This window comes from Sciurus vulgaris (assembly GCF_902686455.1).
Source record: "Sciurus vulgaris genome assembly, chromosome: 8".
NCBI classification, from domain to species: Eukaryota; Metazoa; Chordata; class Mammalia; order Rodentia; family Sciuridae; genus Sciurus; species Sciurus vulgaris.
Window position 1 is genome coordinate 46,825,310 of NC_136468.1, and position 144,179 is coordinate 46,969,488.

At 35.4% G+C, this 144,179-nt stretch overlaps 1 protein-coding gene and 1 pseudogene across 2 annotated transcripts; both read left to right on the forward strand.

Annotated features, from left to right (window-relative positions):
• Positions 1–6,704: 6,704 nt before the first annotated feature.
• Positions 6,705–27,779, forward strand: SEM1 (SEM1 26S proteasome subunit). Its single transcript, XM_079152266.1, has 3 exons — positions 6,705–6,899; positions 21,375–21,468; positions 27,581–27,779. The coding sequence occupies exons 1-3, from the start codon at positions 6,824–6,826 to the stop codon at positions 27,621–27,623; spliced, it is 213 nt and encodes a 70-aa protein (XP_079008392.1). The 5' UTR covers positions 6,705–6,823; the 3' UTR covers positions 27,624–27,779.
• Positions 27,780–27,916: 137 nt separating this feature from the next.
• Positions 27,917–48,808, forward strand: LOC306668669 (mortality factor 4-like protein 1; annotated as a pseudogene). The gene is made up of 2 exons (XR_013766727.1): positions 27,917–38,381; positions 45,678–48,808. The product of XR_013766727.1 is annotated as a mortality factor 4-like protein 1 (transcript).
• Positions 48,809–144,179: the final 95,371 nt, after the last annotated feature.

Sequence of the window (144,179 nt, forward strand, 5' to 3'; positions counted from 1 at the left end):
TAAAATAATCACCATTATAAATACCCATTATATAAATGTAAATACAGGCAATTGAAATGATTTAGATGATTTTGAAATTGCATATCATTTCCCAAACCATAATGATTCCTTCAGAGTGGTTCTTGTCTGTCATATAAATACAGCATTTACAAAATTTTAAAAATTCTTATGATTTACTTGTGAGACCATAATCGCCTTTTCAAACAAGTCTTGGGCATACAAATATCGATTTTTGAGCATGTATTTTGGTGCAAGATGGGTCTTTTTTGGCTGGGTTTTTACCATGTGGTAGATTAAGTACTTCTCTTTAGCATTTGAATTTTATATAACAGTTTATTCATTACTAATTGTTCTACAGTAAGATCTAGATATTGTAGATGGTTATTTTACAATTATGATTTTTCATATTTTATTTGTCCAAGCACCTTGTCATGATAAAAGAGAAAAGAGCTTCTTTTATTGGAAATGTAATTCTTCCTCAAAATCCAGAATCAATCATTGGATACAGAGTACTCATAATGTTCATGAAGAGGTGAGTGTGAGTTGTTTGCTAGTGTTTATATATGTATGAATACATACATACCTTAAAGAAAGTCTAAGCTTCCCATTTACAGAGTAAGAACAACTAGTGAGAAGCAAATATTTATGCTTTTTATAGTTGTTAAAGGAACAAGTTGTAGATTAAACAAATAGTATTATTAGCTGAAACTCATAAATTTTCTTTTACTTTAATTTCCTGTAAATCCTTCTTTGACAATGTATAGTCTCCAGATCAGTAACATCAACATCATTTAGGAATTTGTTAAAATGCAGAATCTCAGGCCATACCTAGTCCCACTGAATCAGAATCTGAATTTCAACAAGATCATCAGAGATCTGAACACACATTAAAGTTCAGAAGCATGGCTACCCCCAAATATTTAGAAGCTTATTCCCGACAGGATGATGGAAACCAACAATCCACTAAAATGTAAACTCTTAAGAGAGAAGGGATCATGTCTTCATGTGGCATCTGCAGTGTATAGCTCACAGCAGAATCCATAATGTTTAATAATTCAGGGAACAAATAAGCAAAAAAAACCTCTTTATTTCAAAAGTGACGTATTTTTAAGTATTATGTTTTTAAAAGAAAACGTTCTTATATTTTAACTGCCACTTCCCCATAAACCAAACCATTAAACACATTACACATCCAAACAACCTAAAATGAATGAAAATCTTAAAGTTAAGACCTGAGACTATAAAATTCCTAGAAGGGAACATAGAGAAGAAACTTTATAACATTGGTCTAGGCAAGGGTTTCTTGAATGTAACCCCAAAATCATAAGCAATGAAAACAAAAATAGACAAGAGGGACCACAAACTTAGGTTTCTGCAAACAACAGAAATCATCAACAGAATGAAATGGCACCCTATGAAATGGGAGAAAATACTGGCAAATCAGACATCTGATAAGGGGATAATATCTAACATACATAAAAAACTCCCAAAATTCAGTAGCAAGAAACAAATATCCTAATTTTAAAAACTGGGCGAATGATTTGCATAGACTTTTCTCCAAAGAAGGCATGCAAATAGCCAAGAACTATATGAAAACGTTCTCAACATTGCTTAATAATCAGGGAAATGCAAATCAAAACTACAACATTATACCTATTAGACATTGTTAGAATGGTTGTTATTAAAAGAAAAAGATAACAAATGTTGATGAGGAATTTTAATTTTTGTACACTAGTGATAGGAGTGGAAAATGGGACAGTGTTTACAGAATAGAAATTCCTTTAAAAATTAAAAATAGGACTATGATATAATCCCGTCATCCCACTTCTCAAAGGAACTGAAACCAGGATCTTGAAGATATCACTGCACTGCCATGTTCACAGCATTATTCATAGTGCCCAAAACACAGTAACAACCTCAATGCCCATCAAATGATGAATAGGTTAAGAGAATGTGATATTCATACATAACAGGAGATTATTCAGCCTTAAAAAAAAAAAAAGGAAATCCTGCCATGTGTGACACATGAATGGACACAGAGGACATTACTCTAAAATAAACCAGTAATAGACAAACATTCTAAGATTCCACTTAAATGTGATGTGTTAGATTTCTGTTGCTATGACAAAATACCTGAGAAAATCAATTTAAAAGAAAGCTATATTCTGTTTCATGGCTTCAGAAATTTCAATCCATGGTCAGTTGGCTCTGTTGTTTTGGAGCTTCTAGTGAGGCAGAACAGCATGATGTGCAGCACAGTTACTTACCTCAAAATTGGGAAGAAAAAACTGGAAGGGCCAGGGTCCAATAGTCTCTTTGAAGGAACACCCCAAATGACTTAACTTTAACTAGGCCCTTTCTCAAAGGTTTCATCATCTCCAAACAGCATCACAGTCTGGCAACCAAGTCTTTAGCATAGGGGATTTTGGGGGACATATAAGATTCAGATCATAACATGAGGTATCTAAAGTAGTCAAACGCAGAAACAGAAAGTAGAATGGTGTTTACCAGGGGATTCAGGGAGAAGAAAATAGGGAGTTGTTTTCAGTGATTATAAAGTTTCAATTATGCAAGATGAGTAAGTTCTAGAGATCTGCCAAATACAGTAGTTCCTATAGTAAACAATATGGCATTGTGCACTTAAAATTTTAAGAGGATAGATCTCATGCTGTCTTCTTACCAAAATGTAATAAATGATAATAAATATATAAATAATAATAATAATAACAACAACCTCAAACACATCATAGTAGGGTTTAGAACTAGCTTCACATATCCAGAGTCTACCTGCCTAGTCATCATCCACTTTTCTTAAAGTCCTCAGGATCTGCTTTAGGGGAACATGAGTACATTTTAAAGGTTCAGAAAGAATGAAAATTTGAACAGGGAGCTATGGATTTGTATGAAATTAGAGATTTTGTATAAAAGATAGCTCAGTCTTTACTTTCTAATAATCCCTCCTCTATATTCTTCCCTTATTCTTTTCCATGCCTGTAAATTGCATTTAGGCTGGTTTGCCCAACACTTTACAATTTCCATTTGTCCCTAGCAGAGTTATACTTGCATTTATGGCAAATACATGAGGAATTCTGATGGTAATACTGATAGCTGCCTAAATTCTGTGAGGTAGTTAGGGAAAGAGGGTGGCAAAGTGTTCTGTGGACCAGTTTTATGGATATAATCTCATTTAGGATCTGTCCTTTGGAGATTAAGAAGAGACAACAAATGGTTCCGGGGATTCGACAAGGCAGATAAAAAGGTAGCTACAGTATTCACCATAGCAAACATTCAGTACTTCTTGATAACAAGTATCAACACTGTTGAAAATAGACGACTTCCATTCTAACTTTGAAGAATATTATGCATTGTTGCAGAGTGGGAATCAGTATTATCATTCTCTTTCTACTTCAAGATACAATTCCTTATTGTGTTCTATCATATGTTGGTCACCTTTCTGAGTGTTTTCAATGTGGTACCTAATTTAATCCTCATAGCAACCTTATGAGGAAGACAATTTTATTTTTTTTTCTACTTCAAAGATTGAAAAACTGAGGTACAAAAGGAAACTTTTCCAGGAACACACAACCTAGGTGACTCTAGAGATCAAGTTTTTTACATATTCTGAAAGAATGTCATAGAAATTATGTTGTAGGTCAGCTTTCTCAAGTCTTAATGGCTAATTAGCTCTTCCCTACTGAAGTCAAATTGAGGGTGCTTTTGATATCAGTTTTTCATTATTTTTCCTTGGATAGACATAGACACGAAAAAGTAAATCTGATATGTTCCATTCTTCCCGATTGCTAAATGGTCTATTCCACATTTAAGGATTTAGGTATTTTTGATGTAATTAAAATCATGGGACTCTCCAATTAAACTTTCAGTAATAAAAAAGATTTACTTGTGACCAAAAAAAAAAAAAAAAAAAAACAAAGACAAAAAAACAAAAACACAAAAAACAAAAACAAAACAAAACAGTCATAAAACATGCTAACTTGATTTCCTAACTGTAAAGTTAAAACTGTTCAGTTACAGACATTATATAAGTAGGTAAAGACAAGTTTTGACTACAAATGCTTCTCATAATAGTTTTAAATTGGGCATGGTGGCACACACCTATAATCCCAGTGGCTGGGACAGTTGAGGTAGGAGGGTTGCAAGTTTGAAGTCAGTCTCAGCAACTTATCGAGGCCCCAAGCAACTCAGTGAGACCCTGTCTCAAAACAAAAAATAAAAAAGGGCTAGAGATGTGGCTCAGTGGTTAAGTGCCCCAGGTTCAATCCCTGGTTCCAAAATAGAGAGGTGGGGGGTGTTGGGAGAAATAGTGTTTTGGAGAGTTTCTACCATAAACTATTTGTCTAGGGGTTGATCTTCTTATTCATTCTACCTCTCTGCCCTCTGCATTTCTGCCTGCATTTATGTGGTTTTCTTATGGTCACTGTCCTTCATATGTGTATATTTAATGGTACTAGAAAAAAATGATTCTGGGTGTTCTTGTGACAACATTCTGCCTCTTTCCATATTGGTTTTGTTTACTATCCTCTAGGAAAGCCCTCTTTACCACTTGCTAGCACTGCGATGTTGGCTCCATAACCAATTCTGTGTCTCAGTTCCTTCGAATATGAAAAAAAAAGTTTTAATTGTATTTACCTAATAGGGCTGATGTGCAGAGGATTAAATGAGTAAATACATAAATACCCAGTACCTGATATAAAGTAAATACTAAATATAAATTGTTATTAATTATTATTAGAGTGAGGAGAGACTAACTTCCTCATAAATTATCATCAAGATTGCATCAAGGAAACAAAATCCACTCTGAGAGACTTGAATGGTAGAGAGGATCTGAGATTAAAAAAATATAAATCCCTTATTTGATGGCAGGTATCATGTATTGATCTCTTTATAGGTACCAGACAGGCATTGAGATAGGGATGTTAGAACATAATTTCATTTAATCTTAACTCTGGCACTGCAAACAACCAAAATATACTACAGAGAAGTTAATTTGTCTAAGACCCCTCTTTAGAAGGAATTGGGCCGAGATTTTTTAAGCTGCTCTACAAATACATATTCTTATGTACTTAATTTAAGCAATAATGGCTCTCACACTTTAACATCTATCATTTTGCATAGTTTTTCCATTTGCCACAATAATTAAAATGAGAAATAATTTCAATAGTTCCAGCAGTCTGGATTTCAGAAACCAGTACTATTGTCAGACTGGGAGGTGTTACTTGTTGCCACTGCCCAATATAACAAGATAGCCTCTTACTACATATTGTTAGTCCAGAAAAAGGTCAAAATGTAAATCTTAAAGTATGATTTCTAGTGAATGCATATCACTTTAACATCATCATACAGCTGAAAAATCATTAATTTGAACTATCCTAAGTCAGGGAATGCCTGTATACTTATGGTGTACAACATAATGTTCTTAAATATTATGAAATGGATAAATGAGACTAATTAAAATAGGCAGTCCCTCCCCTACTTATCCTTTTTCTTTTTATTTATTTATTTTTTTATTTTTTTGGTAGTGGTGGTGGTGGTGAGATACCAATATTTTCAACAATTAAAATATGCAATCACTCTCATATTTATCCTTTTTTTGTAGTGAGATACCAATATTCTCAGCAATCAATACACATCAGAATTGTATTATAAGGGCAATACTACTTTTCAAAAAATCATGTCATAATTGTAGTTCTCATCCAAATTTGTTCTTTAGTTGATTCACTCTCTATTCTCCCATACATTCTGATCATTTCTCCTGTAATTTTGTTTTAAGGTGTGGATTCAAATGGATTACTATGTTTCATTATCATTTATCTGTTTAAATGTCTCTAAAAAGAAAGAATATGAACTCCTTGAGGAAAAGGACCTTATCTATACATGTTTGATAAACAGTACTTGGTAGATAGTATGAGCTAGTTATTGAGTGAAGAAATAGGATTTCAATATTTTTTTAAATGTGAACAAAAGTTTACAAAATATCTATCTATATATTTAATATTCATCCATAATATCTCTTATGTTACCTATGGAGTTCCAGATAATTTAGCACCATATTCAAAATGATACTTAAAATATTCCAAATGACACATTTTGAACAGCATAAAATGTTATACCTTATCCATTTTTACTTATTGTTTTATAATAATCTTTAAACTAGAGTTTATAATAATCTAAACTAGAGTTCTACACATACCCACAAATTCTATTAATAGGCCATTTGCCACACAGTAATCCCCAAGTTTGGGCACTGGAGTCAGGAAAACAGAATTGCATTTGAATTTCCTAGTCCTACCTGAGCGACTGTGGCTGGTTTTGACTGTTCCTTTTTGAACCTGAGTGTTCTGTGATGTGGAGATACTTAACACCAAGCTTGGTGATTGGTTTAAAGACTGGAGTAATGCATGTTAAGGGTCTGGCCCTTGGAAGGCTGATGAATGCTAGCAGTCTCTACATCTTCACAAAATTCCTTTCTAAGTCGTAAACTAAGTAAAGGTGTTTCATACGTTTTACACATTTTGAATCTTTTCCAGTCGGGGAAATCTACACGGGTATCAACTCTGGCAATTCAAGAGTCCGAGTAAGGCAGTAAAAACAAAATGATTCTACCTAAGTCAGAAGGCCGGCTAAACCCGTAGGAAGCGCTGGGAGGACCTGCAGTATCCCAGCATTCCTCGCGCCAGTCCGGTAGCTCTTTCCCCGAGTCTCTGTGGTAGCGCCGGCGTCGGCAGCGGCGGTAGCGGCAGCGGTTGAGGAGTGAGGGTTCCAACTTTCATACCGCATTGAGCGGTATTTGGCTTGGAGGGTCGCGATGTCAGAGAAAAAACAGCCGGTAGACTTGGGTCTCCTAGAGGAGGACGACGAGTTCGAGGAGTTCCCTGCCGAAGGTAACCAGCTGAGTGCGCCGGCTTCTGGGCCCCGCAGACGGTGACTCAGGCGTCCAGCGGGCGCTTAGGCCTGCCTCGGGGGTGCCGCAGGAAGTCTGCAGCCCCGCGGCCCGCACTGGAGCCTCGGGCGCGCGACCTCCTCAGTGCCGCCGCTTCGGGCTCGGGGTGTCACTGTAAGACTCAGCGGCGAGGCCCACGGGCTTCTGCTTCCCCCCTGGGAGGACCGCGGTGAAGTGAGGCCCCTCACCGAGGGTCTGGGATGGTTGGTTCCTTTACTTTTCATCTTGGGTATACCCAACATCTCGTTCATATCTACACGATCTGTTTTCCTTTGGAAACAGCCTTCCTGTGCCTTTTAACTTTTCTAAAATTAAATTGTTGTCCCTAGTCCTGTTAGTGCAACTTACTTTTAGGACGTTACAAATGAAGCCTGTTAGCATCATGTGTTGGGTGCATACTACATATTATTGCTTTACTCCTGTTCTCGCCAGTTCTGGCCTCTTTGAACTGAGAAACGTTTAGACTTTATAAGGCCCTAAAACTTTCACGTTTTTATTAACTTCAGAACTGAAAAGAAACTTTAATTCTCTCAGTGTAGGTAATAACCTATAGTTAATATTGAGTATCTGCTCTGTTCTCAGAAACTGAAGTGCTGTGCTTGTGTTAACACTCCATTTTTCACAAATATAGGAGGTAGATAACTGGTATTGCCATTCTTTCACCTAAGGGAACTGAAACTTGGAACCATTAAGGAACAGGCCCAGTGTCTGGTAACTGGCTAGAAGTAATCAAACTGGAATTGGGATACCTGGCCTGTTCAAACTAACTTTGTTAAACCTTTTGCTTGTTAGATCGCTTTTGCCAGTTAGGTTTCCAAAATTGTTTACTTTATTAGCTAATGGTTAGGAGTAGAATTTCCATATAATTACTTTATAAGAAAAGGAAGTTACAGTTACGCAACCTTTCTGAAGGTGGTAAGGAGAGAATTGTAGTTATTCTGTGGAATAACTTGTAGTTGAGAGCTTGTCACATAAAAGTTGTTATTGAAATTGTGCATTCATGGTTCGATTAATGCATTTTCCAACTTTGGGGAGTATTGTTGCCACATCTTATCCTAATAAGAACATGTTTGGTAGGATGTCAATTTTGGGATTTTAAAGAAAGAGAATTTTTATTTTGAAAAGGAAACTAAGATAATATGTTTTTGTGGAGGCCTTATTGTTTATTCTGAATAACTTTTTCATTGTGGAAGTATAACATCTGGAATGATTATCTAAAGGTACAAAGGAACAAATGCTCCTTTTATTTTTCCCTTCCATTATATATTCTGAATCTGTTAGTTTGGCAGTTTTTCACAATTTCACTAATGTACAGGGAGGGGCATGTAATACACTGGTCATTAAGCAGGAACTGTTAAAAAAAATCATGCTTAGAACATTTATGAAATGCATTCTCCAACTTCTTGACTATTTCTCTAAACTGAGAATAGGCTGTATTAGGGAGACATTCAAAGTCTTGCGGGTGATTGATATTTTGGAGGCTTTGACATGGTTAGAATTTTAGAACCAGAAAGCAGCTTAGTCTAGAGATTTCATTTTTTATTATAGAATTAGTTAGGTTAGTAGCAGAGTAAGGCCTAAAACTGACATACATCATAATTTATTTGAAATTTTGAATACTTTTTCATATCAGAGAGATATTGAAAGAATGTAAAAATATTTTTATTAATTTTCTTTCTCTGACAATTAGAAGTGGGTGAGAGTAAAAGTGGAAAGAAAATAAGTGGTCCTTTAACTTATTTTATTCTCTCCTTCCTGTGCCAGCAAGATGTCTTGCTTTGCTTTTTTAGGATATTTAAATGAAATTGAGTTTACCAAAGGAGCACTAGTATTTGCAAGTGCTATTATAAAGAATTCTATAATTTTTCCATAACCAAAAATACTACTATATAATCTGAAGAAATCATGAGTAGAATACTATCCACCTCTGTATTCACTACCTGCCCCCTGTTGAGAAATTCCTGGGTAAGACACTATTTTGGAGAATCTTTTTTTTTTTTTTTTTTTTTGAGGCAGACAACAAGCTGATGGTCCCCAAACAACAACAAGCTGCCAGTGTTCTGGAATAACGGAGGCCTTTTCACTTGTCCCTACCAAAGCAGGACATCTTACAGTGGTCTAAACACCAGGGGTGTGTTTCGCAATGTCACATTCACTTGACAGGTGGGAGTGAAAAAATTGTCAGCATTTAGTGGGTAGAAGTTAAGGAATTTAAATATGTGCTCATGCTTAGACAGTTCTGTATAAGGGCAAATTGTCTTAGGAGCAGTGCCATTGAGGATTATTTACATGAACATTGTATACTAACTGGAGTAGATAATCAACAAAAGGGTTCTTTAGAATCAAATATAGAAGGTAGACAGGAACAGTATTGACTCAGATAGTGTGCCAGTTTGCCTAGCGCCACAGGAAGCTTTGCGTTTGCCATTATTAAATGTAATAATGTGAATGCATAAACAATATCCAAATATTTAAGTTGGTTACATGGAGAGAATTCATGTCATTGAAAAATTTCAAGAAAAAACTAGTCATTATCATGAAAGGCAGAGTACCTATTGAATGTCTGTTATTGGTAATTGTATGAAAGAAGAAAGTTTTTGAACAACAGGATGGAATAATAAGCATGATGAATATAGATCAGGCCTGTGTTCAAAATCTATTCATAAACTTTAGCTCATCAACTCATGCTAATTACTTACTTCTTTAAAAGTATGTTATATAGGTTAATTATACATTTGAACATGGGGGTATACCACCAAACTGTCAAATTTTTCTCTGGCATGTCCCCCACGTTCTTTCTGCATTTCCTAGCATTCTGACACAGGTGTTAAAAGCTAATCTTGCACTTTCCCTACTTCAGCTCTGTAATCAGCTATTTCTCCAAAGCAACTGCCTTTTAGTAAAGAATGGTATTTAGAAGATAAGGCCTTGACACTGGTTATGCTCACTGCTTTTAGGATATTCCTGCTCCCAGACTAATTAAGTAGAAGAAACTAGAGAATATATAGGAATGTGTGTGTGTGAATAAAACAATGAGTTCTTAGCTGCTCAATTCACAATAGCTAGATTGTGGAACCAACCTAGGTGCCCTTCAATTGATGAATAAAGAAACTGGTATATATACACAATGGAATATTACTCAGCCATAAAGAAGAATAAAATTATGGCATTTGCTGGTAAATGGATGGAGTTGGAGAATATCATGCTAAGTGAGATAAGTCAAACCCAAAAAAAACCAAAGGCCAAATGTTTTCAAAGTGGTTGATGATACATAATGAGGGAGGAGTGTTGGGGTAGCAGGCAAGAGAAGGATGGAGGAATTTTAGATGGTTTATAGGAAAATGGGTAGGGGGTAGAGGAAGGAAAGATAGTAAACTGAGACATTATTACCCTATGTACATGTATGATTACATGAATCGTGTGAATCTACATTGTGTACAACCACAGAAATGAAAAGTTGTACCCCATTTATGTATAATGAATCAAAATGCATTCTGTAAAAATGAAAATTTTTAAAAAACCAACAAACAAACCATGAGTTCACACAGTAATCTCAAATTGCATATCAATATCACAGGGTTCATTCTAGGTTTTTTTCTTTCACCTTTGCTCCCTTCTCCATTGGTGAGAATCATGGCTACCGTTTTCTTAAATACATTGTCTCTTTGGTTACTCTCCTCTACTAGTTTTTGCCACTCTTCTCATCTTACTTAGGCTCAGTATTTGCCAGGCCACCCTTTCTCGCTTCACTATAGTCGATGATCTCTTCAGTTCTCTCCAGGTTCTTCATACCATACCATGCTACCCTCCACAGGAATGCTTTCTTTGATTGGCTTGGACTCTGGAACATCATCTGGAACCAGGCACATTTTAAATTTTAACATATATTCTCAAATTGCCTTTGAGAAGGATTATGCTAATTTACATTTCTATCTACAGTTCATTTTTTCTCTCATAAGCTTGCTTACCCATTTGAGTCTTTGCTGACTTGGTGAATAAAAATAGAAAGTGTGTTGTTTTAATTTGGATTAAATTTGAGATTTATTGTATGTTTCTCTTGTAATCAATACCATCTTAATCCTCAGTTTCTTCATCTGTAATTTATGGGTGGTAATGTTTGAGTCATGAAAGGATTATGTGATTGTGTTTGTATGCTTGGGCTTCCATAACGAGTTATTATAAATAGGATGGTTAAACAACACAACTTTTTTTTTTTTCCCTCATCCTCTGTGGAGGCTGGTAAGTCCAAGATAAAGGTGTTAGCTAATAAAGTTCCTGGTAAGGGCTCTCTTTGTTCTGCCTTGTAGAAGGCTGTCCTCTTACTGTGTTCTCTCATGAGGAAGAGAGAATAATTTCTCTGGTCTCTCTTCTTACAAGACCACTAATTCTATCAGGAGGGGCCCACCTTCATGACTTCATCTAGTCCTAATTACCTGTCAAAGGTCTATTTCCAAAAACCACTTACATTGGGTGAGGACTTAAGCATATGAGTTTTGGAGTAATACATTCAGTTCATATCAATGATATATGTAAAATATAAAGTGCCACACACAGAGTTTGGCACAAAGTGTGTATTTCATAAACACTAGTACTCTTCCTTCTCTTTCCTGTAGTGTTCCTAGGAGTTCGGATTTTGGATGATATTCGGTATTTATTTAGAATTTGAACTATGTATGACAGATATTTCCATCACTAATTTTGAGTGTATGCAAAATTAAGCTTGTTGATTTTATAGGTTATTTGATAATTGATTTTTTAGCATTAAAAAATAGTAAGTTAAAAAATGAAATACTGCCATTCGATGTTTTTCCAGAGTGCTTTAAACAGTAACAATAGTGTGGTTATTCATATGGTGTAAACCCAAATAAGATGTATATGTATACAGCATGTATTGTTTGGGGATGCATACAGATCAGAATGAAAATCCTCAGATCTAGATTCTGGTGGTTGGGAAGGGGTAGTGAGTTATTAAGCAGTAAAAATTATTTGAAAAACTACTTGATTAACTATTTTGGTGGTTCCGGGGAATGAGCAAGTGCTTATGATTTAAATAGTGTTTGATACTACTACTTGGTTATTAAGGGTTATTCATTGAAAGATTTTATTGAACTGTGAAAACATTGAGAGGAAAATAAAAATTTCAAAAACTGCATATTCTTCTTAAGTTTTTAAAATTCACCAAATATCTTTTTCCAGTTGTGTGCTCTGTCATACATGTAATGTTTGGAAGAAATGTTATTGTATTTATTCTAGAACATGTTGTTCTACTTATTTTCTCTCACCTCTTAAACTTCTTGGTGTAGGAGTTTTATATGATAAATGATTAATTCATTTGATGTATATTTGGTTGTTGTTGTTCCTTGTTTTGGTTTTGGTACCAGGGATTGAACCCAGGGGCACTTAACTACTGAGCCACATTCCAAGCCCTTTTTATTTATATATATATATATAACACTTAGAAATAGGTTCTCACTGAGTTGCTTAGGGCCTTAGCCTCCTGAGCAGCTGGGATTACTGGCTTTCACCACCATGCCTGGCCTGTTGTTTCTTACAAATCTGGTACTGAGGGAGGCAGATAGAATATTAGCTGCCATTTGTCAGTACTAATTGCTTTAGATTCATAGTCTAATTTAATCCTCACAGTAGCTCTGTGAGGTGTAGGTATTATATCTGGACACGGCAGAAATATAACTTACTTGAGGATACAGTTAACTAGAGGGTGTACTGAAGCAAATTTGTCCCTTTATGTAGATATCTTTCTTTGAAATTAGTAACTATTATAAGTGTCAAGGAAATAAAAATCAGTGGTTTTCACACCAACTGAAGATATTTAGTATATTGAAAGTGGTTATCCTGGATTGGAACTCTAAATCCTTCCCTTCCCCCCACCAGTTAAATCAGTGTAATTTTGCATTTGTTCATCTCATCTGTTGGGCTTCTGAGTATTTGGTTTTCTTCTGTGTGTAAGCGTGTTTTTGGAGGGGGAAGTTAAACACTGATGTACAGTCTAGCAGCAGCAGTTCAAAAAAAGGAGAAATTATTTCCATTTATTTAATATGTAAGGTAGCACCATTGAAACAGAACTTTCGAAAAACAGAAATTCAGAAAAGAGGGTTCCAAAACAAGGGAGAAGTAGCAGTGTGGAGGTGGAAAATAATGTGTATTTTATTTATTTAGCAGTGCTAGGGATCAAACCCAGGGCCTTGAGCATTCTAAGCAAGCACTCTACAACTGGGTCACATTCCTACCTTCATGTGCCTGTATTTTATTTGCATGTGAAGAAGCAGTTGCAAATGTGGGTGACTGGGAATCAGGGAAATCTTTACGCTGGATGACCAGTTTAGGCTTCATCATTGTAGATGAAAAGTGGGTTTTTTAAAAATTTTGTTTACTTGTTTGTTTTGCTTATTGTGGTGATATGTGTGAGTTTTCTTTGAACAGGAAGCTGTTTAGGGAATATTAACCCAGCAGAATTAATTTGAAAAGATAAGAGACCAGAGTCTGGTAAGCTAGTCAGCAATTTGTTGAAATAATTCAGATGAGGTCTAAGGTTCATTTGAGATCATTATTAGGAATGAAGTAAAGAGAGTGATGCAAGAATAACAGGGGAGGTAGAATTGATGGACCTTAGGCATCTAGCTTCATATGGTATGTTGGGAATAAGAAGAAATCAAGGATTGTGATTTTGCACTTGAATGTCTACGTATAGGGGTGGTAGAGTTCAGATTGGATCCCATTGACAAATGTGAAGCAGGGTCAAAATGAGGCAACAGATGAGTATGAGGACGTGGAAAAGATAAGAGTAAGGGCTTTTCACACTTTTACTGAATTAAAGAAAAATATAAGGACTAATCAGTAAAGAACCAAAAAAGTGGAAACGTTTTATCATATGTTTCTAATGCTGAAAAGAATTGGCTTTGGATTTTCTTTTTTTTTAAATGTAGAAATAATTATAAGTGGTTATTCTGGTTATTTTGAGCCTTGGTTTCAGACTATTTGCCACAATAACTGAAAACTCACCAATGGCCTGGTAGCAACATCATTTATTACTTGTTTCTGCTTGTTTACTCTGAAGTTCCCCACTGGCAATTTGGTCTTTTCTAGACAAAATATAGTAAATACAGTGGTGCTTTGCTAAGTACTGATTTCTTAGCTACTGAATAGTTATTAGATATGTTGGGTATAGTTATGTTCGCATTGGGATAACTTACAGAAATGAATTCTTAGAAAAAAACTAATTTTTTTGTTACACTCTAAGCAGAAACAAGTGTAAATTAATCTCAGAATGATCAAATTTGGTGTGACTTTATTATCATACTAATGAGTGTAATAATACTGTTTGCAACTGTTATTCTCTTTTATGCTTTCCTATGATGGTGAGTATTCAGTTTAGTGTTTCTCTTCATGTAATGTTCTGCATGTACATTCACATTTTTATTTGAAGAAAATTGATTTGTTTGTATTCAGAGTAACTTTACTGTTAACAATGAGAGACTGATGCTTCAGAAAATTGATATAGAATTTTACTTTTGCAACCCTATTATAATAAATAGAATTTCCTCTTTATTTTCTCTAGAGTGCTATACTTCATGCCTTTAAGAAATGTGGGAATGAGTATTAAAAACATTTTGTAAGTTGAGAGAAAATTCTTTTTATGCTTAAATATCAAAGTGATAAGTATGTGAGAGCTTTGATAGCTGGATTTTTGAAATTTAAAGCTAGTCACAGATGTAACTTTTCACTGGCAAATGTGAAGAAAGCTAACTTTAGAGCAAAGTCTTAACTAATTTAGAATTACTAGAAAGTTACATATTAGTTGTCTGTTATTGGTTATTTCTAATTCTGACTTTAAGATATGGTACTTTTTTTTTTTTTCTTACCAATACACATCTGGAAGGCCAACACCTCAGAGCTAACACAGGTGTGCTTATTTAATTGATCATCACAATTCTGGCAATGCATTTAGTGTTAAAGGTAAAGGATATATTTTATAAGGTTCTCTACTTATTGAAGGATGGCACTAGACATGGATCATGGATCTTGTTCATTTTTTTTTTTTTTAAACAAGCTATTTCTGGACATAAGGCTGTAAAAATGAGAGGTTAAGTAAAATTGCTTGGAAAAATAAAACAAAATTTAGATATTATTATGAGATGTCAGCTAAACTCAGTAGTTATAGCAGTCATAACTTTTTATTTTATGTACTTGCTTAGAGTTTAGATATGTCATAATTTACATATATTGTTATGTGTGTGCAGTATGGAGGATTGTTGGATGTGTTAAACTGTCACTTAAGTCTTTTATATTTAAGTTCAGTACGTAATCCTAGTTAATAAGCAGGATATTTAAAGCTTCCCTCTAAAGTAGATCACAGATTCTGATTTGTTAATATGTACATTACTTTTCTTAATAATAAGTGTTCTTACTAAATATTTTTAAATGCATAATAAGTGGTCACTCATAAGAAAAGTTATTTCATGGTTCATCATCTATGATAATTGGAAGGATGCTATAGTATTATTGATTACAGTGCATCTTACTCCTAGGATAGATATTAAGGTTAAAATGTATATTCACATTTATAAGATGATTAATGAACAATTTAATCCAGCATTTACATCTAATAAATAGAATACTTATGCTCTATAATAATACCAAAGAAGTACAGAACTATTGTCATATTTTTGTGTGCATTCTTCCTAAAACCTTGCCCAGTGTTTTTCCTCCTTTCATGAGCCAGTTTCTTTTCTTTTTTTTTTTTTTTAAAGAACTTCTACCTGTTCATTTCTTGTCCCTGTCATAAAAATTGCATGAGATGGTTGTTAAAGGAAGAAGAGATACTTTATATTTATGCCAAATGATCATCAAAATTTAACTTGATAAACTAAAAATTATAGCAGTCTTAGGGAAAAAAAAGAGGGGGAGAGAATAGAGAAGACACTCATTCCTATATTGTTAAGAATTTTAACTTTTTCAGATTAAAAGTAGGCACTCCATAAAACAAATTATTAACTCAATTTTATTTCTTTCTTCCTTCCCTTTTTTTTTTTGTTTTTCTTTGTACCAGGGATTGAACCCAGGGGCATTTAACCACTGAGCCACTTCCCCAGCCATTTTAAAATATTTTATTAGAGACAGGGTCTCACTGAGTTGTTTAGGGCCTTGCAAAGTTGCTGAGGCTGGGTTTGAACTCAGGATCCTATTGTCTCAGCCTTCCAAGCTGCTGACTTGGAAGCCCACGCCTGGCTTCTATTATATTTCTTGTGGTCATTTTCTGAGGCATTTGGGTCCAAATTAGTAAGTTTTCTTTTTGTTTTTCCTCTGACAATTAAAACAAGTAAAATCAGCACGGAATCATTTAAGTCAATAATAATACTGAAGTCAGCATTTAAAAAAATAAATAAATAAAATCGTGATTAGATTAAAAGTTTCAGGGACACTATAGTTTCATTGTTTCCAAAAAGGCAGTTGCTTTACAAGACATTTAAGTCGCTACAGTGTTTTTTCAAAGACCTATAAGGTTAGCAGAAAAGTTTCAAATATTATATTTCTAACTTGAATCTTTTGACACATGATCATTTACTTTTTATGGACCAGTACAGCTGGGAAACTACCTAATTAACAGTTTGGGAAACCTGTTTAGTTGGAAGTCATTTAGGCTGAGTAGAGGCTGTTGACTTAGAATCTTAAAAAAGTTCCTTTCTGACTCTATCACCTCTTTTACTCAAGAACATAGTATGTAGTCTTTATTCAAACTATTTTTTGAACATTAAACTCCGTTAGATATCTTTATAAAGTCTCCTTAGGTATCTTTATGAAGACTTCCTGTTTCTAGGTTGAACCCAAGTAGTATATTTATATAAACCTGGGGTTTGCAATTGGGAAATGATGGTAGAAAAATGTTAATATTTTCTCATATTCTCTTTCTTTGTTTTCTGATAGTGGTAATGGTGTCCGTCCCTCCCGACCCCCAAAAAAGTATGATACAAAGTAATCTTATAAATCTTTTTCTGTCCCCCCCCCAATCAAAAGCATCTCATTTTATAAAAACTTGAAGTATAAAGCCGAATTTTGCTGTCATGCAGTTTAATGGGGTAGTTTCTTATGCACTTTCTATGTAGGAAGACTTTAGTGTTATTAAGACTAAAAACATGCAATCCTGAGTGTCTAGTAAGATTATTATCCACAGAGCTGTAGGTTATAGCAAGACTGGAAGAAAATAGGAGGAATAGTATCATAATCAATGCTGTTTTGCTAAAGGCCTAGTTGTTCCATTACAAGTTTGACATACAAGAATTATTTTTTTAGTTAAAAAAATAAATTTGAGATTATTTGAAGTGCTTTATTAATTTTTAACTTTAAAAATTAAATTGTCTTGTTAATATAATGTTGCACAGAAACACATCTGTCTTAAATAAGACTCCTTCTTAATTTAAAATTTCATCATGGGCTATACCCCCATACTACCTTTACTTAATGTTCCTCTCATATATACTTGAAACTGGAACAGAAAAAAAAAAAAAACTGCAGAAGAGGACATTCTCTCAAATTGATATAGTAGCAGTAAAATAGAGAGGAGGTAAGAAAATGAGGATGCATGAGAGTTGACATAGAAAAGACATATATATCATTGATTGTGATAGTCAAAGGACTTCCTAAGTTTCTCTCTTCTGACTTGAGAGACCAGGCAAATGGAGATACTTTTCTTCTATTTTTAAATGATAATGATGATACTCCATTTTAAAAAATTTTTGTTTGATATATAACTGAAATAAAATGCCCATATTACTAAATCATTGTTAAGCAACCTATATATAAAATAAGGAAAGCCTAAATCATACCTTTTGCTCATTTTATGTTGAAATGTTTATAACTATGTTTGTAACAGGTAACTTCTAATATGAAACTAATGACTTAAGAGTGTGTAACTCATAATTACTGGAGGGGAAGGAAGTAAAAAATATTCAGTATCTGATTTTATTGTTAATTGTGATTTAGCCATCTTTCACTGCCATGTTGTGCATATGCTAGGTAGTTTCTAATTTAGGATTACAAAGATAAATAAGATAGAATTGTTACTCCTAAGGAACTCATGCTAGTGATAAACATAAATATTAATTGATAAATATGAATTTACAGTGTTATCAGTGTTATGATGGAGATATATACAAAAGAGGAAGTGGTGTCCAAGCAGATTTTTTTAAAACCAATTTTCCCATACTTAAAATTTGAAACTTTAAACACTATGGAAAAGTTAAGACAGATACTACCTAGATTCCTAAATTTTTGTTAATGCTGCCATATTTTCTCATGTTAGAAAATATGTACAGTGATATACGTGGTATATAACATATATGATTTATATATAAAATATACTTATTTTAGAACTTTTTGCCAAGTAAGCTGTCAACAAAATGACACGACACAAGTATTTTAGCATGCATACTTAAGAACATTCTTCTCTAAAATTATTTCACAATCATGCTTAAAAAAGTTAACATTAAATCACTACTATCATCCAAATATACATAGTTCATATTTAGATTTCACTAATTTTTAGAAATAGTCTCATTACTTTTCCCCTAACCCTGTGTTCAGTTAATTTGCATATGTATTGTATTTGATTATTATATCACTTCAGTGCTTTTAAATCTAACAGTTGTCTAACAATTGCTGTCTTTTTTTTTTTTTTTTTTTGTCTTCTTTCATGATCTTGACTTATTTGAAAAGGCAAGTTGTAGTAAGTTCCATCTTCTGGTCCCATAGTTTCCACATGATTAGATTCAGGTTCAACTTTGTTAGAGTATGACAGAAGTGATGAGTGTTTCTTATTACACGATATCAAGGACCCATGTCAAGTTGTTCCAGTTGTTAATGATGCTAAGACCACTTGGTTAAGATGATAGCCACTATGCCTGTTTCTCCTTTTGTAATGAGTAAGCAGTTTATCCTGTTAACCAACCATTTTTCACCCTGTAATTTTAGTGTACATTGTTGTTCCTTGCCTGAGTTGCACTGAAAGTTTGCAAAATGGTGATTTTCTTTTTTTTTTTTTATTCGTGGTGCTGGAGATTGAACCCAGGGCCTTGTGCTTGCAAGGCAAGCACTCTACCAACTGAGCTATCTCCCCACCCCAAAATAGTGATTTTCTACTTCTGTCATTCTTAACGTTTATAGTAGCTGTAAAGAAGAGCAATCCCATCTTTTTGTCTCAAATATTGCTAGAGACTCATGGTTTTTTTTTTTTTTTTTTTTTTTTTTTTTGTATATTCAATGTGTCATTCCCTTTACGCCAGTTTCTGAGCCTTTTGATGCGCTTTCTGTCATTAAAAATAAATCTCTGATTTAGCTAGTATTTTCCATTTCCCAGATCTGAAATCCATTATTTCTTCAGGGAACTAGGGTTCCGTTCAAAGAGAGAATGAATGAATGCTATTTAAACTGACTTCAAGATAAGTACAAGTCAGGTCAACTAGTACATTCAAACAATGGCACAGAGACAAATGAGGAGCAACGTGAAGTGGTTGATGAATAGAAAATTGTAAACAGTTTCAAAACATGAAGTATAAAATTGGCTAAATAAAAAGGGTCTTGTGGGTCATTCTTCATTGTACAGTTTTCAAGAATGTGTATAAGAGAGTACTTCGAGTCACATGACTGTCAGGAAGTTATCCTGCTGGATTTGAATATTAAATAATTTAAAATAATCTTCATTTTAAAACACATGGATTATGTAGTGTAGGATGGTGGGGTGTGAAACAAAGCTGTGTCAAGATTGTAGAAAGTTGGTCCATCTAAGAAGAACGGGATATGCATAAACTCTTTTGTTTGGGGGATGGATTAATAAAATTAAAATGAAGAGAACGTAGTGACATTGCCTTGGAAGCTAAATTTTTGTCAGAATCAGGAGAGTTGAAGCAAGACCTGTTAGAATATTGCCATTATGTATGTGAGAAAGGATAATGTGAATGTCTAATCTAGAGCACAGATAATGGGGATAGAGAGACAGGGATAGATTTGAATATGATTTAGGGAATGAAATGGGCCAGACTTGTTCATGGACAGAGAAGGAAATTTGAGATGACTTTCCTAGCAAATGAGAAGACTGAAGGAATGCTTCTGTGTTTTTCCGGGGAAGTGTATTGGTGGCGTGTGAGGATAACTGAAGATAGTTAAGTTTTGGTCCTGTTGAACTTGTGTCCAGTGAGCAATTGCATGTAGAATTTTAGACTTCATGGGAGGGTTCTGCATTCAGATTTGGAAATCAAACACGTAGTCTTAAAATGTGTTACTTTGAGGGAGGGCATGGACTAGGAATGCATTCCTAATCTAGGCATTCTGTTGTAAAGAATTAGTGTTTAAGAACATAAGGGAAGGAATATTGGGAGGCAATTTATATTTCCCTATATGCCCCTTGGTTTGTTTGTTTGTTTATTTATTTTTATGATACTGGGGACTAAATCAGAGGTGCTCTGTCGCCAAGATGTACCTCTAGCCTTTGTTTATTTTTTGAGATACGGTCTCACTAAGATGCCTGGGCTGTACTAAAACTTGAGATCCTCTTGCCTTAGCCTCCTGAGTCATTGAGATTATGGGTACATGCCACCATGCCCAGCTTGCCCTCTTGGTTTCTGATATAAAAGTTATAACTAGAGATTAGGTTGTAAGAGCCATCTTATAGTTTCTTTCTTCTTGTATACTTAGTGGTCGAAGACTTCTGTGCTTTTAATGTTACTTTCTCAATAGATACTCCTTATTCACATCCTAGAATTCCTGAAGGTGTTAGTTTACATGTGCATTTTCTTAGTATTATGAATAAAAGCTGAAATCTTAATCTAAATCACTCCTACCACCAAAAGAGAAGAAAGAACAAAGAAAATATAGAAAACCAAAATTACTGTAACATTCCTCTTTATTCACATCTGTATTTTTCCTTCCTTTAAGAATCTAAATTTTATATTGATGTTAACTAGTTAAATAGTAGTGATGGCTTGTAATTTTACTGTCTATACATGAGTTTTCCCTTATGTTGAACAGTTGTAAATTCCGTGCTGGTATCTTCCTGCTAGTTACCTTGATTTGGGATTGTTGGAACTGTTTTGAAAGATTGTCAAATAGGCCTTATAAAAATGAGTTCAAAGAAAAATCAGTGAAGCAAATATCCTCCTTGAAATAAAATAATAAGTTTTCATGGCAAGAGAATTTTTTGTATTAACTTCCATTTTGGATTATCTGCAAATTTAAGAATTGAGAGAATAAAAACAAAACTGAGATTTAAGGAGGAAAATTGCCATTTTTCATAGAAATGTTATTAGCAATTTTTAAATTATAAGAATGTTCGCTGGCACACTTTCTTAACTTTTTGTTTTGTGGAAATAATGTATGAGAAATATTTGACATCTGTTTCTGTTTTTAGACTGGGCTGGTTTAGACGAAGATGAGGATGCACATGTCTGGGAGGATAATTGGGATGATGACAATGTAGAGGATGACTTCTCCAATCAGTTACGGTAAGTTTTAAGCCAGATTTTTATTATAGCTCAGTATTAATTGTAAGTATAGAATATATAACTTACATAGATAATTGATCTCTTAAAAGATACTTAATCTTTAGTATAAAGTAAGACATATTACCTTCATCTACTCAGTTTCTAAATATAAATACTTTGTGTAAATGCGTACAACTTTTGTTTCTCCTAACCTTTACAAAGGTAGTTAAATAGAAGCATGTTTGCTCTTTATCTTCATGAGTCGTCTGTCAATGTTAATTTTCTACAAATACTGAATAACTTGACCAAATTAGAATCATAGAGTGCTATGGACCAAATAGTGATTCTGAAATTAGAGTGGATATTAGGATCATTGGAGTGTGCTTTTCCATACTGAGGTAAATAATATTCACAAAACATAAAATTAACCTTAAAGTTTACAGTTCAGTTCATTTAGTACATTGACAATATTAGGCAACCATCACTTCAGTTTATTTAGTTCTAGTATTTTTAGCATTCCAAAAGAAAATTCCATACTCCTTAAGCAATAACTGTGAAGAATTCCCCTTCCCCTATCCACTGCTAAATCTGTTTTCCATCTGTATGAATTTGCCTGGTCTGGACCTTTCATATAAATAGAATCATACGATATGTGTTCTTAGGTGTTCAGCTTTTTCACTTAGCATAATGTTTTCAAAATTCATCCATGTGATTGCTGCTGTGAGCATGGATACATCTGTTATATCTGTTTTCGGGTTTGGGGGCTATATATTTTCAGGTTTGAGGGATATATACCTAGAAGTGGAATCATTAGGTTTTATGGTAATTCTAGGTTTAACTTTTTGAAGAACTGACAAACTGTTTTCTGCAGTGGTTAAACAATTTTACATTTCTGCTGGCAATGTATGAATGTTCCAAACACTCCACAATAACTTATTATTTTTCATTTCTTAAAAAATTAGAGCCATCTTGTAAGTGAAAGATGTGAAGTGGTATCTCACTGTGCATTTGATTTTTATTTCCCTAAATGACTAAGCTTAGAGTGCTTCTTGACCATTAGCTTGTCTTTGGGGAAATGTCTATTCAGATTATTTTCCTGTTTTAAAATTGGGTCATATGTTTTATTGTTGAGTTGTAAGACTTCCTTACATATTCTTGGTACTCAAATTTCTCAGATTTGTGATCTGCAAATTCTGTTAGGTTGTCTTTTCATAGTGTTCTTTGCACAAGTTTCATTTTGACGAAGTCTAGTTTATTTTTTCTTTTGTTACTTGATGCTTTTAAGAGCGTTTCCTTTAAGAATGCATTGCCAATAACGAGTATTTATCCCTATTTTCTTGTAGAAGTTTTAGTTACATTTAGAGCTATAATCCATTTTAAGTTAATTTTTATATATGATGTGAAGTAGAAGTCTTAACTAATTTTTTGCATTTGAATATATTTGGTTGTCCCCACACCATTTGTTGAATAGAAACTTCTCTTCCTTCTAATTTTATTATGATTCAACTCTCATTTATCTGTCTTGACCACAAGAATATCTAATTCTGCCATATGCTTTGCTCAAAGCAAGATGTAGAAGGTCTCTTGTTTTTTCAAAAGGAAGGTAACTTATAATTAACTTAAAATTAATCGATTGATTGATTGATTGATTGATTGATGGTGCTGGGAATTGAACCCAGGGGTGCTTTACCACTGAGACACATCCTCAGTCCTTTGTATATTTTTCTTTTGAAACAGTCTCTGGGATTATAGGCATATACCACAATGCCTGGTTTAAAATTTATTTTTAATAGTGATACAGTATTGCCTTTTGTGCAATGCAGTTTTTTTTAATGGGTCCAAACCCATTCTAAAGGTTTTTTAGAATTTTACTGAGACTAATAAACAGTTTTACCCATTTCCTTTCTCCTTTTTTTTGGAAATAGTACAATTTACTTTGCACTGTTATTCTAATATGTTTATAGTTCTCCATGATTTCTCAAAGATGACTGACTCAGGTTTTTTTATTTTATCTTTTGATTCTTTCAGTATCAGGGCCTTGGGATTTTAAACTATTTTAATACAGCTTGGAGTTATCTCACTTTGGTTTTCAGTTTTGTCTTAATGACATTTTTCCTCCTACAGTTTTATGGACAAAATAAGAATGATAGCTGTTGAACGGTAATTGTGCTTTTTCTCTTAAGTCTGTTAACAGTACACCATCTATTTCAAGCATTGAACCTGTCCTTTTTAATTCTTTTGATCAATATATGCCTCTTAAAGTAGCCCTTTTTGGTATTTTTATGAATCTCAATCCACTTTGAGCTAGAGTTGATTCTTTATATAAAAGTTTAGATGTCTTCTTTTTGCATTAATCTTTGTTTTATATCCTTTTAAAGCTGAACTACATTAGAGAATTCCTTTTCTTGTACAATAAGTACCTTCCTATTTGGAGTCATATTATCCTGTTAGAATGCTTATTTTGAGGTTTTCCAATGCTGTTGAGTTGTATTCCGTGTTCTTAATTATATAGCAATTTTTCTACATAAACTGCTACATTTAAACATTTTAAAAATTGAGGGTAAATGAATTTTTCTTCCTTTGTCATTCAAAAAGACCAGATATCATGAGTTTTTGTTTCTTTCCTTTCATTGGTCATTTAATAGCATCTTTCCCTTAAAAATTTAAGATAGTTGAATGTTATGATTTTTGATAGGAGCCTTTAGTAGTAAATGTATCAATAATTGAATTTTTTTTGTTACTACCACCTCTTGCCTTTTTTACTGGCTTAGAAACATTATCCATATATTCTTTATGACATTATTTATAATACACCTCCAGGTGCACCCATTTTCTCTGTTGTGTTTTTGCCTTTTGGCTTCTGAATTTCCATAAGTATAAATTATGATATGTCCGTTAGTAATAGAGTGTGTTTCCCCATTTGAATCATGAGGGGTTTTTTCCCCACTAAGGTTATTGACATTAGTTTTTTCAAATAAAACTTATAGTGATAGATTGTTCTTTGAGCTACATAATCTAGAACAGAAACTACAAGTTACATATGGCTATTGAGCACCCGAAATGTGACTGGTACAGATGATGAACTGAATTTTTTATTTAAATAGTCACGTATGACTGTTATATTGAATAACACAGGTAATCCTTGTTTTAAAATTTTTGTATTAAGAAGTCTCCTGCAAAGATGTTATTTCTAGTCTTTGTGAAATGCATGGATGCTCATTATAGTATCATGAGCCATGGTAAAGAACATATTTTACTGTTTTCTGACATTGTTGGGTCCTAATCTCATCTAACTTTGGAGAGGCAGCTTAGATTTAAGATTCCTTCAAACTGCCTGTATTTTCCAATCCTGGATCTGCCTCTTATTTAGCTGCATGGACCCTGATCAAGTCATTTAGCTTTCCTTTAATTCATCTTTTCTCATATATAAAATGCAGATAATATTACTACTTTACTTACTGGTTTATTATAATTGAGTTAATATGTGTGAAGTACTTATCGTATGTGTTAAACAAAAACTCAGTGTAGTAGGCTGTCCACTTTTCATGGTCTTTTTCCTCTTTCAGTCTAATGACTTTTAACAGATAGAATAAGGCCCATCTCTGTCTCTAAAATAAGAGTCATTGTATTTTTTTGCTTCTCCTGACCTGATATAATTTCTGTACATATCAGTAAAAATAGGTGGTATTATAAGGTTTTTCCCAATCCTCTATCACATCTCATATAAAAATTCCAAGAACATTTATAATACCTGAATTATCAGATATAGCTACTGTTATAAAGCCAAGAACCTAATTGTTATTAGTCTTTTTTCATGTTTGGTTTGCAAAAGGAATGCTACTGCTTGTTTCAGATAGTCTATATTCACTGTGTGTTCTGTAATATTCCAATTGTGTGAGTTTCTCCCCCCTCTCCTTTTTTGTCTTTGTTGGATTTTTCCATTCAGTAGTCTTATGCTGTTACTGTGTTTTTGTTTTGTACTTAGTGACCTCAATTTATTTTACTTTTGGCTTTTTATACTTTTAAGTTCTTAAAGAATTTTGCATCTTCTGTAAGAATTTTGTTGATAGGGTTTTCTCATCTCCTCGGTGTTCAGAAACAATTTTATAAATGTAATTGGTGACAGCTTCCTATCAGTAAGCAGATAGACATGAACCCAAAGGATACATTTTGTGTATTTGTTATTTAAGTCTTGGGTTGAACTCCCAGGGCTTTGCCCTTATTAAAATAAGGGAAAGTGAATGACCTATGGTGATTTTTGTAAAAGGGAACAGAAAACTTGAGTTTTAAAATTATTTCCATTTTAAGTCAGAAAATATTAAATTTTAGAATGAGATAAAATTCAGACAATCATGTTCCTTGTAGAATGATAACAAGAATCTTGTAGAAAACATATGAGGAACTTTTTGTGATTAACTTTTTTGTGAGAAACTTAGCTTTTTCCTTCAACCTTAGTTCTTATGTTAATACTATATTACATTTGTATAACTTCGTCATTTAACCCTGAAAGCAAAGGAGATAATGATGTTATATGTAAAGATAGATATTATAATATTCAGTTTCCTAAAAGGAGAGGAAAGCACCCAAATGAAGCAATTTAGTTAAACTTCACAAAAGTAGGGACAGAGTCAAGAGACTTCCATTGGGCTCTTGATTTCTGATCCAGCATTTGTATCACCAGCCCACAGTTGTGCTCTACACCTAAGCAGCAAACAAGGATCAGTTATTTGAATAATCTCTGGTATTGATATAATTCATGGAAATAAGGTCATCATTTGTATTATAAAAAACTAAAGTTTTTAAGTAAAGGAGTTTGGGAAAATGAATAGCAATACATCATTCCTACCATGTGTCTTTTTTGCATTGTGGTTACATTGGATAATATAATATTATCTAAGCCATATTATACAAGAGAACACATTTTTTTTTCTTACTGGATATAATGATGTAGAATATATTAACCATACTTTACATTTTACACAGTGTTATATCAGACTGTTCCTTCAATAATTTTATCACAAGCTTTTGTAAAATCAGAATTGTGGTCGGAAAGTTGTTGATAATACTTGGAACGGTCATTTAAATAGTTGGAATAGATTACAGGGTTTAACTTTTTTAGTGCAAATGTTTTATAAAAGGCAGATCAACAATTGTAGTTGGCATTCTCAAAATATGACTGATATGTCAAGTTGGATAAATTATTTAAAATGACAAGCCAGGTATGGTCGCATATACCTGTAATCCCAGTGGCTCAGGAGGCTGAGGCCGAAGGATTGCATTCAAAGCCAGCCTCAGCAACTTAGGGAGGCCCTCAGCAATTTAGTGAGACCCTGTCTCAAAATAAAAAGGGCCTGGGATATAGCTCAGTGGTTAAGCTGAGCTTAACCCTGGGTTCAATCCCCTGGTACCATAAATAAATAAATTAAATAACAAAAAGGGTTTCTTTAATGTGTGTTCAATTATACCAATATAAGTTGAGATTTTCATCCACATTTAAAATTAGGAAAGTAAAGTCTAACATTTTATGACATTTATTATATTTATTTTGACTATGTATAGTTAATACAGAAAATTCTTATACCCTTAAATTTGATTAATTTTCTTCTGTGTTAAGAACAGTAGATGTGTTAGTATGGAAAGGAGTTTATTCTTGCTGTGTGTACAACTTATGATGATGATTATAGGTTAATGATTCTCAGAATTTATGTTTAAGGAGCTAGGAATGTAGGCTAGCATTCATGAGTCCCTGAGTTCAATCCCCTGCACCAACAAAACACAAGCAAACAAAAATGTATGTTTAACTATTTGTTAGAAACAGAATATTTGTATGGTATTTGGAAGGTAGTTAGAGGATAATAAATTCCTCATGTTTCTTCCATAAATAGATATATAAGAAAATTAAAGGTAAATTTAAGAAGAAAATTCTATTAGTATTATGTTGATTCACATCCAATTTCCTTCATATATAGGTTTAGTTTTAGGGACTAACATAAAGCTATTTGGTAATATTTTAAGCTGTTGCCCCCAGTTTAACTCGTTGATTTATTTATTAATGGTATTATTTCTTATCATATTTCTTTGATTTATCATGAAGAATGCCTACTGATTTGTTGTTCTTTGTGTTCTGTTTTAGAGCTGAACTAGAGAAACATGGTTATAAGATGGAGACTTCATAGCATCCAAAAGAAGTATTCAAGTAGCCTAAACTTGAACTGTATACTAAATTCTAGAACCAGAGAACCAAGGATGGAATACTTTAAGAAAGCATTTATTTCATTATCTGCTTGGATTTATTTTTGTTTTTGTAACACAAAATAAATGTTTTGATCTAATCTTGGTTTGATTCAAACTTCTCAATATTTTGACTGTAGTCATGATTTCCCAGAACCTTATTATTATACTGAGACAGTAAAATTTCATATTCTGAACTTAAAAAAAAGGTTACCCAAAAATTAGGTTAAATGAATTCATCTGATTCCCAATCCAGTACTTTACTTAAGCCATATCAATTAAATGTTAGTCCAATTTTATGAAGTACTTCTTTCACATTACATTAAAACTTAATGTGTTCTATATTTTGATAACTTAGGCAGTATTCATTGACATTTATAAGGTGACCCTTTAGAACTCATGTTTCTAAAATGTGAGTAATTTAAAATTGCTGTAATTTATGTAGTTCTTGATCCATCAATATCATTAATGGTTGAGTATTATTCATATTTACATTCCATTAAATGATTGATCACAGTTGTAAGAATAGTATCTTCTATTAAAATTTGGGAAGTGGGCTCAAAATACTTTATCAAAATGTGCATATTCTCAGGTACTACTGAGCAGATTCATTGAGTACAATAAAGTTTCTACAATAAAGTTTCTACAAAGTGATTGCTATTACCATACTGTTGATATGTTGTTACCATTGATACTGTTGTCAGTGGGATATTTGGTTTGTAAAGGACTTTTTTTCTGATAGTAACTTATGTACAGGGTTTTTTTAAAGGAATATTTTCAAACTTGTGTTATAAAAGTGGAATTACATACTACCATTGAGTGATATCAGATGTAATATGTATGTAGCACAGTGCAGTAAACAGATACCAAGATAGGACTTGAAAATATGTTATGCCTCAAAATGCTTTTGAATATGAATATGCTTTATCTTAAGATAGAATAAACCTGCCTTGGCTCCCTGACAGAATTGCTAGATGATCAAGTGGACTACAGAACACAAAAGAACTTTGGGAAGTAAAAGTCATGTACAGATAAGTTACATATTTTTAAGTATAGTGAGGCACAATGAGTCATATTGATGTAGTAACATTCTAAAAAATATTTTGATGTCTATTTTCTCAGTGTTCTGGTTAATGGTTAATGTAACCATTAGATTTCATAACAGTGGTCACCTTGACAATGTCAGATCAGGACCCAGAGTGATGATCACTTCATGTGACTTGAGTTTAAAATGATGAGGTACAATTTTGAAGCCTCATAGGAACTGGGCAGAGACTTTAATGGTATCTATGTTTATCCAAAGTGTTTTGTCCATAATATAATTTAGTTTAATCCATTTTTTTCATTAAGGATTGGGTACCTGGAAATTGGGATTTAGTACAGGATGGTGAAGCACATCAGAGGTGGGAATTGAGACTAGTCTGGCATCTGAAAAATATTATGGGATTTTACAGTTTATAGATTTTTTTAACTTTTGATCTTCACAATGATCCTGTGAAGCAGGCAGGAGGAACCTATTATTTCTATTTTATCAAATAGAAAACAGTCTCAGACACCAAGTTAGGATGTGAAAGGGCTCAGGATTGCCTAGTTAGCAGTCCTGCAGATACAGAACTAGAGTCCAGGTTTCCTGCATATTTTGGAAAGTACAGGAGTTCTGGTGTTACATCAAAAGTTGAGGCATAATTTGGCTGCTTATTAGCTGTGTGTTCTGTTGAGCAAGCTTCAGAACAACTGGTAACAGTTTTCCTGTTCTGTAAAGTAAAATACATGGGTTTAACCAAAGATTAAATAGCATGCCATGATGAATTGATCAGTAACTTTTTTGTAGTTTTTTTTGTTTGTTTGTTTTTTCTTACTAATCTGGGCTACTGTTTATACGGAAGTTCTTACTTCCCATAGTAACAGTGCTTTTATGGTACTTACTGTGTACCAGACATTGTTCTAGGCTTTTTATATGTCCTATTCTTCACAGCTGTGAGATAATGTTGTCATCAGCATTTCACAAATAAGGAAATTGAAGCACCAAGAAGGTGAGCGGTTTGCCCATAATTTCACTCGGCTATGAAATGGTCAAAAACAACCTCAAGGATAGTGACTATTCCATAAATTTTGGGTTTCTCTTTCAACATCACTTAGTCTCTTCAACATAAGTGCTTAAGTTTTAACTGAGTGGATATAGAAGAATTGAAGTTTACTGCAAACTTGCTCCATTGTAGAAGTTTTTATTGATGCAGTCAAATAAATGTTTCTACTACTGATGACTCCCATTTTGCATTATAATTTTTCTAATTACGTCCCAATAATTTTCTGTAATCAGTTTCATTCTAAATCAAATTGTAGATGTAATTATATGCCATTTTCTTTTGGTCTTTGCTTAAAATTACCAAGGGATTCTATATTCCTTCATCCCATTCCCACCAAATGTTTTAATTTAGAGGACTATCATAATGAGCCAACTCCTTTTTGAAATATTATTGGATGTACTTACTAATGTCTTACTTTTTATCATGTGTTTTTGTCTACACTGTATTTGTAAAATATACCCAGAGCCTTTTTGCCCTACACTTTCAAGTTGAGAGGAGTAGTATATCTCACCCTTTTGGCAGAGAACTGACAATTTGAACCACCCTCCTCCGACCCACATATATGATACTGTGGGATTGGGCTTGGGTTTTGTTGTACTTTGAAGTATCCTATTGTACCCCATCTTTAAATCTTGACTCTAAACTTGTTCAGACTGCCCTGAGTTTACTTCTTTCTTTATCCATATGTTCTATAGTCATCTCATCAATATTGATTGTTTAAAAAAAACTCTTTGATTTCAAATCCCTCTTCTCAGTTTTGGCCTGTCCCTGAAACTCTGAACTATACACAGCTAAATAACTTTGCCTCTGTAATGTCTAGCAAGTGTTTTAAAATTAGCTTGGTGAAAACAGAAACCTTGATTATTTTCAAACTTGATCTTTCCTCTAGACTTTCCCCATCTCAGCTTTTTTATCTAGTTTGAAGCAAAAAATCTAAGAACTCATTTTGAATCCTCTTTTCTGTTTTTTTTGGTGGGTTGGTAGAGTACGAGGAATTGAACCAGTGGCACTTCCCCACCAAGCTACATTCCCAGTCCTTTTTATTACTTATTTTGAGACAGGATCTAAGTTGCCAAGGCTTGCCTCAGATTACAGATGTTCACTACCATTACTGCCTTTCTCCATTTTCTTTGTATCTAATCCATTGGCAAACCTTCACTCTTACCTCCAAAGCATATTCCATGTGGTTAGTAGCACTGCTTGCCTACTCAGCATCCATTCCCACTTTCTTAATCTCTTTATCCTCTTGGTTATCCATCCTTTCACATAGGCCACATGACATAGCACCATTCCCAAGTCTGGGTGGAACCTACTTTTATCTTCAGCCAGTCCTGACAACTATTACCTCCCTTGCAAGTGACTGGATAAAGGATGGAGCAGTGACCAGATTTAAGTAACTTTGGGCAAGTGGAACTAAAAGGGAGGCTAAAGCCATCTGGCAAAAAGGAGTCCTGCCTCATAAATAGCTACATGAAGCCAGCCTCTCTGAATATAAATATGGGAGCATTTAATCTTAATTGTTAGTGGTAGTCATGTAGCAGCTCTTCTAGGTTGACAATGAGAATGACTAAAAAGTTTGGAAGTACAAGATTCTTCGAGGATGTCATTGAGCCAGCTATAGGACTAGATTTCCTGTAAAGTAAGCCTACATGTTTCCTTAAAATAAATACTCTTAGTTTGGATATTTGGTTATTTGTATCCAGAAACATTTTATCTGATATATCCAGAATCAACCCTTCCTACCAGTAACCTAATCTAACCATCATCACTAGGTTCTGTTCTACTCCAATGATCACTTAACTCCCAAATTCTCTTCCCCACCCCCTTTATAATCTGTTCTGGGGAAAAAAAAAAAGGGAGAGTGGGGCTCTTTCTGATATTTAGACCAAGTTCCCCTTTATCTTACTTGCTGTCAAGTCGTCTTAAACAATATAAAATCTGAATTGTTCTATAGAGCCCCATTCTGACTTCAGGCTTTCCATACTGTTGTAATTTTGATCATTTCTGAAGAGTAAAATGTAAATTAGTAAATAAATCACCTAAGCAGGGAGTAAACTGAGTAACTTGAATACATAGTTGCTTGAATCAGGTGTTCCAGTTGTTCCCTGGAATGTCTGCTGTCCTCATCTTCACAAGTCAGGCCTTCCCTTATCAGTCTAAAATGTCTACTTCATGACACATTGTTTTCTGGGAAATGTTCAGCAATACTATCTGATTTTTTTTTTTTTTTTTGGTTCATTACTGTTGTACTGTAAATGAATTTCCTTCAGTGTCAGAAAACAACAACTGATGTTAGTCAGGTTATTGATTGCATGTTATTAATCCAGTTGCATTAGGAACTGATGAAATATCAAAAGTTTGACGTAAGGAAAAATTTCACTTCATAGTGCTATAGTGTGTCTTTAATCAGGTAGAATCACTACTTTATCATTCTGGTTTTCCCTTTTGTTTCATAGCTGTCATGAAATTGAAGCTTGTCATAGTCCTACCATCACTGTTACTTTTTTGCAGTGGTCCAGTATTCAGGAAGTATTAAAACAATATGGCATGGCAACAAGGCAAAATGATTTCTTAATTAAAGTAACTGTTAAAGGTAGTCTTGCAGCTTTTCCCCAGTGAGAATAATATCTAGAATTACAGGAAGGACCGTTAGCCAACATGCCAATGATACTTAGCACATTTAAAATTGCATATTATCATCTTCAATTCGGCCAATACACCTCAATTTACAATGTAAGGTTGTGTGTGTTCTTTTATTGTTTTTATTGTTGGTTTGTAGTATTTATTAGTGGTCTCCTGTTTCAGAGTGAAATTCTTAAAAGCAGAACCCAGACTGTATTCATCTTTCAATCCCTTTGTCTTAGTTTGGATTCTCTCAGAGGTAAACTTAGCATAGAGTAGGAGTCAATGTTTGTGAGGTTTTTTTAATCAGAGGTGATAAATGAATGAGGATGGCAGGCAGGAATGAGAAGGAAGCTCGTGTATCAGTCAACAAATTACCATTTTAGGCAGTTAGACCTTAATTCCACGTAGGAACTCTGGGAGGCCATTTACAGTATATCTTAGAGTTATCCCATTCCAAGAGCCAGGGCATTTACCAATTTCAGTCAGTAATTTGTGGAAAGTTACTCAGAAGGGAAAATTCCCAGCATTTTCTGGTATGGCCCATGTATAAGGAGAATAGGTTCTAGCTACCAGAGAAAGTGTTCAGGGAGAATCTTAAAATTGCTGACAGTTGAAAGTGGAACTCTTCTGCCTGGAAAGGGTAAATGATGGAATTAGGGCAGGGCATCAATACCATTTGTTATATCCCAAGGCTATACTTTGTATATTTAAATATTTGCCCTAAAGTGAACCTTAAAATCATGGATCAGGAGACCAAGAAACTTTGGCAGAATTAGCATAGACAAGAAAACAGTGAAGACCTTTTATAACAAGAGTGATGGCTTTTGCCTTCCTTCTTGTTTGTAAGGCACATATTCATAAAACAAGTCATTTCATATCTAATTGGTTGTATGTAGATAATTCAAACCTTTTGTCTTGCCAAAAGAGGTTCGTAGGATTCCTAATGACTATGAAGAATACATTTGTTGCTGCCTGTGGTGAAATGTCTTAGAGAAAAATCATAGCTTCTTACTTTGACCAAAATGTGGCATCATTAAAGCTCAATAACTATTTAACAAATTGATCACATGGTTCTTGTTTATATTTTCAAGCTTAATCCCTTAAGGTAAAACAATGTGCTTTTATCTACATTAGTATCATAAATAAAGATGACTTTAACAAGGATAAGACTTTTAACAAGGAACGAAATTCATTCTCAAGGACTCATTGGTGTTTTGTATGAAACCCATAGTCCAAGTTAGGAGTACGTTATCTTAATGATTTTGGTGATACTTACAAGTAGAGGAATGGCTACAATACTGATTTTATAACCAGAACAAGTGTTTATTTTTGTTAAGGTCAAGAATGTCCTTACCATGAACCACAGAGATGATTATGTCATTTAATATTTTTTAGTAAAGTTCTGCCTTAGTGATTTTTAAAAGGCCACATGTGAAACTACTTTGGCTTCAGAGACATACACATTATTTCTCTCAAGTAGGACTGTAAGAAAAAAATTATACAGAAAGATGACTTACTAAAATCTCAGTACTAGGAATTAATCCCAGGAGTGGTCTATCATTGAGCTACATCCCAAGCTATTTACTCATTTATTTAGAGATAGATTACACTGAGTTGTGAAAGCTGGCCTCAAACTTGCAAGCCTCCTGCTTCAGCTGTATGAATTACTGGAATTACAGGTATATGCCACCATGCCTGACTTGATTTACTAAAATCTATCAAAATTATAAGCAAAATTTAAAAGCTGTTTTATATGTTGGAGAGTTTTCTTTATATTTTATAATGTGTTAAATAAGTAATTTGTAATTTGTATTATTTGTTGGGGTTTGGAACCTAACTCTTAACTTTAATAAAATAATACTATGTATTACTAGTCAGTAATGTAGGGGTTTAACTAATTGCTGTTAGATTTTACTTTGTTTTTCAAATTTAAATTGTTTATAGATTCACAAAATTGGCTTATAATCAGTTGACTCTACTTTCCAGTGAAAAGCTTTGATTTAATTTTTCTTGTCTGCATGAAATTGGTAATCTCAAAACTATTTCACAGTACAGAAGAGTCTAGGGATGATTAGGAAATAGATGAATGATGATAGCCAAAGATGTCACCCAGAACCTGTAAGAGAAGGTACAAGAGTAGGACTTCAGGCACCCCTCCTTTGTTTCATTCAGAGTACTTTGACCTTTATTTGTTTTAGACATTGTGATTCAATGTAAGATTTCATTTGAAAAATTGATTCTGCTGCCCTTCTTTTAAAGTTTGATAACAGTGATCTAGATTTTCTACAATATTGGCAATTTCTCCTAAACACCACCAAGTAAGTTAGGTTTTACTTTCTTTCCAGATTCAGGGTAAAGCTACTTCATACTGTGAAAATTATAAACATTTTTCTAAGTTTGTAAAGTCTCTGTCATCTATATATTTGTGACCATGATGTTAGACTTATAGAATTCGGCAGATTCTTTAAAAGCATCTACCTCTACCACTTCATTTTATAGATGAGGAAATAAACCCAAAGTGGTTTAACCCATTCCCAAGGTCACACTGGGCAGAAGCAAGAAAAGATTCTAATATAGTACTCTTCCCACTGCATTGAGCCTTCTCTTTTGGTGATTTCTATTTCATCTTTTTTGAATACAGAATATTCGCTAGATATTAGGAAATAGAAATGGCATATAGGAAAGGATAAGAATAATACCCATTCAACAAACACTTATTGAATAGCTACCATGCATCAAATATTATACTACTTACTGAAACTCGTTTGGTAGTTTACACATGAAAAATCTACCTGTGACTTATGTGATGTTAATGCTAATTAAGTAGAAGATTCCTGACCTTTAGGGTTAAAACAATTTATTTTGATACCATAATGGACATTGGTTTCATCTTGACCATCAGGACACATTGTCCCTTATGTTGATAACAACACCCAGATTTTCTTATGGGTAATTAATACTACCTCCCTTCCTCATTCTATTCATCAACCCTTAATTTTTCTGCAGTTTTGGAGAGACTGAAAATCAGTGTCTTTTACCAAACCTGACCAAAGAATGAAGGCTTATAGACTCTAGGCCAATTAAACTTTATTAAGGGACTTTCTATCTCAAACAAAGGGATTCAGATATGGGGGGAAGTATCAACTCATTCACCCCAGATAACTGAATAGTTTCAGAGCCTTTCCCTACAGATCATCTTGCATCCTATTCTTTTCAAATGGACGCTTCAACCACATTACAGAATCCCATAATCCTCACTTGTCATAAATTCCCATTTTTAAAAAACGTTTATCAGAGTTGGTTTGTGTCGCTTGCAACCAGTTAACCACAACAGATAATCTATGTCTGTCTGTGATTCTACAACTCTGTTGGAAGTGACAACACAAACTGCTAGAGAACAGGATCTGTGAAAATTTAGGCTTTTTGTTTCAAAGTTCCAAACCTGAGTCACTGTACCAAGAAAAGATAACCCTAACCCCCAGGTGAACCTTTTAACTCTTTATGACATTAATAAGCTTAGTATCAGGAGACCTGTTACACAATAAAGATAATTTCCTTCCCTCGCTTATCTTCTCTCCATTTAGGGACGGCTTCCTAAGAAGCTGTCCTGGGCCTCTTTGGGCTGTGAAGCACTGTCATTCTGTTCCCAGTGTTCATTTTGATCTGCTAAAGTACCATTGCACTGGCCCTCTGCTGAGTGCTGTTGACCTTGTTCACTGATTGCTTTTAGTGATTCCCTTCAGTGATTGATGGAACAGACTGGACAGTAATGAAAACACAGCTGATTCGCTTTATCTTAGCAGGATTAAAGCCTGAAAACAAATCTAATTTTCTTTTATAGGGAAAGGAAATAGGAACAAAAGATTTTGATCAGTGTCTTAAAGTAACATGAAAGGAAGACTGGGGATTTAATATGGTAAAAGGAAACTTTGTAAAGGAAGGGAAGCATAACTGTTGGATTCCTAATGGAAGGAGCAGTGACTCTCTAATTTCCTTTTTAACAATAAATGTGTTCACTGCTTGGTATGCTATATACTAGCCCACATTACCTCTGGATATATTTGTGATCTAAATTGGGAGCAAAGGACAAGGGAAACATAAAACAATAATGAGAAAACTGAAGAGGTAGGAATAAAGCACTGAGTAGCATAATTTGAGATCTTTATTTTTCCATAATGTCTCTAAAATTAGAAAATGTAGCTTGAAGGAAATTTAAGAAAAGTTCTTATGCGTTTTTCTTAAGCTAGTGTGTGAATGTGAAGGGCTAATTATTTAAAACTGTAGCATAGCACCAAGTATTAGATATTTATAAAGATTTTTAAATTTAATTTCCACCTCTTTTAATAACTGAAGGCAAATTATAGGTACCTGAGACTGTGGTGGGCCCTATCATAGAAGAACAAATAGTTGCAAGAATATTCCTTCTTCAATTATATTTTCTTTGCAGGAATATCTATGTGGTTCAATCATTCAATCAATAGGCAGAGTGATAGGCAACAGAACAGCCCAATGCCATATCATTGTGTTTTTCTAATCATGGTTTAAGTGTCAGTGACTGAATTATTTGGCCTTTGTTTCACAGCTGGAAAGTGGGGATGTGTCAGTAGGGGCAGGGCTATTTCCACCCTATGCAATGTCTCTCTGTACATTAGAACATGCCTTTCCTTCCTTTAGGAAAATGCATTCTCTTGAAGTTGGCAAGTAGAGCTAGGATAGATTTTGGTCCCTATGGATTTTTTTGTTTGTTTGTTGAGTTTTTGCTAGATTCTCTTGTACAAAGTACAACCTTCACAGCTATGTCTAGCAGCTCTGGTAAGATCTACTTAGAAAGATGACCAGTAAGCTTCTCTGAGGAACAAAGAAGTTATAAACTCAGATTAACAAGAAACCTGTCAGACAAAGGAATGGGGTAGGTGGAAGGTGGAGAAGGGAGAGGCAATGTGGGGGTGCAGGTGGGATGTGAGTGCTTTACACTTTTCAGGATGGACCAGGCTTATTCTGTGCAGCCCATATTATAGTGGTTTGATACTTTAAAGTTTATTATTTACACAATCTCTTCTAGGTAACTGTGCTGTTTTGGTAACTTAGTCCAATACAGGAACCCCCATCTCCATATATGTCTACTCTGGTATCCTTCAAAAGGGAAGGACATACGCTGGGCACAATGGCACAGCCAGCAACTCAGGAGGCTGAGGCAGGAGGATCTCAAGTTCAAAGCCAACCTCAACAACAGTGAGGCACTAAGCAACTCAGTGAGACCCTGTCTCCAAATAAAATACAAAATAGGGCTGGGAATGTAGCTCAGTGGTAGAGTGCCCCTGGGTTCAATCTCCCAGTATCAAATAAAAAAGAAAAATAAAAAAAAGAAAAAGGGAAGGACAAGCAATTCTTTTCTGTAATTAATAATTAATAGACCATTGACATGACTGAATTCATGATACCTGCAAAAGACTGGGATATACAGGGAGGAGTTTTTTACTCAGCACTAGTCATTTCTATCTCAACATACATGAGAGTGAGTCTGGAGGTAAGATTATATTAGTATACTGTTGGGTCATAAGAGATCATGCCACTTCATGCAACCTTGTGGAAGAGAGTTACTTGCTGGTAGCTGATGCCACTTATTCAGTCACCAGAGTTTAGTAGAAAGCCATATCTTACTTTAAAACAACAATAATAATAGACTGAAATTTTAGAGTCCTAGATGAGAGGCAGAGAACTAGTAACTTTTAATTAATTACTATGTGTAATAACTAGCATATATAGCTATATGTAACAAGCCATATGTATATACAAGCCCACATTACTCTGGATAAATTTGTGATCTAAATTAAATCTCATTTAATTCTAAGTACTAATATCCCCATTTTACAGATGGAAGCAGACAGAGGCTAAGTGATTTACTTCAAGTCACACAACTGGTAAGTAATGAAGTTGGTGTTGAAACCCAGGCATAAGACATATGTTCCATAATCCAGTCATCCCAGAAAGGTAAATAAAAGGCACCACAGCTGGACTTGTAATCTTATTGCCAACTTTCACTTCTAACTTGTTTTAAAGCAAGTTGTCTATTCAAGGTTTGTCTGGCTGCAAAATATCTATGGAAGTTGTATTCATGGAAATCTATGAGTCTTGCTATTCTTATTGAGTCAACAAGAATGCAGCTAATCATGCCAAAAATAGCATTTGTGGCTTAATCAATGCAGAAGTGAAGACCAAGAGCCTTGGAGCAGTTGAGCTGATTTGACATTTTCCTGGAATCAACAGGGAGTATGTATTTCCATGTGGCAAGCTACTGAATTCCCTCCCATATATTTCAAGTTATAAGCATGCTTGCCCCATTGACATTTATTAGAAAGTAACACAAAGCAGATTGCTAGGTTTGCATTCTGTGGACATTGTACACAGGACATATCATATGCTCTCCTTGTGCCAGTCATGATGGCATCCTTGGAGGTTAAACCCTCAAGTCCTGTTCTACCATTTTAATAATTTTTCATTGACTTAACCTTTATACAGATTAAGTATAATTTCCTCAAAGAATACTTTGCTCATCTGTGTGTGCTGAAAGGATTCTTTAAGTTAGAAATTCAGTCTGATCTGTCAGGCGATGATACAAAAGGTATAACTTAAACACAAACACTAGATTACACAGGGACAAGATCCAGATGGTTTTGTATTTGATTACACCATCCTCCATCTCTCTGGCATCTAGATCCTTTCTTCTCTTTTCTGCATCTGTCAATACACCTGAATGAAGACTGTAATGCTATCATGCTATCAACAGGTTTAGTGTTTTTTATCTTCTCTTTCATTGGGTTTTAAGACAAGAGTATATTATAAAACAGTATCTAGTTTTACATTGTACTCTGTTTTCCCCAGGGCTAAGTAGTAGTTTAAGGTTAGGCCATGTGCTCATGTAATTCCAGTATTTGTGACAAGAAAATTAAATTTTTACTTCTGATCTAATTTAATGTTAGAATGTGCTATATTTTTCTTTTATTTGTTGTTATTCATTGTAGATTCTATTAATTATTAGTAATAAGGTTGTAGATTGTATTGTTATCCATATGTTCTTGACAGTGAAAATTTAAAATTAACCCTAAAAAGAAATTAACAATAGTATAGATAGTGTTTTAAATAATAAACTGTGATGTCAGAATCATCTGATTCATTTCTGACTCTTATGTACTGACCTCAGGTACATAACTTTTCTAAGCATCATCTGTAAAGGAGAAAGTGGGATGTAACTTGTAGGGTTATTGTAGGATTTATGAGATAATTGTGTACAGCATTTAGCAGAATGTCAGTCACTCTATAAATTTTCAATAAATAGTGATCCTTTACATTATTCATGTTTGTGCTACTACAAACTTTGAATGTTAGAGAGAAAGTAATGAAATGAAGTTTCTAATTTTGTAGACTTATTTTGTCTGCATTTGAAAATGTGATTTCATATGCTTTTATAAAAAATGTTTTCATTTTAGAGAGATACCCCTCAGTGAGTACAATCATTATCACCCACAATAAGTCAGGTAACCTAACTCAGGCATACTTAGAAAAAGGCTGCATATTGGTCTTTCTGTGATGCTTTCTATCCAGTGCATCAAACTTGTCAACAACTTGGGAAAAGTTTCAACAAATTGCACCTGCAGACCAAATTCGGACCCCTTTCTGTTTTGTGTGACCTGGAAGCTAGGAATGGTTTGTACATTATTTTTAAGTGGTGGGAAAAATAAGTTTTAAATCGTATTTTGTGATTCAGGAAAATTATATGAAATTCAAATTTTAGCATCCATAAATAAAATTTAAGGGTACATAGCCACAATCATTAATTTATAGATTGTTCATGGCAACTTTCAATTAGCAGAGTTGAATATTTGTGACAAAAAATGCATAATATGCAGAGCCTTAAATATATATTATCTAACTGTTTTTGGTGAGGGATACTAGGGACTCAACTCAGGGGCACTCGACCACTCAGCCACATCCCCAGTCCTATATTGTTATTTTATTTACAGACAGGGTCTCAACTGAGTTACTTGGTTCCTTGCTTTTGCTGAGGCTGGCTTTGAACTTGAGATCCTCCCACTTCAGTCTCCCCAGTGGCTGGGATTATAGGCATGCACCACCAAGCCTGACTATTCTCTTCCTCTTCATGGAAGAAGTTTGCTGACCCCTGAGTTAGAATAAAAATATATCTCTAGATGAAGCTTTAATAGTTCAGCACTTTAAATTGAAAGATAGGTGCTTTACTTTCCTAGGTCTGCTATAACAAAGGATCCCAAACTTTGGGAGCTGAAAACAACAGAAATTCTGACAATTCTGCAGGCTAGGAATCCGAAATTCTAGAAGTCTGAAATCAAGGCCATGCTCCTTTTCAAACCTGCAGGGGAGTCTTTCCTTGCCTTTTCCTAGCTTCTAATGGTTTCCTGGCAGTCCTCCACATTCTTGGCTTGCAGCTATGTAAGCCTTTGTCATCACATGGTATTCTGTGTGTCACTGTCTTTACATGAACATCTTCTTATAAGGACAGCAATCCTTATATTGCATCAGGGAGCCAATCTACTCCAGTGTTACTTCATTTTAACTAATTATATCTGCAAGGACCCCATTTTCAAGGTCTTAAACATTCGGTGGTACTGGGGGTTAGAATTTCAACATTATCTTTTTTGGGTGAGGGAACAGGGAGGGAAACAGTTCAACCTGTGATGATGAGGAAACTGAATCCCCAAAATATTAATGACTTATCCAAAGTCAGAGTTAGTAGCAGAACAAAGACCAGAACTTGGGATACTGAGCCTATAACTTATTGATGAATGAAGTTTCTAATATACTACATGAGTTAATATTCCCATATCTAATGTTCATGAAATACTTCACTGCATTCTTTTTGGATATGTCTATTTAAGCATTAATAAGTTAACCCACTATTTAAAGTTGTGGACTATAATTGGTTAAAATACCCAGTACTGTAATTATAGCAGGAAAGAATGAATACAATGAAGTTTATTTCCTCCTCCTTATTTCTTCTTCTTTTTTTCTATTTCAGTTGTCAGCAAACAATTCTAAAACCAGAATTGAATGTATTCATAATTTACATATGTGGCAACACTTTAATATTTTACTAAACTGTCAAGAGCTTGCATTCTTATTCAGAATGACATCCACAAAGCAACACTAAAGAGGAAAAATCTAATATAAATAATAACTTGCCTAAGTACCTTTAAATATACCTGCTAATGGAATTTTTTTTCTTTTCTCAATTGGTATACTTTTATTAACTATAAGAACTCAAGCTTAGTTATTTCTTTCTCGAAGTTACTCCAAAAGCAATATTTGAGGGTGGGTTCCCACTTCCATTAGATTAGTTAATAGTTGTATGCAAAAAGCTAATAGAATTTCTCAGTGGTTAAATATCATTAAAATATGGAGTGTAAGTAATAGAAATATGTCTGATAACGAAAGATTGGTGTTATACAAGGATAGGAAGAGGAAATGAAAAGCTTTTAACCAGTGTTGTTTACCTGAGAACCCCAAACTATATTCTTTACAGTATTTTGCAAATGGTATCAAATGCTTATTTTATGGAGAAGTCTAGGTGGTTGGAACTAAAGAAAGCTGTCAATGTGATTCAGCAATGTTGTTCTCTTGGGCTTGAATCCAGGCTTTTTGGTTTAATGTTTTGGAAGATGCTCTTGCTTCTCTCAGCCAGCACTAAGGCAGTTGGGTATGTGGCTCAGAGACCCTAGAGAAAAACACCCCTGAATGAAACTCCAGCTGTGACAGTCAGCCATCCAAACCTAAAATAATCCCAAGAGTAAATGATTATACTGTGAAGGAAAAAGCTGACAATAGCATTGTTACTGCATAGAAAATTCCAAGTTTATGTGGCTGTGGGGTAATTAATTGTCCTAACATATGCCTTTGAAGTAGATGGGAGGAAGGAAAAATTATCCCATTTGACTGATAGAAAAACTGAGACAAGGGCAGCTAACTTGCATGTGGTTACCCAGGGAATAGTTGGCTGAGACTCCAGGATTCCTGACTCCAAATTCATTGCCGTAACCACCAGACTGAAACCAGCCGCCAAAGGCTATAATTTGGTCTTGAGGCTGTGGCCATAGTTTAGAACCACAATAGTGAGGGAAACACACTTTAAGGAGGACCTTGAAAATCTCTCAAGAGAATTATGCCTCTTTATCTATGTTGATTATGCAATGATTGGAATAAATGAGGATTCTGTCCCCACCACATTTGTGGCATTGGGTTAGGCCGGGTCCCTCTGAGGAAACTGGGAAGGTTTGCTTTACCCTTCAGCCCCAATTTTAAACCAATTATGTTGACTTTATGATGCACAAATCAATGTGTTAACATTATGCTTTATACTTGGCAGAAGTCATAAAATGTGTTATGATAAAAAGATCAAGTTGGGCCAGAGAGGAGAGGACTGGAAATTTGGAAACTGAGAGAGCATTCTTCTTGGGGCCACCTGGGTGATTCTGATAGGTCCTGAGATGGATGACCTGCAATGATCTGAGTTGATATAGTCCCTGTATCAAGAAATCCTCTAGTGTCTCTGGGAGGCAAGCAGGAAGAACATGGTAAGAGTGTGGAACAAGTAAGGTCTGACTGTGAGTACCAGGCTGCCATCCTGAAAGGAAAGTCTCAGGCATCACAGAATGGGCTATAACATCTTTGAAGTGAAGGCTCAAAAATTAGGTTTCAATAGCAGTATTCTGGCTATTTTTGAAAGAGTAAAGCAACAGTCTTACTTCATTGAAACAGGGCACCAGGTAAAAACAAACATTAATTTTTAAAATCATAATGCATCTACTTTTTTTTTTTTTTTGTGTGGTACCAGGATTGAACCCAGAAGTGTTTAACCTATGAGCCACATCCCCAACACTTTTTATATTTATTTAGAAACAGGGTCTCACTGAGTTGCTTAGGACCTGGCTAAATTGCTGAGGCTGGCTTTGAACTCATAATCCTCTTGCCTCAGGCTCCCAAGATGCTGGAATTACAAGCATGCACCACCACGCATCTACTCTTTATTGAGCATGCTATGAGCTGGACGTTCTGTTATTCTTTTTTATATTTGTTACCTTTTCATTACTCACTACAACTCTGCAATATAGGTTTTAACTCTTACATTTTATAGATGTGGAGACTCAGAGAGGTTAATTGACTTACCAATGTCACAGTGCTGCAACAGATGTAGAAGGGATTTGAACCTGGGACTTCCAAATCCATTGCACGTGTTTTATGTTCATTCTTACTAAGGTAGAGAACACCTTAGGGCCATTGTTCATAGGCATAAGGCAAGAGTTCAGTTTCCAGATCAAGGGTTCAATGCCGATAGGTGAACTTGGTAAACTTTTAATGTGGCTTTCAATGTCAAGATTGGTCCTAGAGATTAATATTTGGCTATGTCTTCAAGTAAAAATGTAATGACTCTGGATTGAGAAATTGAAGTTGTTAAGCGGGTCTTTATCCATATTTAATTTTGTCCTTCCCCACAATGACAGCTTTTCCTCGCTTACTAGTGGTTAAGTACTTGGACTTTGATGTCATATGGACTTGATTTGAAATTCTGTTTTAGATTCTTACTAGCTGCATGGTTATGAGTAAATTACTTAACCTCTCTGAGCCCTAGCTTCCTCATCTGCAGTGCTGGCATCTCACAGGTTGTTGTGAAGAGTCAGTGAGGGCCTAGGTACACATATTTAGCCTAATGACAAGTTATTAGCAGTCCTCAACCTTAGCAGTACATTAGAAGCACCCAGAATGTGTTAAAACCCTTGATGCTCAGGCATATTTGAGAAAATTAATTCAGAATATCTAGGCACAGGATCCATACATTAGTATTTGTTTAAATCTCCTTGTATTAATCAATGTGCATGCAAGGTTAGGGACTAACACATAAATACTACATAATATTTTTCTCTTGTTTTGGTGCAAGATAATTTTGATCCTCCACCTAGCAAAAAATTGGAGAAATTCCTGAGTAAAAATAACTATAGCTAAATCTTAAGCATTAAAAAGTATTTTCCTATTTATAGAAAGCTAACTATTTATATTTACTCTCTCCAAGGTTCAACATTGCTATATTACATTTCCAGTTTAGCTATAATTTAAGAAGTGAACAAGAATGGGAATCTAAGTGTGTGATTTTTTTTTTTTTTTTTTTTTTTTGTATCAGGTATTGAACTCAGAAGTGCTTAACCACTGAGACACATCCTAAGCCCTTTTTAAATTTTTTTTATTGAGAGACAGGGTCTCACTAATTTGCTGAGATTGGCTTTGAACTTATGATCCTCCTGCCTCAGCCTCCCAAGTCGCTGAGATTACAGGTGTGTGCTGCTGCTGCACCTGGCCCAAGTACATAATTTAAAGTGGGTGTGTACATTTACAATAGATCATCTTTTATCTCTTTTTGCCTGAAATCCCACTACCATACACACAGTTTTGCCCCTCAGTAAGCTCTCAGGTTGCAGAGAGGTCTGAGATAGAGTTATATCTGATTCCACCGATGTCATTTGGTGGGCCAGGGGGCTGTTCAACCTGAGGGCTGGGTCAGTAGCTGGCTGTGAGAGGGAGGTCAGGGGAGAGGTGCCTTTCTGAGGGAGAGGCTTGTGTGGACAGCCAGAGGGAAGATGGAAGTCAATGCCTGTGAAGGCCTGAGGGTTCAGAACTGAGAGCTCAGATGCCAATGTTGAGTCCATGCAGCAGGTTTCAAATTGTGGGATTATAAATGTGGGATACCTGAAGGGAACTGGGTTGAACAGAGAGCAGGTTGGAAGCAGGTAAAGAAGATGTAGAATGACTGTCTCAAATACCCCCATAGATCCACTGTTCCATGTTATGGGTGTCAGGTTGCCTTAATGGTCAAGGTGGGCTCTTCAGAAAAAAGGACATATATCATGATACTAAAATCTCTTTATGACCAATACCTTTTTTAAAGTGTCAAACGGTCTAGAAATAGTTGGCATAAGTGGTAGAACAAACTAATTATTAAAAACGCATAGAATGGAGGGATGTAGATCTGGCTGTGCCTGACCATGTATCTGACGTGACGTTGGATGGGGTAGAGAGTAGGGGACAGTAATTGGGGTAGAAGGAGGAGGCAGCAAAGCATTATAAATGGCGCTCAAGTGGGACCTGAAGCCAAAATTCCAGGAGGGTCAGCAAGTGCTGTGCTTTCTTGGGCCTCTCCTTTTATGAAGCAAAGTGTGTTAAGATTTCCATAAAGAACAAACAAGTGAAATATTTTATACATTACAGTAGTTGGAATAAAAATTGGGATGAATGGGTTCCAGAGAGCAGAGTATTCAAGTACGTGGACACCAATCTGTAGAAAGAGTGAGAACGTCAAAAAGCCAATCAGGAGCATTATGCAGAGGGGAGGTTGAGAGGCGCTTCTCCAGGAAAGAAGACATCTGGTCTGCAACAGAAAAGTGTTGAAGTGAAAACAAAAAAGAACAAACAGAAAACACCTGGAAATGGAGATGGTGGCAGTAACAGTGAGACAACTTGGAAGAAAAGGGCCCAGGTAGATCCTACTGTTGAAAATGAAGAAACATTTATGAACAGGTTGAAGTTAAAGTAAAGATTCCTGAAGAGCTAAAACCATGGTTTGTTGATGACTGGGACTAAATTACCAGACAAAAACAGCTCTTTTATCTTCCTGCTAAGAAGAATGTGGATTCTTGAGGATTATGCAAATTATAAGAAATTTGGAGGAAACACAGATAATAAGAAGTATGCTGTTAATGAAATTGTGGCAGGAATAAAAGAATGCTTCAATATAATGTTGGGCACTCAACTGCTCTACAAATTTGAGAGACCACAGTATGCTGAAATCCTTGCCAATCATCCTGATGCACCCATGTCCCAGGTGTATGGATCTCCACATCTACTGAGAGTATTTGTACAAATTGGAGCAATGTTGGCCTATACACCTCTGGATGAGAAGAGCCTTGCTTTATTACTGAATTATCGTCACAATTTCCTCAACCTGGTAAAGAACTCTACAACTTTGTTTAGTGCCAGGGGTTATGAAGTAACCCCTCCTGAATACCATCAGAAAGCAGTGTGAGGAGGTGCTTTTCACTCACTTGTGTTTGGATCTCTATAAACACACTTTTGTTCTTAGTCCTTCTCTTGTACAAATGATGTACTTTGAAGATGTTAGTGTATAACAAAATTGATGTTTGTTTTCTGTTTGAATTTAAAAACAGAGAAAATAGGAGGGATTACTGCTACTTTTCCTTTTTTTTAAGTTTTTTTTTTTTCAAAGTTGCTACCAGTATATTCAATAATGGACAACAGAAAGATATGCTGTAGAGTGTTTGCCTAGTTGACAAACCTACTTTTGAATGCTGGTGCTTCTGTTCCTTTGACACTACTAATATGTGTTAATGCTATATGACAAAAATGCTCTGATTCCTAGTGCCAAAGGTTCAATTCAGAGTACATAACTGAACACACTTATCCATTTGTGCTCCTTTTTTTTTTTTTAAAACGGTGCTTAAAGAGCCCATCCTTTGCAAGTCATCCATGTTGTTCCTTAAGCATTAATCTTTGCTCAAATTGTTGAAGAATGGTGGCTTCTCTCATGGTTTTTGTATTTGTGTGTCATATGCATGTTTTAATGTGATAGACACAATGCATTGTATAGCTACAGTTTTCTGGAAAAGTCAATCTTCTTAGGAATTCTTTTTCAAACCTTCAATACATTTTTTCTTTAAATTAAAAAAAAAATGATCATAGAATGGAGGAAAGGGAAGTGACCTTCATGGTGGATTGGTAGACATTTTAAATAGGGTTCCCTCTCACTCCCAAAGGTGTCCTGATATAAGGGCCTTGGAGTTCTCTTTTCCCCTAAATTGGAACTGGACACACTGTCCCAATATATTTCATTAGAATTACAAAAATGAATGTCTGACCATCCTTAGGATAACACAGGTAAAGATTATTCACCAAAATCATTTGATATTTCAGGGAACAATGGCTATACCAGCTGAAAGCTCTTAATAGCAACAATCCCCAGCAAGGTGGTAGCAGAAATTAAGGGAATTTTGTTTGTGAAACTAAACTTCTTTGAAAGTATATAGCTAATTCAGAGCTCAAAGAATTTTTCCTAAGCCATGGAAGAAATTATCATATTTATTCATTTCTAATGAGAATATGGGCAGATGTCATACTTCATTAGTTCATAACACAAACTGCTACATTCAATAAAAATCTGCTACATTCAATTCATTTTCAGTGTGAATACAAGTGAACACGATGGATGCTTTATTAACTCATAGAGTGAACTTTTATATAAGTTATAATCCTGCACTTAACACTGGCTAATAAATACCAAAAAAAAGTCAAAGGGCCAACAAAAGCACAGAAGTGACTTTTTTTCCCCAGGGTGTATTAAAAAATCCACATAGACTAGAAGTCCTTTTCATACTTATTCTGTGGGCTCCTGCCCAGCTCTTGTTCTGGGTTATGTAGAAATGTGTAGGCAGGTGGACTGGTCAGACAAGATGTTTAAGAAAGGTCCCAGTAATAGGGGATGGAAGGAAGGGCTCCCTGGAGGCCAAGAAAGGAGTTAGGTAGTGGGTAAGAGTCCACCATGGAGGAAGTGACCAGTAGATCAGAGGCGGGCAACAAGCAGGTAGCACATGAGGAAAGGAAATCCAGGGTAGGGATCATACAGGTAAGGAGTATCATCGGGTGGGCCTGAATTCCTGAGCCAGGATGTTTTGTGTGAATTGGGTTTTCAAGGCAGTGTTTAAGGTCAGGGTGCAGCCAGAGTTCTTGTCATCTGACTGTTCTACCCTTCAATCCATTTTATTATCCTCCTCTACTGACCTACTGATCACTCCTCAATTATTTGTTGAAGATTTATATATCATTCCAGAAGACAAGTGAGAAAAAGGAAGAGTCACTGATAGAACTACCAATATGTCTGATCTTATTGCCTATGCTGTCAACCCCTTCAAAACTGTATGTTAAATTCCTTAGCTTGTCAACTCCCACAGCTTTTTTCTTCACTTTTGTCAACACACATTTTTAAGAAAGATTTTTTTAAAGTTATGTAACATTTTATATAGAGAGAGAAAGTATCAAATATGCAAGTGATACAATAAGATAATAAAATGAATACCTCAAAACTCATCACCTGGCTTATTGATTTGTATTCTACCACCACCATTTAAGACTCCTTTGTAGCTCATCTCTATTTTCTCTGCCAAAAGTAATCCTTATACTGATTATTGTGTTATTATTCCCTTGCCTTTTAAAAAACCTTGTTATATGCAATGGTGAACAAAAAAAAATTTTTTTTTTCATTTTAGCTTGCCATTGAGCTTGGCTAAAATAGGAGTCCATAAGAGTTTTCTGGAACTTTTGTTACTCATTATTTTTTTTTTTTTAATTGTAAACAAATGGGATACATGTTGTTTCTCTGTTTGTACATGGCGTAAAGGCATACCATTTGTGTAATCATAAATTTACATAGAGTAATGTTGTTTGATTCATTCTGTTATTTTTTCCCTTCCCACCACCCCTCCCACCCCTCTTTACCCTCTATACAGTACTTCCTTCCTCCATACTTGCCCCCCTCCCTAACCCTAACTCTAACCCTAACACTAACCCGTCCCTCCCCCCCATTATGTGTCATCCTCCACTTATTAGTGATATCATTCGTCCTTTGGCTTTTTGAGATTGGCTTATCTCACTTAGCATGATATTCTCCAATTTCATCCATTTGCCTGCAAATGCCATAATTTTATCATTCTTTATGGCTGAGTAATATTCCATTGTGTATATATACCACAGTTTCTTTATCCACTCATCAATTGAAGGGCATCTAGGTTGGTTCCATAGTCTGGCTATTGTGAATTGAGCAGCTATGAACATTGATGTGCCTGTATCTCTGTAGTATGCAGATTTTAAGTCCTTTGGGTATAGGCCAAGGAGTGGGATAGCTGGGTCAAATGGAGGGTCCATTCCAAGTTTTCTAAGGAATCTCCACACTGCTTTCCAGAGTGGCTGCACTAATTTGCAGTCCCACCAGCAGTGTATGAGTGTACCTTTCTCCCCACATCCTTGCCAACACCTGTTGTTGCTCGTATTCTTGATAATCGCCATTCTAATTGGGGTCAGATGGAATCTTAGGGTGGTTTTGATTTGCATTTCTCTTATTACTAGAGATGTTGAACATTTTTCCATATGTTTGTTGATTGCTTGTAGATCTTCTTCTGTGAAGTGTCTATTCATTTCCTTAGCCCTTTTGTTGACTGGATTATTTGAATTCTTGGAGTAGAGTTTTTTGAGTTCTTTATAGATTCTGGAGATTAGTGCTCTATCTGAAGTCTGATTGGCAAAGATATTCTCCCACTCTGTAGGCTCTTTCTTCGCATTGCTGATAGTTTCCTTTGCTGAGAGAAAGCTTTTTAGTTTGAATCTATCCCAGTGGTTGATTCTAGCTTTTATTTCTTGTGCTATGGGAGTCCTGTTAAGGAAGTCTGGTCCTAGACCAACAAGGTGAAGATTTGGACCTACTTTTTCTTCTATAATCGGCAGGGTCTCTGGTCTGATTCCGAGGTCCTTAATCCATTTTGAGTTTAGTTTCATGCATGGTGAGAGATATGGGTTTAGTTTCATTCTGTTGCATATGGATTTCCAATTCTCCCAGCACCATTTGTTGAAGAGGCTATCTTTTCTCCATTGCATATTTTTGGCCCCTTTGTCTAGTATGAGAAAATTGTAAAGTTGAACAAACAGAGAAGATGGTAAGAAATCATGAACAGAATCTACAAGAACTATGGGATATCATGAAAAGGCCAAATTTAAGAATTATTGGGATTGAGGAAGGCCTAGAGAAACAAGCCAAAGGAATGAACAATTTATTCAATGAAATACTATCAGAAAATTTCCCAAATCTGAAGATTGAAATGGAAAATCAAGTTCAAGAGGCTTATAGGACTCCAAATACACAAAATTACAACAGACCCACACCAAGGCACATTATAATGAAAATACCTAACATACAAAATAAAGACAGAATTTTAAAGGCTGTGAGAGAAAAGAACCAAATTACATTCAGGGGGAAACCAATACGCATATCAGCAGATTTTTCAATCCAGACCCTAAAAGCTAGAAGGGCCTGGAACAACATTTTTCAAGCCCTGAAAGAAAATGGATGCCAACCAAGAATCTTATACCCAGCAAAACTTACCTTCAAATTTGACGATGAAATAAAATCCTTCCATGATAAACAAAAGCTTAAAGAATTTACAAAAAGAAAGCCAGCATTACAGAACATTCTCAACAAAATATTCCATGAGGAAGAGATGAAAAACAAAGAAGCAAATCAGCAAAGGGAGGAATTATCCTAAAGGAATTGTCAAATAAAGGAGGAAACAAGTTGTGTCAAACAAATAAATAAACAAAATTTTAAAAATGAACCAAATGACCGGGAAACCAAATCATTTCTCTATAATAACCCTGAATGTTAATGGCCTGAATTCATCAATCAAAAGACATAGACTGGCAGACTGGATTAAAAAGAAAGATCCAACAATATGTTGCCTGCAAGAGACTCACCTCATAGAAAAAGATACCCATAGACTAAAGGTGAAAGGATGGGGAAAAACATACCATGCACATGGACTCAGCAAAAAAGCTGGAGTATCCATCCTCATATCCGATAATGCGGACTTCAAGCCAAAGTTAGTCAGAAGGGATAAAGAAGGTCATTTCATACTGCTTAAGGGAAGCATAAATCAGCAAGATATAACAATCATAAACATCTATGCCCCAAACAGTGGCTCATCTATGTATGTCAAACAAATCCTTCTCAATTTCAGAAACCAAATAGACCACAACACAATAATACTAGGTGATTTTAACACGCCTCTCTCACCACTGGACAGATCTTCCAGACAAAAATTGAACAAAGAAACCATAGTTACTCATTATTTTGTATCTAAAATTCAACCATTTTATTTCATGTGTCTCTATAATTTACTATCGATCTCATTACTGTATAGTTCTCCACATTATGAACATATTATAATTTATTCAATCATCCTACCACTAATGAACATTTGGACTATTTTCAGTTTTTAGTGTCATGAAATACATGGCTATGAGCATCTCTGATCATGTCTTCTGGTGCATATATGGGCATAGCCAAATAGTAGCCTCCGAAAATATCCAATTCCTAACTCCCAGTTTGTTAATATATTAATTTTATGACAGAAGAGAACTTGTACATGCAATTAAGATTAAGGACCTTGAGATAAAAAGATTATCTTGAATTATCCATGTGGGCCCAATCTATAAGTGCTTAAAAGCAGAAGATAGAGGCCAAAGAAGGGGTCAGAGAGAGCATCTCAAGAAGTTCTCAACCTGTCATTGACTGTCTTTGAATGATGGAGGAAGGGAGTCACAAGCCAAGCAATGTGGATGTCTCCTGAAAATCAGAAAGAGCAATCAGTCTGCATAGCCAACAATCAAATGAGAACCTTAATTTTATAACTGCAAGGAACTAAGTTGTGCTAACAGTGAATGATGATGAAACAGATTCTTCCCTACACCCTCCAGAAAGGAATGCATCCTGCCAACACCTTAATTTAGTCCAGTGAGACCCATGTAGTCATCTAGCCCACAGGATTAATAAATGTGTGTTGTTTTAAGCCACCAAGTTTGAGGTCAATTGTTACAGTAGCAACAGAAAACTAATGCAGATATATAACTTAGAGTAGAATTAATGAGTTATGAATTCTTGTTTTCAACTTCTTTCACTAACTACACATCAATTTCCAAAGGCAGTTAGTGCTCCCACCAACAGTAGATGGAGTGTTTATTTTATTTTGCAACATTACACACATTTGGTATATTCAACTTTAAAATTGTTTCCAATCTTGGGAGTCATAAAGAACTCATATTGAATTTGGTTTTATTTTCTTTTTCCAGATTACTAATGAGACTTCATTAATTTATGGGCTATATGTATCTTATTTTTCTGTGAAATGCCTGCTTATAATTTGCCTACTTTTCTGTATTTGTTTACTTTTATTAGTTTTTTAGGAATTCTTTATAGTGTTGAGAATGCCTCCTCTGTGTTTGGGGATTGTCTTTTCACTTCCTTTTTGGTGCCTGTGGCAACCATGGCAGTCCCTTGTTCAGAAAGAACCTACTGTGAGAAAGGTAATTTGTTGACAAACTTCATGTATCACACCTTTGGTATCACCTGCTACCAGACAATGACTGAGCATGGTGGAGATACTAAAACCTGATCAGAACTTTTTCAGTGTAGCACTGAAGCATAAGGCGCCTTCTACCCAGGTGTCAGAGTTCCATCATGATCCAAGACTCTGCCCACACAGTGCTGCTCTTTATTCTTCACAGATGTTTTCTCCAAGTCTCTCTATTTCTGATTCCATCTTGGCATCTACTTCCTAGTGAACTGAAACTAATACTGTGCTTTTGGATGAATTAGAGTACTTCTTTTGCTTCTTTTACCTCCTCTTTCTCTCCTTTTTATTATGGAAATTTCAAAACATATTCAAAAGTAAGTAGAATTGTAAAACAGTTTGTACATACCCACCCAGCTTCAATCACTATCACCATTTTTTCCAATCTTGTTTCATGTGTTTTCTTCTATTTTTTTTTTCCTGAAATTATTTTTTTAATTTTTAATTGACACATAATAACTTTACATATTTATGGGGTACACTGATGATTTTATACATCCATATAATGTGTAATGATAAAATGTTCTAGATATTTTAAAATATATAATAAATTGTTGTAAACTATAGTCACTCCCACTGTGGTAGAATCCTAGATCTTATTCCTCCATTTAACTGTATTGGTACCTGTTATCCAACTTTCCTCTATCTCCTCTCCTCCCTATCCTTACTACCCTCTAGTGACCACTATTCTACTATCCATTTCTACGAAATCAACCTTTAAACTTTTATAAAATAAACTCCTAAATTATATTATTTCACTAGAACATACTCTACTATATATATATCTCTAGCAAAGTTCTTAAAAAATAAAAACAAAACCACTTAATACCATTATCATGTCTAATAAAATTATTAATTCCTTGTTATCATTTAATATTCAACCTGGTTTCAAATTTTAATGGTTGAATAGAAATGTTTTAATGTAGTTGGGTAATTCATTTTTTATTTGATGGTCTATACCTTCTATGTCTTGTTTAAGAAATTCTCTAAAATCATATGGTAAAGCAAAATATTCTATAGTGCCTTCTAATTTTTTTTTTATCTTTCGCTTTGCTTTTGCAGTTAAAAATTGAATCATATGGAATAAATTTTTGCATAAATATCCAAATACTATTTATTTAAAAGTCCATGCTAGTCCTAAAGATATGCAGTGCTACTTCTATAATATAAAAGTCAATTATTTTGTGAGTCTCTCTCTCTCCTCTCTGATTTGTTTGGTCAAATTTATTTCTGTGTCAATACCACACTAGCCTAATTAATAAAATATATGACAAGTTGGGCAAATCTCTTCACCTTATTCTTCCTCTGCAGTAGTGTTCTAGTTTTATTGACCATTTGTTCTTTTCATATAAAATTTAAAGTCAATTTGTTGAATTTCTAGCAGTAATCTGCTGGTATTTTGATTGAAATTACATTGAGTTAGAGGAATAATTTAGGGGGAGAATTGATATCTTAATGAAATGTAGTCTTTCCAATCAGAAGACAATATCATAAGACATTTATTAGGTGTAAATGTTTTATAAAAAAGCTTTATAGATTTCCCAGAGATCTTGTATGTCATTTAAGAAATGCATAATAAAGAAGTGGCAAAGAATTCAGAATCACCACTCTGCCTGGGTTTGAATCTTGCCATTTGCTAGTTGTGCAAACTTATGTAACTTCTCTGAGCCTGTTCCTTAATCATTAAAATGGAGATCATATCTATATTGCACTAAAGGGCTGTTGTCATGAGTATACAGAAACAGGTGGGTAAGTAGTAAGAACTATGTAAGTTTTTGCTGCTAGTATTACTTATTAACTTTCTTTTATTTGTTATTCTATTCAAATAAAGTAGGACTTAGGATTTACATTTTTCTATTTCTGTATACATGTAATTGATTTTTTCATGTAATTGATTTTTTTCTTTTTTTTATTGTACACAAATGGGATATGGGATACTTGTTTCTCTGTTTGTACATGGAGTAAAGGCGTACCATTTGTGTAACTGACTTTTATATGCTGATTTTAAACTTAATTCTATTGTGGTCAGACATAATTTGTTTGAAATTTCTTGAGAATTGCTCTGTTTGGTCAATTTTCACAAATATTCCATGAATCTCTTAGAGTATGTGTATCCTTAAGTTATAGATACAGATTTCTTTATATGTTCATTAAATCAAACTTCTGAATTATGTTATTCAAGTCTTATGTATTACTATATTTAAAGTATATGGATTTCACCAGATCGGGGATGAAATTGAGATAGTAATGTAGAAAATCCTTAAACAATTTTAACATTGTAAATGCATAATGAAAATTATATATCAACAACAATGCAACTTTTTGGCTTAAAAATAAAGCATAAGATTTCCTTGCTTTTTACTGGAATTAGGTCAATTCCTTATGTTCACAGTGGAACTTACATATATTTTTTATTAGAAATATGAAGTTATCGAACAACAAAATAGCTCAACATCTCTACTAATTTTTTAAAATCTCTTTGCCCTACCAAGTATTGAGAGAGGCATTTTGAAATGTCCCACTATGAGAAAGGATATGAGAATTGTCCATTTCTCTTTCCGTTTCTAACAACTTTTCATTTATATCATTTGAAGCAGAAGCAGTTTTATTAGTTATATGTAATTTTAGAATTGTTAGATCTTCTTAGAGAGTTGAAACTTTTGTCATTATGTTGGAACCTTCTCTATCCATAAGAATGTTTTTTGTCTCAAAGTCTTATCTTGTCTGCCATTATTATGACTTTCCCAGTTCTATTTTTATTAGCATGTACATGAGCTTTTTTTCTGTTCTTTCATTTTCAACTGTTCATGTATTTAGATTTATTTCTGTTACACTGATATAGACAATATATAGTCTAGCCTAGTCTTTTCATCTAGCCTGATACTCTTATTTTTGACTGGCAAGTTTAATACAATTACATTTACTGTGATTACTGATATATTTTGACTTATTTTTTTAACATCTTACTTTGTATCTTCAATTTAATTTACATATTCTATTCTGCTTTTTGAAGGAGTTGGTGAAGGATTTTGTTTGTTTTTTGTTTCAATTTTTTTCTCGCTATTGATTTAAAGTTATTTATCCACTTCTGTTTTAGTGATTGCCCTTGAAATTTTGCAAGTAAATTTAACAAAGTCAGTAATCAATACTTCATCTCTCTGAGCGAATACATGGAAAATCCCTAAACAATTAAAAAATACTTTAAATACTTTAATATTTAAATATGTTAATACTTAAATTATTTTAATTCTAATTACCCTTTCTCCCATCTTGAATGTTTCTGGTTGTTTTAAGTAATCAAATTAGAAATTGTTTTTCTTATTAGTATTTAATGCAAATGATGATGTTTAGATTTATCTCCATGTATTAACATTTTCTTGTCCATTTTTCTTCTTGTGTCTCAGATTTTCCTTCTGGGATTATTTTCTCTCTTCCTAAAATCACCCTTTAGAAGTTTCTTCAGTAAAGATGTCTTAGTGATGACTTGAAATTTTGCTTGCCAAAAATGTATTTGTATTCCTCTTGTTCTTAAAGAATGATTGTACTGAAAATGTAAACTAGCAGTTATTCTTTCTCAGCACTTTGAAAATATTATTTCAAAAAATAATACTGTTTTTTTGACTTATTGCTATGGTGAATCTCCACCTGTTATTTGTGGATTTCTTTCTTTCCTGTGCTTTAAAAAAATTTTCTCTTTGACTTTGGTGTTCTACAGTTTCACCATTATATACAGGGGTGGGATTTTTATTTGTTATTATTCTATTTGACATGTATCATGCATCTTGTGTCTATGAGTTCTTGTTTCCTCAATTCTGGAAAACTCTGGGCCTTTAATTTAGAAGTTGCATTTCTCCATATTCTTTTTGTCTGTTTCTGGGGTTTGCTCCAATATAACCCTGCCAAGCATTTTCAGTGATGTTGTAATATTATAAGTAGTTCAGGAACATCCACAAAAATGCAACTATATATAACTACCAGACCTATCACACCTGATAGGTCAAATGATGCCTTTGTGAAAATTAAAAAAGGCACCCCCTTCAGTTGAATATGGAGCATTTGTTTTAGGGAGCAATGGTCATGGCTTAAGGAGTCAGGTTTAAGGTTGGACTTTATTCCTCTATTATGCCCTTAACTGAGTTTCTTTTAGTTGAATACATTGGAACAACCACTTACAGCACCCCTGAAATTATAAGACCTGTAGTGGCTGTGAGACACTGGACACTGTTAGAATCAGAAGCAGGGGCAGGGAGCCTAGAAGGCTACAGAACCACAAGGGAATATTCATGTTTTATGTTAGGGGAAGATCACTTGGTTACAGGCTGGTCTCCTGTACAACACTTGTACATAAACATTCTGCCCCTGTTGGTGGGACATCTTCTAATACTGAGAGGAGTAATGGACATTGCCTTCCAGGAATTGTGCGACTCCCATGCATTGATTTAGCTTTGTTTCTTTACTTCTTTCTACCTGCATTCTTTATCAAAGGAGCTCATAGACTAACAAGTAAATTGATCATTTTTTGCTATTAAAAAGTACCTATGTGGTTTAGAATTTGGATCAGTAATTTAAAATGTATATTAGACTTTTTTAGTATCTTTTCATGATATCAAATGCATATACCTAGCTCCCCTGGTCTCCCAAGTGCTTAAATACCAACCAAATCCAGAGGAAAGAGAGACACTGAGATTTACACTCTGACAGGGTTCATGAGGCACTCACTCTGTGCCCAGGACTGGGCTAGTACTAAGTGCTGTACTTCACCAGTACTATAGGAATATTAGCAAAAGACTAACCTGGAAGTCTCTGGGCCCTGAAGACTGGAGAGTTGTAGGTCATTAAATCACACATCCCATCCTCTGATTTCACTTGGGATACATCAGCCTAAATAACCTAATTGAGTGTCATAATTGATTTGGGAGACTCATTTCCTTCCCTGGAAATCATTAAAGGTGGCCAAGGCATGCTTGAAGCAGCACTTTCTCTAATGGAATCCCTTGGATTCGTTCATAGGAAAAAAGGCCCTGTCAGCAGGTGGCTGCTCAGCCCTGCTGGCCCGTGGCCTGCCCAGACCTGCCCTCTCCACAAAGGCTGCCAGTAGCTCCTCAGGCCTCCCCACTGGGTGCCTTTCAGAGTATACAAAAAGAGTATATTGCCATTCCTAATGGAGGCAGCCACCCTGGGCAAAGGGCTGGCCATTGGCGTCATCTTGGTCATCACCCCAATTAGCAAGACACACTCCGTGCCACTGAAGAATTTTTAGCAGGAAACTCTTTTGTGAGTGGCTCAACTTCTCCCCTCTGTGAAATACCTAGATATTGTGACTTCTTTTTCGAAGCCAATGTTAAATTCCTAATTAAATCCTCACTTTGAGGTTTTTCAACCAACTGAGAAAACCCACTAGAGGTGGCCCTAAAGAATTTTCAATTCTTTCTGTTGAATTTCACTAGAGAGAGGTGAAACTAGGAGCAGCCACTTTGCTCAGAAAAACATTGGAGTCACAGGGGGTGGTTGTCCTTTCCCTCCATTTTAATTCCTCTTCTACTTAAGGCAGAAATAGCCTGGACCAAAATCTAAAAGAGTATCGTCAAGTCTGGATAAAGACACTGAAGCTTAGGATCACAAATTGAAAGCATGTGAAATTTAATTTTGTGACATTCATTTATCCCTGTAAATACCTTATTTTTCACCATACATACCTTTCTACAGTGTATACTGCCACTTGAAATACACAGCCTACAAGTGTAAGTCACCCTCACTTTATAACCATCTCCCTAACTCCGATAGCCTTCAGCTTACAAATGGCATCTCTAAAATCTAAGAAAAAATGCTCATGTCATCAGTGAGACACAGTGATTCTCTTTGCCTAAACCATTCTCACTGTTCCAAAGTTATTTAATGTATCCAACTTAAATGTTCTTGCTGCCATTAAAATTTCTTGTCTCTTTGGATAGGGATAACAGATGCTTCATATTTTTAAAGGCTTAAAGACAATATTTCTTTAGGATTTATAATCACAATTTTATACTGTAGACTGCGTATTGTTATAGTCACAGCTATAGTTCAACCTAAATTGGCCCAACTTATACATATTTTAAAATATATTTTATATGTATTCTTAAGGAGTGCACTCTTCAACTGGGCTTTCTCAGTCCCATTCAAGGGTGCACATATGCAAAGTGTGAGAGTGTGGCCTTCTTCTTCATTCCATTCTCACTTCCAGACATCACTAACTAAATAAATATAGATGATTTTGATGTACAAAGACAGTTTCCCAAACACTGATTCTGAATTTATATGGAAAAATCTTATTTTACTAGGTTCTAAACTCTGAGGACTAAAGAAAAAAAAAAAAAAGTATAATTTATTATGGAAGCTGCTTAAATACAAAATTAATAAGAACATGGGAGGAAAGACATGGGGATTAAACTGTAGTGCTAGGATTTGGATAGACTGACCAGGCAGGCTGGGGAGGCCAGAGTAGGGTGGGGGCTGATGTTTTCTGCATATCAGTGGCTACAAGAAGGAACTCAGTGGAGGCAGCTGTGTCCAGGCAAAGGAGTCCAGCTCAGGAAAACCAGCCAGGCAGTGAGGACAGAATTTGCAGGTGATAGGAATGAAGACTGTGGCTCAGAAACTGGGGACTAGTGTGTTTGGGCAACTAAAGGCTAAGAACTGAGACCAGAGAAATCAGGCAACATCTGTTGGCTGGCACCAACAGCAAGAATGAAATTTAATTTTGAGTTCAGAATTTGAGTGGAGGAAGTTTTTCTGTTGTGATGAAGAATGACCTGAAATACAGAGGCATGACACTTTGTAGGGTGTTGGATTTGGTCATTACTTTTCTGGTGGTGTGGATTTCACAGGTGTGATCGTGCCTCAAAACTACTTGGTTTGTTCAATTTAAATATTTGCAGTTGGAATATGTCAAATATACTTCAATTAAAGCTATTCAAGAAACAAAATAACCAGTGGCACCAACAGTTGATAAAATGTAAATGAAACTAAGATACAATTTTTGTACAACTTGAAGTCAATGGAAATGGGAGTTTGTGGTTACTAAATTCCTTTGTATTTTCACTGTCAACAAGACTGTTCTAGTTTCCTCTTCCTTCACTACCTAGCCTGAACTCTGAAAAGTAACATTCAAAATTTACTAATCTCTAGCACCCTTAGTTTACCTCTCAGGAAAAAACTGGAATAAGTATAAAGAGTTAACTTGGGCAACATTGAATCCCTGCTGGCTAGCCTCCCTAAAAAAGGAGTTGGCTTCTTGAAAAATTCCATGGAAACAGAGGAGGCTCTAGTGCTTACAACCATCAATCATTCCTGGCTAACTACCAGTCTTGGAGGCCAGCCTCTCCTTGTCCTGCCAGGCAAGGGGAGGGCGCTTCACATCAGGAACACTGCTGTGGTGAATGCTGCATAGTTACCACATTGTACAACTGCACATCAAAGTGTGAATCTCGACCTTACCACACCAGAGAGGAAGCTGATGAGCCCCGAGTTCTGAGTCCTGGGCAGGGAGGAAATATGCGCACCGAGGTCCCATTCCACTATGTAGCTCCTCTATTAGCCCATGATTATATTGGGGGAAGGACAATGCATTCTAGTAAAAAAAAAACTGGAAAGCTCCAGATGCCAAAATTCAGGTCATCCTCCTGGAGTTGAAAACTTTCCCCTGCAAGGACCCTAGATGATGCTGTAGAATTAAGTGAGAGGTGGGGACCTATGTCTCTGTCTCCATGAGTTTTCCCTAGTAAATCGCTTTCTCAGTGCTTCTTGCCCAGTTGCCATTATTTGTGTAGCATACAGTACCTGAGTACAAGGGTTCCATTACAATAAAGGGTTTCCTTCCTCATCTGTACTCATGTTGCTGCTCTGCAAACCATTTAAAATCGTTCTTCTTTAGTCAGCTCCTCGCTGGATGTGAATATTTACAGCTCTCTTCAAGTCTCCCTCATTTTGGGCAAATAGCCTACCTCCAACTGCATAGAGAAACAGACACCATTAAGTACAATTTCTCTCCCACAGACTAAACTATCTCTATCATTTCCAACTACTCCTTCATTCCTTCCTTTTTCAGAAGAAAAAGAGATGACTGAGCCTTAGGAGCAGGTTGGCTGGGGTTCCTATCTTGCTCTAATGGCTTGCTAGTTTGCTGACCTTAGATCAATTACCCAACCTGTCTCATTTACTCATCTGTAATGCAGAGATAACAATAGGTTACTGGGAGGAATAAATGAGAAAGTGAATGTTTAACACAGTATCTGGTTGGTAACACTTTATGCAAGATGGTATCTGCTATGTTTTGGATATGAGATGTCCCCCATAAAGCTCCTGTGTTAAGCAGAAATGTTCAGAGGTGAAATGATTAATTGGATTGTGAGAACTATAACCTAATTAGTCCATTCTTGTTTGAATGAACTAAGTGGGTATGTAATGCAGGCAGATGAAGTGTGGCTGGGGGAGGTGGTTGCTGGGGGCATGCCCTGGTCTCTTCCTTTCTGTCTCTCTGCTTCCTGGCTTCCATGAGGGGAGCAGCTTCCCTCCATCACATCCTTCCCCCATGATACGCTGCCTCACCCCTGGCCAGAGCAGTGGAGTCAGTCGTCTATGGACTGAGACCTGTGATACCGTGAACCAAAATAAACTTTTCCTCCACTGCTAAATTGTTCCAGTTAAGTGTTTTGGTCACAGTAAGAAAAGCTGACTAAAACAGTATCAATGCCACAACAACTCCTTTGTAAACCTAACTCCATCTGTCCTCTTCAAGTCATTGCTGTTTCCATTTCTGGGTCCTTGCTAGAATTGCCATATCTCCCCCATCCGAAAAGTCACTTGTTTCCTGGCAAAATATATGTATTTATGTGTCTAGTTCCCCAATTAGAATCTGAACTCAACAGGCAGGTAATCATCTTTGAGGATCCAGATTCTTAGATGCATAATTTGTTAAGTATATCAGATTTGGAAAAGTCTGATTTTCTATTTTCCTATGAAGAATCTATTTCCTGTGTTAAAAAACTGAATATAATATCTCCCTTTTTAAAATTTTGTTCTGTGTTGTGAGGGGCAGTGCACAGTAATTGTCACCATATGGGTCATTTAAGGCCTGCATAGGAATCATGGCCCCATTTACTACTGTGTGAGCTTGATCAAATGACTTTGAACCCTGTGGTGTCTACACTTGTTATATGTAAAATGGAGACAATCACAGTGTCTGCCAGCATAGAATTGTATTAAAATCAGATAATGCTCAAAAGGCATGTAGCTCCCTGTGTGGCACATTGGCCTTTTTCATCACTATTGTTTTTAGAATTGAGGAACCTCCAAAACCATGGCGTTGTAGCTGCTAAAGAATCCAACCCAACTGTACTCATATGACAACACTAATGGTGCTGTCAAAACTGCAGGAAGAGTGGAGAGAAACAAAAAGGGAAAAGGGGAAACATTTTTATTCTGTTCACAGATTCGTTTCAATGCATGCTTGAGTGATTATCTGTATGAGTATGTGTGTTTTAAGTTTAATTCACACAATTAGCTTTTCGTTTCACATCTCAAGTAATTTGAGAACAAAAAGGAAAAACTAAACTTTGTTCTTTGAGAAACACAACTGAAGATTAAAAAAATTTTTTTTTCCTAAGGTAGCTTAGATTTTATTTAGGATTTAAAAAAATAATCAGTATTATTAGACAACATCTTTATGCTTCCTAAGCTTTTAAGAATTGATTTTTTGGTTATCATAAAAATTAAAATAACACGAACAATGGATTGTATTATTTATGCAACACATACTTTAATGCAAGTTTAAATTTTTAAAAATTCCTATTCTTTTTGAGTTGGTAATTATTTTTCTGTAATTTTCCTCCATATTTTAGCAGGAAAAAAAAGATATTTAATATGTTGAATATGCCCAAAACAGTGTACCAAAATATATACAGCATATATAGAAGAGAAAGGATTTGTATCTTTAATATAGAATTAGCTCATAAAAATCGATAATAAAAATACAAATGCTTTCATATAACAAATGGACAATAGACATGAATAGGCAATTCGCAACATAAATAAATGGCTAGTAGACGTAAATAAAGCAATAAATGTTATTTTAATATAAAAAGTTTACTTGAGCATGTAGTTAACCATGAAATTCATAATTTACTAGCATTTAAATTGAACCTGTAGCTGTGCATGGTGGCATACACCTGTAATCCCAGTGACTCAGAAGGTTGAGGCAGGAAGCTTGCTAAATTCAAGGCCAATCTCATTAAGTCAGCAAGGCCCTAAGCAACTTGGTGAGATTCTGTGTGAGTTCAACCCCCATTACCAAAATAAATAAATAAATAATAAAAATAAACTTAACCTGAAGAGTAAGAGGTATTCTCTTTTCAAACAACATGATTATCTCAATATTACATACTATTCAAAACCAGTGTGGGGTGGGGGTGAACTAAAAAAAGATGGAAAGAAGTATGAAATAAAATATCAAGTGTAGCATATTAAATTACCTTCAAAGAGGAGGGTCATCTGTTCTGTTCTGAAGTACCTGAATTCAGTAATTTCCAGACTTAAATTTGGTAAAACTTGTGATTCATCACCTTACCCCGTGAAACCCCATCATCTTGCTCTTGGTCAGCTCTGCAGGTTGAATTTCTAATAATCACAGATGCCATTACCCATGATCAGAGGTCTTGGCTCTGACTTTGGCTTTGTCTTGACTCTGCCTTTGGATTTTTCTCTCAATGTGTTGCATTTGATAGTGTGGACCTCCTCACTTGCTGTCTTATTTAATTTGAGTAACAATTGTTTATCTGTGAAAAATGTCTTTTGCCGCTTAATAAGACATGTGAACTCATACTTACAAAGAGTATTTTTATAGGAATCTAAATGAAGAGCCAAATACCTTTTTTCGCATGGAATTTTAAGTACTCTTGACCTCTAATTTATTAACACCCTGGCTCTAAAAGGTGACATTTTCTACAAAGCTTAGGAAATTTATGGCAATCCTAATAAAAACCAATCCCTGACTTGCTACCCATGTGCTGTTGAAAGCTGTTCGTCAGGAGGAGACTGTGGTGTCCTAGATTAATGACTTTTGTTATTCGTCCATTACCCTTCATTTTTCTCCTTGAGTAACTACTTTCCTCTCAGTCCTAGTAACCCAGAAGCATAAAGTCCAAAGATAACAGTCAGGTGGGAATAACTTCTAAAAATACTCTAGGCAAATTAATAGCCACATTAACTCTGGGAAACAATTGCTATCAAATTGCATAAATGAGAGTAACCTTATACAAAAAATAAATTTAAAAGAAAGAAAAGAGAAATTGAGAAACTGTATTTCTCAAATGCATTTTGTGAATGGTTATTGGCATCACAGCACTTCTTTACCTGGTGAGAATTTTGGATTAAATCTGCAGCTCTGAGTCTGTGTGCCTATGTGTAAATTCTTCCACTTGCTTTTTTCATTTAGAAGTTGGTGGTTCTCACTGGAATTCTAAGCAATACCTTCCAGAGACAGAACAAACCTACAATGTTGTTACTGTTATTTATAAATCTGTTTTTCTTCAAAATTTTCTACCTTTCTCTCCTTTTGTGTTAAAGCTGCCAGAAAAACCCCTGAACTTGATCTGTTCAAGTGGTTAGGTCTCCTGGCATTGCCTTGGTACAAATGAGTCAGATAAAGGACTGCTGGGTGAGGTGACCCCTGAGTCTAGGAGAACATGTCTGAGAGGCTGGAGCCTATTCCCTCTCAGGGATGAAAACCCATCTTCAACTCAGCAATAGCATAGCGACAGATCAAAGAGGACTCCCCTAACATCTAGCTGAAGGAAGGTTATTTTGAGCCTTGTACAGCAGAATTTCCCATAGTTTGTTCTGTGGATCTTTAGTTTTGCAAGATGCCCATAGGAAAAAAGATTTTTGTGGTTAAGTCAGTTTTGGAAACCTCTGCCTTTGAGCTCTTTATAGATTCACAGGGCATATTAGCATGAACATGTCCTGAGACTTCCTGTGTCTAGAAAAAAAAAAAAAAAGAATTCTGTTTAACTTTGTTTAGCCTAGTGATCCCCAAGTTTGTTTGACCACAGAACCTTTTTTAAGAAAACATTATTAATATTTCATGGAATTAGTGAGTTACAGAAAACACACAGGACACAATGATGAATGGATCAGGTGTCTAACAGGAAGAACAATGGATGTGAAGTCACAGGTTTTTACTTATACCTCTACTCATTTCTCATTCTCCATTTCCTCACCTGAAAATTGGAAATGGTAGTAATTGTTAAAAAGTAATTGCTATGGAAAGGGGAACAAAAGGAGGCAATGGGTGAGAGAACACGGGACTAGTACTTGGTGCCACTTCGGTTAAATCAGACTCTTGACAAATGAACACTAAAAACAATGCAATATTGGCACAGAAATGACTTACAGAAATCCTGCTGCTGTCTTACATGCAAAGGTGTGTTCTTTGGCATCATACAATGTTGGAAGTAGCACCTTTCAAGTGAGCTGAGGTGAACTGAAAAGGATATGGACATTTCTATGCCACTTAGTTGACTGTATTCAAAGTTGGTCAAGATTGACCATCTTAAAGTCACAAAGGATTGAACTCATTGGACATTTTCTTGTACCTAAAAAAAAAAAAACAAAAAACTTAATTTTATAAATTCTCCAAATTTTAACACAAGATGTTTTTGGGAGGAAAATATTATCAATATTTCATGGAACTAGTGGGCTACGAAAAACACACAGGCTATACTGATAAAACACAGTAGTATGACATTTTAAACCGTCTGCATACATGTCACTGCATGTTGGTAACGCCTCATGAGTCTATTGCTAGATCTCTCTGCTCTATTTTCCATTCACCTTCATTAGTGGATGTTTTAAATTGGAACTCTCAAAGAGCTTTACAAATGAATTGGAGATGTGGAGCTGCACTGCCCAAAGACCCCTTGAAGGATGTGCTGGGACCCAGCAGTGAATAGGCCCATCTGCAAGGAGTCTAAATCTAGGGCTCTGGAGGCTCCACCTCAACTGGTGGAGGTCACACCCTTCCATGGATGGTTCATGTCCATTGACTGCTCCAGGCAGGGGTGAAAAGACAACCACTTTGGCTCAATGTGAGAGAGTTCTGATAGCCAATATATGTTTCATTGCCCTATCTCTCAACCAGGTGGGTCAAACCTTGGTCAGGTCTGCAAAGACATTGCAGTTTGATCTATGTTCAATCCTACTTCCTCCCCTTCTTTTCACAAGTGTAGATTACAAATTTTGTCTCAGGGTCTGCTTTTGGAGAAGTTAATGTGCATCCAGAGATCAGTGCTTCCTCTCTATTACTTCTGAAATGTCTATTCATCACTTCATGAATATAGTATATTTTAACTTGACTTTATGTTCTTTGTAGGCAAGAAATATAAAGAGGTTTCTATATATATGCCAGTTTCTGTTGCTGTGTCATAGATGCAGGAAATATAGCTATGATATATTATGAATGAAAGCATATTCCTTTTATGCAGATGGAGAGTAAACTATTGTAGAGGATCTTCTGTACTTAGCAAGTGGTCACAAATTAGGAGAGCCGTGTTAGAATTTTGAAAATTCTGTCAGTCTTGTGCAACTTCGTTAGTGGCTCTCTTGATGTCCACTTAATCTGTGGACATTTCCAGTATGTAGTTCTTGGTGCCATTCTTTTCTCCTTTTCTTCCTGTATCAAGAGCTAATACTGATATCCAGCATTTCTCTGCCTATATCCTTCCACTTCTTCTATGATAGTTGAAATGATATTTTTCTTTATGAATTGTTATTCGCAGCAACCTTCTTGGCTAATGCATTCAAGAATTGTGAATGTCATTTTCCCCTTAAATAGGCCCCTTTAGACAAATAACTGCTAAGCATTTTTTCCTGTGAATATGTAAATAGGTTAAAAATGAAGATGCAGCCAGTGTTGTGTGAATATTATTCCAACATTACACTTAAGATCCTTTCAGCACCATTTGCTAACATTTTGTACTCCTAGCCAAAGTGCCAAAAATTGCTCTCTCCTCATGCAATTTTCAAAAATTTCGCTGGCACAAAATGAAGTAAAATCTCTATCTGCAGGAGAGAGCAAACTTCATTTAGCGTGTTTTACAAAGTGCTAAATAGGTTTTCTATTTTGGGAGCAGAGTGGCAGAACGTGTGCTTCCTGCTATCCTGATCAAACATTTGCAATTCTGTTCCTATACAGATTGCACATTCCAGGTTGTCTTTGGTTACATTAACATAAGACTTGTTATTTTATTCAAAAGAGAAGAAATACAATTACAGTGTGTTTATGGGATGTGATGTCAGAGCTGGAAGTTTATTTTTCATTGTCTTTAATTTTGTATTATTTAAAATAAAATAGGGATTAGGGGCCCACTGTGAGAGGCTTTTGTATTCAATTGGTTTCCAAGTAAGAGCTCTTATTTCTTATTTCCTAATGCATCAACCAAAAGGACCCTGGATCACTAGCATCATTTCAAGTATTCATCAAACCAATGTCTGAAAGAAACTATACATGACTAAATATTCACTAGATATATTTTCTAAGAAAAAAGTACTTGTCTTATAATATTATAAGAGTAACAATAAAAATAACTAATATTGATTTATTGCCTATAGTGTTTCAGACACTAGTCTAAGAGCCTGATGTGTATTCTCTCATGGAGTCCTCACAAACACCCTCTAAGATAATACTATTTAGTTTGACTCCAGAGTTGGAATTCTTTACCATTCTGCAATATCTTCTCACCAATAAAAGTGTGCAGTGTTAGTACCTCAAACCCCTAGTAGAGTTTACCATTTACTCCATGAGCAAGCTTAACTAAGAGAGCAAGGAAGTAAAGAATTGGAGAATGCTGGAGACTGAAACATATGACTTCTTTGTAATCTCCTGAATACTTACACCATGCTTAGAGTATTTACATACATATCCAGTTTTTCCTGATATTTAGTATCTGGCCTTACCTATAACTTGATAAGTTCCTTCAATGCTAATGAAGTATGGAGAATGGACGGAGACAATCTTTGAAGCAAAGTGTAACGATGCTAGTGAGCATTAACTTTTACAGATATCTGCTAATTCATCTTTTTGAATGAAGCTATTAACCAAAGAAGAGATAAACCTTGAGAATCTTGGAGACTCTTGATGGGATTTCATTTGCATCTTTAATCTCACGCAGCTGTCTCCCAAGAGTATACTACCATTGTGTGCAGGTATCTGAAAATTGTGTAGCTCATAGCACCTGGAGAGAGAATGGTGGTGGGGAGTAGAGGCGGGAATGGGCAAGCAGCTGCAGTGAGGAATCCAGAGGCATCCCCCACAGTACCTAGAACTATGCCTTGTATATAGTTGGCAAGTGTTTATTGCATATCTGGTCCCTGTTTCCAAAAAAGCTTACATTTATAATGGTTATATATATAAATCTATGTTAACAAGAAGGGAAGAAATTTAAGGTATACATTTTATATATGCTTATTATATAAGAGAATATATTTATAATATGTATAAGAATATATTTGAGAATATATATATCATATAAGTGAATAATGTATACTCTCTTATATGATAAGATAATTAAAATACTGTATGTTCCAGACAACAACGACTGATTCAGAGGATAATGAGAAAGATCACTGTGGTCTAGGGACTCAAGAACTCTGAAATGTACATTTAGTGATGGGCAAGATTTGGATAAATCTAAGGTGCAAGGAGGGGTCTGAAAATGTTTTCTGCCAATATCCAGGTAGTAAATACCTAAGTCTTTGTGAGCCACGTATCTATTGTAACTACGCAACTTTGCCAATAGACAGAGGTAAGTGAAAGGGCTGGACTGTATTCTACTAAAACTATATAACTATATTTGTGTTCTATATAAATCTTATAAACTTATCTAAGAAGAGGCTGCAGGCTAGATTTGGTATGCAGGCTATAGTTTGCTGACTCTGGTCTAGACTACAGAGAACATTGCAGGAAAGAGGATTTTCTGAAGGTATAGGGAGGGGTGTATACCTGAGACAGCAAAGAGTCAGCAAGAAATGATGACTCAATGAAACACTAAAGTGTGTAAAAGAAACCCTGTGTGACTGTTCACAGAATGTATTTTCTTCCTGAGGAAGGCAGCACAGCAGCATCTCTTCCCATGAAAGATGACTCTCTACTGAACTGAGAAGATGCTTATCTCCATTCTGAGTTCAAACCTTCGTCAACTTATATCTGAACTACCGTAGCTGCTCCCAACTCCCCTATTAGTTTCTTATTCTTACCTGCCTCTAATCCATTATACAGAGGGACCATGTACAGTGCACATCTGAGAAGTTTACTCCCTCTCCTAAACTTGTTCAGTGTCTCTAGGTGGGCTTCATGATTAAAAACAAACTTTCATGTATGGCACATCCACTGAATCCCTCAACATTGTGCACATACCTTGTGCTCCAGTTATCCCAAACTATAGGCAGGTCCTTGAGCCTGTTTTTGTCTTTCTTTCATGCTTTGTAGAAGTCATCCTCTTCACTTGGAATGAATGTCATCCCTACCCTACTCCCACAACCCCACCTGTCCACCTGAGAAATGCTTAAGCATTCTTAAAGACACAGTCCAAGTTTTCCCTCCTTGGGGATACTTCTACAACCTGAGAGTCTGGAGGTTGTGGCCTCTTTCCTGTTCCTAGTGTTTTCTGTGCCTGCCTCTGTAACAGCACATATAACATATTATAATGTATTTACTTTTCGAATTCTTGCCAGAACTTGAATTTCCTAAGGATAAAAAAAATCACATTTTTAATTGTTTTTAGATACACCTGACAGTAGAGTATATTTTGACATATTATGCATACATAGAGTACAACCCATTCCAACTGGGAACCCATTCTTCTGGGTGTACATACTGTGGAGTTAGACTGGTTGTGTATTCCTATATGAACAAAGGAAAGTTATGTCTGATTCATTCTACTGTCTTTCCTATTCCCATCCTCCCTCCCTTCCCTTCATTCCCCTTTGTCTAATCCAATGAACTTCTATTCTCCCCCTCCCTAGGCTCCCTTGTTGTGTGTTAGCATTCACATATCATAGAGAACATTTAGTCTTTGGTGTTTTGGGGACTGGCTTATTTCACTTAGCATGATATTCTCCAGTTCCATCCATTTACCAGCAAATGCCATAATTTCATTCTTATTTATAGCTGAATAGTATTATTCCATTGTGTATATATAATACATTTTCTTTATCCATTCATCTGTTGAAGGTCACCTATGTTGGTTCCATAGGTTAGCTATTGTGAATTGAGCTGCTATAAACATTGACGTAGATGCGTCATCATAGTGTGCTGATTTTAAGTGCTTCAGGTATAAACTGAGGAGTGGTACAAATGGGTCAAATGGTGGTTCCATTCTAAGTTTTCTAAGAAATATCTATACTGCTTTCCATAGTGGTTGCACCAATTTTCAGTACCACCAACAGTGTATGAGTGAATCTTTTTCCCCACATCCTCACCAACACTTATTGTTACTTTATTCTTGATAATTGCCATTCTGACTGGAGTGAGATGGAATCTCAGTGTAGTTTTAATTTGCATTTTTGTAATTGCTAGAGATGTTGAACATTTTTTCACATGCTTATTGAGAGATTGTATTTCTTCTGTGAAGTGTCTGTTCAGTTCCTTAGCCCATTTATTGATTGGGTTATTTTGGGTTTTGGTGTTGAGTTTTTTTAGTTCTTTATATATCCTGGAGATCAATGTTCTATCTGCAGTGTAGGTGGCAAAGATTTTCTCCCAATCTGTAGACTCTTTCTCCAAATTCTTGATTGTTTTCTTTACCATGAATGAACTTTTTAGTTTGATATCATCCCATTTGTTGATACTTGATTTTACTTCTTGTACTTCATGAGTCTTTTTGAGGAAGTTGTTTCCTAAGCTGACATGATGGAGAGTTGAGCCTGCTTTTACTTCTAGTAGGTGCAGGGTCTCTGTTCTAGTGTTTAATTCTTGATCCACTTTGATTTGAGTTTTTGTGCAGGGTGAGAAATAGGGGTCCAATTTTAATCTACTACATATGGATTTCCAGTTTTCCCAGCACCATTTGTTAAAGAGGCTATCTTTTTTCCAAAGTATGTTTATGGTGCCTTTGTCCAGTATGAGATAACTGTGGGTTTGTCTCTGTATCTTCTATTCTGTTCCATTGGTCTTCATGACTGTTTTCATGCCAATACCATGCTGTTTTTGTTACTATAGCTCTGTCTGGTATTTCGATGCTGCCTGCGTCACTTTTCTTGCTAAGGATTGTTTTGGCTATTCTGGGCCTCTTATTTTTCCAAATGAATTTCATGACTGCTTTTTCTATTTCTATGAAGAATATCATTGGAAACTTAATAGGAATTGCATTAAATCTGTATAGTGCTTTTGGTTGTATGGCCATTTTGACAAAATTAATTCTGTCTATCCAAAAACATGGAAGATCTTTCCATCTTCTAAGGTCTTCAATTTCTTTCTTTAGTGTTCTGCAGTTTCATTATAGAGGTCTTTCAACTCTTTTGTTAGATTGATTCCCAAGTATTTTATTTTTTGAGACTATTGTGAATGGGATAGTTTTCCTGATTTCTCCTTCAGCTGACTTGTTCTTGGTGTATAGGAATGCAATTGATTTATGGGGTATTGATTTTATATCTTGCTACTTTGCTGAATTCATTTATGAGTTCTAGAAGCTTCATGGTGAAATTTTTGAGTCTTCTAAATATATATTCATGTTGTTGGAAAATAAGGATAGTTTGAGCTCCTCTTTTCCTGTTAATTTCCCTTTAATTTCTTTATTTTTGTCTAATTGCTCTGGCTAGGGTTTCCAGGACTATGTTGAATAGGAGTGGTGAAAGAGGGCATCCCTGTCTTGTTCCTCCTTTGAGAAGAAGTGCTTACAATTGTTCTCCATTTAGAATGATGTTGACTTTGGGTTTAGCATCTATAGCTTTTACAATGTTGAGGTATGTTCCTACTATGCCTAGTTTATCTAATGTTTTAAACATGAAGAGGTGCTGAATTTTGTCAAAAGCTTTTTCTGTGTCTATTGAGCTAATCATGTAATTCTTGTCTTTAAGTCTATTCATGTGATGAATTATGTTTATTGATTTCTGTATGTTGAAACAACCTTGCATCCCTGGAATGTACCCCATGAGATCATGGTGCACTATCTTTTCAATATTTTTTTATGCAATCTGTCAGTATTTTATTAAGAATTTTTGTGTCTATGTTTATCAGGGATATTGGTCTAAAGTTTTCTTCATGTGTCTCTGTCTGGAAAATCCATCACATTTTTAATCCCTCCACCTCAACACATAGTCTGATATTTTAAAAACTGATAAGTGTTCTAAGGTTAATTTATTAATCACTGAACATTAATCCTGTTGTCTATTTTTTAACACAGGGATAATTAATTCTCTTATATTCTAACATTTGCATGATAAAATAATAAGATAGCATTAAGAAAAAACAGGATATGTTTCAGGAGACTTAAGAGTGGTTATCTTTGAATCTCAGGATTATAAATGACTGTATTTTCCTTTCATTCAACTATATATTCTATGTTTAAATAAACTGATTTTATAAGAAAAACAGCAAAAAGAGATAAATATGTATATAAAAATGTTGGCAGCTGATTAAAAATAGAATCTAACTGGTATGAAATGTTTCACCACATGATTTTTATTCCACCACTCACATGAATGCGCTAAGACAGAACATCTGTACAAGATAATTGAGCAACTTTATTATTCACAGAGGTGACAAGAGACAACAGAAGGAGAGGATTCATCATGAGTGACTACCTGACTTCTAGGAGTCTGCCCAGGGTGGACAAAGTCTCAACCATATATGTCCCATGTTGCATCACAGATGAGGGATCCCCAAAACTTCCCATCCTTGGATTCATACCCTGGGGAAACTTGAATCACTGGGCCAAAGGATTGCCAGATATCCTGTTCTATAAGGGATGGGAGCAGAGCCCAGAATATTCTGGATAGTCCCTCTTTATCTTAGGATACTGTATTTGACAGTTATCCTGAAAAATATAAACAACTGGCTGTCCTGAGATAGCCTCTTCTAGTTATCCCCTTGAATGCCTAAAAAGTCAGAAAATATAAATGTATCAAGATTGAAAAACAAGCCTTACAGAAAATGTATTGCCAGAAGCTGGAAGCAACCCCTGGATTCTATAAGGCTGATAAAGCTTGGTCTAGATAAACCAGTCTTTAGTCAGTGGCATTCCCAAACTTTGCTTCATGAGACAGACCATAACCCAGAGCACTAGAACTTGCTCCAACCGAAAACTATGGAGTCATACCTTCATCACACTATTTCTGCTTTCCTAGGGGCTCTTGAGCATTGTGCTAACTGCCTTTCTTCCTTCCAAAATAATTGAGGAGCAAGTCCCAGGAGACAATGAAACAGAAGAGGCTGTGGTCAGTGAAAGGTTACATCCTGGGAGGTAGAGGCACCACAAAGGGATGGTGGGCAGGGATGGAGACGTTAATGCCTGGGATTGGGATTGGGATGGTGAATGTCCATCACTCAGGCTTCTAGCTGAAAATTTAGATATTTACAGTTAATAAGGAGAAAGAGGCAAACCCAAAGCAATCCTTTATTGTCAAACTTGAGCTCTTTATTGTTCTTATCTTCCTTAGTGTAAAATAAGAGAAAGGAAGAGTCATGCTGAGGACTTGGAAGAACAGAGACTGCTTATCACCGGGTAGAATCCAGGGGAAAAAATTCAGACGGCTGTTTGAAATTTTTAGTGAAAATGAAGAAAACATAGCCTCTATAAAACAGATTGTAAAAGTAATAAAGAAAAAACATTTTAAAAAATAATAGGATGTAAAAGTGGATGAGTAGAAGAATAAATGATAAGAACTAAAATTGCATATTACATTTAAAATCCCTATTGTTTCAGAAAATAACATAATTAAACACATAGGAAATGAAGTCAATGATGTGAAGGACTAACTTGAGAACCTTTCCTGGAAAGGTAAAATAAGAGACAAAGGTGAAGTGCACACACACACACACACACACACACACACACACACACACACACAGAGGGAGAACAGAAGTCTAAACCAAGGTAGATGCTAGAATAGCTGGAGAAAAGAAAGCAATTTTTGAAGACATATTGAATAATAAAGTTTTCCCAAATCAAGAATACACTGAATATGTGGATTGGTATTCTAAACTGAAATCTAAATAATTACAAATGGAAACTTTTAAATTCTATAACTCTAGGTTGGAAAATCCAGTTCTTCTATAATGGAATAGAAAACAGGTGCCTTTAACCTTCTCTGCTCTCTTTGTAGCCCAAAGGCTGCTGCCCAGTAAAACTTGCTATGATAATAGAAACATTCTAGATTTGTGCTGTACAATGTGGTGGCCACTACCCACATGTAGCTGTTGAACTCTTGGGATTGACTAGTAAATTTAAATTTAAATAGCTCCACGTGGACATACTGGGCAGTGTAAATTTAGAGTTTTGAGATTAAATTTTTAATCTTAGATTATTTTTCCCATTGAGGCTCTCTTTCTCATATGAAGGAAATGGGACTTTTTTTTGAACATTCAGGGCCTTAAAAATACACCATTCATGAGCTTTGCTTGGAAAAAGAAATCTGCAAAGATCAACTCAGAGACTGAAAAAGACAAATTAGGTGTAACATCTAAACATTTGAGACAGTGGTCTTTGCATGGATAGGAAACATACTAAATTCTCTTTCTTTCTTTCTTTCTTTTTCTTCCTTCCTTTTTCCTAAAAGAGCAATTTGTTTCTTAATTAGACTTCAATAGAAGTATAGAATGCTTTTGCACATGTACATGTTGAATTTAAAGCACAATATATCTTCTATGAAAATGGGAACATAACAAAAGTACTATTCTGTGCTCAAAGTCCACTGGCTTCAATGCTCTCATTATTAGAATAAGTACAAAACTGAAATAATTTAAGCATCCAGCTGAAGAAGTTAGGGAAAGTACAGAAGAGCAAGCCAAAGAAAAGCAGAAGACAGGAACACAAAAATATTAAAGCAAAAATTAATATATTAGAAAATAGATTGTAGGATAAAAATAAACTTGAGAATTGGTTGCTTGGGGCAAAATAATAAATAAATCTCTAGCTTATCTAACCAAAAAATAAAAGATAATAAACACAGCTAAAACTATGAATGGGAAAGGAAATATAGTGGTAGATATCAAAATTTACTTAAAAAGTAAATATAAATATAATGGTAGTTATCAAAATTAAGATTTTATAACTACAGAAAAAATTTTTAATATTTTAAAAAGTTACTTTAAAAAATTTTGTCTTGGAAGACTTTAAACAAGTCTTTTTGTACCTTTGAAGAAGAGATTACTTTCAAACTTCCTTTTTAAAAGACTTGTTATAGTAGCAGTTTGGGATTCATGGCAAAATTAAAAGAAAGGTACAAAGATATCCCATATATCTTCTCTCCTCAGGGATGGCCTCCCCCAGTATCAACACCCCCACCAGAGCTGGCAGGTTGTTGATGGGTTAGTTACAATTGATGAACTGATACTGACACATCATCAATGTCACTCAAAGCACACAGTTTACATTAGGGCTCATTTATTTTGCAGCTGCTATGGACTTGGACAAATATGTAATACATTCATCATTACCACCTTTATCATACTGTTCAGAGAATGCTCACTGTCCTAAAAATCATCTGGGCTCTACCTATTCATCCCTTCCTGTCTCAACCCTTGCCAATCACTGATCTTTCTATTCCCTTCACAGTTTTGTTTTTTCCAATATGTCATATTGTTGGAATCAAACATTATGTAATCTATTCAGATTGTCTTCTTCTACTTAGTAATATGCATTTAAGTTTCTTCCATGTCTTTTCATGACCTGAGAGCTCATTTCTTTTTGAGAATGAATAATATTTAATTTTCTGGATGTACCACAGTTTCTTTTTTTTTTTTTTTTCCTTCTCCCTTACCATGACTCGCTCTTCCACAGTGAGCGTCTCTGCCTGGCTTCACACTCTGCATTGGTGGCCTCACCTCCATTGACATTCATATCTGTGAATGTGTGGGCTTCTAATCTTTCTCCTCAACCACACTGCATACTCTAGGATGGTGGGGTCTTTGCTTTAAAAATTTCCCCCTAGGAAGGTAAAACATTGCTGAAAATGTGCACAGGATCAACCACCATTTGTGTAATTAACACACCAGGCCCTCCTCACAGATTTGGTGTGAGGAATTTGTGACTTAATGTGGAGAGAGCTTTCAGACCCAAAAGGACACTGCTGAGCTGTGAAGAAGAATGTCTGTCACTGGCCATGGGTCTAGCGCCTGTGCCCTGCTCTGTAACCTTCATAAGTAATTTCTGATGATCATGCCCACCACTGAGTAGAGGAGAATGCTTTCCGATCTCTTCTCTATTGCTAACCTGCATGACTATGTGTTTTCACCAGTTAGTACTTCCAATTAGTATTTCTGGGACTGAAGATCTGAAAGCCGAGATTAGGCTTTGCCATCAAAAATGCCTGAAATGTGCAGTTAACCATCTCTGTACCACAGTTTCTTTATCCATTCTCTTATTGATGAAAATATTGGTTGCTTCCAAATATTTGGAATTATGAATAAAGCTGATATAAATATCTATGTGTGTGGGTATTGTATGAGTATGATTTTTAGTTCCTTTGATGAAATACCAAGGAGTGTGGTTGATGGATCCAGTGTAAGACTTTTTTTAGTTTTGTGAGTGTTCCAAAGTAGGTATGCCATTATGCATTTTGCATTCATTTCAGCAGTAAACAAGAGTTCCTGTGGCTCCACATCCTCATCAGCATTTAGTGTTATCAGTATTCTGAATTTGGACATTTTAAGAGTTAGGCAGTGACATGCTGTTGTTTCCATTTGTGTTTCCCTGATGATATGATGTGGAGTGTCTTTCATAGAATTATTTGACATCTATGCAATTCTTTGGTCAGGTGTCTGTTAAGGACTTTAGATCCTTTTTAAATCAAGTTCTTTGTCTTCTTATTATTCTGTTCTAAGAAATCTTTGTATATTTTGGATAACAATCCTTTTTAGATGACCTTTGAAAATATGTTTTATTAATTAGTCTGTGGCTTGTTTTTTATTCTTTTGAGAGTGTTTTCTGTTTTATTTGTTTGGCAGAGCAGAAATTTTTTATTGTAATGAAGTCCAGCTGATCAATTCTTTCTTTCATGCCCTTGATGTTATATCTAAAATTATCACCAATCCCAAGTTCATCTAAATCTCCTCCTATGTTATCTTCTAGGAGAACTGCAGAAAACAAACAGAAGCATGTGCTTGTATACAGTTTTGCACTTTACATTTAGGTCTGTGATCCATTTTAAGTTAATTTGTGTAAAGGGTGTAAGATCTATGTCTAGGTTCATTTTACATGGGGATGTTTAACTGTTCAGGTACCATTTGTTGAAACTATTACTTCTTAATTGTATTGCCTTCTCTTCTAATTAAAGATAAAGTGACTGTATTTATATGGTTCTATTCCTGAGTAATCTTCTCTGTTCCATTGATCTATTTGTCTATTCAATTGCCAAGGCTACACTATATTAATTACCATAACTGTACAGTAAATCTTAAAGTCAGGTCATATCAGTTCTCTTTGTTCTTTTCCAGTTCTTTTTAATTATTCTAGAGACAGGAAACAATGAAAAAAATGTAACTTACTTTTTAAAGGCCATTTTCTTTGATACCTAACCTGACAAAGTCAAATTAAGTAATGAAAAAAATAAAACTGGAGATCATTATTAGTTCTAAATAAAAAAATCATCAGTGTATTAAGAGAACATGGCAAAGTTACTTTCAGGATTTAAAAACAATTTCAAAGACATTGCTCTCTTTATATTCCAGGTGGTGTTCTAAGATCTGCTCATGTATTAACTCACTTAATTCTCATAAGAATAGAATAGTTGGGACCCACTGTTATATCTCTTTTACAGATGAGGAAATTGAAGTACTGGAAGATTAAGTAACTTGGTCAAAATCACACAATTAGTAATGGCAGTGCTAAGTTCCAATTCAGATAGTCTGGCTCCAGAATCACTCTAACCATTAACTATATTCCCTTTTATGCCAATAGATTATTGAAGGAAACCAATGTACACATCTCAATAATTGTAAAAAAAAGCATATGCTAATATTCATTCAGATTTCATTCCTGACAATTAAAAGAAAGCACTTAAATTAGGAAAGAAGGTATATTATTCTTAATATGATAAAATATGCCTCAAATAAGCATTTATCAATATACTTAGTATTGCTAGGCATGGTGGTGCATGCCTATAATCCCAGCAACTCAGGAAACTAAGACAGAAGGATTGTAAATTCAAGACCAGCCTCAGTAACTTAGCAAGGCCCTAAGCAACTTAGCAATACCCTGTCTCAAAATGAAAAGGACTGGGGATGTGGCTCAGTGGCTAAGTGCTTCTGGGTACAATTCCCCAGTGCCATATATATATATATATATATATATATATATATATATATATATATATATATATATATATAGTTAGTTAGTTAGTTAGTATCAATAAGAAATACACCAAATCTTTATGCTGACACTGTGAAAACTGAATACATACTGTGTTCTCAGATCATTTTGGGCAATAAACATCTACAAAACAATCTATGTAAAATCAGCACCTAAGAACATAATTAAATTTACAGTAAAGTCATGTGTGAAGCCAGGATATCCATCATTACTTAATATTGCTATGGTAGTTCTACTGAATGCAATCAGACTTGGTGGAGGGAAGAATAAAGGGTTTAATCCTTTGGAAGGGAAGAAACAATTAATTGTTATTTGATAATATAGCAGATGACATGATATTCTTCCTAGAAAATTAAAGGATATTAAAGATCCACTAAAACCAATAAAAGAGTACAGTATGAACATTATGTAGAAAATAAACACAGAAAATTTTAGTTTTTCTTGTATCAGGAGACACAAACTCAAATGACCTTATAGGCAACATAGGTAACCTAAATGCATGGCCTCTCCTCAAATAGAGAATATTGCTTTTCAAAGTAGCAAATATAAACAAAATAGCTAAGATTTATTACATACACCAAATTTTTATGCTGAAAACTATGGAAAATAAATAAAAAACTATGCATTGTGTTCCCAGATCATTTGGACAGTAAAAAGGCATCACCAGTGTATTTGTCAGGGTTCTCTAGAGGAACAGAATCAACAGGAAGTGTGATTATACAAGGGGATTTATTAAATTGGCTTACAGAACCAGAAGCTGCATAGTCCACAATGGCTGTCTGCAGCTGGAGAGCTGGAAGAACCAGCAGCCGCACAGTCCAATAAGTGGAAGTCCCAGAACAAGAAGGATCAACAGTGCTACCCTAGTCCAAGACCAAGACTTCTGTAAACTCCCTGGAGAATAACTGGCAGAGTTCGCTTTGGAAGAGTAAAGAAGCAGGAGTCCAATATCCTCAGACAATCAAAGCAGCAATCAAGAACCTGTTCAAGAAGAGCCAAGCTTGCATCTGCATCTGCTTCCTTGTTCTTCCAGCTTTTATTCCATACTATTGGGTGGTGCTACCCATGCTTAGGGAAGGGCTCCACTTCAGTTCCTATCCCACATTCCAATCATTCCTAGACTTGCCCTCGCCCTCATGGACATACCCAGAGGCCTCTTAATCATTGGCATCCGTCGATCCAGTCAAGTTGACATTCAAATTAACCATTACAACCAGGTAGGAATATCTGGACTAATGATTGGAAGAAGGAAGAAAATTGTCTACTCCTATCAGATATTAAAATGTATGATGTAGTTATGGCATTTTAAATGCTATGCTTTGGAAATAATAAAGAGATTTGGAATATGCTTTGGAAGAAGAGATAAGAGAACTGGAGCATTGAGGGAAAGAAAGGAATCAAGGGTAATTCCTAGTTAGAGGCTAAAGGAACTGAAAAATAATAATAGGAAGACTGGAAGACCACCAGGATTGGGGTTGGTAGAATTGAGATTTTTCTATATAGCAAGTTTTAGAAGTTTTCCAGGCATTTTGAGGAAGTGGCAATGGGCTACACAAATGTGGTATTCTGATGAGAAAGCGAACTCAAGTCATCCATTTTGGGCAAAATCAGAACATTAATGATGTTTAAAGCCAGGACACAGATGAGGGTGTTAAATAAGCCAGAGATCCAGAAAGGCATGTCTGGCATTTGGAGGGCAGGCAGAGGAATAGGACAGCAGGAATAGGAAGTTGCAGATGAGGCTGGAAGAAAATCAGCCAGACACTGAAGCTGAGAGAAGAAAATATCTCATGAAGTGGGGGGTATTTCAACTTTGCTAAATCCTGTGAGAGTTCAAGTAAGGTAAGAACAAAGCAGAGGTCATTCCCTAGCTCGAAAATAGCAATGTTGGTGAGGTTGGTGAACACCGGCTTCCTATTAGAATGAGAGGTGAGAAAATGGAGACTAGTACTTTTGACAACCTTTTCAATAATACTAAAATGTCATTTGGATAATTTCAATACAAAAGATTTCAATTAGTTAAAAATGACAGTTCAAAGCATTTGGGAGAATAAAAATTATAAGTGTCGTGGGATGATTTATTAGTTATTTGGAAAAAACAAATTGAAGTTTAGAAGAGAAAGGCGCACTTTCAGAAGATAACTAAATGACCTGCTAAAAATGGTTCTTTTTAGATTAATACTTTTGACTAAAAAAGTATATTAGAGAAAAATTAGAAAGTTAAAAATATTAATGTAAGAAAACCCATTTTTAGTAGATCATTTGGTTCAAAACCAAATTAAACTAATTCAGCACAACACATTATTATCATTGCATTGGGATCCTATAGTCTGGAAAGGTGTTAAATGTAAGTATGTCGAGAGTTATAGGATAAGGTGGTAAGGTGAATGTTCTCAACAAAACACAAAGCACCCAGAAGTTAAAAGAAGGGTTTATAACGCCTGGCTCCTGTTTATAGAGTTTTGGAGTAAAACTCTGAAAATGAAAGGACTGACCAAGAGAAGGTCATGGTGATTAGATCACTACAAGCAATGTCACTGGAGTGGTAAAGCAGAATTTGTCCCTCATTGAGTAATTCTGTGGGTGACATTGAAGGGCATGGTGACCATCCAGTGAGAGCTCTTCCCTGCAGGTAGAGTTGGGGGCAACCCCACAGACTCCCCTTCCTTTTCCTTCAGGAGTGCTTGCATATCAATTAAATAGAGAATAGGCACAGAGCATGTGTAGCCCAGGCTCTCTAACTGTGTGGTCTTCAGTCACCATAGGAAATCATAGTTAGTCATTCACAAACAGCCATGGATTCTTTCTGGGTCTTGTGTCCAGTGCTTAAGTAGCTTGTTCATCCAAGGAAGGCTCTGAACTTTAAAGAAAGTGGTTAGTGAAAGAGGTCATAAAATGGAGACTTCAGAATGGGGGCGGGTAGAAACCCAGTTATCTTTATTACATGGTGCTAGTCATTTCTGTGGGTTTGGGAGATTCATGGTGTTGGTCTACTGCTCAAGCCGAAGTCCACCTGGTCCTGCATGTTATGAATATGAGAAGGATCTGAATTTCTGCAGGATAGGGCGGTAACTCCTCACAATCAAGGCAAGTATTCTCTAGGTAAGAAGGAGGAGTAAAAAGAAAAAAAGTTTATAAGCAAGGGATAAGTCATGTCTGACTCAGAAACAATGACTCTAGGACTATCGTTAGCTACTGTCCCTGGCTTTCCACATAGTCCTTAGGTGAGTGCTGCAGAGGAAATGATCTGATGAGGAGAGGGTATGACTATGTTGCTTCTATCAGGAAACCATGAAATCTCCCAGGGTGTACTTAGATACAGAAAAAGATTTTTAAATGTCAGCAGCATTACTCACATGTCTTTTCTGTCTATCTCAGTGGGTTCTTCACCTTCACACAGAGATTGACACAAGTTTCCCATGTCCCTGGTCAAAAATAGAATTCTCTTCTTATTTCAGCACTCACAGGCTGTGGAGTGGTATGTCTCAAGCTTTCTCCATCTTCAATTCATAATTGAAGCTGACACAAAGCAAGGTGTCTAGGTGCCCCTAAGAACCTTCATCACAGAAGTTGTTTTCCCTTCTCGTTACTAGAGAGTTCTGTTTCTCTACTTATATTTCTGCTTTATTTAGTTTTGTTTTTATGCCAATGGATGATGTGCTTGATTTTATTTTCTCTTTTAATTTCAGTATGTTGGGCCATTAGCAAAGCATAATGGGGAACCTAGTCACCCTCAATTCAAACACTTAGAATAATGTGCTTCTGCACAGGTTGAAAGAGATGCTCTCCTACAGCAACTCTTCAGTTGGTTGTTCTGCTGCCTGTAACCAGCTGGGCATGAGCAAGTGACCCATGTTTGAACCAAGCATTCTCTTCCTGTCTCTGGTTGTCCTCTCTTTTCCTCTGATCACCCTGGCCTTCCTTACTCTGAGTTCTAAGAAGCACCTTGGGCTGTTTATCGGATTTATTTAGACTTTCTTCTACAACTTCATAGCTCCCCTCTTCTCACCATACCTTCCCTAGTCTTCCAAGGAAAATGGTAAGCTCATTTATGTACTTCTGTAGCAACCTGGTCACAGAGACCACAGTAACACTACCAGTCAACAGCAAATGAGCAGATGCGCCTGCATTTAATGGATTTGTTACTTTGATGTTTGCTAATTTTAAATAACTTCATGTGTCATTGTTTTCACACTGTTTCAAAAGAGCCCTCCTTAGCCACATTTCCCCAGTTCACCAGTTTTGATGTAATTTTCCATCAAGACTTTTCTTAGTGCCTTTTGGAGAAGACCAAAATCAAGAATTCATACTTAAACCAGGCGTGGTGGTGCACCTTGTAATTCCAGCAATTTGGGAGGCAAAGGCAAGAGGATTGCAAGTTTGAGGCCAGCTTCAGTGTCAGGTTGAAGCTTAAACCCTGGGAAACAGATTCAGGATTCAGACAGGTAGGAGAAGATGCAAGATACAGTTGGGATAGTAAACATTCTTTATTCAGAGGCAGTCATGTCCCCTAGCCTGCTCCATTTAGCCCCAACCATTTCCACAAGCATTTTATATGCAAACCAGAAAAGAAGGCACAGTGCCAACAGGTTACATAAGTGGGTGCATGCTCATAAGCAAGTGTTTATGATCTTGAGTATATACACTGAATTAGGGTAGTCATGACCTTGGCTACTTACTAAAAACAACTTGTTCCAAGCCTCCAGGAGGGAGTCTAACTATAGCCATCTTTGACCTACTCTCTGCTTGGCCACTTAGCAAGATCTTGTCTCAAAATAAAAATTAAGCAAGGACTGGAGATGTAGCTCAGTAGTAGAGCACCCCGAGTTAATACCCAGGACTCGGGTAATAAAAATGAAAACTTAATCAGAACTTACCTCAGACCGTCAGCACCCCATCCTGCCATTCTTACATGGTGCAAATTCCCCTTTCTGCAGGGTACAAGGAAACCTCATACTGTTAGAAGCTACACCACATATTCTTATTTGGGCTTTCTAATTCTTTCTTTACATTTTATTTTCTTTTTTTGGCGGTGCTGGGGATCGAACCCAGGGCCTCATGCTTGCAAGGAAAGCACTCTACCAACTGAGCTATCTCCCCAACCCCTCTTACTTTACATTTAACCAACCATGTTTTTCTCTTCATCTGGGCAGACTTGCTTTGTAAACAATGTATTTTTTAAAATTGAAAAATAAAGATATTGTGATAAACTAAAAAAATACAGAAAAGCTCCAGTGAACAGAGATAAAATCAATTATAATCTTTCCCCCTTATTAACCATTTGATTTATACCTTTCTAACCCCTTGAAGTAACTGTTATGAGATTTTTTTACATACTGTTTACATTTCCTTTTCACTCAACAATCAATAGTTAATAGTTTCCCACAGCAGTAATGTTCTACAGAAGTATGTTAATAATGCCAATTATTACCATAATGTACAATGTGACCTAATTTAACAAACTATATGCATTTAGACTGTTTGAAATTTATTGACTTTATAGATAATGCTTCAATGACCATTTTTGCCCATAATTTTTTTTGGGGGGGAGATTGAACCCAGGGGCACTTTACCACTGAGCTGCATTCCCCAGCCCTTTTTATTTTTAATTTTGAGACAGGGTCCCACTAAGTTGCTTAGGACCTCACTAAATTACTGAGGCTGGCCTCAAACTTGCAATCCTGCCTCAGCCTTCCAAGTCGCTGGGATTATAGGCATGCTCCAGTATGCTCAGCTCTGCCCACAAATTTTTGTATTTATCTTTAAAGCCACTATCTTTTCGTGGAATCAGGCTCCATGCTGCCCCTCTGTCATCCTCATTTGCTTACCAGTTAAATGGGGGCAGTATTTCTCTCCTCGTGTTTTATCTTCTTCAACTAAGGCATGCCTATTTTAGAGGAATACCTTAAGGTTGTTTTAACATTGTCTCCAAGATTTCATATACATTTTCCTAATAGCCACCTTCTCTTATAGTTCACCTGTCCAAAACTGAGTAACTGCATGATGAAATTTTTAAGTTTACTCCTTTTTAGAATTTGAGTTAAAAGAAACACACCTATTTTTTACTTATATCAGACAGCATGTGGTTCTCCCCCATACACACAATAGGCAATTCTCCAGTTCTCTGAGGATCCTACTAGATGTCCAACAATTCAATTCAATTCTGTCACTAGTGACCCAGAGTTAGCAAGATCCCACAGGTTAAGGGTTCTATTCCCATAGTCTTCCCTTCATTTTTCTCCAATAGTAAGTAGTGGATTCTCAGATTATCCACACTTCTGGCAAATTTGGCTACAAATTGGTGGTTTGCACAACTCCTTCCTCAGGTGCAAAAATTTGATAAAATGGCTCATAGAATTCAGGGAAACACTTTACTACTATCCACTTATTATAAAGAATTATCATGTATACAAGTAAAAGTCAGATGAAGGTGTACATAGGGTGAGGTTCAAAAGGGTTCCAAGTGCAAGAACTTCTGTCCCCAGAATTAGGGGTGCACCAACCTGCACATGAATGCATTCATCAACACAGCTCTTCAAACACCATTTTTCCGGCTTCTTATGGAGGTTCCCTTATGTAGGTATGATTTCTTAAATCATTGGCCTCTGGTGATTAAGCTTGATCTCTGGACCCTTTTTTCTCCCCAAAAGTCAGGAGGTGATACTGAACATCCTAACCTTCTACATGTTTTATCTGGCAACCAGTCCCCATTCTGGAGCTAGGTAGGGGCTTTTAGTCACCAGCTATTTCATTAAGATACAAAAAGAAACTCTTAGCACTCTGGAGATTCCAAGTCTTACAAGTCTGTCAGGAACCAAGGGTAAAGACCAAATCTATCATATCCCAGGTACTTATGCTTTCCCTAATTATTGATCATAATTACTAGCTGGCTTACATAGGGGTTTCCCATGCGCCATTCCTGCCCCTGCCTTAGAACCACGCCCAGGATGTGTTTTCTATATTATTCAAAAGAGTATTTTCACTACCAGACTGTAATGTTTCCTCTCCAACCTCACATCCACAGCTTGTCCCATGATCTCTCCAATTTGAACATGGATATTCATCAGCACCCAATTTTGCAGCCTCCCAATGTCGTTTAGTATTCCCAGGCCTGTCTTGCTTTTTTCCTCATAGCTATAGAGTATAATGCATCCTCATCACTGCCATATTTTGTTTCAGTATGGTGCTACCCAAGCAAATGTTATAATATTGTCTTTATCTGATGTATCATTAAATGCTAACTTTGAACTATGTGCAACAAATTGTGCTATTTTTAACTCTGCAAATAAGCAGATTAAAGGAGGACTTACATGTGGATGTGCTAATTCAAAGACCCATGCTTAATGCTATTCCAATCCCCACCATCATATACCAAAAAGTTAGATCTGTTAATCCAAATACCAAAGCAAGTAGTGGCTATACTATATATGTATGTCTAGACCATCATGTTTTCTTCCTCTAAACTATTTTTCCTATGACAAAGATTATTTTTCATTCCCTCTTGCAACATCTTACTTATTCCTAACCTGGAAGCATGTAAGAATCAGGCAAGATGTGAAATATTGCAATGGCTGTACCCTTCCCTAAACCAATTAAATCTGAACAAGCACAAGTGAGTTCCAGGCAATTTGTTATTTAAAATTGTTCCAGAAAGTTCTAATATTTAGCCAGGAGATTTACTCAGTGTTGAACAAAACATTTTGAGTCTAGCCCTCCAAGATTGATTGTTGAGAAAATCAACAATCTTTCTACTAGCAGTTTTCAAGCTTTGTTGAACATTAGAAACACTAGGGAGTTTTAAAACTTCTGTTGCCCAGATCACACTCAAGAGCAAATAAGAATCTCAGAGGCATCAGTCTTATTTTGAATGCCCCCAGTAAGTCTAAAGTATGGTCAAATTTGAGAATTAATGTTTGATACCCTTATAACTGCAAGTGTGATCTTTGATCCAATAGCAATAGTATCACCTGGGTCTACCCTGTCTGCAGATAATGGTTTTGTCACATTAAAGTTTTATTGGTACTGTTTTGGCCTGGTAGGTTAGACCCTAAACTTTGAAATTTGTTATTTTGTTGATCACTTTAATTAATTTAGTGTGGGGTAGAAAGTACCAACATAAAAGAATACTTTTAAAGATTTGTATTTTTAAAACCCTATAGCTCTTTTCAGGGAACTGAATGTCTCTAAAGGAATGTCATTCTATCCCTTTTGCTTTTTCTCATTTCATCTTTAAATGTTAGGTATAGTTTTTGCTTTTGTTCCTGGTCTTGCACATGTTTGGTGACTTCAGGAACTTGAGGGAAGGGATTGTACTGAGAGATGTGAAGGAGGCGAAAGCCTTCATGATCTTCATCAAAAAATGAAATGACACCCTAACTGGGAAGTGTGAATTGCTTGGCAGTGCTCTGACACCCTGAGGTGTGGGAGGAGAAGGTGGCAGCCGCACTCCACCTAAGCAGACTAACTCTGCTCTGCTTTGGAACAATGGGGTTCCCTGATGGCAGGATCACACCACAGCCTCCTCCGACATTCCCAAAGCAGCAACCTCCTTGAGAGGGAGAGGGAGTTGCTCTTCAATAAAAGTTTTAGCGTAGATGGAGTCCTGATAAATAACATTTCCATTTAGGTTGAGTCACAGTCAGTTGGCATTGAAACAACTTTCTAGTTATGGTAGGCATTTAGAGAACTTGCATTAATTCCTTCAGCATCATGACTAAGAAATGAGTGCTGAACAAGAGCTGTTAGGGAATTTCCTAAAAGTTTGCAAGGGTACCTTTCTTTGCAGAATCTCCCTATCTCCCCAGTCGCTGCCTCTGCCCCAAGCCTGTCCTGTTCACCTATGCAACTTACAATCAGCATACCTTTCTGTCAACACACACACACACACACACACACACACACACGCACATACTGCATACCCTCTATGTCTCCTTCCTACAAGTTTTTCTCAGCTGGTGCCATGTCGGGAGGAGGAAATCCTGGGATTCCCAATATAATAATGAATATAGCTAATAGTGTTGGTTTCTTTCCATGTGCCAAGTGCTTAATGAGCACAGCTTCCTTCAGTTCACATAACAACTGTCTGAAGATAGTATTATTACCCCATTTTATGGGTGAAAAACTAAGTAATTGAACTTAGATCCCACAGCTAGTCAGTGTATGAACCGAGGCTTTCTGTTCCTAGAGTCCGTGCTTTTACCCTCACACTGAAATGTCTCCCAAAATGAGGAGACGCTCTTCAGAAAGTGAGGGATTTCAATTTGGTTTATTATGAAAATGTTAAGCAGAAAAATTTAGAATAGTACAATAGACTCTCATATACTGTACTTACTATCTAGATTCATCAATTAATAACTTTTTGTCTTTTTTGATCCCTATTTATTTCTATTTAATTATTTTAAAGTGAATTTCAAATCTATTTATATTTCAGATAGCATTACATTTCTGTAGTGGGTGGAATGGTGGTCCTAAGGTTTGTCCATGTTCTAATCCCCAGCACTTGTGAATATTACTATTTGTTAGAATATGAAATATTACCTTATTTGGAAAAGGGTCTTTGCAGATGTAATTAGTTTAGATTCTATTGGATTTTGCCAATGGGCCCTACATCAATAGACACACCCAGAAATAATGTCTAACCAAATATCTGGGTACCCTGTGCTTGGGTCAAGTTGACACATTGAATTAACCATCACAGATGTCAAGAATCTCACTGACCCCAAAGCTCTTGGATACCATGCAGTTCTCACTGAAGCTGAAATATCACCTTTTGAAATGTCTATATTTATGTGAATGTCACCGTCTTCCCTTGAAAATAATGCATCTTTAGACATTTGGGCAGAAAATGCATTGCTGAACAGTAGTATGAATTGATTTTATGATACACATGGTGAAGCTGATAGATGTTTGACAAAAAAAAAAAAAAAAAAAAAAAAAAAAAGCCAAAAAAACCTTCACTTACTTTCTAGCTTTGCTCAGGGCTAGATACAGAACTGGAGAACTGGAAAGGAGCATTCACTACTCTGGAGACAGGCTTGACATTGATAATGCAGCTGTTGGGAAGGAAGGCAACGGTGCTTTCCTGGACCCTGGACTTATGAGAAGTCCCATTCACTTTGGAAGAAACAAAAAGGACCATCATACCCCCTACTTAGAAACTGCCACTGGTGTCTCTTGACCAGCCAGGTTACTTCTCCTAAATCAACTACTATTTTCCCCCATTGATTCAAAGCCAAGGAAACATTTTCTTCTCATTGTGTGTCTCAAAGTTCTGAAACAAGTTATTCTTTCCTGTCTTTATTTGATTTAAGGTCTGCTTCGAGCATTTATTGAATTGATTAGCACATTAGTTTTACTGTTTTTTTCCATGTCCTTTTATGTTCTGGTGAGTTTATTAGGTGAGGCCAGTTTCCTTCTGAAAGTTTAATCCAAAGACCTTTACTAGAAGACTGGCATATTTCCTTTTCTCATAAAGATAAGAAAACATCAATAGGCACAACAAAGATAGCAGACTGTCTGAGCCTGAGTTATAGGCAAGACTCCACAACAAACTCCCGGATGAACTTGACTGTAACACTCACTGGCTTGCTTCTCCAGAGAGCTGATTCTCAGCTGAGACACATTGGCCCCTCAGGGGAACTGGTCATGTTCCTTTGCTTACTCTGGGGTCACTTTGCCATTAAAAGCTAGACTGGCTCTAAGTAGCATTTCATATGTGAGGATCTACCTGAGCTATAGGGAAGAAGAGACACAGAGTTCTCTTAATAAAACATCCAAAATAGGAATGACAGACCATAATGAAGCTTACATGGAAAATCTGCTTTAAAAGAGAGAAAATCTGAATTTATTTTACTCCTAATTAGAGGTTCTTATACCCAAATTAATTTGCTATCATAGTTTCTGGTGCTTTCCATTTCTATAATGTATATATTCAGTGGTATCTGATTAGTGTCTGCACTTAACTTTGTTTTGGTACATTTATTCATTCATTTCTGCAGGGGGTAAGCCTGGAGAAGCACTGGGAGAGAAGAGAAGAGGATAAAATTATGAGGTCCCAGCCTATTCTGTCCTCATCCATGTAAAAAGATCAGACATTCACAAATCTTGCTTCTACATCTATCTTCCCTTGGGCTGCCCTGTAATTCTTTAGTATAAATTTGAAGCTGACCTTTTAGAATGAGAAAGGATCGAAAAAGGTATTAAATGATCCAAAACAAAAAGTGTAAAGTATAAAGCTGCTCCCCCGCCCATCAGGTGCAATAATTTTCCCCAACTTCCAACCACTTGTCAGTCTGTGAACATCCTGGCTAGCTATTGGTTCATCAGTCAGTTTGCAAGTATCCTTCTCTGATATTGGTCCCCTGTTAGCCCAGCGGAATTCAACTGTTTTACTGTAGCTTCCCCGCCATCTTTTTCCATTCTTCTTCTGTCTGTCCTACACACTTTTCTCTATTCTCCTGGCTTTCCACTCTCTCTAGTGCACGCCCTTTCTTTTCCTTTCTCTTTTCCTCTCATTTTCTCTCTTACCCTGCAGGGAGACACTGTTTGCTTAATAAATTCCCTTATGTGATTTCCCGTGTCCAGCGTGGCTTTGTGGAAATTCCCTTACAAAAAGACTTTACCATTCTACTAAGACTTCACTCTAATTAATTATTTAGGTGCTGCAATGACTAGTTTTTTCAGGAATACTTTATGGTTGTGACATTACTTATTTTTTGTTTGTGCTTGTGCTTACTGTCATTGCAGGAAAAGAAAGCAATATTTCAAGTTTTCCTGGATAGCACTTTATCAACACACAAACTGCCTTCAGTCTGTTTTTTTGCAACTATAGTAGAATACCTGACTGGGTGATTTATAATCAACAGGAAGGTATTTGTCTCACAATTTTGGAGTCTGGGAATGCCAGAATCTAGAGGACATATCTAATGAAGGCCTCTTTCCTGTTTTCCCATGGCAGAAGGCATGGAAGGGCAAAATAGGAAAGGAGGAGGGGGAAGAAAGACAGAGAGACAGAGACAGAGAAAGGCCAAATTTATCCTTTTCTCAGGAGCCTTCTTCTGAAATAACTAACCTGCTCCCACAGTGATGACATTAATGTATTGTCCCCATGACCTAAACACCTTTTAAATATCCAACCTCTCAATGCTGCTGCATTGCATTTCCAGCACATGAATTTTGGGGGACATGTTCAAACTGTAGCACGAACCATGTAAATCCACCTCCTATCCTAGATTTTCTTAAACATAATAAGACATAAGTGTGTATATCAGATTCTAATTAAAATGGGTGGAAACAGCAATGAATACAAATTTAATCCCAGTCATACCTTGTGCACTCCTATAGGGCAAGTCAGTTCTGGAGCAGACTTCAGAGGGCTTTCCTCTGAGATGGTGGCATGTGGAATGAACTGAATGCCTCCCCTGGATCAGGAGATGGATTTAGATGGCGTTGCTACAGTTTGGATGTGTCTCCAAAGTTCATGTGTTGGAAACTTAATTTCCAGCTGTCCTCAAACATAGAAAAATCCCAAACTATCAACATTGCTCAACAGATATCCAAAAACATAAAATAAAAAAGTAAACAGGAAATGAAAATGTAAATAAAAGAAATATAACATAGAATAAGTATAACAGATAATGAACTCTTAAGAAAGATATGACTTGAAACAAACAAACAAAAACAGCCAGGAGATGATGATGAAAAGGTGTTAGGAACTGGCAAATGCAATCAAGTGCCCCTTAGCAATCATCTGATTAAATCCTTTCATTTCATGAGTTTCAAAGAGACTAAAGGACTCATCCAAAGTCTTAAAGGTAATTAATAGCTATTCAATTCTGCCCTCATAGCATGAAAGCATCCGAATGTGAAACACAAAAGTAATGGATGTGGTAATATTCTAATAAGACTTCATTTGCCAATGCAGCCAGAGGACAATTTGGTCTACAGGTAGAGGACAAGTTCATAGAAGGAAAACTCAGATTCCAAACTTAAACTTTTTAAACCCTCTTCCTCTCCAAATGGCAATGTGTGTGCATTGTACCATAAATTTGTGTAAAAGACAAAGCGAAAATTTATGTAGACTAGAAATAGAAATGGAACAGACTCATAGAGAGTTGTGAGTTGGGCTTAAGCATAGTCACTTGTTTCATATGCAGAAACAGATAAAGCCAGAGTACCACACCTCTTGGTGAAAGACCTGAGCTGTAGTCAGCCTCAAACTAGGAGCTGGTCAGGGCTTCCCAACCTGAGAAAAGGAAACTGGAAAATCTGATATGGGCTGCATTTGGCTATGGAATGCATAAAATACAAACTATGGCAAAAAGACAAAAAAGTCATTCAGAATGTCCAGGGTCTGGATGGAGCTAACTGCTGGCTGAATGAATAGATTTTTATGCTCAAATTTTTTCTTCAAACTCGAATTCCAGACTGTTGATTTAAGACCTGCTTCTGGAGAACATTTTTGGAAAACTGCTTAGAACAGAATGAAATAAAGACCATGAACAAAAAGCAAAGAAAAAACTTTTCATTCAAAGTGAACTTACAAGTCAAAATTTTAGAGAATATTAGGAAATTTAACATTAATAACGAAACCAACAAAACAAAAATCAAGGGCTAAATAGATAAATTCACACATGACAAATTATAAACAATGGAATCATCTCAATGTAACCTTAAGTATGGTCAAGATCTTCAAATGGACATAGAAATAAAGAGAAAAACAATCATGAAAATAAATTAGATTGATATAAGTCAAAATCCAATTAGAAATCATGAAAATAAAAAATATAGTATTTGGAATAAAAATTTTCCAAAGTAAAAATAATTTCTAGACTTGACTTAGTTAAAGAGAGAATTAGGGAATTGAAAAATAGTATGGTGAAAATCACCTAGAATTCAGCAAACATTAAAAAGATGCAAAATATGAATAAGACATTAAAGACAAAGTGTTTTAATGAAGATTTCACACTATACAATAGATATCTCAAGGAGGCAGAAGAGAAGAAATATGAAAAAGACAATATTTGAAATATCTTAACTGAAAAGAGTCCAAAAATGAAACAAAATGAGTTTCCAGATTAAAGGTGTACACCAAATGCTATAAAAGTTAAAATCAAAGACAAAATCCCAAAGTGATTTATTATACTGAAATTAAAACCTGAAAGATTATAGAAAAAGAAAACCTCAAAAGCTAACAGAATGAAAAACAAATGATAAAACAGTTAGGCAAAGCAGTTAGGCAAAAACCATATTTCTATAAGAATAATAGGTACTTGAAGACAATGGAGTTGTATCTTCAGGGTATTAAGGGAAAATAACTACTAACCTAAAATTTTATATACAACTAAACTCTCTTTCATGAATGAAAGAAAAGTAATGATAATTTTAGACACACAAAGACTAGCACAGACTATTGTAAAAAGGATGTGTACTTTTTGCAAAGATAAATGTGGACCCAGAGGGAATGAGGTAACAATGTGATGTGAGAAATTCTAACTATAAATTAAAAAGGAGAGGAACAATTATAATATTTGATTTATGTTTGTGAAGATGAAAGTTTAAAAATAAGATGACATTACAGAGTCTAGACCAGGATTCAGAAAATGTTTCCATTAAAAGATCAGTTAGTAAATAGACTTTGTAGTTCATATGGTCTCTATTATAACTATTCTCTCAGCCATTGCATCAGGATATCAGCCATAGATAATACATTAACTGAAAGTAACTGTGTTCTAGTTAAGTCTTATTTATGAACAATTAAAATTGAATTCTACATAATTTCATTTAGATGTGATGAACTGTTTTTGCTACTTGACTTAAAATATAGAAACCATTTTTAGGGCTGGGGTTGTAGCTCAGTGGTAGAGCACTTGCCTAGCACATGTGGGGCACTGAGTTTGATCTTCAGCACCACATATAAATAAATAAAATAAGGATCCATCAACAACTAAAAAATAATTTAAGAAAAAACATTCTTAGCCAATCAACTATAAACAAACAGGTGGAATGCAGAATTTGGCTTGTCAGAAGTTTGCTAACCTCTGGTCTAGACAATGGTAATAAGAATAATGGGTAGTGTGGGGGCTGAGTAAAGAATAATGGATAGTGTAATGGCTTGAGGAGAATGGAGATGCTAAATATGCAGTCATTTTTAGAAGAATGAAGTTAAACATGCTTGTTAATAATAATTGTTAAGAACAATTATTAAAATAATCTACAGCATCAAAACTAGCAGAGGAAAAAAGGGACAGAAAAGAACATATTTTTAAAATAAAAAAAAGAAATGACATAAAAAGACAAAACAAAACCACAACAAAGAGAAACCAAAAAATGAATTGGTACTTGTAAGTCTAAATATATTGGTAGTTATTTTGAATATAAATAGACTAAGAGCACCTAAAAATGAGGGTTATATGATTGGATTTTTTAGATAGCTATTTTCTGTTTACAAAAATCACACAAAATAAAATGACACATAAAAATTGATAACAACCTACCTCTGTCTCTCTCCCCCTCTCTCTCTCCCTCCCTCTCTCCCTCCCTCTCCCCCCCCTTCTCTCTCTCTCTCTCTCTCTCTCCTAGCTATCAAGAGGTGAGCAGCTTTCCTCCCCTACTGCCTAATGTCCCCTACTGACATCTTCTGCCATGATGTCCTGACTCACCAGAGGCCTAAAAGACATGGCGCCAGCTGACCATGGATTGAAATCTCAGAACTAAAAATAAATCTTTCTTCAACTTAAAAGAAAAATAAAGATTGAAAACAAAACATATGAAAAAAGGCATATCAAATACTAAAACAAAGCAAGTAGAAGTATGATACTAGATACAGTGGAAATTAAGGAAAAAGCACTAGTCCCTCCAATAGTACAATTTTTTAAGAAATCACTGTATTATTAAAAACAATAATATATTAATATATGAAATACCCATAAACTCATATACACCTACCAACCCAGCCCAGAAAAACTGACAAAATTATGAAGAGAAATATATAATTGTAGTGGGAGATTTTAATACTTGTCTCTCAAGTGTCTCAAGTAAACAAAAAATTTTGGTCTACTCTCTTGAATCACTATCACATTTCCCAACAACAATGCAATTAAATTACAACTCACATGTAAAATACTATCAAAACCTGACCTACAGATTTGGAGCCTAAACAATATTCTCCTGAAGAACGTGTAAGGTTAAGCAAGAAATCAAAACAGAAAAATTGTAAAATATGAGAATGAAACAATAAAGTATTATATCTGAAAACCATAATTACTAAGGTAATTATGTGAGGGAAATATACAGTTTTTAATGTAATTTATTTAAAAAATAAGAAATACTGAAAGTAAGTTGGTTGATACTTAACTAATTTACTTAGAAGCTGAGCAATGAAAAGAAGTAGGAAAGATAATAGGAAAGAAAGTAGGTAAGATAATAACAGGAGTTAAGGTGAAAGGTAGGTTAATAACTTTAAAAATAATAGAAAGAATTAGCATGCCCAAACATGAAAGAAGTAGAACAGCAAGAAAGAGACAAATGAGGGGAACGTAGAGAAGACAAAAGACAGCAATTAAAGGACTGAAAAATATGGGCATAATTAATTTATAGGAAAGAAAAAATGCAACATAAACTGAAAAATTTGAGGTCAGAAATTTGGTAAGCAAAAAGAATGGACATTTTGGTCTCAAAAAGAAATAGAAAAACCAATGATATCACTAATAAGTGGAGGATGACACATAATGGGGGGGAGGGAAGGGTTAGTGTTAGGGTTAGAGTTAGGGTTAGGGAGGGGGGCAAGTATGGAGGAAGGAAGCACTGTATAGAGGGTAAAGAGGGGTGGGAGGGGTGGGGGGAGGGGAAAAAATAACAGAATGAATCAAACAACATTACTCTATGTAAATTTATGATTACACAAATGGTATGCCTTTACGCCATGTACAAACAGAGAAACAACATGTATCCCATTTGTTTACAATAAAAAATAAAAAAAAAATAAAAAAAAAAAGAAATAGAAAAACCAAGTAGACCACTAGCTATTAAAGATATCTATTACATACAGCGGCTTTAAGAAATCTCAAGTGTTTATTGTAGGCTTAAAAAGTAAGTTGTAGAATATCACATTGATATACTAGTCAAGTCTATATTTTAAACTAATAATATAGTTTTTGAGCATGTATGTATTTAAGAAAAACATAAAGCTATGGCTTGAATCCATATGAAATTCATGACAGCCATTGCCTCTAAGGAGAGAAGGAGGAATATGAAACTAGCATGGAAAAATCTAGCATATTATAATATTTTCTATAAAGACTGATTTTTTTAAAGATCTAAAAAAACTGTTTAGGTAATGTTTTTTTAAATCCTGACTCTCATATAGACATTAAAAAGAAATGGCTGATCCAAATCTATTTTTAATATAAATTACTATCTTAGTTATGTTATTGGGGTCCTAAGTCGATTAGACCTATTACCTAAAAGGTCAATTCATGACACATAGATTTTTCTAGATTATTTTCAAAACATTTTTATGTTGACAGGAGGGGACTTGCATACTGACAAATGAATAATGATCTATCAAAATTATGGCTATTACTAATAATCATGCATTGCAACATTTTATAGCTGTATAGTACTTTATAAAGTAGCTCCAAATACATTCTTACAGTAGCCATGAGATTGGTTTGGAGCAATTAATAGACATACCCAGACTTTGTACCAAATGAATATTATCCTAATCTTACTTAACATTGTTATAAGTGATCAAAGAAAAAAATCCCTGCTAGAATAAAATTTTCCACAAAGCTCTTCTGTATAGTGACATACCAAGGCAATAAGAATAAACTGTAAAAGAAAATAACTTGGCCATAAGAGTGGGCAGAAAAATGGCAAATAATCTCCATGCAGACTGATGTAAGATGATAACACATTATGGGAAAATGGAGCAAATGTGACTATAAGATAATGGTTCCTGGCTGTCAGACAGGGACCAGGAGAGATCCAAAGGAGTTGTTGAATGCAGCCTACTTTATGCCCAGGGATTACTCTTCAACTTCAATATAGTGAAAGAAATAAGTCCACATTATTTTAATTATGTACCTCTGGACTTGGATGAAAAATATCTGTAGAAAATAAATAAATCTTATTCTAATGGTTATGTCACAATTTTCTCTTCAATCTTTCTATGTCCTCCATATAAGCCTGTTGTCTATGGCTGTGTGCCCATTAGTTCTCACCAAAAAGGCAGGAGTAAACTCAGTTCAGGTGACACCATCAAGGTGCCTTCTCTGAAAGAAGAGTTTCTGCAGCCTTTGCTATGGTAGGCTCAACTGCTCTGAATATGTATGCATGTGTGTGTGTGTGTGAGTGTGTGTGTGTGTGTGTGTATACATATATGTATATATATGTATATATATTTAAAATATTTTTATATTTTTTGGATATTGATAAACCTTTATTTTTATTTATTTATTTATGTGTGGTGCTGAGAATCAAACCCAGTGCCTCACACATACTAGGCAAGCACTCTATCACTGAGCCACAACCTCAGCCCCATCAAAAATATTTTAAAATATATATTATTTATATATTATATACATATATATCTTATATATAGCCAAGTTACATATTTTATATATATTTATATTATACTTATGTCTATATCTATATTATATACTATATAATTATATATGTGTATATATATATAGTGTGTGTATGTGTGTATATATATATATATATAAAAAACTGCAGTTTGAACACACACACACACACACACACACACATATATATATACATATATAAAACTGCAGTTTGAACAGTATTTACTATCCACAATTTTCCCCTTTGTGCCTGTATAAATCTAATTTAAAGTTGGCTTAACTAGGTTTCTATTTATTGCAACAATCAAAAAGAAAAAAAGTTACCAGTAGGAAATCTATTTCAAGAGAGAAAAGAATTCCCCTATCTTATCCTGCATATAAATGAATATAAATTGATTCAATAGGGAATGAAGCTTGGAAGCAGATTCTGGAAAGAACTGAATAGTTTACTCAAGTTGGAAGCAGTCCCAACCCCGGTATACCTTAGCCTATATCTGAGGAACTTTGGTGAAGCACCAGATATAATGAGGTAGGAGAGGACTCCTAGCCAGTTCCCCAAACATTGCTATATAATCCTCAGCAGGAAAAAAGAGAGCTACTTTTATATCAATAGACTGTGATCTGCGAAGGTATATGATTTTACTCCATTCCTCTATATGATTTTACTGTTGTTTTTACCATTGACTTTCCTAGTATGTATGTATTTTGGAAAAAAGATCAAGACATCATAGCCCATTTGAATTTAGTTTTGGCCTCTGTACCTCATGAATGATAATATGGAACTGAGAGTTCAAGAGCAACTAGGGTGACTGAAGGAACTGTTGATCTTCCATTCCAGATTAATTTTAATTTAAATTAGGAAAGTAACATAGAGAAACGGTGGGGAGAGGTTATTAAAGCCAATTAATTCATGAATTGTAAGTAATTTATATTGTTAACTTATTTAATTCTTATAATGATATAAGTAAAGTACTATCCTCACTTGACATATGTGAAGATCAAGTAAGTTGCCCAGCGTCTCACAGTGGCAAAACTGGAACTGACTTTGGTTAGTCTGGCACTAAAGCTTATTGTCTTCATCACCACTCTAGATGACCTGTGATGAATATGGAATTAAGCTCAACTGTTGGAATACTTATAAAACTGATAAACTTACAGCTTATAGAACTCTTTAGGTGGGGTGTGGTGGGGCATGCCTGTAATCCAAGTGGCTGGAGAGGCTGAGGCAGGAGGATCTGGAGTTCAAAGCCAGCCTCAGCAAATCAGTGAGAGGCCCTAAAGTAACTTAGGCCCTGTCTCTAAATAAAATATAAAAATGGACTGAAGATATGGCTCAGTGGTTAAGTGCCAATGGGTTGAATCCCTGGTACCAAAAAAAAAAAAAAAAAAAAAAAAAGAACTCTTTAGACCAACATGAGGCAAGTAGGCATGACAGCTAAATTCATGAATGTTAAATCCATAATGTACCATGAAAGAACAGTGGAGACATTGGAGGTTGCCAGCCTGTGGGTGTTAATGTACTGGGGACAGCCATCATGTCTTCCCAAACTCTGCTTAAATGACCCTGTTCCAGACAAATCAAATGTGTGGGATTGTGCAAAGTTTCAAGCTTACATTTGATGTCATAATAGTCACAGAAAGGATATTTTAGTGCTCTTTAGGGGTCTTCCCACTGCTGGTGAATAGATTTGAACACTGACTAGATTTGGGTATTAGTGGCTTTCTCATGTGTGTGTTCATGCTTCTTTACCTGGTTGCTAAGTAAAATGGTTCTTTGGTCATGTCTTAGTTTTTAAACTATTTGTCTTCTAATCACTTCATAAACAAAATTAAAATGGTAAACAATATAAAAGAATTTTTCTTTAATAATTTAAAAATTTTATTGTTAAGTGTTATAATCATACAATTTCAGATGCAGCTGCTAATGCAAAATTGATGGCCCCTGGGTGGGCCTGAGGCTACATTAACAAAGCTAACCTGTAACTTTTAATGTTTATAACATGTGAGAATGGTGAGTATAGTGAATGAATTTTAAAATCTGTCTATTTGTCTATGGGAGATTTTACCAAAACACATTGATGTAAAATACTGGAAAGATTAAAAAAAAAAAAAAAAGCATTGAGGTGGGGTTAGAGGGAGGGAGGAGAGCTGTCAGGAGAGATTTCACTTGGTGACTGTTGCTATAGGAACCATTTACCAATTGCTCAAGATATCAGTTCCCAAGGAAGACAGGAGTAGCAAACAAAATAAACACAACAAATGGAGAAAACAAAGGAAACTTGCACCAGAAAAAAATACCTTTTTATGTGCCTGCATTTGAAAAGATGGTATTTTCTCAGGGAGATTTGGAGGGTAGATGCCGAAGATGTGGTGACCATTTCTCTATCAAAGAACAGGTAATATGTTAGACAGGAGGGAGGTCCTGATTGGCTACCCACATCTTCCTCCATAGCTCACTACCATTCCATGAGTCAGTCTTGAGAATGATCATAAACTTCAACTGCAAACCCTTTTCTTTCCCTCCCTCCCTTCCTTCCTTCCTTCCTTCCTTCCTTCCTCTACCCTAAAGAACCACATAGTAGGTATTTGGTATGCTTGTCAACCATTCTCCCACTTAGTAGTTTCTTAACATTGTCTTTAATAACTCAGAATCTCAGTGCACTGGTATGTATTTGAAGTCTCAAATGAAAAAAGAATTTTTTCACAAAGCCTGACAGTCCAGCACATTTCTTTGAAGTTATGGCTTATTTGCAATTTCTTATTCATGCAATACTGGGGTCACATTCCAAGTTGAATTTTCAGGTTACAATATAAACTCACTATTTTTTATTTTCCAATGAATATACACTTTCATGCTCCTATGGAGGTACAGTAATCATGCTTGATGCCTGGGAGCTGAACTCTTCAGATTTAACTGGACACCTCATCTTTATTATTTTTTAATCATTCATTTCCCTTTGAGTTTTTTTCCTTCTAACTGTACATGACCTCCATTTGATCATTTCTAAAATGCTTGCTGCTATTTCAAAGCTGACCAAGATTGAGGTAGTACTTTGAATTCTTAAAATGAAAGGAAGGATAAAAATATTCTTTCTTTGAAATGAATTTGTTTGTCATTCTCTGTACCATCTTTCCCCTTCTTTTTCTAGGTAAGAATGTCAGATTCAGATTTACCAATGGTCCAGATATCATCTCATGATGAAACTGGCTGTATTTCCCAAATACAATAAGGGGAAAAGCTAGATTGTTTCACAGTAGCTGTTATTACCCCTGGGTGGGAGGTCGAAACATTGGCACCATCTATATGCATGTATCTATTGCAGGATTGGCAAATGCCAGTTCCCTGTGAGTGCAAGCAGGTGATGCAAATAAGTAGAATCAGTCTGATGGCAACATTAGTGAGCTGGGAAGCATATAGCCTGTCTAAATGGGTCAGGTTAGGGGAGGATGGAGGAAGCATAGGGAGAAGAATACACATCAATTATTCAGTACCAGCTGATTGAAACCATGCAGAAATGTGGGTTCATATCTGCCACATCATTCCATTTTCAAGAAATCTGCATGTTTTGACACATTCCTTATTTTCCAAATTTCTTAGCATTAAAGTCTTTGATCCTGTTTTCTCTCCACTCATTCTTTTTAAATGCTATTTACACTCATGTCTTCAAACACCATCATTATGCCAATAGTTCCCAAATTTATATTTTTATCCAAGAAATTTTCCCAGACTATATCCACCTTTCCACTTGTATATCCACCTTTCTTTCCTTTGGCATCTCTGAGACATCAGTGGACACTGCTAACGTGACAAAATAAAACTGAACTCCTGGTCATTCCTGTAAAACCTGCTCTGCCCACAGCTTTCCCATCTCACTGCTAGCAACATTCTCAGGTCAGAAACTGCAGTCATTTTTCACCTGTCTTACCCCATGCAATTCGATAGACCTTGTTGCATTTACCTTCAAAACATATTCACACTCTGCTGTTTTTCATAACTTTCCCTGGTACACCGTCAGCAGCATCATTTTTCATCTTCAGTACAAGTGATTCCCAACGGTCTTCCCGAGTCTCTTATTTCCTTCTCTGTAGTTTATTTTCAACTCAGAAACAAGAATAATTATTTTCAAATATAAGTTAACTCGGGTCACTCCTCTGCTCCATCCCTTAAATAGTTCATTTCAATCAGATAAATCCAGTTCCTTTTTAATTCTTTCCCCATTTCTTACTTTTTTTTTTTTTTTAACTTGCTTACTCCACTTCAGATTCACTGGCTCTCTGATTACTGCTCAAACAACCATCTAAGCTCCCACTTTAGAGTACCTACTCTCTCATCCTGGAACATTCCTCACCCCCAGGTTTACAGCCTGACTTTCTCACCTCCTGTATTGTTCTCTATGCTGCCTTCTCACAAGGCCTCTCTCAACACTTCTGGCTTTCCTTCAAAACCTCCATTAACCTAATTTAGTTTTTTCCTTAGTTCTTACTTCCTAAGATATTATTTGCTCATTTATTGTACTCATTAGTTGATATTTGTCTCTCCCTTCCAGAATGTCAGCTCCATAGGTCTAGTTTTGTCTGGTTCCTTGGTGAATCCCAGGTTCCTGCAATAGTGCCTGACACTGCCCAATAGATGGTTGAAAGGTGTTTTAAATGTTGGAAACTACTTAAACACTGTGTGGGCCAGCGAAACAATCTACAGGTGCCCTCCGTCAAGCAGCAGAGCATCTCTTGCAGTCCCCCAGCTCCATTGTCTCTGGTCTACCCAGACTGTACAGCATCTCTTGTTTCAGATTCCAGATGCAGAAAGCACACAAAGCTTGTGTGGAGGAGTGTTGACTCAATACACAGCCTTCATGTCCTTTCTACCTTCTATGCCTTTCACTGCTCTCTCCGAACTTTCTCCATCCAGAGGACAACATGGCAGAGATTCCACCCTGTGGACAGAGTGCTGAGGAGGATCCAGGAAGAAGGTGGGCCCACAGTCATCCCTGGCTTCTTACCTTCTCTGTAGTTGAAGCGGGGACTAAGTATCAGGAGCCAGAGCACTCATGACAAGAAGACACCACTGTTGCTCTGAATAATGCTCTATAATAAAAGTTGGGAAACTCGATGATCTGGCATGGTGAACATTACAATCCTTGCTTGACCACTTACTGTGAATATCTTACTCTACCTTTCTAAGCTGCAGATTCCTTGTCTGTAGATAGAGTCATCATATTTGAGAATTAAAGGGAATAACAAACACCAAATATTTGGTGTGGGAGCAGGTGCTTCATTGATATTCACTTGCTTTCCTTTCTCTAAGTCAAAGGTTTGCAAAGATCACTTTAAAGAATTGGGTTCTTTCCTCTCTTCTAAATTATTTTCAGCATTATTACCCTTTTTAATATGTACTTTTTTTTTTTAATTGTAGCTTTCCTTCAACCTACTGTTCATACTATAATTATTTCCCAGATTTTGGAGTCCCTTCTCAAACACTGTCTTCAGAATACATAATTTATGGATCAAAGACCTAAGAATTAGACCAGAAACTATGAAATTCCTAGAAAAAACATAGGGTCAACTCTCCAGGACATGGGCAGAGGCAATAGCTTTCTCAATAGGACCCCTAAAGATAAGGAAATAACGCCAAGAGTTAATAAATGGGATGGCATCAAATTAAAAAACTTATGCACAGAAAAGGAAACAATTAGGAATGTGAAGAGAGAACCTACAGAATGGGAGAAAATCTTTGCTAGCTACTCTTCTGATAGAGAATTAATATCTGGAATATATAAAGAACTCAAAAAAACTTTACACCAAAAAATCAAGTAACCCAATTAATAAATGGGCAAATAAATTGAATTGACACTTCTCAAAGAAAAGAAATACAAATGGCCAAAAAATATGAAAAAATGTTCAACATCATTAGCAATCAGGAAAATGCAAATCAAAACAACACTGAGGTTTTATCTCACATCAGTCAGAATAACAGTCATCAAGAATACGAACAATAATAAATACTGAAAAGGATGTGGAGAATAAAACTTTTACACTGTTGGGACTCTTAATTAGTACAGCAACTATGGAAATCGGTATGGAAGGGCCTCAAAAGACTAGGGTTGGAACCATTGTCCTACCCAGCTATACCATTCCTTGATATTATCCTGAAGAATTAACGTTATCATACTACAGTGATACATGCATACCCATGTTTATGGCAGCACAATTTATTTATTTATTTGTTCTTTCTAGATATTTTGACATATTATAAATACATAGAATAAGTAAAACTTGTTCCAACTAGAATCTCATTATGGTGGTTGTATATGATGTGGAGTTACTTTGGTCATGTATTCATATATAAGGATAGGAAAGATATGTCCAATTTGTTCTACTGTCTTTTCTATTCCCATCCCCCCTCCTTTCCCTTTATTTCCCTTTGTCTAGTCCAATGAACTTCTAATCTTCCACTCCCTTGTTGTGAGTTAGCATCAGCATTTCAGAGAGAATATTTGGCCTTTGGTTTTTTGGAACTGTCTTATTTTACTCAGCATGATATTCTCCAGTTCCATCCATTCACTGGCAAATGCCATAATTTCATTCTTCTTTATGACTGAGTAATATTTTATTGTGTATATGTGCCACAGTTCTTTATTTATTCATCTGTTGTAGGGCCCCTGGGTTGGTTCCATAGCTTGGTATAGCAGCACAATTTACAATAGACAAAGTATGGAACCATCCCAGGTGTCCATCAATGATAAAGAAAATGTAATATCTATACACAATGAACTTTTATTGAGCCATAAAGAAAAATGAAATTATGTCACTTGCAGGAAAATGTATGGAACTGGAGACCATTATGTTAAGTGAAATAAGCCAAAATCAGAAGGTCGAGTCACATGTTTTCTCTCATGGAAGCTTGAGAGGAAAAAAGAAAGGCGGTGGATCTCATGAACATCAAAGGAAAATATTGTTAAAATGGCCATACTACCAAAAATGTTATACAGATTTATTTAATGCAATTCCTATTAAAATCCCAATGGCATTCTTCATAGAACTAGAAAAAGCAATCATGAAATTCATTTGGAAAAATAAGAGACCCAGAATAGCCAAAGCAATCCTTAGCAAGAAGAGTAAAGCAGGAGGCATCCCAATACCAGACCTTAAACTATACTACAGAGCCATAGTAACAAAAATGGCATGGTATTGGCACCAAAATAGACATGTGGACCAATGGTCCAGAATAGAAGAAACAGAGACAAACCCACATAAACACAGTTCTCTCACAGTAGACAAAGGTGGTGCCAAAAATGCATGGAGAAAAGATAGTCTGTTCAACAAGTGGTGCTGGGAAAAATGGAAATCCATATGTAGCAAAATGAAATTAAACCTCTATCCCCCCTCACCCTGCATGAAAATCAACTCAAAATGGATCAAAGATTTACACACTAGAACAGAGTCCCTACATCTAATAGAAGAAAAAGTAGGCCCACATCTTCATCGTGTTGCCTTAGGACCTAACTTCTTTAACGAGACTTCTGAAGCACAAAAAGTAAAATTAAGAATCAATAGATAGGATGGATTCAACTAAAAAGTTTCTTTTCAGCAAAGGAAACAACCAAACTGTGAAGATAAAGCCTATAGAGTGGGAGAAAATTTTTACCACATGCACCTCAGAGCACTAATCTCTAGGATATATCAACAACTCAAAAACTTAAATAAACAAATATCCCAATCAATAAGTGGGCTAAGGAACTGAACAGAGAGTTCACAGAAGAAGAAATACAATTAATCTAACACATGAAAAAATGTTCATCATCTCTAGCAATTAGAGAAATGCAAATCAAAACTAAGATTTCATCTCACTCCAGTCAGAATGGCACTTATCAAGAATATAAGTAACAATAAGTGTTGGTGAGAATGTGGGGAAAAAGGTACACTCATATGTTGCTGGTGGGACTGCAGAGTGCTATAACCACTATGGAAAGCAGTATGGAGATTCCTCAGAAAACTTGAAATGTAATCACCATTTGACCCAGGTCTCCCACACCTCAGTTTATACCAAAGGACTTAAAATCAACATACTACAGTGATGCAACCACATCAATGTTTATGGTAGCTCAATTCACAATAGCTAAATTATGGAACCAACCTAGGTGCCCTTCAACAGATGAATGAACAAATAAAATGTGGTACATATACATAATGGAATATTACTCAGCCTTAAAGAAGAATGAAATTATGGCATTTGCAAGCAAATGGATGGAACTAGAGAATATTATGCTAACTGAAATAAGCCAATCCCCAGAAACCAAAGGCAGAAAGTTTTCTCTGATAAGCAGATACTGATCTATATAGTTTGGGGTGGGGGTAGGGAAGAATGAAGGAACTTTGGATTGTGCAGAGGGTAGTGGGGGGGCAGAGTGAGGATGGGAAGGAAGGTAGAATGAGACAGACATTATTACCCTCTATACATGTATGATTATACTATAGTCTGACTCAGCACCATGTACAGCCAGAGGAATGAGAAGTTATGCTCTATTTGTGTACAATGTGTCAAAATGCATTCTACTGTCAAAAAAAAAAATCAAAGGGAGATCAGTAGAGGAAAAGGACTAGGATTGAAGACAAGGAGGGAGGGGGGTTAAGTGCTGAGAAGCGATATTGGCCAAATTATATTGTTATATCATGTGCATGTTCGTATATGTAACAACAAATTCAATCATTATGTGCAACTATAATCACTAATAAAAAAGGTGGGAAGAGAAAACAACAAAAATATTATTTTAAAATTGTTTTTCTCTCTTAAAAAATGATGCTGTTCCCACATGAGAGTTTGTCTTTGCAAAGATTTACAGTTTCTGTATATTTTGCTATGTAAGACTTTAGCAGAAAGGCCAATTAATAAATTGAAATCAAACAAAATCAAGAATGGCATTTAAAAGTATGTAAGCACTCATATTTTAAGTTCCTTAAACACAAACTAATTTTTAAAATGTTCTCTGCCTCACCCCAAAATGTTTGGTTATTGGTTTTTGTCTAAATGAATCCGGTAGCAACAGACTCTGCTGTTCTGTGTGACCTGGAAATTCCCAAGTAATCACTTTCGAAGAGCAGATGTTCAGATTAGCTAAGATGTTCTTAGAGAAATAAATCCCTTTATGATTATTTTAGAAGGGATCTGTATGTTTGGCTCAGTTCTTTTGTGGAACTTCATTCTCAACAGGTGAAAATAAATACATGCAGAGCAGGGTTCAAGTCAAGAGAAGAGAATCTGGCACCTATTTTCTAGTGACTATATAAAGACAGGCCAGGGCACTGACCCCAGGATGGGTGTGGGTCAGGAGGGCAGGAAGGGAATCTGTTAGTCCTCTCGTTCTCTTTTAAAGTATTGTAAGAGCAAAATGCATGCCTTTTTTTTTTTTTTTTTTTTTTTTTTTTTTTTTTTTTTTTTAACAAGAGGGCTTGGGAAAGGAAGCTTTGTTAGATAACTTAGTATTTATGATAATCATAAAGATGACATTATCATGTCATCTGTAAAGCCAAGTGGGGAACAAATACAACCTGCTATCAGTGCCATCCGGAAATATTTCTTAGGAATTCCTGGGAAGGAGGCAAGCAGTAGATTCGCACGAAGGAGTGTTGAGGTGACCACAGACCTAGGTGGATGTGGGCCCAGAAATGTTTTTCACTCCTCTGGCTTTTGTATGATTTGTTGTTCTGTTTTTCTGCTAGTCCGCTGTCTCTTCAATTTCTAAAGAGGCTTTGAGTCACCTTTGCTTAAGAAAAAGAGAGGGGGAGATAATGAATATTATTAATTAGCTTTTCTCCTTCAGGCAAAACAAGCACTTATACTTTAGCTCTCCACCCCATAAAGCCCTAAATCTTCCTTCCATCTTGAAAGGCAGCAAAGACAATCCCAGCAACCACAGCACTGAAGAGGTTCCCTCTCTCCCTCCCTCCCTCCCTCCCTTCCATCCTTCCTTCCTTCCTTCCTTCCTTCCTTCCTTCCTTCCTTCCTTCCTTCCTTCCTTCCTTCCTTCCTTCCTTCCTTCCTTCCATTCTTCTCTACTCTCTCCCTCTTTCCTTCTTCTTTTTTCCTCATATCTTCCATGTTTCTCCTACTCTCACTCTTGGTTGTGTTTCTTTTTGTTTTAACTTTTCTAATACTCCAAAGTTATGCACAAACCTCATACGATTTTAATGAAGAGAAACATATTAATTTCAATAAAAGACAGCACATACTTACACAATTTTGCCCACACGGGGATGAAGGTTTAATTTTTTTTTTTAATCTAATTTTATTGAACAGGAAACAAAAACTGCAACCAAGATCATAGACCCCATGTTTTCCACATCCTGAGCACGTATCCTCAGTGGTCTGCGGCCCATGGTCAAAAAGACCTTGTAGTTCTGGTCTCTTCAGATCTTTCCAATTAGAACTTGAAAGCCCAGTTTCCTCCCAGAGAAATGCCAGATGCATTCTTCTTTAATGAGCTTAGGACCAAAACTGCAATATGATCTCTTACTTCAGGTGGAACATGGATAACAGCTTAGAAAGAAAGGAGAAAGGGGTCTGGAAGAGGATGTAGATTGAAGGATTACCTTAATTAAATGTAAAAGTAGGATCAGAGAGGTAGGAAGGCCTTAAGCAAACCCTAGTTCTGTGGTCTGAGGGACAAAGCCATGTAGGGCAGCTGTTCCCATGTTTGGGAAAAAGAAATCAAAGTAAGTCTGAATGTTTATACAATATTTTTAAAAAAATAAGATAAGCATGACAAACACCCCATATTCTACAGAAATATTCTATAGGACAAAAAACGACTGAGAACTAATCACATCTAAATGTTTTTAGTGGAATCTGTGTTCTAATTCCATGCATTTTATGCTAACTCATAAATGAAGTATTCATTCAAATAATCCCTGATGCCACAGGTCCAGTAGATTTTCCAGTTTCTTAAAAATTCAGACTACAGACAAATAAAAATTTAATTCAGAGTTCAATACAAATGAAAGTACTTAAAGTTTTTGCCACATCATATTTTTTTCATGTTTTTAAGAATGACCAAGACTCGAAACACTGCTGTTTGTATTCAATAAGTTTTAATCCATTTGAACAAAGCGAAATTATGTAGCTATAAAAGTGAGTGAGGAAATTATGTACAGAGATTAAAAATAAGCCCAAGACAAATTCAGTGACCAACAGAAGAGTAACATGGGACAGTATGCCGAGCATACGACTTTTGCACAAAAAGGGGGAAGCAATATCTATCCAGTCACTTGGATATACAAGAAGAAACCCAGGAACAGCACACAAGAAATTAATAAGTGTTTGCTTAAGATGAGTGGGCAGGAAATGACCAAGGTGATTGGGCACAGGGCTGAGGGAATATTTTACTATAAAGACTTCTTATACTGGTAGATCTTTTAACCACGTGTACATATATATATGTAATATATACATAATTTTAAAGTTCTTTATTTTTCCCCCTATGGTATTAGGGATCAAACCCAGAGACTGGTGCATGCTAGGCAAGCCTTCTGCCTGTGAGCTATATCCCCAGCCCATAAAGTTTCTTATGAAGCCAAAAGATTGAAAAGGCACCAGTCCAAAAGAAAGTTGCAAGCTGATGAATGTATATAGGAAATCAATAATACTGGCCTGTATTTGGTTTACATGCTTGCATCTTGTGTCTTGCTAATAATATCTCAAGGGTAAGCTACCAAATGTCTACAGTTTGACCCCTAGGTAAAAGGAGAGATCAGGAAACGTCAGAAACACAACCACCTGATAATCTTCTTAGAGGCATTCAGAACTGCTCAGTGATCCATGAATGTCAAGGCAAACCTCTGATATGCCTCTTCCAAGTTCCACATAAATCTTTTTATCTAAGGTAAATAGAAATATCTGTGACCTTTTTTTTTTTTTTTTTTTGCCCCTTCGTGTTTCAGAGGCATTATTTCATGTGTATTCCTAATAGCTCAAGAAGCATACTGCATTTCTAATATCTTTCCATAAGCAGAGCATGAGGCATTGAACAATCCAGCCCTGACTGGGTGGTGAAGGAGAGCACACGTTTGTTTTGATCCCTATCTGTGGAATTATAAAGATTTAAAGACTTTTCCCTTGCCCATTTCTGCATTATCTACCCTCCAAACAATGTCCAGTCTCCAATAGAAAAGTCAGTTCTAGTGTCATTTCTAAGCTCATTTCTTTATGTTCCTAGATGTCTTTCTTTTCTTCAGATGGCAAATGTGCCTCTATCTACTATCTGTGGAATGCTTATATTTGGAATTATTAAATGTACAAGCTGACACAACAAACCACCAATTTGTTATTTTGATGAAAATATTTTTGTATTTTCAGGAGATGGCTCAAAATGTTGCCTTTGTTATACAGCCTTTGTTTTGACAAAGACAAAAAAAAAAAAAAAAAAAGAGAGAAAGCAAGCTCTGGATCATTTTTCCTATGAAACTTAATCTAAAACCAAACAATTTGGCACGTGACTTCTGAATGTGTTCCACGTTTCATTTCTAGAGCCCATTTCCCTGGCAACCTCCACCCTCTCCCAGCTGTAGAGGTCAACACAATAGACTTGTCACAGGTTTTAAGTCGGGTAACCACTTTTAATTTGGAGAAATTATTACCCGGGGAGAAAATAGGCTGGTCCTGTACTTCAAAGAAAAAAAATAGAAATCAAGATGCACGCAACCTCCCGGATTGGATTGACTCTTAATGTTGCTGTGTGCCTCATAAGCAGCTGTTCAAATAAGTAGCTGCCTGGAGGAAATGTATATTCAAATGCTCCTTGTCATTTGCCTCTCCTTGCTTCACACCTAAAAGCCAGATGCAAGCTCTTCCAGGGCTAACAAATAGATGCCTTCTGGTGGCTCATTATGGTAATTACTGGCCATATATTACTGCCATGTGAAAAGGGTTGTGAGGCAGGCCAGCCCAGGGGCATTTACAAGTGGTTTATTTGTGTTGAGCTATTAAGAATCCTCGAGTTATCAGATCAACTACTGCTCTTTGAGTTTTACAAGCAAGTTGTTCCCTAATAATCTGATCCTTCATCTGCTACCTTGGTGATCTATTTAAGCACCACTTAAGGACCTAACATGCTGCTTAAGAAAGTTACTTTACCTGGTTACAAAGAGTTTCCCAAGTTACTGTGTCCTATGAACATTCTATATGTTTCTCCTTCCCAACTCCCTCCCCTCCAATCCTTCCAAAGCTGTGAGGTTTTCTCCATTCTTTGATCCTCAGCTGGGCTACACACCTCTTTGTTGGCTGCAAACACCTTTCTGGTGTAAATTAATGTTGATGCAACTGAGCTTTATGGGTTTGGACAACCTCAGGGTTGGATTCAGGTTATCGTGGGTCTGAACCTCTTAGAAGTTGTGGGAGGTTTTTTAAAATAAATAAATAATAAAAAGAATGGAAACTTTATGAATATAAAATTAGGCACAAAACTGAGTTTTGGAATGATAAAATTTCAGAAGATGACAAATCTGAACACATAACAAAATCCAGTAAGAAGAATAGAATGGCTTTTAAAATTAACTGCCTAACTCTATCATTCCATTTTTCATACTTTGGAGGTAATAGTCTTTGATTGCCTCTTCATATGACAATGGTTTTATAATATTTTTAGAGAGAAAAGAAAAACAATTCAGTCTTTCTTTTGGCAGGATTGATTAAAAGAAGTTTTATTACATAGTTTAAGAAAAGTTTCAGTGTCAACTTTTTTTCTGTAATGTCATATAAAGTTTTAGAATCTTTTTTTTAATTTGGGGAAAGGTTTACTAAATGTCTTCACACTTGAGCAATATTTCAGGGTATTTCAAGATTATTTTGCAGTGAGTATCTTAAATATACTTTGAAGTGAAATTCATTCGTTAACCACAGCTTGTTGCAGATGACATCTTTGAAATCACTTTCTTAATTACCAATTTTGTTTTAATTTTAAATTTTTCTGTGTATGTTGTTTCTATCAAAGTAATTTCTATTGATGTCATCACTCATCTTTATCACTTTTGGCTTCATATTCCATTCATTATTCTGGATTTCCTTTTAGTTCTTTAATACATTTATAGATGACAAAAATGGTATCCTTCATAAGCATTCAAATCTAGAAGAAACTGAAAATACATTCTCACTTATTTTACTGAAGCAATTCAAAACATCTTTCCAAATTCATTTCTCAATGTCAGAGCAATTTTACAAATTGTGAAAAAAAAAAAAAAAAAAAAACATAATATTTGGAAGTTGCCATACAAGTAAGAGACCATGAAGCTTAAACCTCATTAGAGTCATGAAAAGTTTGCTTTGGGGCCTCTGAGAGATGACCCCAAGGCATGGGCACACTCCATTGTGCACCCTGCTCAAAGCAGTCTATTTCTAAAGGCACAGTTATTACATTTAAATACAGAGACAGAAGCTTTAAGGTAATTTGGGGAGGAGAGGGCTGGTACCCAAATCCCCAGAATCTTTAGAGAATGAGGAATGGGAATGGAATGGGAAAGAGTCCTTGATGTGGAAAATAGGGAAATGAGAGGAAGTGGCTCTTGGGGACTGTCTCTTGTCTCCCTTTCAGCCTGGTGTCAGGACCCACAAGCTTATTAACAACCTGTGTCTAATGGCAGGTATTTTGGTTTCTGTCATTAAATGAATTTGCTTCAAACACAAGAGACAAACCATTCAGCAAATTCTTTTTGGTTGACATTGTCTCATTAGTTATAATAGCAAAATTGGAAATAACCTACATACTCAAAAGTCAGATGTTAAACAACTTATTACACATTCATACAAAGCATGTGTATATCTTAAATTGTTCCGTAGTTATATATTTATTGATTTGAAATTTCAATATTAGTTACAATGTTTTTATATGAAACAGACTACAAAGCAATATAAATAGTAAAACTCCAGTTTTGCTTTTAAATATCTCTTTATTTTCATGTATACATATGTATATGTGTAGCGAGGTGTTGAAAGTATTTGTCTCTGGGCGGTTAAATTTTAAGATGTGAAATTTAAAAAACTTACAGCTTTTAAAATTTTGTCCTAATGACGGTTTTATTTTGGTAATAAGAAAATATTTTTAATGACACAAGAGTATCATTTTTACAATAGATTCCTTAAGCCTTTCCCATTAAAATAATGACCTGAAATTTAAATCTATATATGCAGCTTAATATTCATGTTAAAACTCCATCTTTAGATTAGGTAGAGGGGAGTGAAGGGGATAGGGGTAGGAAGGATAATAAAGTGAAACAGACGTTATTACCGCATGTACATATGACTGCATGACCAATGTGATCCTGCAATATGTATAATCAGAAAAATAAGAAATTATACTCCATTTTTATATGATTTATAAAAATGCTTAAATGCATTCTACTGTCATGTATAACTAATTTGAACAAATAAAAATGAATTAAAAAATTTTTAAGACACATTCATCTATTTCTAAGAAGGGTCACTCTTCAGGACTTACTATAACAACAGGATGCAGGTCAATTTCACATATGGCACACTGACTCTACAAATTCCATCCCTGTGATTGGGTAATAGGCCAATGTGCCAAAAAATTAATTCCAGGTAATTCAAGAGACTTGTTTTTATGTTTAATTGAATTTTTCTAGGATGTATATTTATATTTAAAATATTCCATGGAAGGGGTTATATTTAGTCCTTCATACTTGCATGTATAATTAGAATAGGACAGTACCTCTTAAGAACTGTGTGGAGTGTGTAAATACTCTGCATTAATTTGAGCCGCCATCAGGCAATATTTATTGTTGTGAATGCAGTGTCAATCAGCACTTAGAATCTATGAAGCGCGGAATGCACTCATTTACATAAACTCACTCTATCCTCCTAAGATAACTGTTCTCAAACCTTGGCATGCATAAGAAACATCTGAGGAAACTTGATAAAATGCACATTCCAAGTCCACACTCCCAGAAAGTCTCACTCAGTCGATAATGGATGTAAACTGGAGAACCCAGTTCCTACCTGGACAAACTTTATTTTAAGAACATATGCCTCTTTTAACACAGGGGAAAATATAGCAGAAAGCAAGAAAGAGCCCTTTCTGGAGGTCCAAGGGCTGTGATATGTGGGGAACAGACGCGAGGCATTTCTTCCCATCCTGAGTACTTACTCCATCCCTCTTTCAGCAGCTGACTGATGAACATGCCCTCTGAGTTGTATAATGTGAACCCTGTGACCAAATTAATCAATGCCTCAGAACCGGTCCTGTGGCAGTTAACGAAATCATACTGTGTGGGAAAAACAATCCTTTCTTCCTCAGAGTAGCTTGAAACCCTGTTAAGATAATGACTTGGGCCTCACTTAAAACCTGCCACATTCAACCTTCGAAATCTCCGCTCCTACAGATTGCTGCCCAGAGTACTTGTGCTTTGTCTCCGCTTGTGCTAATGGTTTTCCATGTTCTGTTCTAAACACGTGACAACCCGGTGTCATAGTGCTGCTGAAAAATGCATTCTCTGTGCCCAGGAAGAACCTGTATAAATATTCTCAATAAATAAATAACAGTTGTCATTTTCAGAATATGACAATCTCCAGCTGCCTGTGCTTAAAGTGAGCGACGTGTCATTTATCCTAATAGATGTGAATGCGTGTATTGTACATACCAGTGAGTCACCTAATTCTTATTCACTCCAGCCTTGGTCTCAGTTGGGGGCAAGTGCCTCTAACAGGGTTTGGCTGGATCAAATCACAAGCTGAAAAATCTTGGTCAATTATAGAAGCCCGAGGCTAAGGAGGGAGTTGTCTTTTCAAACCTCCTCACAGACCCCTCCTCTTTCCAGGCTTACCGAAGAGACCAGTCATCCTCCCATCTGTGGAATTTCTGGGAATCTTTCTCTCCCTGTAATTTAATGTGCCTCAGTTGTTCTGTGTCCTGATAATACAAGCGGTGAGAAAGTCGCCTAATCCTACTGGCATCCCCTCTTGTCAGCACCTCTTTATTTCCCCTTTAAAGGCTCAACATGTTTTGATTTACAAGGTGAACCAAGATAACTGCAGGTGCCCCCTCTAAATAGCAAGGTTAACTCACCTGAGATGAATTCTTTTATTACAAACAAAAGCAACACATGAGCAGGAAATACAATTAATACAGGTGCTTCCCTGAAACTTAGTAAATGGCTGTCGTCTTGAAAGAGGGGGGAAAATCTTCACCATCGCCTGGAGGTTCCTTTCAGGCTATTTCAGTGAAGGAAGAATTTGAATTAGAATAGGTTTGAAAGGGAAAGGAAAAGACCTCTGTGCTCAGAAGAAGCCCCAACATGGAACCCCCATATAAGAAGTTGTAAGTTGTTTAAGGACTCAGGCTATTCAGGGGTAATTAAGTGTAGACCAAAATTGACCCTAACCTTGGAATTTGGAAAACAGCCCATCCAGTGAAATCATCTGTCTTAATGGGGTACATTTTGGGACTATAGTCATGCTAAATTCTTTTTTTTTTTTTTTTTAAGTACTCCAGCTAAGGCAACCTTTGTAGAACCTGTCACTTGATTCTCCTTGGAAATATATGACGCATATATTAATTCAAGGGAAGCGTTTGCTTCTGTTAGATGGAGGCATATGAACTAACTTTCTCTTCAGTTTGCTTGAAGTTCAGAGTTCACTACTACAGTAGTTGACAGTTCATTACTTTAAAACCTCAAAAGTTAACTGAGTCTTTTATCATTAAATGTAGGTAAATCTTTTCTGGTAGTTGTTCAAAGTACTTGCTTTTTGTGTTAAGAAATGATCAAAAAGGAAATCAAGCAAAATAAACGCTGCAGTCCTACCAAACAGCTCAATTTTAAGAATCTTGTGTAAAGAAAATTAAGATGAAAAGCCCTGAAAACAAAAGGAGAAATTGTAGAGCTAACAAGAACACCTGACAGTTACATTTAAGTTGCCAAGTATATTACATCTATTTTTGAAAAAATTTGATCACCTCTATAAGCAAGTAATATGTGTTTTATTTTTAACCCTTGGTCCTGACGTTTTTTAATTTGGACAGTTTTGTGAGGTAAAGTGTTACTTTTCGACCTTGGTTGGGGTCCTTTCTGATATTAATTGATCAGGGGGCCAAATTCCTATGGTTGCAACTCCTGTCTTACCTCTGACGATCTCCTTCTTCCCCAGAGCGCACACACACAAAATAGGGTTTCAACTAATGCTTCTGACCTAGCCACCCATCCTCAAAGGTGAATCTACCTGCTCCTGGAATGACAAGGTGACAAGGCTGCATGCTCAATTACACCCGCTCCTCTTTTTAAGTAATTGCCTTAGATCTTGCCAAATTGCAAGCTAGTTTTCTCAGGCACGCTAATTTGAATTAGAATGAAGGTGCTAAACTTTTTTCAATTACTACAACCTGGTTGTTTGAAGCAATGTCTTTGTTTTTCAGAATTCTCTTTTATGGCCCAAATACAAATGGCTAAATAATCCTTCTATTTTAAACCCCAGCACATACTATCATCATTTCCTTCTGTATCGTCTATGAATGAAACTAGTTTTCCTATATCCCAATTTTTATGCAACAGAAAGAGTGCGACTTTGTGGAGTTTCCTATGACTTGTAGGAACAAAAGCAACAAAGGAGTTAAGTAAGGTTGCCAGATTAAGTAAATAAAAATTTGGCATGCCTAATTGAATCTGAATTTCAGATAAACAATGAATTGTTTGTTTATAAGTGTGTCTCAGGCAATATTTGGGACATAGTTATATCAAGAAATGATTTTTTTATCAGAAACTCAAATTTACCCAGGCTCCTTATATTTTGTCTGGCAAACTTAGAGTTGAATAAAGCCAAAACTGATTTATATCTGTGTGTTTCTATGAGTAACATTTTATTGGGAAACAAAGGAATGAGTTATATTTCAGTTTTGGTATTGAGGAAATATGAGAGGATTAATTTAAATAATATGTAAAAATAAGATATTGGCAAGAAACATTAACCCAAATAGGGATTTCATGCCTTTTTTCACATTCTAGTAAAATATAAATTTTCTCTGTGTGTATAAATATGAAAACTCCATTGTTTTCTGCCTGAATTAGCATTTGTTATTTTTGTGCATGACCCTCTAAAACACTTTCCATTACTCAAGTCATCTGCAGTCACTCAAAACTGGTGAAGCCTTATGAGAATAGCAAATGGAGAAATAGTAGTCTGATTAAAATTAGCTCAGTTCAAGAGAGTAGGGATTCTCTGCTTTAAATTAGACTGTCATAAAAGCAAAATATTAGGAAACAAATACTTTGTATAATTTTCAGAGTCCAAGAAAAATATACTAATGATAACTTCTTTTACTTTCATGACTATTAGCAAAATAGTTACAAAATCAATCAAGTGAATTTTCTTATGATTTCTTTCATCACAAACTTTATACTATAAGCCAATTTAAAAAATATTTGTTGATACGGTTAAGAAATGTGATGTAAATTTTTATTAATATTAGAATTTTGCACATTTCAAGTTTTAAAATGTGTGTGCTAACATTCATCCACGTCTGAAGGGAAATGTTTCTTATTTTATAATTAAATTTCTTTTTTATTTCATTACCTTTCACATCAGTCTCTTCATAAATTTGTGTTTTCTTTCCTTATTCTTAAAATAAGTAGAGTTCAAAATGAAAAGAAAAGAGTGGTGGTACTTCTGTTCTTAGGATGAAATAGGCTTTTATTTTCAAATAATACACCTATCATTATTAAACCTAATGTTATTGTCATAATCTGAAGTTCTCCAAATTAAATGCCTTTTTATTGACTTGATGAAAAAATAACAAGCATTTCTTTTTTGTCATTCTAAGAGATGAACTCTAGGTTTAGAACATGCCATTCTTTTTAGTTAACGTGACACAGTATAGGTACTGAGTCTACTGGTTAAAGTTTTCTTAATCATGATTTTATCTAGTTTTCTACAGTGCTCAGTATTATGTACTCAATGCCTGCAGGAAGATTCCTAATTTATTGTGCAAGCTTCTATTATAAGTACATATAAGCAAAAATGCATGTATGTATATATGTGCATATTCTAGTATATTTTAAGAAAATAATCTGTTAATTGCCATCTGCTGTCCAGCTCTCTGCTGTTCACATCAGTAAAATATTGGTTTTAGAAGAGTTCAGAACGTCTATTTTTCTGGGGGCAGGGGAGACCCAAGAAGGTCTTGGTCCCAACTGAACATAAAAAAATAGTCCAAAAAAATCCAAGATGAACCGTGAGAACAGATCTGTGGTCTGGCTCTGTGCCAACCAGAAGCAGGGTGCACACTCAGTGCTTGCTGAGGCCGTGCAGTAAAACCTGCTCTTGCCAAAGTGGAGAGTCGGAAAAAAATATTCCCCAAAAGGGGAAAAGAGGAAACAAGAAAGAAAAACAAAGAAAAACTCAAAGAAGACGTTAGATGAAGGGTGGTAATGGATCAGAGGTAGCAAGAGCACAATCTAGACTGCTCCTAGGAGAACAAAAGCATCACCCAGAAAAGGGGACAATAATATTGCTCCAACCAAGTACTACAGAAATTAGTGTCCAGAATGTAAAAGGTGTGCTCTGCAGGGGGAAAAGGTGCTGTCAAATATTCTTGAGAGTTTATCTATCCATCCATCTATCCATCTATCTATATTTCTGTTTTGGAGATTTACATTGCAAAATTAAGCATTACAATTTCCAAAAGCTGCTATTTTTTTTCCAAGGGTACCATCAATAATGTGAAAAGAGAGCCTACAGAGTGGGAGAAAATCTTTTCCATACACACTCCAGGTAGAGCACTTACTTCCAAAATTTATAAAGAACTTACAAAACTTTACACCAAAAATACAAAGAACCCAATCAATAAATGGGCCAAGGAACTGGACAGACACTTTACAAAAGAAGACACACAGGCAATTAATAAATATATGAAAAAGTGTTCAACGTCTCTAGTAATTAGAGAAATGCAAATTAAAACAACTCTAAGATTTCATCTTACTCCAATTAGAATGGCTATTATCAAGAACACAATCATAGATGTTGGCGTGGATGTGGGGAAAAAGGCACACTTTTACATTGCTGGTGGAGTTGCAAATTGGTGCAGCCACTCTGGAAACTTGGAATAGACCTACCTTTTGACCCAGTTATACCACTCCTTGGTTTATACCCAAAGGACTTAAAGTTAGCGTACTATAGTAACACAGCCACATCAATGTTTATAGCAACTGAGTTCACAATAGCTAGATTGTGGAACCAACCTAGATGCCCTTCAACAGATGAATACATAAAGAAACTCTGTTATATATATACACGATAGAATACTATTCAGCCATAAAGAATAATAATAATATGGCATTTGCAAATAAATGAATGGAATTGGAGAATATCATGCTAAGTGAAATAAGCCAATCCCAAAAAACCAAAGACTGAATGTTTGCCCTGATAAGTGGATGATAAGTGGTGTGCGGGCTGCGGAATGAAAGAAGAATGGAGGAACTTTAGATTATGTTGAAGGAAATGAGAGTGAGGAGGGTATAAAAAATGGTGGAATGAGACAGACATCATTACCCTATGTACATGTATGATTACACAAATGGCATGAATTTACATCATGTACAACCATAGAAACAAAATGATGTAACCCATTTGTGTACAAAGAATCAAAATGCAGTCTGTAAAAAACAAAAAAAAATTTTTTTAAAAGAAATCTCTTTAATCTGGTTAATAAATGTATGCATGTTTAATATTGATTTCCTTGAACTTATGTGACTATGGAATTAATCATGTTAGACCACCTGGTAACTTCCCTGTTGTATCAGGGGTCTGGATAAATCAATAACTCAGTAGTACACAAAGACATTGTTTTTACTACATCTACAACAACCTTGGTAATAAACAGAATAGCAAAATGTTTGAAAGCAGGAACTTTGAATTGGGAATCATTGGATTTAAATTCAAGCTCTTCTACCTGTCTCATAACGGTCCTGATTTCTTTATACCACAATTTCCAACTCTGTGACAGAGGGGAAAAAATAACAATAGCAGGATAAATTTGATAAGTTGCTGGGGGAAATCAAGCAAAACACATTACCAAGTTTCCAGCACTTGGGAAACAGCAGTCTTAATACCAAGGATTCAAGGATTCGATAACTGGGCCTGGGAACGCATGCCTGTAGATCCAACTATTCTGGAGGTTGAGGTGGGAGGATCATTTAAGCTGATGAGTTTGAGACCTCTTCTCAAAACAAATAAATAAAAAAAGATTCAGTGCTCAAATCTCCTCTGAAAAGAGTTTCTACTTGGTTACTTACATGTGCTTTGGAGAATAGAGATGAAATTAATGTTGTGTTTCTGACCAAGTGAACGAGGCAACGTGGTGCCTGGGTCTATGGCCAAATGTATGTAGGTACATTAATAGGATTATACCAGAACTATGGGGCCTGCGAGGACTCAGGGAGATCACATGTATAAGGGGCATAGTGGTTTGATGGGCAGTCTCAGGTATGACTAACTGGGGCAAGGATGAACTGGCAGACAATTCAAATAGGGTAAGTTGGTTTTCTTGTCCCCTCATGTTGCCCTTTTACAAGTTTTCAATATCTGCTTTGCTGAGACAAGTACAGGCTCTGGGAATTTTGTCTGTGAGCTCAGTGGCAGGTGGCACTGTAAAGGAAAATGTGGGAAAGGTGTGAGCCCTCAGTATGAAGACTAGAAAGTGGAGCTTATAGTGCATTTTCTTCTGGGTCAATGAAAAATCCCCATCATCATATTTTTTAAGCTTGAGAGGCAAAGAAACAGGATCGTTAAATTTTTTTAATTTTTATTTTTGAGATAGGGTCATGCTAAGTTGCTTAGGGCCTCACTGTGTTGCTGAGGCTGAATTTGAACATGCAATTCTCCTGCCTCAGCCTTCTAATCCTCTGGGATTATGGAGTGAGCCACCCTCCCAGCAGAAACAGGTTTTTGAAAAAGACTTTTTATTCAGGAATAATTATAGATTCCCAAGTTGCAGAGATAATACAGAGAGGCCCCGTATACACATCACCAGTTTCTCCCATAGTTATGTCTTAAGTAACTGTCTACATATAAATCAAGATGCTGAGATTGGTATAAAGGGTATGTATAGTTCTAGGTCATTTTACCAAATGTGTAGTTTCACCACCACCATCAAGATAAAAAGTTAGGCCTGGGTTGTGGCTCAATGGAAGCGCACTTGCCTAGCACTTGTAAGGCACTAGGCTTGATCCTCAGCAGCACATAAAAATAAAATATAATAAAGGTGTTGTATCCATTGACAAGTAAAAAAAAAATACAACTAAAAATTATTTTAAAAATATAAAACTAAAGACTTTGTTACACCTTTTCAAGAGGTAGTCTTACAATAAAAGAAACATCACTATGAGCATTATTTAATTTAATTGATTCTATTTCAATTCTCACAAGGTGGGCATGAGTTAAAAGGTAATGACTTGAGGGTTTTGATATGACATTTCAGGATTTTTATAGTTCTTCTGTGGTTACAATGTGCTCACCCTTTCCTCTTTGTAAATCTGGTCATCAGATGTGAATACTTTGGGAAGTAACTTTACATTTTAATTCAATTCTTCCCCTCTGTCATCATTCATGACTGCACTGGTGCAAATGTATGTGTTTTACAAAAGGTAAAGTGTGCTGAAGAACGGACCAAATGGGGAAACAGATCCCATTTAAAAAGCCATAAACAAGCCTACGACAGTAAGTGGTGACACGAATAAATTGCTATTGCAAGAAAATTCAGACTTAATGTCATTACTAAGCCACAGCTGAAAGGCATAACTATATTTCAAAGAGTAGTAAAGGCCAGCACCACTGGATTAGAAATGATCTCATGATAGCATCATAATGATTTATTTAAAAAGAAAGGAAAGGAAAAGAAAATCTTGGAATCTCCTCATGCAAAGTTAGGGAAGTAAAAACTCAGTGATGATGACTGATTTTAATACCATATTCTTTCTCATATTCTCCTCTGGTCTTTAATACAAATATGTCAAGATTTAAGAGACCAGTTGTCATGGTTTTGCTATGGCTACAGTTCTTGGTTAGTTGTAAAGCATAATCATGACATTCATAGTTCAAAAAATTGTTGAACTTATTAAATCTCCACACTGGTGAATGCTAGTGTAACCGATAATTTTTTTTTTTTATCCATAAATGAGTTCTTTGTGATAAGTGGTGAACAAAATTTTGTTGAAATTGGAGGCTGGGTGGGCATCTGTGTTCACTATCAGCAAGGAGTCTGGCTCTGGCACCCTGCCTAGCATTAATTTAGAACGTTTTGCTAAGTGTGTTTTATCAAATAAGATAGTCTCTTAAAATGCTTTCTATGAAATCTTTTTTTATGCTACCACTAAGACATTATTGTTCTCAATACAGATTTGCCTATAGGTTTACCAATGTCTTCTTAGCATTCTTTCTAGCACGTCAGACCTTTTGGGGATCACTTTTTTCTCTTTGCCTTGAAGTTCTCCTGGACATTTCATTGGAACATAGAGCTCTTAGTTTGTTAGAAATGTGCAAATTTCACATCAGAAGACATTTCACTGGCTATGTAACTCCAGGCTGATGGTTGTTTTCTTTTGGCATGTTGAAGACGGTGTCCCATCTTGTGATAGTCTCCAAGTGTCTTTCCCTTTAAGTCACCTGTTGTGTTTTTCTCACTTTCCTTTTAAGAACTTCTCTTTGTCTTTTGCAATCTGTGCTTTGATTGTGTATCTAGATGACTTTTCTTTTCCCTTGATCTTATTTGAGTTTTATTTGGATCCTGAATTTAAGGGTTTGTGTTTTCATTATTTCTGCAAAATTCTCAGCCAGTGTTGTTTTGAATATTGCCTTTCCCCAATTCTATTATCCCCCTCACGAAATTTGATGAGACCTTTTATAGAGCTCCCTACTCTTCCCTGTATGTTCACTGATTTTGTCTTCAATCTGTTCAGTTTTTAGAGTCTAATTTGGTTTCTTAGAGCTTTTCAAAATTTCTTATTTTGTCTGATCATTTTTCATAGTCTCTTATTAATACTTAAAGAGTCTCTTAATTCTTTAAGGATATTAAACATACCTATCTTATATCCTGGATGTAATAATTTCTAGTCCTGAAGTCTCAATACATTGTTGTTGGTACATTTTTGGTTTTTGTTGTTATTCTGTTGAGTTTTTCTCATGGTGGTTTATTTCCTCACCAAATATGATATTTGTTTTTTTCCTTCTGAGAATACATTCCTTGGAATTTTAGCTGTGGGAATTTTTTGAAGCTCAAGCTTAAAGTGTTCTAGATAAAATTTATTTTTACTTCTATTAGTGACCTAAGGGCACTACCTAGACAGTACCAGTTCAAATTAAATTCTACATTCTGCATTTTTCAAGTTCATTGAATTCTTTGAAATCTATCCCAAAACCCATATAAAGGCTTGCTTGTGGTTTTGTGTCCTCAGAGAAATATTCTCCAAAATCTTTCCGTCAAGAACCAAATCTAAGACAACGAAACATCTGTTTCCTATTTTTGTTTCCCTCTGTTGGTTGTTTTGTTTGACTAATTAACATGCTGTTAATTAGTTATAATAAATTTTATGATATATCTTTTTTTTTTTTTTTTTTTACCTTTTTACTAAAAGGGTCACTTTGGGGAGTTCTGGATTCTGTAGGTTCCTAAACAGATATGGCCTATTAGGACCCAGACCCTAGGCCAACAGCAATGGTTAGATGCCCCCAGGGAAGCTGCCAATCACAGAACTTTTCTAACTCTCTGGGGCCATACTTTCTCAAGGTTAGGGCTCAATATCCTGCCAGTTCAGTTATTCACTTCAAGATTAAATATCTCTAGCAATTCTTCTCAGTTTTTTTTTTTTTTTTTTTTTTTTTTTTTTTAGTTTAGTTTAGTTAATTTTGATTCTGGGGATTGAGCCCAGGTGTATTTTACCATTGGGCTTTTATCCAGTCCTTTTTAATTTTTATTTTGAGACAGTCTCAGTAAGTTGCCGAGGCTGGCCTCAAACTTGCAATCCTCCTGCCTCAGCCTTCTGAGTAACTGGGATTACAGGTGTATATCACCACATTGAGATGTCTCCAGCACTTCTAATTGTTGTACTAGGAAGGCTTTTATGATACCACAAAGAAGTTATCATCTAGAATAGAATTCAGAATGATATTTAAAGGTAAAGTAAAACTAGTACGAGAACTAAGGATAATAATATAGCCAACCAAATTGGATGGTGGAATAGAAGGAAAGAGAAGTAGAAGGAAGTGGAAATATATTTAATCTATCATTCCTTGAGAAAATTCAGGATAGATGTCTTAGAGTTAAACATCTTATGTAAGATTATAAAGGTAAACACTGTAACATGAAAAAGATACTAAATCCTTCAATGTATTAAAAGAAAAAATACATGTAAAACGCAAGTAAAACAAACAGACCACAAAGTAGAATGCAAAAGACAAAAAGAGACATACATTTAAGAAATTGCATGCATAAAATAAAGCACAGTAAAACCAGACAATATGTTGAAATAGAAAAGACAAAAGTGAAATTAAATGTTGGAAATAAAATATGATAGCAGAATGCAAACAACAGACACTAAAGGTGAGTGTTACAGATTCTCTTGCGAAAAGACTTTCAGGCTGAATCACAAACAGAAATTCAACTATATGCTCAACACAAATGCTGCTAATAAAAGGAAGTGTCTCAGAATGGATGAAAGGAAAAGATAAATACATTGCAGCATGAAAATAACACAAGAGTTTGTGGGACCTATAATGTCAGACAAGGTTTGATTCACAGCAAAGAAGCATTAAATAAAACCAAGAAGGCATCAAATAATGACAAATGTGAAGTTGAGCATACAAATGGGTAGACAGAAATCACTATAATAATGAATATTCATTTGTCTTCTCCTTCAAGTAGAAAACATAAAATATAAAAAAAATCCTGAAATTAATGTAATTCATATATACTATACTCCATACAGGAAATATACCTTCTTTTCAGATATATACATAGAACTTTATAAGAAATAATAATTTATTATGATACAAAACTCTTACTATATTTCAAAAAAGTAAAAATTTTAAGTTTTATTTATTTTATCATTAGTGATCTATAACTAGTAATTAATACTGATATTATAAAATTTTTTAAAAATATTAGGACCTAAAATAAATAATCTTTTTTAAAACACTTGGGTGAGAAAAGAGATCAAAATGAAAATACTGAAAGCAGTATGGATTGAAACCTGAAGGACACAAAATATAAGAAGGAACAAAAAAAAAACAAAAACAAAATTAAGCATTTAAAATAATAAATTGTGGTCACCATTAAAATAATCTAAGGAAATCAGAATTAAGAAATGAGTAAAATGTGAAATTTGAGTGGCTCACAAGAAAAAAAAGAGTGAAATTAACAAGTTTAAAAAATTTCATCAGATAAATGAATCATTCACACAATGTTTAAATAGTGAATGATAGAATAAACACAAATAACTAAAATGAGAGATTAAGGTGAGGACCTGAGTATAGATATTGAGGGAATTAAGATGTGTCTTTACTCAATTCCATGCATATGAACTGGAGAACCTAAATAAAATGGGTGTATTTCTAAGAAATTTAAATCTTTGTGACTTCAGATGGGATAGAAAATCTAGATAGATCATTTCGGAGAAATGATAAAAGTTGTCAAAAAATTGCAGGCATCAGGCACGTACTATATTCACCTGAAGCCTGCCACAAAGTTCAAGAGTCAGAAATTCCATGATATTGAAGTGGTCCTGGATCAGAGACTGAAGAAAAGTTTTCAGTTTTTGTATGTTTGCATTCCAATAATCATATCAACACCTGTCAGCATAGTAAAAGTTATTAATCTTTATTATGAATATTAATTTAAAGTAATGTATTAGCAAACAGAATTCAACATTACTTTAAAAGAATACATTGATGACCAAGAAAGAGAATTAGGAATATTATGAATATAATTTTTATTTCTATTACATAAGAAAAATATTATATGTCATTCCCAGGACGAGTATAAAGTTCAAAGGGCATATTTAAGTTCACAATGCATTGCTGACAAATTCTTGACAAAACAATAATAACTAGGTATTTATAATATGTCTAATTTAGTGAAAACCTTACATTGTACTTAATAGAACTACTAAAAATATTTTTAATGAGACAGACAATAACAGTCACTATCACAATGATTATTTGTCATTGTTTTAGAAGTCTTAGATGTGCAATTAGAAAGGAGAAATAATTAAATGCAAAGGTCTGAAGAAAGAACGTAGAATCATTATTTACATATATGGTTAAATTATTTAGCTAGTAAACAAAAGAGAACCTGCCAAGGTCACTACAAACAACAAGTAAAATGACATTAATGAACACCAGTTATTTTCTTTTGTACAAGTGAAAGTTATTTTTAAATATAAAGAAATAAAAGCATTTGTTATAGGAACAAAATGGTAAGATGTAACATAGATAAGCTTATGAAGTTGTTTAAGATATATATAAAGGTATTTTAAGAGAATAAAGAGGAACAACACAAGAATTGATCAATATAATGAAATACTATATTCTTGGTTAATATTCAATATTTTAAAGATAGCAAATCTCTGTATTAATTTAAACATTAATGTTATCCCAATAAAATAAATCACAAATAGTTATTAGAATAGATAACAATTTAGAAACAGATAATTTCTAAGGTTAGACTAATTCCACAGAATATTAAAATATAATGCTACATAAATTAAAAGTTTTATTGACACTTAAAAACAAAACAGAACAAATGAAGAGTTGAGCTGTATGTCAAGATTCTCATGATGATGTGGTTTATAAAAGAAGAATTTGAAGTTCATGCCAAAAAAGAAAAAAAAAAAATGTAGAGAATTTACCCCAAAATTAACAATGAACAATTGCCTAAGCTTCTGGAAAATAATTACTACCTACCCCAGTTCTTCACCAAGATGAAATCCAATAGAGATTTAAACATCATAAAAATAAGTTCTATGGGTAATAAAAGAAATTATGTGAGAATTTTAATGCTAACAAAATTTAAGGTCATAAAAGATGATGTGTCTACATAAAAATTAAACATTTTCTGTATAATGAAATATAATAACTAAAATCAGTGACAAACTGGGAAGAGTATTTATAACTTTCTATATTCAATAAAAGGAGACATTTCTTAATATATTAAGAGTTTTTAGGAATCAATTAGAAAAATATTTTAAAACCAGCAGGGAAATAAGAAAGAGGATACAAGTAAGCAGTTTATAGAAAAGTAAGTTCAAGCAACTTTTAAGGAATTCAAGTTAAATGAAATGAAGACATTTTTAACCTTGTCAATCATTAAAGAAAAGTTCATTATAATAGCAATAATAGTGCTGACAATATAGCTTATGCCGTAGGGTGCTTGCCTAGCATGCGGAAGCCTGGGGTTCAAATCCCCAGCACCATGGGGTGGAAAATAAATTAAAAAATAAATAAATAAAAATAAAATAGCAATAATATCCATTCATCTATTGAAGGGCACCTAGGTTGGTTCCATAGTTTAGTTATTGTGAGTTGAGCTGTTATTAACATTGATGTGGCTGTGTCACTGTAGTATGCAAAAAACTTAATACCCCAAAACCAAATAACCCAATCAATAAAAGGGCTAAGGAACTGAACAGACACTTCACGGAAGAAGAAATAGAATCAATCAACAAACATGAAAAATGTTCAACATCTCTAGCAATTAGAGAAATGCAAATCCAAACTATTCTAAGATTTCATCTCACTCCAATCAGAATGGCAATTATCAGGGAAAAAGGTATACTCATACATTGCTGGTGGGAATGCAAAATGGTACAACCACTATGGAAAGCAGTATGGAGATTCCTCAGAAAACTTGGAATGGAACCACCATTTGACTCAGCATCCCACTCCTTGGTTTACACCCAAAGGACTTAAATTATGGCATTTTCTGGTAAATGGATGGAGTTGGAGACTATCATGCTTAGAGAAATAAGCCAAACCAAAAAACCAAAGGCTGAATGTTTTCTCTGATATGCGGATGCTAATTTACAATAAGTTTTGGGGGCAGGTAGTTAGGGAAGAATAGAGTTACTTCAGATTAGGTAGAGGGGACTGAAGCTAGGGGAAGGGGTATGGGGGTTGGAATGATAGTAGAGTGAAACAGACATTATTACCTCATGTACTGCATGACTGATGTGCTCCTACAATATGTACAATCAGAAAAAAATAAATTATGATCCATTTATGTATGATTTATCAAAATGTATAAATATATTCTACTGTCATGTACAACTAATTAGGACAAATAAAATTTAAAATTTTTTAAAAAAAATTATCAATAACACATCATTTAAAACTACAAATTGAGGTGTACTAAAATATGTTTGCATGCATGATTGCATCTGCATGCTTTTGCTCCAGGATAAACCATATCAAGATGTTAATGGTAGTAACTTGTACGAAGGACAACCAGGGAGCAAAGGTTTTCACTGCAAACAATATTGTGTTCTTGATTTTTTTAGCGATATGTATCACTTTTATAAAATAAAATAATTTCAAAAAATAAATTGAATCCAGAAAAATTAAATAGTCAATTAATGTCAGATAGTTAATAAAAAGTGAATGTTTCATTCAAGACCAGGTAGGTCTATTATTTGGACAAATGTTCATAGATGTATGTTGACATCAATTTGCATTGGTATTTCTAAACTTTTTGTTAAGGAATTCAATTTGACAAGGATACCTCTGTGTATGGGATATCATTTATAGAAGGTCCAGGTAAAGACTTATTGAAAGGTGGATATTTTCACTCCCTTAATGCTGTTCTTTCTTCTTTTTCCCTAATAGACATAAGAAACAACTTGTGACATCTTGATCCTTAAAAAGCATTTCTAGTAGACCTAGGATTTCTTAAGCCTTTTTTTTTTTTTTTTTTTTTTTTTTAGCTTTTAAAGCCTTTTCATTTATCAAATGGACACTGTGTGTGTGTATAGTCATTACTCAAGTTTTACACTATTAAGTTGCAAAATCTAGGTTGAAAATAAAATTCTATCTTGGTGTCCTATTTGGCTACATTGAGGAACTCGAGGAATTTATCTCTGGAACATTGTAGAGTCCTTCTGTAGGAATTGAACTAGAAGAATTTACTTTTTTTTTTTTTTCCTTCTTTTTTTTTTTCCCTTTTCCTCTTTTTTTAATCTCAGAATCCACTTACTAAAATTGTGCCTCACAGAGCACTGACCTTTAGACTGTAATGGTGTCCTCAAGGCCATTACAACTTACAGGGCAGACACCTTCCAATCTTTCAACCAGCAAGTAAAGGTTAGAAAGTTTTAGAGCACAAAGTACCTAACTCTCTACTTGTAAATTCACTTTTCCCACCAAAAGCCAAAACCATTAGCTTACCTTGGGGACTTTAAGTGTATGGAATGATATTCTTAAAAATCAAATTTATCTTTGAGTAGAAATGGGGGCTTTTTTAAAAGTCTACTATCCTAGAATAATAGGTTTGAAACCCTAAATGCCACCAGGTAAAACCTTTGGCTCTAATAGGGCTTCTTGGATTGTTTCCTGAAATTTGAAGAGAGGATGAGTTTTGTTTAGTGTAAAAATATGCATAAAAATTAAAGTAATTTGGGCTCGGGTTGTAGCTCTGTGGTACAGCACTTCCCTAGCATGTGCAAGGGTTCGCTCCCCAGCACCAAAAAAAGAAAAAAAAAAATTTAAAGTGAATTGGCTAAGTAGCAAGATTACCATTGCTCTTTCTTCTCTTTTTTCAAATGTTTTTTAATGTTCAAGTCAATAAACACACATCATTTATGCTTAAAGTTTAAATGCAACAGTGTACAATTTAGACAATACAAATGTGAATAAGGATTAAAAAAATCAAGTCAATTAAGGTATTTGACTTTTCAGCATATATATCTATCTACACACACATCTGAATTATGATTAGGTTTAATCATCAAGTACTTCTAAAACTCCTAATAGCAGTGATGTATAAAGGAAATACGATTTTTCAGGAAAGGGCAGTCCAAGGCTAGTAGCATCTCTGTTCCATAGAGTCCTTAGGAAATGGGGTCCCTTCCACCTCTGGTTCCTCTGTAGGTGACACCATTCCCAAGGTCACCTAATGATCTGAGACAGATTCTCCTGCTATCATATTCTCATTCTAGATAGCAGGATCAAAGAAGGGGGACAATTGAACATGGATGACCCTTTCTCTTCACAAGTATTTCTAAAGTGAAGCATGCCACACATCATGACTACATCCTTTCGCAAGGAGGGCTAGAAATAGATTTGGGGGCAAGGGGAAATGACATGGCCAACTGAAAATATCATATTTTCAGCTTAAGTCCCATTACTTCTTATACTGGTGCAAAACTTCATACTATTAACATGGGATGTAAATTCTGAAGCTTTATCTTTGCTCTATCCTGTTTTATAAAATCATGAAATGAAAATCAGCTTTAAGGCACAGAGTTAGATAGAATGGAGAAATTTTTAGAATAATGTAAATCATCAACCTTGATTTAAAACATAATAGAAATAATTTATTTTTGCCTATCCATCACCAATTTTCTTATATCTAAGAAAAGATATTCAACTCACACAGGGAATTTTACCAAATTCTCAGATTTTAATTAATCTCTGTTTTATACAAACTGTCTCAGAGGTTAGAAAAAGAGGAAAGTTGCTGTAATACTCATTTAATGAGTCTTTAAAACCTTTTAAAAATATCTTGTTAAGAACATAACAAAACGAAATCAGAGCCAAAAGGCAGTTATAAATTTGGTTAAAGCTTATGAAGGAAGTGTTAGAAAAAAAGTGGGAATTTTTTTTCTGGATTTATATTGAATTTATAGATTATTCTGGGTGGGTTTCTGTTTATTTATAAAGAGGTGGGCATTGTCAGTTTGGATTTTGGTTTGAAGTCTTTCCTCATTTCATTTTTTCTTCTCCACTATTTGGGAAGTTAACCATTTTACGTCTCTTTATTTGGTGATCATACTTACTGTTCTAACAAAGAAACTGAACAAAGTCTAATGTTAGCAAGTATATTTATCCTCTTTCCTAACAGTACAAAAACCTTAGAATACTTTATGATTACCCCTCTAGTATTATATAAGATAGGTTGGTAAAGATTTTAGTTTTTTTTCTATAAAGCAGATGTGATTGTAGTATTCGTGGTTTGGTGTTACAAGCATATTCAATAACATATTTCTGATTATATTTGTACCCCAGATGTTCCATTTGGAATCATTTTCTTTTTACTTAAAGTATATTCTTTAGATTTTTTTTTTTCTTTTCTTTTTGCAGTATTAAGGACAGCACCGACGGAACTCTACCGCTGAGCTACACCCCACCCCCCCCACCCCCCCCACCCCCCCCCGTGGTGCTGGGGACTGAACCCAGGTCTTCTGCATATGAGGCAAGCACTCCACCAACTGAGCTATACCTCCACCCCTCCCAGCCCTTTTTATGTTGAGACAGGATCTGGCTAAATTGCCCAGGCTGACCTTGAACTTGCAATCATTTGCTTCAGTCTCCCAAATAGCTGGGATTACAGATATGGGCCACCATGCCTGGTTTCTACTTGGGATTTTCCTTTGCCTATTACTGGTGTGTTTTCTTGGGGACTAGGTGAGATTTTCTCACTTTCTTGATCTTACAGAAAAAGTTTTGTTGGGTATACAATTTTAGGTTAACTATTAATTCTTTCCACGCATTTAAGATACTATTCTACCAAGTTCTGCTTCTACAATCATTTTGAGAAGTCAGCTCTTACTCTAAGTGCTGTTTCTCTATGTGATCTACTTCCCAGCTATTTACATTTCTTTTCGTGTCTCTTCTGTTTTTTTCTTTTCATTGTTGTTGTTGTTATTGTTTGTATTTTGAAACTTATCTATGATATGGCGAAGTGTGCTTATGATTTTATTTTTCATGTGTGGGATATTTTGGACCTCTTGGTTCTAATAAGTGATGTATTTCCACAGTGTAATCAGCCCTCTGTATCTTCAGGTTTAAGCTACTGTGGATCAAAAATATTCAAAAAAATTGCATCTATACTGAATGCATATAGACTTTTTTCCTTGTTGTTATTCCCTAACAAGACAGTGTAACAACTATTTAGACAGCATTTACAATGTATTAGGTGCAGACTGAGTATCTGTCTAATATGAAAATATAAGACCTGAAATGCTCAAAAATCCAAATTTTGAGTGCTGATACTAAAATGTTTTTGAATTTTGGAGCATTTCAGATTTTGGATTTTTGTATTAGGGGTGCAAAATTGTAAATTCTATTCAAAATATTCCAGAATAAAAAATCTACAAAATTTAAATCACTTCAAGTCCCAAGAACTTTGGGTAAGGGATACTCAATTTATAAGTCATCCAGAGATGATTTAAAGTATGTAGAAGGACATGCATAAGTTTCATACAAATACTACTTAAGTTTATGAAAAAACTGAGCATCTTCCAATTTTGGTATCTATGGTGGGCCTTAGATGAAATCCCCTATGGATACAAAAGAATAACTGTGCTTTTGAAACTTATCTTGGAAAATATTAAGAATTTTATATTCTGTATCTGATAATGTTAAAATCTGAAATCTTTCTACATCTGTTCCTTTTCTGCTAGATTTCTCTTATGTGCTACTGATTTCTTGGTCTGTAATTTTTGTCATGCATAATTTATTTTCATTTGATATTTGATTGCTAATTCTTTGAACTGGGATTGAAATTAATTTCTTCAACAGAGATTTTGCATCTTCTTCTGATGGAGCCACCCTAACTTTAACTTCTTAGCCTCGCTTGTTGTTCTTGGTAGATTCAGTTAGATTGGTTAGTTGCTTTTTTTTTTTTTTTTCTTTTCTTTTTTTTTTTATTGTAACAAAGGGGATACATGTTGTTTCTTTGTTTGTACATGGAGTTAAGGCATACCATTTGTGTAATCATAAATTTACACATAGGGTAATGTTGTTTGATTCATTCTGTTATTTTTTCCCTCCCCCCCCACCCCTCCCACCCCTCTTTTCCCTCTATACAGTCTTTCCTTCCTCCATTCTTGCCACCCTCCTTAACCCTAACCTTAAACCTAACCCTAACCCTAACCCTAACCCTAACACTAACCCCTCCCACCCCCCATTATGTGTCATCATCCACTTATCAGCGGCATCATTTGTCCTTTGGTTTTTTGAGATTGGCTTATCTCACTTAGCATGATATTCTCCAATTTCATCCATTTGCCTGCAAATGCCATAATTTTATCATTCTTTATGGCAGAGTAATATTCCATTGTATATATATGCCACAGTTTCTTTATCCATTCATCAACTGAAGGACATCTAGGTTGGTTCCACAATCTGGCTATGGTGAATTGAGCAGCAATGAACATTGATGTGGCTATATCTCTGTAGTATGCTGATTTTAAGTCCCTTGGGTATAGACCAAGGAGTGGGATAGCTGGGTCAAATGGTGGTTCCATTCCAAGCTTTCTGAGGAATCTCTATAATGCTTTCCAGAGTGGCTGCACTAATTTGCAGCCCCACCAGCAATGTATGAGTGTACCTTTCTCCCCACATCCTCGCCAACACCTGTTGTTGCTTGTGTTCTTGATAATCATCATTCTAATTGGGGTGAGATGAAATCTTAGGGTAGTTTTGATTTGCATTTCTCTTATTACTAGAGATGTTGAACGTTTTTTCATGTATCTGTTGATTGCTTGTACATCTTCTTCTGTGAAGTGTCTATTTCCTTAGCCCATTTGTTGATTGGATTATTTGTATTCTTGGTGTAGAGTTTTTTGAGTTCTTTATATATTCTGGAAATTAGCGCTCTATCTGAAGTATGATTGGCAAAGATTTTCTCCGACTCTGTAGGAGCTCTCTTCACATTACTGATAGTTTCCTTTGCTGAGAGAAAGCTTTTTAGTTTGAATCTATCCCAGTTGTTGATTCTTGCTTTTATTTCTTGGGCTATGGGAGTCCTGTTAAGGAAGTCTGATCCTAAACCAACAAGTTGAAGGTTTGGACCTACTTTTTCTTCTATAAGATGCAGGGTCTCTGGTCTGATTTCAAGGTCCTTGATCCATTTTGAGTTGAGTTTTGTGCAGGGTGAGAGATAGGGATTTAATTTCATTCTGTTACATGTGGTTTTCCAGTTTTCCCAGCACCATTTGTTGAAGAGGCTATCTTTTCTCCATTGCATTTTTTTGGCCCCTTTGCCTAGTATTAGAAAATTGTATTTATTTGGGTTTGTGTCCATTTCCTCTATTCTGTACCATTGATCTACCTGTCTATTTGGTACCAATACCATGACGTTTTTGTTACTATTGCTTTGTAATAGAGTTGAAGATCTGGTATTGTGATACCCCCTGCTTCTCTTTCTACTGAGGACTGCTTTAGCTATTCTGGGTTTCTTATTCTTCATGAATAAGAAATTATGATGAATTTCATAATTGTTTGCTCTATTTCTGTAAGCTATGTCATTGGGATTTTAATTGGAATTGCATTGAACCTGTATAGCACTTTTGGTAGTATGGCCATTTTGACAATATTAATTCTGCCTATCCATGAACATGGGAGATCTTTCTATCTTCTAAGGTTTTCTTTAATTTCTTTCTTTAGTGTTCTGTAGTGCTCATTGTAGAGGTCTTTCACCTCTTTTATGAGATTGATTCCCAAGTATTTTATTTTTTTTGATGCTATTGTAAATGGGGTAGTTTTCCTAATTTCTCTTTCTGAAGATTCATCACTTATGTATAAAAATGCATTGCATTTATGAGCATTGATCTTGTAACCTGCTACTTTACTGAATTCACTTATGAGTTCTAAGAGTTTTCTGGTGGAATTTCCAGGTTCCTCTAAATATATAATCATGTCATCAGCGAACAGGATAGTTTGAGTTCTTCTCTTCCTATTCATATCCCTTTAATTTCTTTGATTTGTCTAATTGCTCTGGCTAGAGTTTCAAGAACGATGTTGAATAGAAGTGGTGAAAGAGGGCATCCCTGCCTTGTTCCAGTTTTTATGGGGAATGCTTTCAGTTTTTCACCATTTAGAATGATATTGGCCATGGGCTTAGTGTAGATGGCCTTTACAATGTTAAGGAATATTCCCACTACCCCATTTTTTTCTAGTGTTTTGAACATGAAGGGATGCTGTATTTTATCAAATGCTTTTTCTGCATCTATCAAAATAATCATGTGATTCTTAACTTTTAGTCCGTTGATATGGTGAATGACATTTATTGATTTCCGGATGTTGAACCAACCTTGCATCCCTGGGATAAAACCCACTTGATTGTGGTGCACTATCTTTTTAATATATTTTTGTTTGCGATTTGGTAAAATTTTGTTGAGAATTTTTGCGTCGATGTTCATTAAGGATATTGGTCTGAAATTTTCTTTCCTCGATGTATGTGTGTCTGGTTTAGGTATCAGTGTGATACTGGCTTCATAGAATGAGTTTGGGAGGGTTCCCTCCTCTTCTATTTTATGGAATACTTTGAGAAGTATTGGAATGAGCTCTTCTTTAAAGGTTTTGTAGAACTCGGCTGAGAACCCATCTGGTGCCAGACTTTTCTTTGTTGGTAGGCTTTTGATGACCTCTTCTATTTCATTGCTTGAAATTGATTTATTTAAGTTGTGTATGTCCTCCTTGTTCAGTTTAGGTAATTCATATGTCTGTAGAAACTTGTTGATGTCTTCGAGTTTTTCTGTTTTTTTGGAGTATAGATGTTCAAAATAGCTTCTAATTATGTTTTGTATTTCACTCATGTCTTTTGTGATATTTCCTTGTTCATTCTGAATTTTAGTAATTTGAGTTTTCTCCCTCTTTCTCTTTGTTAGCGTGGCTAAGGGTTTATCAATTTTGTTTATTTTTTCAAAGAACCAACTATTTATTTTTAAATTCTTTTGATTGTTTCTTTTGTTTCAATTTTGTTGATTTCGGCTCTGATTTTAACTATTTCCTGTCTTCTACTACTTTTGGTGTTGGTCTGCTCTTCTTTTTCTAGGGCTTTGAGCTGTAGTGTGAAGTTGTTTATTTGTTGATTTCTACTTCTCTTGTTGAATGCGCCCCATGAAATAAATCTTCCTCTAAGTACTGCTTTCATAGTGTCCCAGAGGTTTTGATATGATGTGTCTTTGTTCTCATTTACTTCTAAGAATTTTTTAATTTCCCTCCTGATGTCTTCTGTTATCCATTCATCATATAATAGTGTATTATTTAATCTCCAAGTATTGGAGAAGTTTCTGTTTTTTATTCTGTCATTTATTTCTAATTTCAATCCATTATGATCTGATAGAGTACAAGGTAGTATCTCTATCTTCTTGTATTTGCTAACAGTAGCTTTGTGGCATAAGACATGGTCTATTTTAGAGAAGGATCCATGTGCTGCTGAGAAGAAAGTGTATTCGTTCTTTGTTGGATGGTATATACTATATAAGTCGGTTAAGCCTAAATTGTTGATTGTGTTATTGAGATCTATGGTTTCTTTATTCAATTTTTGTTTGGACGATCTATCCAGTGGTGAGAGAGGTGTGTTAAAATCGTCTAGTATTATTGTGTTGTGGTCTATTTGATTTCTGGAATTGAGAAGGATTTACATGGATGAGCCAATGTTTGGGGCATAGATATTTATGATTGTTATGTCTTGCTGATTTATGCTTCCCTTCAGCAGTATGGAATGTCCTTCTTTATCCCTTCTGACTAGTTTTGGCTTGAAGTCCACATTATCTGAAATGAGGATGGATACTCCAGCTTTTTTGCTGTGTCCGTGTGCATGGTATGTTTTTTCCCATCCTTTCACCTATAGTCTATGGGTATCTCTTTCTATGAGATGAGTCTCTTGCAGGCAGCATATTGTTGGATTTTTCTTTTTAATTTAATCTGCCAGTCTATGTCTTTTGATTGATGAGTTCAGGCCATTAACATTCAGGGTTATTATTGTGATATGATTTGTATTCCCAGTCATTTGACTCATTTTTGTTTTTTGACATGATTTGGTTTCTCCTTTATTTGACTATTCCTTTAGGCTAGTTCCTCCCATTACTGATTTGCATTGTTGTTTTTCATCTCTTCCTCATGGAATATTTTGCTGAGAATGTTCTGTAATGCCGGCTTTCTTTTTGTAAATTTCTTTAGCTTATGTTTATCATGGAAGGATCTTATTTCATCGTCAAATCTGAAAGTAAGTTTTGCTGGATATAAGATTCTTGGTTAGCATCCGTTTTCTTTCAGAGCTTGGTAAATGTTGTTCCAGGCCCTTCTAGCTTTTAGGGTCTGGATTGAAAAATCTGCTGATATTCTTATTGGCTTCCCCCTGAATGTAATTTGATTCTTTTCTCTCGCACCTTTAAAATTCTGTCTTTATTTTGTATGTTAGGTATTTTCATAATAATGTGCCTTGGTGTGGGTCTGTTGTAATTTTGTATATTTGGAGTCCTACAAGCCTCTTGTACTTGGTTTTCCATTTCATTCTTCAGATTTGGGAAATTTTCTGATATTATTTCATTGAATAGATTGTTCATTCCTTTGGTTTGTTTTTCTAAGCCTTCTTCAATCCCAATAATTCTTAAATTTGGCCTTTTCATGATATCCCATAATTCTTGTAGATTCTGTTCATGATTTCTTACCATCTTTTCTGTTTTTTCAACTTTGTTTTCACGATTAAATATTTTGTCTTCAATATCTGAGGTTCTGTCTTCCAGGTGTTCTATCCTATTGGTTATGCTTTCTATGGAGTTTTTAACTTGGTTTATTGTTTTCTTCATTTCAAGGATTTCTGTTTGTTTGTTTTTTCAGTATCTCTACCTCTTTATTGAAATGTTCTCTTGCTTCCCGTATTTGCTCTTTTAACTGTTGATTGGTGCGTTCATTTAATGCCTCATTTGCTCTTTCATCTCCTCGTTTGCTTCGCTGATTGTTTTAATTATGTACATTCTGAACTCCCTGTCTGACATATCTTCTGCTGTGCTGTCATTGAGTTTTATTGATATAGTATCTAGGTTTGTTTGGGACATTTTCTTCCCTTGTTTTCTCATATTGGTCAGATGTCAGTGGGACTTTGTGATATTGCAGAATTCTTCTATTGTCTTATAGTGTCCCTGTAGATTTCCAGTGTATCACCTCCTAGCCTTCAGTAGCCTGAAGTCTTGGAGTAACTTGATAATGCAGTACTTCCGAAGAAAGCTGTTCCTAGCCCGCTACTGGTTCCAGGGCTTAGAGCTGGCTGTGTTTGGAAAGGCTCTCACTGAGGGGCCTGCTCCGTGAAGCTGGCCGTGTGGAGGAGCCCACCGCTGGAGTGCCCAAAGCTGCCTGGAGAAGACTCTAGCTGCCCTGCCCTACTCTAATAAGCCGCCCAAATCTGGGCCTGCCGCCTGGGCCGAGCTTCACCAGGTCGGGGAGACTCACCCCATGGTTCTATTTTAGTCTGAGTCTCTCAATGCCTCCCCTTCTTAAATCCTGGGTTCTGGAGCTACTGCAGATGCAGTCACCCTTTAGTCCGCCATCTTGGATCGCACCATGCTGTTTTTGTTACTATTGCTCTGTAGTATAGTTTAACGTCTGGTATTGTGGTACTTCCTGTTTCACTTTTTCAACTCAGGATTGTTTTGGTAATTCAAGGTGTCTTATTCTTCCATATGATGTTCATGATTGCTTTCTCTATTTCTATGGGGAATGTCATTGGGATTTTAATTGGAATTGCATTGAATCTGTATAGCACCTTTGGTAGAATGGCCATTTTGACAATGTTAATTCTGCCTATCAATGAACATGGGAGATATTTCTATCTTCAAAGGTTTTCTTCAATGTCTTTCTTTAAAGTTCTATAGTTTTCATTGTAGAGGTCTTTCACCTCTTTTGTTAGTTAAATTCCCAAGCATTTTATTTTATTTTTTTTGAGGTTACTGTGAATGAAGTGGTTTTCCTAATTTCTCTTTCTGAGGATTCATCGCTTATGAATAGAAATCCATTAGATATTAGATTTATGTGTATCGATTTTATATCCTGTTACTTTGCTGAATTCATTTATTAGTTCTAGAAGTTTTCTAGTAGAGTTTTTCAGATCTTCTAAATATAGGCTCATATCATCAGCAAATAGTGACAGCTTTAGTTCTTCTTTTCCTATTTGTATTCCTTTAATTTCTTTGGTCTGTCTAATTGCTCTGGCAAGTGTTTCAAAGAAGATGTTGAATAGAAGTGGTGAAAGAGGGCATCCCTATCTATTCCAGTTTTTATAGGGAATGCTTTCAGTTTTCTCCATTAAGAATGATATTAGCTGTGGGCTTAGCATAGATAACCTTTACAATGTTGAGGTATGTTCCTACTATTCCTATTTTTTCTAGTGTTTTAAGCATGAAAGGGTGCTGTATTTTATCAAATGCTTTCTCAGCATCTATTGAAATAATCATGTGATTCTTAACTTTAATCCTATTGATGTGATGAATTACATTTATTGATTTCCAGATGTTGAACCAACCTTGCTTCTCTGATATAAACCCCACTTGATTATGATGCACTATCTTTTTAATAAATTTTTGTATGCAATTTGCCAGTATATTGTTAAGGATTTTTACATCTATGTTCATCAGGGATATTGGTCTAAAGTTTTCTTTCCTTGATGTGTCTTTGGTTTGGGTATCAGAGTGATACTAGCCTCATAGAATGAATTTGGAAGGGTTCTCTCCTTTTCTATTTCCTGGAATACTTTGAGGAGTATTGGTATCAGTTCTTCTTTAAAGGTCTTGTAGAATTCAGCTCAGAATTCATCTGGTGCTGGGCTTTTCTTGGTTGGTAGACTTTTGATGGCTTCTTCTATTTCAGTGCTTGAAATTGATACGTTTAGATTGTGTACAACTTCCTGATTTAGTTTGAGAGGATCATATGTCTCTAAAAATTTGTCAATATCTTTGATATTTTCTATTTTGTTGGAGTATAGATTTTCAAAGTAGCTTCTAATTGTGTTATGTATTTCAATGGTGTCTGTCATGATCTTTCCTTTTTCATCACAAATTCTAATAATTTGAGTTTTCTCTCTCCTTCTCTTCATTAGTGTGACTAGGGGTTTATCAATTTTGTTTACTTTTTCAAAGAACCAACTTTTTGTTTTGTCAATTTTTTGAATTGTTTCTCTTGTTTTAATTTCATTGATTTCAGCTCTGATTTTGATTATTTCCTGTCTTCTACTATTTTTGGTGTTGATCTGTTCTTCTTTTTCTAGGGCTTCGAGATGTAATGTTAAGTCATTTAGTTATTGACTTTTTATTTTTTTAATTTATGAGCTCAATACAATGAACTTTCCTCTTGGTACTGCTTTCATAGTGTGCCAGAGATTTTGATATGTTTATCATTGTTCTCATTTACCTCTAAGAATTTTTTTTTTTTTAAATTTCTTCCCCGATGTCTTCTGTTATCATTGCATCATTCAGTAGCATACTATTTAGTCTCCAGGGTATGAGTAGTTTTTGTTTGTTATTTTATTGTTCATTTCTAATTGCATTCCATTGTGGTCTGATAGGATACAGGGTAGGATCTCTATTTTTTTGTATTTACTAATGGCTTCTTTGTGGCCTAGCATGTGGTCTATTTTGGAGAAGTATCCATGAGCTGCTGAGAAGAAAGTATATTCACTCAATGGTGGATGAAATACTCTGTAAATATCCAGTAAGTCTATATCATTGATTATATTATTTAGTTCTGTAGTTTCTTTGTTCAGTTTTCATTTGGAGGATCTATCCAGTGGTGAGATCAGTGTATTAAAGTCCCCCACTATTAATGTGTTTTGGTCTATTTGATTCTTAAAATTGAGAAGGGTTTGTTTGATATACATAGAAGCTCCATTGTTTGGGGCATAAATATTTAAAATTGTTATATCTTGCTGTTTTATGCTTCCCTTAAGCAGTATGAAATGCCCTTCTTTATCCCTTCTGACTAACTTAGGTTTGAAGTCCACTTTATCCAATATGAGGATGGAGACCCCTGCTCTTTTACTGGGTCCATGTGCATGGTACGTTTTTCCCCATCCTTTCACCTTTAGTCTGTGGATATCTTTTTCTTATGAGATGAGTCTCTTGAAGGCAGCATATTGTTGGGTCCTTCTTTTTAATCCAATCTGCCAGTCTATGTCTTTTGATTATTGAGTTTAGGCTATTGACATTAAGGGTTATTATTGTGATATGATTTGTATTCCTGGTCATTTGGGCTTATTTTTGGTTTTTAACTTGACTTGGTTTCTCCTTTGGCTTTTCCCTTATGGTAGATCCTCCATATGCTGACTTGTATTATTGCTTTTCACTTCCTCCTCATGAAATATTTTATTGAGAATGGTCTATAGGGCAGGCTTTCTATTTGTAAATTCTTTAAACTTTCATTTATCATGGAAAGATTTTATTTCATTGTCAAATATAAAGGTTAGTTTTGCTGGGTATAGGATTCTTGGCTGGCATCCATGTTCTTTCAAAGCTTGAAATATATTGTTCCAGGCCCTTTTGCTTTTAGGGTCTGGCCTGAGAAATCTACTGATATCCATATTGGTTTCCCCTTATATGTAATCTGATGCTTTTCTCTCTCAGCCTTTAAAATTCTATCTTTATTTTGTATGTGAGGTATTTTCATTAGAATGTGTCTTGGTGTGGATATATTGTAATTTTATGTACTTGGTGTTCTGTAAGCCTCTTGTATTTGATTTTCCATTTCATTTTTCAGGTTTGGGAAATTCTCTGATATTATTTCATTGAACAGGTTGTTCATGCCTTTGTTTTGTATCTCTGTGCCTTCCTCAATCCCAATAATTCTTAAATTTAGTCTTTTCATGATATCCCATAATTCTTGGAGGTTCTGTTCATGACTTCTTAACATCTTCTCAGTTTGTTCAACCTTATTTTCAAGATTAAATATTTTGTCTTCATTGTCTGAGATTCTGTCTTCCACAAGATCTATTCTGTTGGTGATATTTTCTATTGAGTTTTTAATTTGGTTTATCATTTCTTTCATTTCAAGTATTTCTGTTTTTTTTTTTTTTTTTTTCAGAATCTCTATCTCTTTATTGGTGTGTTCTTTTGCTTCCTGCATTTGCTCTTTTAACTGTTTACTGGAATGGTCATGCATTGCCTGCATTTGCTCTCTTACCTCATCTTTTGCTTCACAAGTCATTTTAAGTATGCAGATTATAAACTCTTTTTCTGTCATTTCTACTGCCATGCTGTCATTGGGTTCTATCGCAATAGCATCTTGGTTTGTTAGGGACACTTTCTTCCCCTGTTTTTTCATATTGTTTCTATATATTCCCCTCTAGCAGTGAAGATCAGAGATACTGAAGTTCCCCCATTGCAGGCTTATTATAAGCTTGTAGTTTTCCACTACCTCTCCTTTGAAGGGGAAATCAATACCAGTCACACCCAATACAGAGAAAATTCAGCCCTGAACCAGATAGCCCCTACAAAGACTTTAACATTATTGTAATGAATAGGATCAGTTCAATTACTATTTACAGTATTTCTAGTTGTGAACAAGAGTATGGGGAAGGGTGTAGGATGTAAGTGAGTAAATAGAGGTACCTATCAAAGGGCCTCCAGTCTCCTGTAGGTGTCGCAGGAAGGGAGCTACCCTTCCAGTGATGATGGCCACGCCCTCAGGAATAATTCAAAATACCTGCACCAGCCTCCAAAGAAGCTGGGGAGCCCCAGGGAGGGGCATTGAGTCAGCACGGAGGCAGGTGCAGTGTCCCTTAGCAGTAGGGAGGCAGGCAGGCAGGTTCAGCTAATGGTCTCTGTCCTCAGTGTGGGTGTGGGCTGGGGGGCTCACCGCCAGGTCCGAACTCCGTGGTGGGGGCAGGCTCAGCATCAGTACTGAACCTCAGTGTGTGGGGGGAGGCGGGCTCAGCAATGGCATCCAACCTCGGTGGAGAGGTGGGCTCAGCACCCTGATATTCTTACAGATGTCATTCACAAAGAATTTTCTACAACCATCCAAACTAAAGGAGATGATTGCTCATATCTCCCTATTTTAATTCTTAGTATAACCTTATCACTCTGTGTCTGATACTTTTCTTATTTATTGATTATTAGTTTTTTAAAATCCCCTCCTGCCTAACTTTCAGTTCCGTAGTATAAATCCGCCCCCCATACATCCCTGACACTATATCCTTAGCACATGGAACAGTACTTTAATTAGAAATTCAATAAATATTAATGAGTGAGAAATGAATGAATAGGAAGTCTTCTTATCCACTTCTAACAAACTTCAATAAAGATAACATCATTAAGATGTATGTTCTATTACGTTAACAAATTAGTGATTTTTCACTTCCATTATTTGTACAAGGGAATATGACTTTCCATTTAACTCTCTCTAAACTTAAGTTTGAATAAATGAGTAACATGTTGTCATAGGAATTATAATTAGTGGAATGATTTGGATCTACGGAGCTAGAATGTGTGTTCACCAGACAGCGACTATCCAGACCTTCCTTGCTATATGCTATTGTAAAAAGAAACCAGTGGTGAATATTCTATCCATTTTAAAATGTGCATAATGATAACACACATGTACCAGACGCAGAAAGAAGGTAGGATTCCTAAATTTTCCTCCTCAGGTGCTAGGGACATGTAAATGTAAGATAAGATACACAGACCATCACAGAGCCTTCTCCTTTTACCCAGAGAAAGTGAGTCTCCAATACTTGTCACTTCTCCATCCACAGCACATCTTTAATGTTTCACATTTTATATTCCCTTCAGCTGAGTATGGAAATGGTTAGTTATTTAAATGGTTCCAAAGCTACTGTTAAGTGAAATACTTAAATGTAGAACAGATGTTGAAGTATTGGGGAAATAAAGATATTATTTAGGGCAGCTCAAAAGCAGATAAAAGGATAAGGAAGATCAATTCAGGGTGGATGAGCATCCGCTGCCAAAACAATTGCAGTGAGAAGGTGATGGTCATTGAAAGAGGTCTAAGGCATCAGAATAGAAAAATAGTGAAAAAACAAAAACCATGAGTTTCTGTTTCTGGTTGCCCCATTGTGTTTGATAATGTGCATTAGAGCAGGAGGATTCCCAGAGAAGTGGTTTCCAAATTGTTCCCTGGGGAAGGGGGATGCTAGAGCTGGAGAAGTAGGTGGGACCTTAGTCCCCTACCCTCTGCTGCCATTGCTTTATCCTTGGCCATTCCATAGATTTCATTTGAAAGAATAAATATTTTGTTTTTATGCAACTTTACAAAATTCTTCTAATTATCTTGAAGAATTTAGTAGCTATGAAAGTTCTAATTTTTCTAAAAGATAATATGGAAGGGATATTTGCACTAAATTTAGTAAATTCTAAGCCTATAGACAATAAAAAAGTACATGCTGGTTTAGGAATAAGCATCTAGATCAAGTGAATGAAGAGAGCACTAATATTAAAAATGTAAAGTAATTTATTATATGATGGGGTGTTATTTCAAATCAAATGAAAAAGGCAGATTATTCAACATACCACATAAAAGTCCTGTCATACAACTACCAGAGGGGTTAATAATTTAAGTGCAAAAGGGAAAATCAGGAAAAAAGGCACACTCATACATTGCTGGTGGGGTTGCAAATTGGTGCAGCCACTCTGGAAAGCAGTATGGAGATTCCTTAGAAAGCTTGGAATGGACCCATCATTTGACCCAGCTATCCCACTCCTCAGTTTATACCCAAAGGACTTAAAATCAGCATACTACAGTGATGCAGCCACATCAATGTTCATAGCAGCTCAATCACAATAGCTAGATGGTAGAACCAACCTAGATGCCCTTCAATTGACAAATGGATAAAGAAACTATGGTATATATATATACACAATGGAATATTACTCAGCCATAAAGAAGAATAAAAGTATGGCATTTGCTGATAAAAGGATGAAGTTGGAAAATATTATGCTAAGTGAAATAGGCCAAGCCCAAAAAACCAAAGGCCAAATGTTTTCTCTGATAAGTGCATGACAATATATAATGATGGGGGATGGTGGGGGGGGAGAGAAGAATGAAGGAACTTTGGATGGAAAAAGGGGTGGGAGGGGGTGGGGATGGAAAAACAGTAGAATGAAACAGACAGTATTACCCTATGTATATGTATGATTACATGAATGGCGTGAATATACGTTATGTACAACCATAGAAATGAAAAGTTGTACCCCATTTGTGTACAATGAATCAAAATGTGTCTGTAAAAATAAAAAATATAAAAAAATAAAATTAAAAAAGGGAAAATCATGTAGCTACTTCAATAAAATATAGGCAAATATTTTTTAAATCTTGAAATAGAAAGGATGAGAAAGCTGATCAATATTATTATCTTTGATGTCCTGATGATTTACAGTTTCATCAAACATGTATAATAA

Coding starts and splice junctions, on each gene's coding strand:
- SEM1 (XM_079152266.1), top strand. CDS start 6,824: ATGTCAGAGAAAAAACAGCCGGTAGACTTGGGTCTCCTAGAGGAGGAC. Junction 6,900..21,374: donor CGAGGAGTTCCCTGCCGAAG/GTAACCAGCTGA, acceptor TTCTGTTTTTAG/ACTGGGCTGGTTTAGACGAA. Junction 21,469..27,580: donor GACTTCTCCAATCAGTTACG/GTAAGTTTTAAG, acceptor GTTCTGTTTTAG/AGCTGAACTAGAGAAACATG.